Source organism: Haliotis rubra, unplaced genomic scaffold (genome assembly GCF_003918875.1).
Source record: "Haliotis rubra isolate DU_JTF1 unplaced genomic scaffold, ASM391887v1 Scf1493, whole genome shotgun sequence".
NCBI classification, from domain to species: domain Eukaryota; kingdom Metazoa; phylum Mollusca; class Gastropoda; order Lepetellida; family Haliotidae; genus Haliotis; species Haliotis rubra.
Genome location: NW_025765440.1, coordinates 44,679 through 169,579, shown reverse-complemented (window position 1 = coordinate 169,579; position 124,901 = coordinate 44,679). Strand labels below are relative to the sequence as shown.

General features: G+C 41.5%; 8 protein-coding genes and 1 long non-coding RNA gene across 9 annotated transcripts; 4 read left to right on the top strand and 5 right to left on the bottom strand.

The window, feature by feature from the left end:
• Positions 1–188: 188 nt before the first annotated feature.
• On the top strand, positions 189–1,277 carry LOC124270047 (putative ankyrin repeat protein RF_0381). Its single transcript, XM_046705070.1, has one exon. It carries the CDS (start codon positions 189–191, stop codon positions 1,275–1,277), a length of 1,089 nt encoding a protein of 362 aa, XP_046561026.1.
• Positions 1,278–10,978: 9,701 nt separating this feature from the next.
• On the bottom strand, positions 10,979–12,820 carry LOC124270046 (serine/threonine-protein phosphatase 6 regulatory ankyrin repeat subunit B-like). The gene has a single exon (XM_046705069.1). It carries the CDS (start codon positions 12,818–12,820, stop codon positions 10,979–10,981), a length of 1,842 nt encoding a protein of 613 aa, XP_046561025.1.
• A 348-nt stretch (positions 12,821–13,168) lies between these two features.
• LOC124270045 lies at positions 13,169–17,947 on the bottom strand. The gene is made up of 4 exons (XM_046705068.1): positions 17,799–17,947; positions 15,379–15,477; positions 14,649–14,681; positions 13,169–14,271 (listed from the first exon to the last, which is right to left on the bottom strand). Exons 1-4 carry the CDS (start codon positions 17,896–17,898, stop codon positions 13,169–13,171), a joined length of 1,335 nt encoding a protein of 444 aa, XP_046561024.1. The 5' UTR covers positions 17,899–17,947.
• A 6,957-nt stretch (positions 17,948–24,904) lies between these two features.
• On the top strand, positions 24,905–28,620 carry LOC124270043. The gene is made up of 3 exons (XR_006896663.1): positions 24,905–24,981; positions 25,189–25,221; positions 28,479–28,620. It is a non-coding gene; the product is annotated as an uncharacterized LOC124270043 (long non-coding RNA).
• A 1,667-nt stretch (positions 28,621–30,287) lies between these two features.
• On the top strand, positions 30,288–31,781 carry LOC124270044 (putative ankyrin repeat protein RF_0381). The gene has a single exon (XM_046705066.1). The coding sequence runs from the start codon at positions 30,288–30,290 to the stop codon at positions 31,779–31,781; it is 1,494 nt and encodes a 497-aa protein (XP_046561022.1).
• A 4,270-nt stretch (positions 31,782–36,051) lies between these two features.
• On the bottom strand, positions 36,052–48,627 carry LOC124270052 (L-proline trans-4-hydroxylase-like). The gene is made up of 9 exons (XM_046705076.1): positions 48,510–48,627; positions 47,862–47,940; positions 44,668–44,749; positions 44,010–44,120; positions 43,739–43,830; positions 43,000–43,090; positions 41,673–41,802; positions 40,849–41,000; positions 36,052–36,556 (listed from the first exon to the last, which is right to left on the bottom strand). Exons 1-9 carry the CDS (start codon positions 48,523–48,525, stop codon positions 36,431–36,433), a joined length of 879 nt encoding a protein of 292 aa, XP_046561032.1. The 5' UTR covers positions 48,526–48,627; the 3' UTR covers positions 36,052–36,430.
• Positions 48,628–62,822: 14,195 nt separating this feature from the next.
• Positions 62,823–79,506, top strand: LOC124270042. Its single transcript, XM_046705065.1, has 17 exons — positions 62,823–62,925; positions 63,625–63,947; positions 65,058–65,212; positions 65,869–66,115; positions 69,109–69,214; positions 69,423–69,519; positions 71,178–71,273; positions 71,690–71,740; positions 72,153–72,237; positions 74,077–74,136; positions 74,374–74,550; positions 74,997–75,138; positions 75,458–75,566; positions 75,944–76,016; positions 76,471–76,617; positions 77,800–77,939; positions 79,130–79,506. Exons 1-17 carry the CDS (start codon positions 62,871–62,873, stop codon positions 79,362–79,364), a joined length of 2,298 nt encoding a protein of 765 aa, XP_046561021.1. The 5' UTR covers positions 62,823–62,870; the 3' UTR covers positions 79,365–79,506.
• A 4,960-nt stretch (positions 79,507–84,466) lies between these two features.
• On the bottom strand, positions 84,467–101,530 carry LOC124270048. The gene is made up of 17 exons (XM_046705071.1): positions 101,428–101,530; positions 98,867–99,189; positions 97,805–97,959; positions 97,310–97,556; positions 96,027–96,132; positions 95,742–95,838; positions 93,991–94,086; positions 93,742–93,792; positions 93,264–93,348; positions 91,928–91,987; positions 91,517–91,693; positions 90,779–90,920; positions 90,249–90,357; positions 89,645–89,717; positions 89,020–89,166; positions 86,165–86,304; positions 84,467–84,854 (listed from the first exon to the last, which is right to left on the bottom strand). Exons 1-17 carry the CDS (start codon positions 101,480–101,482, stop codon positions 84,620–84,622), a joined length of 2,298 nt encoding a protein of 765 aa, XP_046561027.1. The 5' UTR covers positions 101,483–101,530; the 3' UTR covers positions 84,467–84,619.
• A 3,082-nt stretch (positions 101,531–104,612) lies between these two features.
• Positions 104,613–124,286, bottom strand: LOC124270050. Its single transcript, XM_046705073.1, has 17 exons — positions 124,164–124,286; positions 117,801–118,120; positions 117,081–117,235; positions 114,880–115,126; positions 114,417–114,522; positions 113,852–113,948; positions 113,466–113,561; positions 112,842–112,892; positions 111,536–111,620; positions 110,147–110,206; positions 109,429–109,605; positions 109,090–109,231; positions 108,630–108,738; positions 107,247–107,319; positions 106,392–106,538; positions 105,269–105,408; positions 104,613–104,913 (listed from the first exon to the last, which is right to left on the bottom strand). Exons 1-17 carry the CDS (start codon positions 124,210–124,212, stop codon positions 104,679–104,681), a joined length of 2,289 nt encoding a protein of 762 aa, XP_046561029.1. The 5' UTR covers positions 124,213–124,286; the 3' UTR covers positions 104,613–104,678.
• Between the last annotated feature and the right edge of the window lie 615 nt (positions 124,287–124,901).

Sequence of the window (124,901 nt, the reverse complement as noted above, 5' to 3'; positions counted from 1 at the left end):
GCATATGCCTATCTGCACAATCAGTCACAGACAGCTGCCTAAAAATTCAGTTGTTGATGCACTTTATTGATACGTTTTGTGCGAACATTGAAAATGTTCCATCACACAGCCGAACACTGAACAGGATATTTGACATATTTACACCATTGACCAAAGCGTCCGAACACGGTAACCTCGACACTGTGAAGATGCTGATACAGAAAGGAGCTGATGTCAATCTGGAAGATGGTAGAGGTTCCACACCTCTTCATACTGCTGTGGGTTGGGACAATTTAGCCTGTGTTACAGCTCTTCTTGAAGGTGGAGCCCTTGTGAACAAACGTGTACCAGGTTCGCAGCCTGTGTTATTTGCTGCAAACAGGCTTGACATGGTTCAGAAGCTGGTAGCTGCTAAATGTGACATTAATGCAACGGATGAAGATGGAAGATCAGCCTTACACACAGTGGCCGGATTTAACAACTTTGATGTTCTTAAATTTTTATGCAACAAAGGATGCAATGTTGATCAGAAGGATGAGTACGGCCTCACAGCGTATCACGTGGCAGCAGAGTATGGGGATCTGGATATACTGAAATATCTGCATAAAATGCATGCTAAGCCGACAGTTGATGTTGACGGATTGTCAGTGCTTCACTACGCTTGCTGTTCCGTCAATGAAACAATGGAAAAGGTGCAGTTCCTGGTGGACACTGTGAAGGTGCCACTTGATACAAGAGATGAGGATGGAAGAACAGCGCTGTATCCAGCAGTGCAGACAGCAGGGTTGGAAGTGGTGGAGTTCCTGGTAGAAAGGGGGCTGAGTATAAGGGACAGGGACAAGGATGGCAACACCTATCTACATGCGGTATTTCTAAGGTATGAAAAGTCCACCCATGATGAACTGGTGACGTTCCTGTTCAAGGCCAACTTGGATCCAGACTTGTACAACACACGTGATGGAAGAACACCACTGCATCTCGCATTAGATTCAGGACTGTGGTATTTCTTTGAAGACCATTTGGTGACTTTGATTGACAGAACTTCCAATATCAATCACAAAGATTCCGAAGGAAGGACGCCTCTTCATATGGCAGCATACCGTGACGCCAGTTGGGTTGTGAAGCGACTCCTTGACAAAGGAGCTGTCAAAGAGATAAAGGATTCAGAAGGATGTAAAGCTATTGATTTGGTGCCTGAAGATGGAAGTGGCGAGACGATGAAGGCTCTTTTGTCCACATCTGAGTTACCTGCTCGTGAAATTGTATATCTCAGGCAGGGTCTGTCAACGGAAGACTAGGGGCGGTGGTGTAGCCTTTTGTGTCCTGAAATACCGACTCCTGAAATTATACACAGCAAACAGGGTGCGTCTCCAGAAGTTACAGCAAGCTACGGTTATAACGAACAAGTGATCACGTATTCTAGTTCGATATAACCGTAGTTTCTTGTACGCAGTTCCCCGGTTGTTGTAGCCGTACTGCACTGTACTTTGAAAAGCATCAAAGAGATTCACACTAGTGCAACGCTACAAAATGGGGACAGAAAAATATATCATCAGACTTTTGTCAATTCAGCCAGTGAACATTTGACATTTGTAGCTTGACAACAGAAATGAAATGTTAACTTTCATTAAGGGACAAGCATACGCAAGCAATGTATTCATAACTTCTTTCTAATAGTGATGCTAGTTTCAGGTGCAAGATAAACATTCGAAAATGGACCTACTGATCCAAGTCGAAATCGACTAAACCGAACCGAGTGTAGATTAAACATTGCCCAGGCATTTTCTATGCACGTACACGTGTCCTCGCCTCCCGAGAGAACAGCCAGGAACATACTTGTTCAGTCGTATCCTGGTATCTCGAACAATGTGGGACCGGGTTGTAGCTTCGAGATATCCTGGCGTTCGAGATAACGAGACCTGAACAGCTTCCTTCCCCGGAGCTACTCCTCGGTTTTTTCTCGGACTATCACCTTTCTCGAGCAATCACCTTTCTCGAACATGTTGTAATATTATGTTACGTCCGAGGTTCATTAAGTCAAAGGCAGCTTGTCATACTCGCCTCGATCGAGTTAATTCACTTCTTGGATATAGTGAGTAGCGTCATTAGGTTTTGATATTGAACGTTCAAAGTCAAATCAAGTTACAAATATCAAGATATTTCGATCTGGAATTCGAGATAAACGGTCACATTTTCAGTCCATGTAGTTATATTGTGAGGCGGGAATGGTTACGCAATGTCGGTAAATTAGAGACCCCGAATTTCAAGAGTTGAAATTATATTTTTATCGCACAGAGTATGGAACTTCCTTGCGCAGGAAAAATCGTAGGGTTTATGTTATCTGAAGTGACACTTATCGATCTCTTGTCCTCGTAGCGTTTCAAATTGGCGTTGTAAACCATGCGAAGCTGACCTTTCTCGTGATCAACTGTCGTTATTCCGAGGCCAGCAGTTTACGGAAAGGGGCGAGTGGTGACGGTTTAACCCATTCAGTGACCTTCAAGAAGACTCCTTCCTTTGAATGTTATGTGCGAAAATACGACAAACCAATCAGAATACGATTGAGGTACTTTGATAACAATAATCCCAAGTACTTAAGTTAATTATTGCACTATGCGATTGTTTAGAAAATCGTGGAATTGAATCGTGAATTGTGTTGCTTAATTTTTAAGTTTTTGATAAGGGTAGGACCACGAACAGTGATAGATTGAAATACCCACATGTGCATTTGTTTACATAACAGGTCTCATGTGTCCAACTGAGTGTGATATTGGGGGCTTGCTTTGTAGATTTTACGTGTACTTTCCGACTCTTTTGTATAAGAGACAGACAGACAGACAGACAGACAGACAGACAGATACATTCAGTATAAGGCCTTTGGCCCAAAATACAGACAATATAGGGTTACAAAATATCCCTGCGCATAATACATATTTACATACATTCCATAGCATAAAATAGTACAAATGCATGATATGAATATATTACATATTAGTTTGCCTTATTTGTTGTGCTTTAAATAAAAAGATTGAAGAGTTATGCAAAATATCATAATTATGAGAAGCGATTATAGAAATAAAGTTATGTTGAGAGGTAGTATTGATGTATTTACCAATAAGTGTATTACGGAAAAAACTATAAGCTTCACAGATTAGAAGTACATGGTATTCATTTTCAATAAAATACTTTTTTTGGATAAACAGAGAGGACAGAGTCTTTCTACACATGGTGTAGCTTGATGTCTTCCAGTGTTGACAGCTATTCTAAAGTTACTGCATCTGAAGCGTGATAAGATCCTTTTTAAGCGAGATGGAAGTTATGAGTTCAGATAGTATTCAACAGTCAGTAGGGATATATATATCTTTTATATGAATAAGAGTCAGATAGGTTATTAACATTTACACTCCAGGTTTGTTGTAGATTGTCAAATATTCTCTGCTTAAACATTGATAAGAAAATATTTTTTGTCTCCCACATCTTGGGAGATCCATGCATATCCAAATCCAAATCTGAATAAAATATTTTTAATATTAGTACCATAAGTGGTGCGTCCCATATCATCAAGTGCAGTTAGCATCCTGTAGCACTGGAGGGGGAGTCTCTCAGGGCCCATTTGTATCAGCCTACACCAGTACTTGACAGCTCTTGTCATATATGTAAGCTGCAGTGGAGCTCTACCACACTCTCTTTTGTATAATGTCATTACAAACAGAAACGAGTTTCTAAACAATATATTCATATATAACTAATCAACTTTACTCTCAAATATTGTTCTTACAATTCACTTGTCTGGGGATATAATAGTCTGTCGCTTCATATTTTTTCCACAATATTCATTTCAAACTCCAGGGATATTACAGCTGAAATAAAATGACAGCTTAATTGTCTATTCATGCAAAAAGAATCACATTTGCAATTCTTAAACCGTCTTTATAAAGATTCATACGGGAATATAAGGTGAACAGTAGAATATGTGTTTAACATATCATCATCATCATCATCATCAGCATCAGCAGCAGCAGCAGCATCATCAGCAGCAGAATTGTTTGAAACAAATAATAATCCTTTAAAAAGAAACAATTGGACACTTTAACTGACAGGGACATAAGGGTTTTGAATTCTAAACTTCAACTTTGAATTGGGTAATTATATCTCAACATCCAGTTTTCACTCTTTGTACATATGTGGCAATAAAATATTGGTATATGTGCTTTACACATGATCACTATGTTGTTAGTTGTTTTCTTTTATAGTTTACGAAAACCCTAAATTTAATTCATTTGTTGGAATTCTAGATCTTTTCACAATAATTTAAGGAACCCTGTCCGAATAATGTATTCCGCCTATTTCACGGGGTTGAACTGTTTAAATAAACACAACCACCTCCGTGGTGTAGTGGTAAGAGCGTCCGCCCGGAGAGCGGAAGGTCGCAGGTTCGATCCCCGACCGCGTCATACCAAATTTGTTGGTCCCTGTCTGTAGCTCGGCATTAATTGGTACAAGGATTGGTCGGCTCGGAGTCAGTATAATGTGTCTGAGTGGGGTATTCATGCTTCACTGCGGCACGGTATCTCAGTGGGCTAGCACTATAAAACCAGCTTAAGTCTGGGCTAGTACAAGCAGCCGCACATACACATACACACGCATGCACGTCGTCATATGAGCGAAATATTCTCAAGCACGACGTTAATCCCAATTTCACCTCACCTCTCCTCAGTCCTGTCCCACAACGAAGCATAAGTGATACATATGGCCTCACCTTAGACAAATGGGCTTGTTCAAAACAGCCTCTGTTCACCCAGCAGAAAATGGGTACCCGGTGGGATAAGGCATGTGACTATTAACCTTAAAGGTAGCTTGGGTTATCCGGGATAATAATCATAAGATTATATTTGTTAGCGCTATGAGCATTCGCCTTGTGAATGAAGTTTAGCGAATTAGAAATGTACTTATTATTATTTTTTTTATTATTATCTGGTTTGGTATCACAGTGTCAGCTCGCAATGGCAAATGCATGGGTTCGATTCTGACTTCCTTGTCTTGAGTCCATTCTCGGTGTCGTTATTCTTCGAATAGCTGGATATATTGCCGAAGGCGGTGTAAGTTTGTTGCAAATCTGAAAATCAGCTGATACACGATTCTGTAGGTTAACGGCAGCTGAAATCTATGGGTTCTGTTGATCCGTGAACGAGTCGGTGGTTTTGGTTCGACTCTGCTTTGATAATGCTTCTGATTAAAGTTGAAGAAAAGCCTGAAGTGATGCAAAGGTTCACATACTTCCCATCTCCATGAGCATGGGTATGGAATGAGTGAGTGCGTTGGGTTTTACCCCACTTTTTCACTATTCCAGCAATATCACGGCGGCAGAAACGGGCTTCACACATTGTACCCATGTGGGGAATCGAATCCTGGTCTTCGGCGTGACGAGCAAACGCTTTAACCACTAGACTACCGTACCCCACCGCCCCGCACCGGTATGGACAAACCAAGAATCATGATATTGCAAGACAGTTTGAACATTTCGCTATTTCATTTAGTTATTGAAAACTAAATAGTCCTGATAATTTTGCTGATAATTCGAAAATGTTGGTCGGAATTAAGTCGAATTAAGTTAAGAGGAGAGAAGTGTTGAATGATTTGGTTAAAACGTTCTCTGCTTGATCACAAGGGCCGCAATTACGGGAACATTCGCTCTTAACAATTAGCGGGTTCGATTCCCAACATGGGTACAATATGTGAAGCCCATTTCGGGTGTCCCCGTCGTAATATTGCTAAAAGCGGTGAAAAACTCAAATCACTCACTCACTTTAACAATTAGTTTGTTCCATATTTACTATAAGATGTGTGTTGAGTCGGTGAAGCCTTGGTTTTTGAGTGTTTCATGTACCAGACATTAGTGTTAATTGATAGATTCTACTTTACAGATAATGGTCACTTTACAGATATCACTTGTCACTTTACAGATAACTGTAACTTTACAGATAACTGTCACTCTACAGATATCACTTGTTACTTTACAGATAGCTGTCAGTTTACAGATAGCTGTCACTTTACAGATAACTGTCACTTTACAGATATCACTTGTTACCTTACAGATATCACTTGTTACCTTACAGATATTACATTTCAAATACTTGCCACTTGTGCCATGGGCCGAAAGCCACAGGACCTCTCTAAAATAGCAAGGGGTCCAGGTTTTAGGTGAACAGAAAAACAAATGATCAAATTATTCCATCTGGTATACTTGAAAATATTTGTTTGCTATGGAGCAACATGGTGTTGAATTATAAAGATAAAATCCTAACGTTTTGCTCGGTGCATGTATATTGAGTGTGAATGCACTCTGTAAATACTTCATATTTTTAACAGTAAAGGATTTTGAGGAATTGACTGCATCTCATGCAATGCATTTTTGGTTACAAATCAGTCAGTTAAATCAATAGTGAGTAAGTGAGTTTAGTTTTACGCCGCACTCAGCAATATTCCAGATGTATGGCGGCCGTCTGTAAATAATCGAGTCTGGACAAGACATTCCAGTGATCAACAGCATGAGCATCGATCTGCGCTACTGGGAACCAATGACATGTGTCAACCAATCCAGCGATCACCCTATCCCGTTAGTCGCCTATCACGACAAGCATGGGTTACTGAAGATCAATATTCTTACCCGGACCTTCACGGGTAGTCAAATCAATAAAGTCAGCATTCTTTGCATAGAAAGTGTAATATACTCACTGTAAAAAGTAACTGTACATAACATAAAAATGCATAAAATAAAAGATATTTGAAAAAAGCCCAAAATAAACATATAGCAAAAGAACTTTGAAGAAATTTTATGTCATGTGGCACGTGCACTTTGTGTACAATGAACTTACTCATTTTTGTATGCCTTTTGACACATGAAGTTCACATACCTGATATTGAAAAAATGAGAACGGTTGATTATTATCCAGGCTGAATGTCGTGGAAAACACGCTAATTTCAACCTAAACTGCGTGCACGTCATGCCACGGCTTACATAAAATCAGCGTCTCCACGCGGTGGCTATGCTAGAGACTGGAACGGCCCAAAATGAAGTCGCCGGACATTTTTGTGTCCATCGAAACACGATTTTATCTCTGAGATTTACGTCAGAGACACGACAGATTTGGCTCGGACCGGCCATCCACTCGTCACTACATCAGCAACACAACCACATTCGGCTGACACATCTAAGGAATCTATTCCAGACTGCCAGTTTGACTGCTCGGACCATTCCTGGCTAACGTGCAATCAGTTCCAGGACTGTACGGTACTGACTGAGGGGCGGTGGGGTAGCCTAGTGGTTAAAGCGTTGGCTCGTCACGCCGAAGACCCGGGTTCGATTCCCCACATGGGTACATTGCGTGAAGCCCATTTCTGGTGTACCCCGCCTTGATATTGCTTGAATATTGGTAAAAGCGGCGTTAAACCATACTCACTCACTCACTACTGACCGAGGGAGCACAACATCCTGCCCTGACGGCCTGCAATACGTCAAATTTGCTCAAACGTCACCGACAGGCATCTACGGTACAGGAGACAAGATTGGGATGGTGCTTTGTTCACTGACGAGTGGAGATTTCATTCGGACATCTCAGATAGCAGGGCAAGGGTGTACAGACGGTGAGGTGAACGGAATGCTGACGCGCGCGTTGTTTAACGTCGACAGTTTGGTGGCATAGCGTTAAGATATGGGGAAACATCACATCACATGGTCGGAGACATCTTGTGAATGTCACTGGCAATCTGGCAGGTCTGCTGTACAGGGATGAGATCTGTGGAACTCATTCAAGGACGAGACCCCGGAAGTGGTCACACTTCGGAAGGTACGAGTAAAACCTAAAATGAGGACAACATGCGAATACACCGAAACGTCGCTCACATTGATAATAAAGAAGTTGTATATCCATATAGCTCTCCCCGTTTGTTAAGTACAGTGTTTACTGATGAAAACGAAGATAAATAAATTTTACACAAGTACTAAATTTTTAGTCTCAGTCTCACACATGATTCACTGATATAATATCCAATGTCAGCAAGAATATGTACGTATACAAACTGCATACATTCGAAAATTATATTTCACAAACAAACATGACACACGCTTGGCTGTAAGCAGTCGCCAAAGCGGCATATACTTATGATTAAGGCTTTAATTACAACAATACCCATTGAACAACTTTTTGGTTTTTTAGCAATATTCCAGCAACATCACGGCGGAGCACCATAAATGCACTTCACACATTGTACCCATGTGGGGAATCGAACCCGGGTCTTCGGGTGACGAGCGAACGCTTTTTCCACTTGGCCAGCCCACCGCGGACGTGACAGAGAAATTCCACAGTACACCCCATTCCAGATGATGGCTGAGGATGAGATTGGCGTGTTTTGCCAAGCAGTTTAAAGACTGGATGGATCGATGGTGGTTTAGAGAGTTTGGATCAGGTGGTCAGACTATGTGGATTGGATGAATAGGCTTGGTGGGTCAGGTGGTTTAGAGAGTTTGGATCGGACAGGCTTGGTTGATTGCGACTCAACGATCTGGACGGTTGCTCTTAATATTAATCACTATTTTGTCGGACTTGACTCACAGGTCCTTTATTTTGCTGGAATATATCTGTACGCGGAGTTAAAAAACAAACTAACAAAACGGAGGGTCGGTACCATGCTCCTACAGTATTGGAGAAAACAGCTCTGTGGCTACGATGCATATTTTATGTCCGCTTCTGTTACAAATTCAAATACGAGCATTTGACCACGAAGTCTCTGACGATCGGATGTTTAGTAACTGTCAAACATCCATTTTCCGCTCCACCTATTTACCTTCCTGAACTCATAATAAAAGAGGACGTGCAACTGCTGCAACTGCGGGATTTCAGACCCCTACATAAAACGTCACTGTGACGTTATTCCCTTGGCTGACTGACGTGTAGATGACGTTAACACGAAGACATGTTGCTTGTTGTTTAACGCCGCACTACACAATAGTCCAACCATACAAATAATCCAATCTGTAACAGTGCATCCAGTGATTGACATAATGAGCATTGATCTACGCACGTACGATGCGCGTGAAACGAACGATATGTGTTAGCCAAGTCGGCGAGGCTGACCTGATTCCGTTTGTCGCCTTTCAGTTGAGTGAGTGAGTTTAGTTTTATGCCACTTTTATCAATATTCCAGCAATATCACGGCGGGGGACACCAGAAATGGGCTTCACATGTTGTACCCATGTGGGAATTGAACTCGGGTCTTCGGCGTGATGAGCAAACGGGACCAAGTTTTAGCTTCGAGAGAACCGTACGTTCGACACTTCAAAGTTCGACACAACAGTGTTTGACTGCAGCCAACTGTCTAGTAATATCCCCGTCACTCTAGCCTAAGGTGTCCACGTCTGTTTGTTTGTTGTTTTACACCGCACTCAGCAATATTCCAGCTATATGGCGGCTGTCTGTAGATAATAAAGTCTGGACCAGACAATCCAGTGATTAACAGCATGAGCATCGATCTACGCAATTGGGATACGATGACATGTGCCAACCGAGTCAGCGAGCCTGACCACCCGATCCCGTTAGTCGCCTCTTACGACAAGCATGGGTTACTGCAGACCAATTCTGACATATCTAACCCATCATAATATCCATCAATAAGTACAATATAGGACCATCAAAGAGACCGTCAAGACCCACCACCACCTGGTCCTATGTATTCCACTTTAAATGCCCTTCAAAGATTTAATTCTAATCCGGATCTTCACGGGTACATCTGAGGTAAAATCAAGAATGCTCCTTCTTCGAAGATTTCCAAAGCGTCATATGACACTTGCTCAAAACTTGTTTGATCAGTTTTACAACATTCGTAGTTTTCAAAATATTTTATGGCTGACATTTTCGCCATTTAATGAAGTTCGATGCACGTCCCTTTGTACGTGGATTGACAGGGATCATTGTGTTTTCGAGATTGTCCCTGCCTTTGCATGTGTTTGTGATCGGGGCAGAATGCGCTCAAGCTTGTTTTCATCACTAATTGACATTGATTCATAAACACATGCGGAGTCGTACCATGGACGTACAATGGAAAGACTTACTTGTCGCAACATTCCAGCTATATCCCTTGGGTATGCATAAACTCAAATCGAGTGGTCGATATCATGAGCAAACCAAATCGAAACTCTTACTACTCGATACATTTAAACAGTGATTGATTATATTTCGGTATTATGGCCTTGGGCCCAAGTACAGTTATATAACGAAGGCACTAATTATACTGCAAAGTAGGTGAAAATATCAAAAGAACTGACGTGTTCACAAAACAACACAAAACAATATTTTAATCCAGAAGCTACTACCTTAACAAGATGTCACAAAAAATAATTGTTCACATTGTCTTAAAAGTGGGTTGATGTTTGTCACCTGCTGTCAATAAAAACCTTGACAGTACTTTGGGTGAGTGAGTATGGTGTTACGCCGCTTTCAGCAATATTCCAGCGATATCACGATGGGGGACACCAGAAATGGACTTCTCACTTTGAACCCGGGCAGGGAATCGAACCCGGGTCTTTGGCGTGACGAGCTAACGCTTTAACCGCAATGCTACCCCACCGCCCCTCAATGTTTTCAGGAGGTGACAGACAAACAAAATGTCAAACAAAATTGTTCTTCAGATGAATCAAAATCTGTTTGGTATACGAGGATAATAGATAATGCTTTAAATACCGTGAACAAGTGACTTACTTAGTCTTCCGGAGTGAGTGAGTGAGTGAGTGAGGCTTGAGAGGGGCGTTCGTCACAGCTCACTCACCAACCCTAATGTTGCAATGTGAGTGAATGCGTTTAGTTTTACGCTGCTTTTAGCAATATCCCAGGAAAATGTCGGTGGGGGGCACCATATATGGGCTTCACACATTGTACCCATTTGGGGAACCCGGATCTTCGGCGTGACAAGCAAACGCTTTAACCACTAGGCTATCCCACCGCCCCTAGTCTTCCGTTGACAGACCCTGCCTGAGATATACAATTTCACGAGCAGGTAACTCAGATGTGGACAAAAGAGCCTTCATCGCCTTGCCATTTCCGTCCTCTGGCACCAGATCGATAGCTTTACATCCATCTGAATCCTTTATGTCTCTGTCGGCTCCCTTGTCAAGGATTCGCTTGAGAAACGTTACATTGCCAGAATAAGCCGCCAAATGAAGAGGTGTCTTCCCTTCGTGATTTCTTTGATTCATTTTGGAAGTTCTATCAATCAAAGTCATCATATGGTCCTCGAAGAGGCTCCACAATCCTGAATCCAATGCCAGATGCAATGGAGTGTTGCCCTCACTGTTACACAAATCTGCATCAACGTTAGCTTTGAATAAGAACTTCACTACCTCATCGTGATCGGAGTACCGGATGAATACCGCATGTAGATATGTGTCGCCATCCTTGTCCCTGTCCCTTATACTTAGCCCCCTTTCTACCAGGAACTCCACCACTTCTGCATCACCTCTCTGCACTGCCGGATACAGCGCCGTTCTTCCATCCTCATCTCTTGTATTGATTGGCACCTTCACAGTGTCCACCAGAAACTGCACCTTTTCCATCGTTTCATTGACGGAACAGCAAGCGTAGTGAAGCACTGACCATCCGTCAATATCAACTGTCGGCTTAGCATGCATTTGATGCAGATATTTCAGTATGTCCAGCTCCCCAGATTCTGCTGCACGGTGATATGCTGTGACGCCGCGCTCATCTCGCTGATCAACATTGCATCCTTTGTTGCATAAAAATTTAAGAACATCAACGCTGCTGAAAAGGGCCACCGTGTGTAGAGCTGATCTCCCATCTTCATCTGTTGCATTAATGTCACATTTAGCAGCTACCAGCTTCTGAACCACGTCAAGCCTCTCAGCTTCCATTAACGGGGTTCTGGAATCCGGTGTACGTTTGTCTACAAGGGCGCCAGCTTCAAGAAGAGCTGTTACACATTCAACAGAAGCATTTCTCCCAGCAGCTCTGTGAAGAGGCGTTAAGCCCTTACCATCTTCCATGTTGACATCAGCTCCTTTCCGTATCAGTATCTTCACAGTGTCGACGTTGCCGTGTTCTGCCGCTTTAGTCAGAGGAGTATATCCGTATCCTGCTGATCTATTCAGTGTTTCACGGAGCGATGGAACACCCCCTATGCTATCACCAAAGTCATCAAGAAAATTCAGCAATAATTGAGTCTTCAGACAGCTGTCTCTAACCGATGCGGCTGCTGAATCGAAACAATCTGCAATGCCTTCATAGATTCCTTCTGTAATGGTAATATGTTCAAGGATGACTCGGACACACTCACTACCGCCATAAACACACGCTGTCTGCAGACAGTCCTTCCAGTGATACCTGTCCGTATCGTCCAGAGAGTGTTTATCAAGAGCTATCTTCAGAGCTACTGGATAGGCATGTCCTGCACACCTTGAGGTCAACTGAGCTACTTTCTTCTTGTCCTGGATAGGACTGAACAGTACTTGGAATACCTCCTCAAGGCTCCCTCGTCTCTCCTCCATCCATTCTGGATAGTTATACTCCTTGTTGAATCTCATTTCACCGAACAACCCCATAAGACATCGATAGCAAAGTTCCTGGACTCCGTCCGTCGACGTGTCTATGATTTTCCTGATCAGGCCCACGTTGCCATTTAGAGACGCCAAGAAAAGCATGTCCTTTCTATCTTGGAAATCCAACGATGAAATCAAATCAAGCAATCGGGCTGATGTAGCTGCATCAACGCTTTGGGAGGCTGAAAGAGCCTTCACACACGTCTCATCCAAAACAATCCCTCTGTCTAGCAGCATGTTAATAATATCATTTTGGCTTTGGTAGTTGGCGCAAATCATTACCTCTCTCAAAACAGCTTCTGGAATATTTGGGTTTTCAACAGAACATATTTAGCCAATGAGCCTTGCTTCATCACCATGTGTGAAAGGAGAAATGTATCGTGAACACAACATGAAGATCGAGCATATTACTTATGTCTGGATAGTAAGAGATGCTAGATGCAGTCGCTTCTCTTTTCCAATGTCTTCACAAACGTCTTGTTCCAATTTTGTTTCCAGGTATGGTCGAAAAGTCTTCGATCCAAGTAACGAGGGTGATTCAGGATCTCACTTCCATCGTTTGACAGAAGGATGTTTGTAATTCTGTCAGCAAGGATCTCGAAGTATTCTTTTGTCAAGCAAATCCACAACACCCTCTTCTTCAGTCTCCTTACTTTGTGTCCTCACCAGCTCAACGAGCATTTGTGCAGGACAAATTTTGATGCACATTTCTGGGTCCTCACCAGCCAGATCAAGGAAAACTGCATCGTGTATTGACTGATGCTGGAATTCAAAACCATTTTGAGTGCTTAGGAGATAAACACCAGAGAGAGTAGCAGCTTTACTTGCGATCTGGCCATACCCTGGAGGACCTGGAATATCACAGAATGTGGACAAATCCGCTACAACGTCACTGAAGTTTCTGTCTCTTCTTGATTTCAAGAGTTTGTGGTCAAGGAACCCTTTTTGAATCATCACAAGTAATAACACAAAGTAGCTCAGTGGCTCACTTTCCTTCAAACAGTCAAGGATTTCTTTGACACAAACTTGGGGGCTGCGGAAGAAGCTGACAGCTCTTGATGCTGGAAGTTTGTTTGATGCAAAAAATGCACAACACTGGGGAAAACCAAGAGATGTCTTCATGTCTGCAATTTGTTTCATGTCTTTCTCTGATAGCCTTACCTTCCTCCCGAAATATATCTCCATGATTTTCTGTTTCTCTGAAACCCTGAGTGAGAACTCGCCGTCATCCAGAGTGACGCATTTGATCCTTTTAAACAGTTCGTGTGTCTTCATCCTCTTCTCACACTGTGCACTGATCTCTGGCCTCGAGGTCAACACCAGGAAGATGTTGCCAAGCTCTACTACAGCGTTCATGATTTTCAGCACCTTACTCCAATCATCTACCTGGGATTGAAACAGGTTGGAGGATCCAAATATATCGTCAATGAGCACCACATATTGTCCTTTAGACTTCCCCACCGGAACGTCTTTCCACTGTTGGGGAAAGGACAGTAACAAAGGTATTCTTCCTGTGTCTTTTTCAATCTGCAACAAAAGACTGAGAGCAACCCTAGATTTCCCTGTACCACTTCTTCCTTTGATGAACACACATCCAGTGTTTTTCAGATGCTTCAAAGCTGTCCTTTCTGCATAGGTTGATACATGTTTGTCAGGATCCTCACGTTTCATCAGCATTTCTGTCGCATCTGGAAATAGAATAAAAATCTTCTAAGATCGTCCTAAACAGTTTTGTTGTGACCATCTCATCCAGCGAGTTATTTTTTGCTGATGGCAATTGGATGTATTTTGGTTCACTCTGACCTTTTATCTCTAAGCACATGTGCAGCAGTGAATGTGCAGCAGCTTGAGGTCCTACAGTCTATGGTGCTGCTTCTGATGAGTCGTTGGCCAGCTTGTATCAGCTAGGCGTTGATTGGGATCCCTGGTTCGGCCCCATGATGATACTGACTGTTTATGAAGTGTAGCTGAGCACTGGCATGCAGCAATTTAACAGCGGTGTAAAACCCAAGCCACTCAAATATCCAATGAATGATGTTGTGATTTATAATATACATATACTTACCTATGATGTTCTGCAGTGGGTAGTTTGGCGTAACTGAAACATAATTAAATCAAATAATCTACTGGAGCATTGCGTCACTGTATATGTTAAAATATGGTACTTGTTGGTCCCTGCCTGGTGCTCGGCATTAATGGGTACAACAAGGACTGGTCGGCTCGGCGTCAGTATAATGTGTCTGAGTGGGGTATTCATGCTTCACTTCGGCATGGTATCTCAGTGGGCTAGCACTATAAAACCAGTTTAAGTCTGGGCTAGTACAAGCAGCCGCACATACACATACACACGCATGCACGTCGTCATATGAGCGAAATATTCTCAAGCACGACGTAAAACCCAATTTCACCTCACCTCACCTCACCTCACATTGCAACATTAGAGTTAGTGAGTGTAACGCTGGGTTTAACGCCCTTCTCAAGGACATTTATGCAATATCAGGGAAGCCCCCCACAGGCATCAGCGAATGCTGTTCTGGCATACGGAGGATCATTATCAACATCCTGTCGGGACGCAACTCGTAATGGCGAAGTAGCAATCCATCAACCATTGAACATTAGGTTTAGGCTTTCACGTTATAATTTCTATCTGCAATGAACAGAATGATTTACGCTTGACCATAATCCCGAGTTTACACATAAAAACAAACGCGAATGCACTCAATGCAGTATTCAAAGGATCAGTACTTGAGATGAGTGCGAGAAGCGTGGTGAAAAGGAGAGAACTCTGACATTACCACTGATCGTCTGCTGCACTGTGACAGACGAGTCTTGGATGTTGTAAATGGATTTGCCATCAGAGAAGACCGCCGGCGAGTGGAGCTGTATGTTGTTAACTGGAACATCAAAGGTTGTAAGCAAACAAATGGTATTTATAATACTCAATCTTGTGAATAAAGTATTTAAATAAATGTAGTCTCTATACCCTCGGACTTATTGTGACGCCATATGGCTGAAATAATGCCGATGCAACGTAACATTTTAACTCACTCACCACTCACTCACTCTGACTCCCGTCTCCCCGACTATCTCACTCCCCTCGCCCCGTCTATCTAACTCCCGGCTCCCCGATTATCTGACTCCTAGTCCCGTCTATCGGACGCCCTCGCCCCGTCAATTTGACTCAACTCGCCCCGTCTATCTGACTCCCATCTCCCCGTCTATCTGACGCCCCTCGCCCCGTGTATCTGACTCATCTCGCCCCGTATATCTGACTCCCTTCGCCCTGTCTATATGACACCCTCGCCCTGTCTATCTGACTCCCCTCGTCCATCCTATCTCACCCCCTCATCCCGTCTATCTGACGCCCCTCGTCCCGTCCCGACTCCAATCGCCCCGACAAACTGAAGCTACTCGCCCCGACAAAATGACTCCCTTCGCTCCGACCACCTGACTCCCCTCGCCCCGACAAAATGACACCCCTCGCCCTGTCTATCTGACTCCCTCGTCCATCCTATCTCACTCCCTCGTCCCGTCTATATGACTCTCCTCGCCCCGACTGACTCCCTCGCTCCTACAAACTGAAGCTACTCGCCCCGTCCATCTGCAAACCGAAACATGAGTCTCATTAACCTGTTCAGACAATGACCTACTTTTCCGCCGATCCGAATTTTCTCGTGTGAAAGTGAAAATAGACATCACAAACAACTATGGTTACACTGATCTCCAATTCGTTGTTTCATAAGAAAGTGGTATTTACAAATGAATAACCTCGTATTTCTATATTTTATGGCGAGGTGTAGGCAGCATGACATTAACTAAGACGTCACAGACTGCCCCAGTTTGATGAGGTCGTAAAATAATCCACAATGCATCTGGCCCATTGGTTACACCTGTTATGTGTTTCGTGCACCTATTCAGTGTAGTTCTGTATCGCACAATGTGATTGATAGAATATCAAGTCCGTACAAGATCGCCAAACTTTTCAGCAGAGCCTCGTTTTGAGATTTCCACGATTTCCAGGCTTCTGTTTGTCAGTGCTCGTTATACGACAGTGCACGCTGCACTGCATGTTTGCAAGGATTATAAAGAGCGTAGCGTTACAATATACAAGTGCTAAGAAAGTATCAAATAATCCTGATTAATATTTATGTATCCAGTTAAATGAATGGGTCTCAAAATTCAGGACTGTTATTGTACTAAGTTGCGCAATAGGATGGAACCCAGTCAACAGGAAACGAGACTGTTGTGGAATCAATGTTTGACTTTCACCCTCGCTTCGTTCACACAACCCCACCTACCTGACCCACCAGTCCCATCCACCTGACTCCCCTCAGATAATGCTTCTGCTAGGGCAGGTACGACTTACCCGGATACCCGGGACGGGTGTGGTAATGAATTGAACCCGGTACCCGTCTCAACACACGGACCCGTTATATTCACGTGACTAATAGATTAAACAACGTAATATGTTATTCTTTCATGATTAAAAGGTTGTATTGTCTTTGAAGATTTAGACATAATTACAGTCACTTCTTTTGAATATAATACCTGGTTAAGAATAGAAAAACTCGAAATTTTAGCCTCGGAGCTGAAGAATATATAGCCATTTCTTGCAAATTTGATGTCAGGAATTAACATAATGGGTAACCGGGTAGGGCAGGGTAATAGGGATGGGAACCCAGATAGAAAATTTGGACTCGTCCTAGCCCCAGCTCCTACCACTAACACTGCCCTCTACATCCACGAGGGCAGTGGGGTAGCCTAGTGGTTAAAGCGTTGGCTCGTCACGACGAAGACCCAGGTTCGAATCCCCACGTGGGTACAATGTGTGTAGCCCATTTCTGGTGTTCCCCGCCTTGATGTTGGAATATTGCTAAAAGCGTCGTAAAACCAAACTCAGTCAGTCAGTCCACATCCACGAACACCTGTCTCTCCATACTATAATCATCGCTACCTTCCTCCCCTCTTCGCTGACAATGGTATTCCCCTCGCCCCTTCATTTCCGGGGAAATGTTCCCAAACAACCGTAACTTGATCCTAATAATTACAATGTGTCTAGAGCAAAAATACTGGTCCCAAACAACTTCAGACATTCTTCTTGTTATGTACACTCGGCCATAACCCAACCCCACAGCCGTGATCTCGGAACGGCTGTGACCCAGCCCCACCACCTCTCAGCGATCTCGACTGAAACTCAAATATATCCACAACTGACCTGAATCCGCACTGCGTGTGGTCACAGCGGACAGCTGACCTACAGGGACAGTACCAGCCTCAACCATCGCCATAACACCTGACTTTGTACCCGCCGACATATCTGACTGGCTGTGGGAACGTCGTCAGTTCACTGGAAATACCGATCTTTCTGTTTCACTGCCCGTCTGCCACAGACGGCCATATGGGCGCAATTTTACAAAAATTGGCGCCCGCGGCCGTCTGCCACAGACGCCATGGGCGCAATAACAAAACCCGCGTAGCAACGACTGATAAGGCCCTGTCGAAACAGTTTTGTTTTCGAAAGCTATTTTACAGTTTTGAGAGGGAAATATTTTGGTTACAAATTTAGAACTTTTGTTCTGCGGATCGAAAGTATACATGGAGACGTCTATCGATAATCACAACAGGTTGAACTCCGATTCTGACATTGGGGAATCTGCTGCGAAAACGAATATGTGAGTAGTGGAAGAAATAAAAACAAATAAGTGGGGGTAGCCTAGTGGGCAAAGTGTCCGCTCGTCACGCTGGAGACCCGGGCTCGTTCCCCCCGCGTCCCCGCCCTTGTTATTGCTGGAATATTGCTAAAAGCGGCGTCTGTCTCACTCACTCACTCCTGGAACGAACTAGAAACAAGCTGTTCATCTGAATATGCCTAGGTTGTGGCGACACAACTACAACTGAAACTGCACTTCGAGTAGATTCCGGGGCAAAGTCCCTGGCTTCACGTGATGCAGTACCAGCAAGCGGACATGTGGATGTGTCCTGCATGGCCTGTCCGCGAGTGTATCTTCGTACCTACATGGCATGCCGGTTGCTCATGAGATCTAAAACTAGTTTGTTTGACCCAAGTTCGAATCTTAACAGTTGTCGCGACATCGGTGGACTAATTATGATAACGATGATGATGATTACGATGATGTGGCTTTTGGTGTTGTTGTTGATGCTGCTGCTGCTGCTGCTGATGGTGATGACGACAAAAAAAAAAGAAAAGAAAAGAAATGGTTTTACGCCGTTTTTGCAGGATTTAGTCAATATTCCTACATGTTTTCTTACATAGAAAAGACCATTATGTTACTTCACATTGAACTGATAATTTAAGCTTTTTCAACGTGAATGCAGGATATGTACTTCACTGCTCCTAAAAAAGAATGACGTTCATTTCTTTTGTTTACTTTTTCTGACAAAGTAATATTACGATAATTTGAGCAGATGCTCAATTTGGAAAATGTTGGAGTACATTTCGAACGTGTGTCATGGTGATGAGCCTGTATCTGTCTACGTTCTAAAATCAATCTCCTCTGGTACTTTGCCTCTGATTTTTCAACAGATATAATATTATGGCTTTTGTTCAATTGCGCAGTTATGATAAGCACGCAACGAAAGTAGCCACGCTCGTTTTGTTAAAACTGCGCCAGTATCATGCCACTTTGTTGTCGCTGTGAACACATGCGTATGATATATTGGATATTGTGTTATCAATGACAGTATAAAAATACCACAGTTTAATTACACCTGTTTCGATTTTGGAGGTCACCCGTACTAAATATTTGGCACTTGAGTGTTTGAAGATCATTTAAGCCACAATCCGGAAAAAACCCAACCAGTGAATATACGATGGTGGCTGGTCATGAATGCAAAGTCACGATTATCAGATTCTGTTCCGTGTGCAGGAGATGTTTCTAGAAATAAACTAGTTTCAGAAACAGAAAGAAAAGAATATTTCCCTTCCAACATTGGACATAAACCTTTGCGTGTGTGAAGTCATTCACACAATGTATATATCGACAGAACGTAGCCAGTCATGTACCAATACTGCTTAGAAAGTACTGAAAACTAAATGGTACATATGGCCTATAATCACTGATTGAGGCACTAAACATTAGGGGTGGGTATTGCAGAGAATTTTCATATTGCGATATATTGCGATGCTGAAACATATATTGCGATATGTATTCCAATATATCGCAAGGATTATTTTTTTAACAAAAACTACTTATAATCGAGTTAATGCTTGATTATAAGCAAAAACCACAACAAAATCACTATGATTGATTAACCGTTTATGAAAACTTTTAATCATGACAAAAGAAAAATTTAATTAACATTTGGCACTAATGAAACAGGGAAAAGAACAATTCAAAAAACGGAAATATCCGAAGATTTCCGAGTGTTACGAAGTTTTCCGAATGCATGTCAAAATACCGGTTTTCGATCAGGGTATCGCAATACGTATCGTTTTCATGTCTGAACCGGTAAATACCGGTAAACCGGTTATATTGGGCAGCCCTACTAAACATGATTCATTCCAATATATTCACACTGTATATGCCTTTCTAAATGGTGTAATCTGAGAAAATGTAAAAAGGGTGAAGCATATTGAGATTTGAAGTCTTATTAACAACTGACACATCCATCCGAGCAGACCTATCGAGGATCTCAAGTAGAGAACGTATTGCTTATTGAGTCAGTGGGTTAGGACACATGGCGTTCCTCGCTAGTAACGCCGACGACAACCGGGTTCGAACCCGCTACTATAAAGCCCATTTCTGTTTTCCCTGCCGTGGTAATGCTGATATATTGTTAAAAGTGGTACCCCTCTCACAAACATATAAGATAATCCTTAATTCCAAATATTTCCTGTTCACCAATTTATGAAGGCTTCCTACATTCCGACTCTGCTCGCCACATTAATCAGGTGAGGATATTTAAGTTTTAGGACATGTAACTCATAACGTCCCCGATCCGATGCTGCTCGTGCTTGAAGACTTAATCTTCCTCAAAATCAGAGATCTCTTTACAATGTACCACATCAAAAAGAAGAGCGCCGAGGTGGTCGAGGGCTGGTTTTAACTTTGTGTTTATAATGATTTGTATGTTTGTCTGTTGCCTACAGCCGTACACAGAAATATTCCACCTATTCATTTTAACACTTCATATTTACCCGTTTTCACGAGAGGTTCAGTGGTCATTTAATAAACTTTCAGGACAAAAAAGGGGAGAGGGGTGCGCACCCTGCACATATATTCTGTCTGGACCAGACAATCAAGTGATTGACAGCATGAACATCGATCTACGCAACTGGAATACGGTGACATGTGTCAACCAAGTCAGCGAACCCGACAACCCGATCCCGTTGGTCGTCTCTTAGTGAGCCCCCCGTGAAGATCCGGGTTAGAGGTGAGGTGAGGTGAGGTGAGGTGAGGTGAGGTGAGGTGAGGTGAAATTGGGTTTAACGTCGTACTTGAGAATATTTCGCTCATATGACGACGTGCATGTGCGTGTATGTGTATGTGCGGCTGCTTGTACTAGCCCAGACTTAAGCTGGTTTTATAGTGCTAGCCCACTGAGATACCATGCCGAAGTGAAGCATGAATACCCCACTCAGACACATTATACTGACTCCGAGCCGACTAGTCCTTGTTGTACCCATTAATGCCGAGCGCCAGGCAGGGACCAACAAGTACCATATTTTAACGTCTTTTGGTATGACGCGGTCGGGGATCGAACCCGCGACCTTCCGCTCTCCGGGCGGACGCTCTAACCACTACACCACGGAGGCGGTCCCGGGTTAGAATTGATCTTCAGTAACCGGCCATGCTTTTCGTAAGAGGCGACTAACGGGATCGGGTGGTCAGGCTCGCTGACTTGGTTGGCACATATCATAGGTTCCCAGTTGCGCAGATCGATGCTCATGCTGTTGATCACTGGATTGATTGACTTGATTATTTACAGACCGCTGCCATATAGCTGGAATATTGCTGAGTGCGGCGTAAAACTAAACTCACTCACTCACTCTTAGTGAGTCTGCTGAAGAACAATTCTGTATATGTGATGTGAATTGCTTTTTTTGACTCGAATATTTACAGACAAACGTTATATATATGGAATATTGCTGTGTGCTGCGTCAAACAAAAACCACCCAACAAACAAACAAACAAACAAAAGCATTAATTTTGCTCACACTGACCTTTTGACGGAAGTAACGAGTGGTTTGACAAAGCAGATCAGATTGAATCGGGGGCCCTTCTAGACACCAGGTGGAACTTGACGAAATCCCTCGATTTCCCCGCCCATGACCACCTGGTGTCCTTCATAAAGAACGAGACCCGTGAAGATCAGGGTTAGAATTGGTCTTCAGTGAATGAGTATGGTTTTACGCCGCGTTCAGCAATATTTCAGCAATATCACGACGGGGGACACCAGAAATGGGCTTAACACATTGTACCCATGTGGGGAATTGAACCCGGGTCTTCGGTGTGACGAGCGAACGTTTTAACCACTAGGCTACCCCACCGCCCCTAGGACGATTGTGGCAAACGACATATGATGTTTCATTATACAAAGCTGTGTGTTTACAACTGATAGTAAATAAAACCTTTCCTTGTATAGAAGCCTATCTAAGTTTGTTTACTTTATGTCTTTCCGCTGTAACGTAATAGATCCTTGTGTTGTTAGTACGGTTCGATTTCCTTGTTTCTTTCTTATCTGTTTGACTAACTGACACTTTGAATTCAACAGCTTGTACTGAATACTGTTTGAAAAAAAACCCACTGCAATATTACACGGCTAGAGTGGGCGCGATTCTAACAAAACGAGCGTTACCACGGTCTTATTTTTTAGCCCCATTTTGTTCCAGTCAGTTCCGTAAAATCTGAATTCAGTTCCGTTTTGGTAGCAGGGAAATTCGAAAGTAGTTGTTAAAAGAAATCCGCCCCATAGTGGTATGGTATGCTGCTGGTATGGTATAGTATGCTGCTGGTATGGTATGGTATGGTATAGTATGGTATGCTGTAACTGGTAATGGAGGTAAGCAAAGAATCATGTCATTTATCCACTTATAGGTACTGCATCTGCGAAACACACATTTGTCCTATATGAGATTGATTGATTGAATGAATGATAGATTCATTGATGGATGGATTGATTGATTGTGTGTGTGAGGTTTTACACCCGTCTTAGCAGCAATATTCCAGCAATATAACGACGGACGGGGGACGCAAAAATGACTTCACACATTGTACCCAGATAGGGAATTGAACCAGGTTAAACCGCCACCATGATGCAGGTTTATCGCAGTTTTGGACAATTTCCAGCTATGAGGGGTGCCAACTTGATGGGGCAGGGAACCCCGGAGTGATGCAGTTCTCACAGGTTTATCACAAGAGCAAGGGAAATGTGAGAAATCTACAAGCAAAATCGGCGCCACGACTGTAGATTTCCGGTGCGTAGACTATGTAGTAATGAAAATTATATATCCACCATTGAAAATCAGCTCATGATCATGCAGATGACGTCAAATGTTGTTCTTAATCACTCAGGTATATGCCAGTCAGGTGTTGGAAATATATGTTTTTGAGGCAAACATGTGATTGATAGTATGAACATCGACCTACGTACACTCAGGTTATGATGACACATTACTAAGTCACTTATTGTGATCCCCCAATCCTCAGTTTCGCCTGTTGTCGAATTCACTTGATATTCACTAAGAATAGCAAAAATAGATGCTCCGTATGTTTTGTCAAAACTGCGCGCTGTACCTCGTACCGAGCAGGTGTCACACAAAGCCTAGCGCATCTGAACTGTGTACCTAGCAGACAAGAGCTATGGAGCTGGTTGCCACTTCGTCGGGTTGTTCAACTGTCAAGAAAATGCGGGCAGATTCAGGTCATATGTGTTGATATTTCTTGAAATATGCCGTTAGCCATTTTAGCTTGTATTTTGAGTATTTGTGCGTTCGAGTCCGGCCAATATGTGTTCAGGCATGCTCAGACGTGAACTGGCTGACTTCCGGTCATCGTGACATCTAGTGAGATAAACATATGCAGACGCATTGACATGCTGGCTGACTGACTGACTGAGTTTTGTTTTTACGCCGCTTTTAGCAATATTCCAGCAACATCACGGCGGGGAACACCAGAAATGGGCTTCACACATTGTGCCCATGAGGGATTCGAACCCGGGTCTTCGGCGTGACGAGCCAACGCTTTAACCATAAGGCTACCCCACCGCCCCTTGACATGCTGGCATCCAGACAACCTGTAATATAGACATATTGGCATCTAGACATACTGATGTCCAGATATTTTTACCTCGGGGCGGTGGGGTAGCCTAGTGATTAAAGGGGTCACTCGTCACGCCGAAGGCGCGGGTTCGATTCCCCATATGAGTACAATGTGTGAAGCCGATTTCTGGTGTTCTCCGCTGCGATATTGCTGGAATATGTTAACAGCGGTGTAAAACTAAACTCGCTCCCTATTCCGACCACCGGCCACGCTGACATCTTGCCACACCTATATACCTCTAGCTATGCTGGAATCAAGCCAAACTGATCTCTACCCATGTTGGCATATACCCATAGCGAAGAAGCATATTCTGACCCTGAATATCCAGACAACCAAATATACCACCAGACACACTGAAAATATATTAGCTGAAATTCAGTCTGTCCTGAGCGCTGCATGTCAATGGTTGGATCCTTTGGTCGCGTCTTTCCGAAAGATGATCAAAGATGGTGTTTATTGTCACTGTGGCGGGCATCGTAGAATATTCTTCATATATAGAACATGTTCAGAAATGACAACATGCTACTGAAATGACAACACGCTTTTGACATGCTGACGACATGTTACTGAAATGACAACAAGCTGTTGACATGCTGACAACATGCTACTGAAATGACAGCATACTACTGACATGGCAACATGCTATTGACATGACAACATGCTATTGATATGACAACATGCTACATGAAATGGCAACATGCTACTGAGAAGGCAACATACAATTGACATGCTGACAACATGCTATTGACATGCCAACATGCTATTGACATGCTGACAACATGCTACTGAGTGGGTGACAGTATGTTGACAACATGTTAAACACAGGTTAGGAATAACGATAACAACATGCACCTGACCTGTTAACTCTTGACTCTTAACGACATTAAATGACATGCTAACGACATGCTTATGACAATACCGTGTCTCGGAGAAGGTAACGACATGTTTACAACCTGCGACACACTAACCGTTTAGACATGCTGAAGCAGCATAATCATGATATCCTTACTTTCCAGCCAACAACCTTCAAGTGGAGGCCCCCCGTTGTTTTGTCTGACGGTCAAAACGTTTACAACATCCAGGATTCCACCGTCACCTTCCAGGAAACAAAATGTGGTAATTCCCAAACTGTCTATGGATACATTTCTCATAATATTCTCATATTCCTTGCCATAAATAGTTAAGCCATCGATAGTGACAAAAATCCAATTAATATTCCATCAAACTGTAGAAAACATGAAGAACCTGAAAGTACTTCAGAAAGGGTTTATTTAATGTAAATTATATACACATTGTACAATGGATTATATGTATTCATTCCAGAAACACCAAACTACCCTTTACAGAACATCATAGGTAAGTGTAACTAATGAGTGAATGAGGGGTTAGTGAGTGAGTGAGTTTAGTTTTACGCCGCACTCCGCAATAGTCCCGCTATATGGCGGCGGTCTGTAAATAATCGAGACAATCCAGTGATCAACAGCATGAGCATCAATGTGCGCAACTGGGAACCGATGACATGTGTCAACCAAGTAACCCGATCCCGTTAGTCTCCTCTTACGAAAAGCATGGGTTATTGAAGATCAATATTCTAACCCGGACCTTCACGGGTGGAGTGTATGAGTGGGCTTTTACATGGTCTAATTAATACTCCATAATTATCACGGAAAGGGGGGGGGGGGGGTGTCACCAGATATTGACTTCATACATTGATCCCATTTGCGACATTGACCGTAATGACAGAGGTAGAGACAGCATCGTCATAGCATCGAGCGATATTACCTACTCAACACTGCCTACTTAGGCTGTTATTTGCGTGAACAATACGGTGAAAAGAAATAGAATTTCATTGGTTTATGGTACAACATATTTCAAGTGACCGTCAAGGTTGAAACTGATGTATCTGAAGCTGAAAATGGACGTTAAATACAATACGACAATAAGGCACTGCAACTTCATTGCCAAAACAAAGTGGTAATTGCACGAAGTAAAATTGTCGTTCACAGTATTTTCCTTATTGCAGTACTGATTTGGCGTCCATTTTCATGGTCATACCACGGTTTTAATTCGTGTCAGCCATGTAGGATCTGGCGTCCACATTACATACCTTGTTATAAGTTGTATGCTTCTCTCGAGGGTAATACGGTCTGATGTACGCCTTTTGTAGCAGTGTCATCCCTCGCCGTTCGATGTACGCCTCTTTGTAGCAGTGTCACCAGAGCCGGTAGGCGAGGGATGACGCTGCTACAAAAAGGCGTACATCAGACCGTATTACCCGAGGGAGAAGCATACAACGTATTTATCTTACCGCCATGTTAAATGTACAAAACATCATTTTATTTGATGTTAAAGATCGCGACCGACTGTATGACATGCAAACAAAATGGCGTCTGCCTCTCGACTGAATTTTTAGAATCAGTGAAACATATTCTGACAAGCATAACACCGCTATAAAAATTGTTAATTATGTTTAAGCTGAGTGTGCAAACCACTCAATGTATAAAATAGCTTAAATAAAGCAGTGAAAGTCGGTAAAATAAATGTGTACAAAGTGAACACAAAAACAGCTGATCGAACGGTTTTCGAACTCCGGGCATGGCATGCATCATATTATGACGTCATACGATTGTTAGCGCTTCCGCTTCTCGGCGGAGAGTTTGCCGGTTACCGTGGCAGCGGGTAATATTTTTTCCAGTTGTCACCTTCCTGGGAGGGGTGACACGGAAACCGGTTAAAGCGTCTTTGACCAATGAAATTAAAGTATTTTACATGAAGGTAAGATAAGAGACAGTGTTATATGTTGTGCAACAGTGTTACAGCTGTTATGCATTGTATCTGTGGATTAAGTATGGGGCTGTTGTGTGCTTGTATAGACTTGTGATATATTTAGACAATTCTAGAAGCTTCCGTCATATTCTGACCCACAGAATGTTATAGAATGATCTGGAAAGGGATGTATAGGCCTGAGTCCAGAATCATCTGCCTGAAAGAGGTATATAAGGGGAGCTAGCTATCTTAAGCCATAGAAGACCACCATTTTGTGTGATCACTCTATACTCTGGGCCACTCTCTGTGTAGCCCTTTCTTTCAAGCTGAATAACTGTTGCTGAGAGGGAATATTAACCTCATTGTCTTTATGGCTATAATCACTGTTATTTTATTTTATTAAGTTTATTACCTTTGTAATTGTACTTTACATATTGATACCTGTATCTTAATTTGTATTGATTTGTTGATTTAGTTATTTTATTTGTTGTTTGTTGGTTTAAAACCCAGTTCTTCTCCTTTTTTTTTTTTTTTTTTTAAAAATTCAGATTTTAATCACATCAAACATAAAAAAGACTTTTTAAAAAAATATTTTTATTCATTTCAGATAGGTATACAAAGACAGCGAGTACACGACTCAGTTTTTCTACTTAATATTAACTTTCAGTTTGGCAATCAAAACGTAACAACAGTCTTTAGCCAGGTATTCATATATGTATCCCTACTGTTACATAACTAGCATGACAAGTTTGGTGAAAATCTTTTTCAGGATTGCATCAATAATAATGTCTGTGCAAAGGAATATCCTGTCTCGACTATCCTTAGAAATAGAAGGAAATATCTAAACTAGATCATACACCAAACTCCACACATCCAGTCATTTTAGACAACTCAAAATTGTGTATTTTGAGCATTTCTGGCGTCCATCCTGGATTTGACCGCCATATTAGAAACATATTGGAGATAAATTATCTTAAAACAGAAGTATTATAATAATACTCAACATTTTTTCGATAATAGCTGCAGCAGACTCCAGTCCTACAAAGGCGGTCATTTGACCCTAAAACCCAAACTAATCACTAAATATAAATATTGTATTGTTCCAACTTTCATGCTTTTAGCTCAAAGTGCTCAGTTGTGCTCTATATTGAAACTTAGCCGCTGCCCTTATAATATTTGGAGATATTAAGGTGGTGGTTGTGAGATTGCGATATATCATAGATTACTGAAGGAGAGCCTTAACGGCTTTGACATTCTACAACAACCAGGTGATGATATATTATCAGTAGTTTAGGAGTGCATTCTTAATTTCCGGCTGAGGACGTTAGTCAGTGGACTTTCAGTCTCAGTTTCATGGTGCAATGTGGGCGAGGTTTCAGTAACCCGAAGTAAGGCCAATATCCCGGAATATAACGTCTATCTGTCAGTATCAACGTGAAAGTACAATGTGACAGTGCATAAGGTATGTGTTTTCCCACACAGGAAGAAATGTCATTGCACATGGCAAACACACACAAAACACACACAACCCCCCACCCACCCCCTCTCAATGAACATTGATGACTTCAACACTAACTAATGGAATCGGGTAGTCAGCCTCGTTCACTTGGTTGACACATGTCGTATCACAGTTGAGTAGAGTGATGCTCATGCTGTCGATCACTGGATTGTCTCTTCGAGACTTGATTATTTACAAAATGATTTTAAATGTCTGAAGAACAAATGTCTGTTTACCACGACAGATCACAAAAGAAAAATCTTCAACTATAATCTTCTCGATTTGATCATGAAAGCTTCCTTAGATGCATGCCATTGCATTTTAACATCTTCTTTGCTTCTATTTCCAGATGCGACAGAAATGCTGATGAAACGTGAGGATCCTGACAAACATGTATCAACCTATGCAGAAAGGACAGCCTGGAAGCATCTGAAAAACACTGGATGTGTGTTCATCAAAGGAAGAAGTGGTACAGGGAAATCTAGGGTTGCTCTCAGTCTTTTGTCGCAGATCGAAAAAGACACAGGAAGAATACCTTTGTTATTGTCCTTTCCCCAACAGTGGAAAGACGTTCCAGTGGGTAAGTGTAAAGGACAATATGTCGTGCTCATTGACGATATATTTGGATCCTCCAACCTGTTTCAATCCCAGGTAGATGATTGGAGTAAGGTGCTGAAAATCATGAACGCTGTAGTAGAGCTTGGCAACATCTTCCTGGTGTTGACCTCGAGGCCAGAGATCAGTGCACAGTGTGAGAAGAGGATGAAGACACACGAACTGTTTAAAAGGATCAAATGCGTCACTCTGGATGACGGCGAGTTTTCACTCAGGGTTTCAGAGAAACAGAAAATCATGGAGAAATATTTCGGGAGGAAGGTAAGGCTATCAGAGGAAGACATGAAACAAATTGCAGAGATGAAGACATCTCTTGGTTTTCCCCAGTGTTGTACATTTTTTTGCATCAAGCAAACTTCCAGCATCAAGAGCTGTCAGCTTCTTCCGCAGCCCCCAAGTTTGTGTCAAAGAAATTCTTGACTGTTTGAAGGAAAGTGAGCCACTGAGCTACTTTGTGTTATTACTGGTGATGATTCAAAAAGGGTTCCTTGACCACAAACTCTTGAAATCAAGAACAGATAGAAACTTCAGTGACGTTGTAGCAGATTTGTCCACATTCTGTGATATTCCAGGTCCTCCAGGGTATGGCCAGATTGCAAGTAAAGCTGCTACTCTCTCTGGTGTATATCTCCTGAGCACACAAAATGGTTTTGAATTCCAGCATCAGTCAATATACGATGCAGTTTTCCTTGATCTGGCTGGGGAGGACCCAGAAATGTGCATCAAAATTTGTCCTGCACAGATGCTCGTTGAGCTGGTGAGGACACAAAGTAAGGAGACTGAAGAAGAGGGTGTTGTGATTCGCTTGACAAAAGAATACTTTAAGAATCTTGCTGACAGAATTACAAACATCCTTCTGTCAGAAGACGGGAGTGAGATCCTGAATCACCCCCTCGTTACTTGACGAAGACTTTCGACCATACCTGGAAACAAAATTGGAGCAAAGCGTATGCGAAGACATTGGTAAAAGAGAAGTGAGTTCTTCAAGCATCACATACTACCCTGACATTAGTAATGTGCTCGATCCTCATGTTGTGTTCACTTATACATTTCTCCTTTCACACGTTGGGATGAAGCAAGGCGCGCTGGCCAAATACATTCTATTGCAAAGTTCAAACATTCCAAATGCTGCTTTGAAAGAATTTATGATTTGTGCTATCTACCAAAGTCACAATGACGTCATTAACTTGCTGCTGGACAGAGGGGTTATTCCGGGATGAAACTTGTGTGAAGGCATTTTCAGCCTCCCAAAGCATTGATGAAGCAACATCGTCTCGATTGCTTGATTTGATATCAACCGCTTTGGAACGATTCCAAGAAAGAGAAGATGTCCTGTTCTTGGCGTCTCTGAATGGAAACGTCGAATTGGTTCGGAGAATCATAGACGCATCTGGAGATGGAAGTCACGACCTTTGCTCCCGTGGTCTTTCTGCTTTGTTCAAGGAGATGGCAAATAATCCAGAATATAACAATGTTGAGTGGATGCAGAGGAGACGCCAGAGCCTCGAGGAAATACTCCAGTTGCTGTTAACACATCCCAGAGATGGAGGAAGTAGCTCACCTGGTTTATAAATGTGCGGGACACGTATGTCCAGTAGCTATGAAGATGCTGCTAGAGAAATGCACATCTCACAATGTTGATGTCCACAACTTAAAGGACTGTCTGCAGATAGCATGCGAGGCCGGAGGTGGCGAGTGTGTACGCATCATCTTGGAACATCTGACCGTTACAGAGGGCACGTATGACAACATTGCAGACTGCATATGTCTATCTGCACAATCAGTCACAGACAGCTGCCTAAAAATTCAGTTGTTGATGAATTATATTGATACGTTTTGTGCAAACATTGGAAATGTTCCATCACACAGCCAAACACTGAATAGGATATTTGGCGTATTTACACCACTGACTAGAGCGTGCGAACACGGTAACCTCGACACTGTGAAGATTCTGATACAGAAAGGAGCTGATGTCAATCTGGAAGATGGTAGAGGTTCTACACCGCTTCATACTGCTGTGGGTTTGGACAATTTAGCCTGTGTTACAGCTCTTCTTGAAGGTGGAGCCCTTGTAAACAAACGTGTACCAGGTTTGCAGCCTGTCCTATTTGCTGCAAACAGGCTTGACGTGGTTCAGAAGCTGGTAGCTGCTAAATGTGACATTAAGGCAACAGATGAAGATGGAAGATCAGCTCTACACACAGTGGCCGGATTTAACAACTTTGATTTTCTTAAATTTTTATGCAACAAAGGATGCAATGTTGATCAGAAAGATGAGTATGGCCTCACAGCGTATCACGTGGCAGCAGAGTATGGGGATCTGGATATACTGAAATATCTGCATAAAATGCATGCTAAGCCGACAGTTGATGTTGACGGATTGTCAGTGCTTCACTACGCTTGCTGTTCCGTCAATGAAACAATGGAAAAGGTGCAGTTCCTGGTGGACACTGTGAAGGTCCCACTTGATACAAGAGATGAGGATGGAAGAACGGCGCTGTATCCGGCAGTGCAGACAGCAGGGTTGGAAGTGGTGGAGTTCCTGGTAGAAAGGGGGCTGAGTATAAGGGACAGGGACAAGGATGGCAACACCTATCTACATGCAGTATTTCTAAGGTATGAGAAGTCCACCCATGATGAACTGGTGACGTTCCTTTTCAAGGCCAACTTGGATCCAGACTTGTACAACACACGTGATGGAAGAACACCACTGCATCTGGCATTAGATTCAGGACTGTGGTATTTCTTTGAAGACCATTTGGTGACTTTGATTGACAGAACTTCCAATATCAATCACAAAGATTCCGAAGGAAGGACGCCTCTTCATATGGCAGCATACCGTGACGCCAGTTGGGTTGTGAAGCGACTCCTTGACAAAGGAGCTGACAGAGAGATAAAGGATTCAGAAGGATGTAAAGCTATTGATTTGGTGCCTGAAGATGGAAGTGGCGAGACGATGAAGGCTCTTTTGTCCACATCTGAGTTACCTGCTCGTGAAATTGTATATCTCAGGCAGGGTCTGTCAACGGAAGACTAGGGGCGGTGGCGTAGCCTTTTGTGTCCTGAAATACCGACTCCTGAAATTATACACAGCAAACAGGGTGCGTCTCCAGAAGTTACAGCAAGCTACGGTTATAACGAACCTAAGTGATCACGTATTCTAGTTCGATATAACCGTAGTTTCTTGTACGCAGTTTCCCGGTTGTTGTAGCCGTACTGCACTGTACTTTGAAAAGCATCAAAGAGATTCACACTTGTGCAACGCTACAAAATGGGGACAGAAAAATATATCATCAGACTTTTGTCAATTCAGCCAGTGAACATTTGACATTTGTAGCTTGACAACAGAAATGAAATGTTAACTTTCATTAAGGGACAAGCATACGCAAGCAATGTATTCATAACTTCTTTCTAATAGTGATGCTAGTTTCAAGTGCACGATACAAATTCGAAAATGGACTTACTGGTCCAAGTCGAAATCGACTAAACCGAACCGAGTGTAGATTAAACATTGTTTGCAGACTGCCAAGGCATTTTCTACGCACATACACGTGTCCTCGCCACCAGAGAGAACAGCCAGGAACATACTTGTTCAGTCGTATCCTGGTTTATTACCCACGTGGTCAACGTATGGGTAGTTGCATACTTATCTCGTACGTCACACGATTGCCGTATCGCGTTGACCTGTGTCGTAACGACTTGACCTGAGATTCTAACGATTTGATAGGATAACCGATGACCTCTCAATTAGGTCACAATCTGACGTAACTACTTTTTCATTCATAACAAACACGTGAATTCATTCTATCTACAACTTAAATGCATTGTGGGAATGTAAACATTGCGAGCATTTGCCGTGTCGCTGTTTAATTGTGAGTCGAAATGAGACATTATATCCGTCGAAAAACATAAACGCAATGTTTCCACCAGTGATGTTAGCCAAGTGAAGCAGTTGCAAACCAAGAAACGGGGTGCTACGGAGTAGTTTACTGTAGGAGGCTGTACGAGGCGATGACAACTGACATTCATAGTGACGTCGGTTACCAAGGCAGTGACGTCATTACAGTGTGACATCATGCAAATACTGTACTACAGTACAAAACTCTTCCGCAACCTCTTTATGAAACCGGTTTCGGTTTGAAAACATAAAAATAACAGAAAATACGCTATGTTTTCAATTTAATGCATGTACGACGTGGGTAATAAAAAAAATACCACACTCGGTCTCATTACATACGAATTATACGAAACTCGTGATCTTCCTATGGTATCGACCTCGCTTTCGCTCGGTCAGATACCATAGGAAAGGACACTCGTTTCGTATAATTCGTATGTAATGAGACCTCGTGTAGTATCCTTTATATCTCGAACAGTTTTGGGCCGAGTTGTAGCTTAGAGATATCCTGGAGATATCCTGGCATCCAAAATACCTGAACAGCTGCCTTCCCTGAAGCTACTCCTCGGTTTTTCACTGAATATCTTCTCGGACTATCACCTTTCTCGAACAATCACCTTTCTCGAACATTTTGTAATATTATGTTACGTCCGAGGTTCATTAAGTCAAAAACAGCTTGTCACACTCGCCTCAATCGTGTTAATTCACTTCTTGGATATAGTGAGTAGCGTCATTAGGTTTTGATATTGAACGTTCAAAGTCAAATCAAGTTACAGATATCAAGATATTTCGATCTGGAATTCGAGATAAACGGTCACATTTTCAGTCCATGTAGTTATATTGTGAAGCGGGAATGGTTACGAGACCCCGAATTTCAAGAGTTGAAATTACATTTTTATCGTGCGGTCCCAGAGTATGGAACTTCCTTGCGCAGGAAAAATCTTAGGGTTTATGTCATCTGAAGTGACATCTGCATTTGTAGGTTATCGATCTGTTGTTCTCGTTGCGTTTCAAATTGGCGTTGTAAACCATGTGAAGCTGACCTTTCTCGTGATCAACTCTCGTTATTCCGAGACCAGCAGTTTACGGAAAGGGGCGAGTGGTGACGGTTTTACCCGTTAAGTGACCTTCAAGAAGACTCGTTCCTTGCGATTGTTTAGAAAATCGTGGAATTGAATCGTGAATTGTGTTGCTTAATTTTAAAGTTTGTGATAAGGGTAGGACCACCAACAGTGATAGATTGAAATACCCACATGTGCATTTGTTTACATAACAGCTCTCATTTTTCCAACTGAGTGTTATCTCTGACGATATTGGGGGCTTGCTTTGTAGATTTTACGTGTACTTTCCGACTCTTTTGTATAATGTCATTACAAACAGATACGAGTTTCTAAACAATATATTCATATAACTAATCAACTTTAATCTCAAATATTGTTCTTACAATTCACTTGTCTGGGGATATAATAGTCTGACGCTTAATATTTTTTTCAGAGTATTCATTTCAAATTCCACTAGGTGTTAAGCAACAGGGATATTACAGCTGAAATAAAATGATAGCTTAATTGTCTATTCATGAAAAAAGAATCCCATTTGCAATTCTTAAACCGTATTTATAAAGATTCATACGGGAATATAAGGTGAACAGTTGGTATTAATTACGGTAGAATATTTGTTTAACATATCATCATCACCATCACCATCACTATCACCACCATCATCATCATCATCATCATCATCAGCAGCAGCAGCAGAATTGTTTGAACAAATAATAAATCCTTTAAAAAGAAACAATTAGACACTTAACTGACTTTGGGCTTTGAATTCTAAACTTCAACTTTGAATTGTGTAATTATATCTCAACATCCAGTTTTCACTCTTTGTACATAGGTGACAATAAAATATTGGTATATGTGCTTTACAAATGATCACTATGTTGTTAGTTGTTTTCTTTTATAGTTTACGAAAACCCTTAATTCAATACATCTGTTGGTATTCTAAGTCTTTTCACAATAGGGGCGGTGGGGTAGCCTAGTGGTTAAAGCGTTGGCTCGTCACGCCGAAGACCCGGGTTCGATTCCCCACATGGGCACAATGTGTTAAGCCCATTTCTGGTGTCCCCGCCGTGATATTGCTGGAATATTGCTAAAAGCGGCGTAAAATTAAACTCCAGTCAGTCAGTCCGTCTTTTCACAATAATTGAAGGAACCCTGTCCGAATAATGTATTCCGCCTATTTCACGGGGTTGAAACTGTTTTAATGAACACAACCGCCTCCGTGGTGTAGTGGTTAGAGCGTCCGCCCGAAGAGCGGAAGGTCGCGGGTTCGATCCCCGACCGCGTCATACCAAATTTGTTGGTCCCTGTCTGTAGCTCGACATTAATTGGTACAACAATTCAAGGACTGGTCGGCTCGGAGTCATTATAATGTGTCTGAGTGGGGTATTCATGCTTTACTGCGGCATGGTATCTCAGTGGGCTAGCACTATAAAACCAGTTTAAGTCTGGGCTAGAACAAGCAGCCGCACATACACATACACTGCATGCACGTCGTCATATGAGCGAAATATTCTCAAGCACGACGTTAAACCTAATTTCACCTCACCTAACCTTTAATGAACTCAGCAGGGGAGGTAACCACAGGAGGCAAATATAATAGTGAAACAAGAGCAACATTCCAGCTTTCTGACGTCAGCCTGTTACAAATTGAGTCTGGACCAGACAATCCAGTGACTGAAATCGTGAGAATCGATCTATGCAATTGGGATTCGAAGACATGCATCAACCAAGTCAGCGAGCCTGACCTTCCAATCCAGGTAGTAGCCTGTTACGACAAGCATGGTTTGCTGGAGACCAATTCTTTCCCGGATCTGCATGGGTTCTCACCTTCGATTACGTATATTCCGTATACCAGGGATATTTTCAGTCACGTATAACTGAATTCAAATCAATTAGGTCACCATAGTAACGCGCACATACCAAGTCAACGGGGCAGTGGGGTAGCCTAGTGGTTAAAGCGTTCGCTCGTCACGCCGAAGACCCGGGTTCGATTCCCCCATGGGTACAATGTGTGAAGCCCTTTTCTGGTGTCCCTCGCCGTGATATTGCAGGAATATTGCTAAAAGAGGCGTAAAACCATACTCACTCACTCACTATCAAGTCAACACTCACACAATGGCTCACTGCACCAGATCACAATCACGTCACGATCACGAGTGAGTGAGTGAGTTTTACCCCGGCCTGGAACATCATATGTGTGCAAAACCCCGAAATGTGGCATGTCTTAGACCTTTACCACGAGCAGATGCTCAGAAAACTGGAAACATATTTGGATGGAACCGGATACGAACAATGAATAACGGTTTTTCAGGTTGATATCAAGGTATTTTCAGCATGTCAACTCAACAAAAATATCCATTGTACAATTATGTTTATTCAATGATAATCAATCAACTTTTTGGATTAACTACAAAGCAGGAAATAATATGATCATTCAAATATTCATGCTGTAACATCATCAAAATAAATTTAAAAAATTACGTCAACGACCTCCAGGTTTTTCTAAACATTAGTCATATCTATATCAATTAAACAATTGACTTAAATGACTACATCAAGTGTATCTTATTGAGAATTATTCGTTCGGTTAAATTGATAAAAGTGTATTTTACTGCGTTTCCATTTATTTACTCAAGAGTTAAAGTTCTTAAACGTATAAAGAATATACAAAGGAATATAATCCAGGGATATCAGCTACGTAGATGCATAAAGCCAGGTGATGGGGCCATGTCTTCATCCTTGCTTCTGTTCCTTGTCGATTGACCCAACCTTCACAGTTTTGTCCTTCTTGACATCGATAAACTCCTTCCCGCTGACGTCAGTGTAGTTCCGACATTCCTTTATAGTTCTGTTGGGTACCTGGAAAATAGTATTCGTGCAAAATACATACATTGAAAAAAATCGTCTTTTTCTCAATCGGTAAACCTGTATAATTATGTAAGGTATTCGTCAAATTAAGGAATGTTTTTTAAAATCCAACAATTCGATTTTGCTTCAGTGTATTTGAATTAACAAGCGGGTAATTATTTCTGCTTCAAAATGGCCTTGTGGAGTTACGTCCCTTGATTTAGCCAGTACTCGCTGATCGTGTACGAAACTCGACTCCGCTTGGTTTTGGCCTAGTAATGTCAAACTTACGCTCGCCAGTTTGAACAAAGAGGTGGCATAAATGTCTACGGTCTGATTGGGCCCACCTTCAACAATAACCTGTGATGCCGTGAGATGACTGAAAAGTTCCCTGAAGTGCTGTTGGGGCAAGTACTCTCTTCAATGAAGAGTACTGCATGTAAGCATGTACCTCACCGTGTTAGTCTAGAGTACTGCATGTAAGCTATACCTCACCGTGTTAGTCTAGAGTACTGCAATTTAAGCATGTACCTCACCTTGTTCAGTCTAGAGTACTACAGGTAAGCACTACACCTCACCTTGTTCAGTCTAGAGTACTACAGGTAAGCACTACACCTCACCTTGTTCAGTCTAGAGTACTACAGGTAAGCACTACACCTCACCTTGTTCAGTCTAGAGTACTACAGGTAAGCACTACACCTCACCGTGTCAGTCTAGAGTACTACAGGTAAGCACTACACCTCACCTTGTTCAGTCTAGAGTACTACAGGTTAGCACAACACCTCACCTTGTTCAGTCTAGAGTACTACAGGTAAGCAGTACACCTCATCGTGTCAGTCTAGAGTACTACAGGTTAGCACAACACCTCACCGTGTCAGTCTAAGCACTACATCTCACCTGTGTCAGTCTAGAGTACTACAGGTAAGCACTACACCTCACCTTGTTCAGTCTAGAGTACTACAGGTAAGCACTACACCTCACCGTGTCAGTCTAGAGTACTACAGGTTAGCACTACACCTCACCGTGTCAGTCTAGAGTACTACAGGTTAGCACTACACCTCACCGTGTCAGTCTAGAGTACTACAGGTTAGCACTACACCTCACCGTGTCAGTCTAGAGTACTACAGGTTAGCACTACATCTCACCTTGTTCAGTCTAGAGTACTACAGGTAAGCACTACACCTCACCGTGTCAGTCTAGAGTACTACAGGTTAGCACTACACCTCACCGTGTCAGTCTAGAGTACTACAGGTTAGCACTACACCTCACCTTGTTCAGTCTAGAGTACTACAGGTAAGCACTACGTCTCACCGTGTCAGTCTAGAGTACTACAGGTAAGCACTACATCTCACCTTGTTCAGTCTAGAGTACTACAGGTAAGCACTACATCTCACCTTGTTCAGTCTAGAGTACTACAGGTAAGCACTACACCTCACCGTGTTCAGTCTAGAGTACTACAGGTAAGCACTACACCTCACCGTGTCAGTCTAGAGTACTACAGGTTAGCACTACACCTCACCGTGTCAGTCTAGAGTACTACAGGTAAGCACTACGTCTCACCGTGTCAGTCTAGAGTACTACAGGTAAGCACTACACCTCACCTTGTTCAGTCTAGAGTACTACAGGTTAGCACTACACCTCACCTTGTTCAGTCTAGAGTACTACAGGTAAGCACTACACCTCACCGTGTCAGTCTAGAGTACTACAGGTAAGCACTACATCTCACCTTGTTCAGTCTAGAGTACTACAGGTAAGCACTACACCTCACCTTGTTCAGTCTAGAGTACTACAGGTTAGCACTACACCTCACCTTGTTCAGTCTAGAGTACTACAGGTAAGCACTACACCTCACCTTGTTCAGTCTAGAGTACTACAGGTAAGCACTACACCTCATCTTGTTCAGTTTAGAGTACTACAGGTAAGCACTACACCTCACCTTGTTCAGTCTAGAGTACTACAGGTAAGCACTACACCTCACCGTGTCAGTCTAGAGTACTACAGGTTAGCACTACACCTCACCGTGTCAGTCTAGAGTACTACAGGTAAGCACTACATCTCACCGTGTCAGTCTAGAGTACTACAGGTAAGCACTATGTCTCACCTTGTTCAGTCTAGAGTACTACAGGTTAGCACTACATCTCACCTTGTCAGTCTAGAGTACTACAGGTAAGCACTACACCTCACCTTGTTCAGTCTAGAGTACTACAGGTAAGCACTACACCTCACCTTGTTCAGTCTAGAGTACTACAGGTAAGCACTACACCTCACCTTGTTCAGTCTAGAGTACTACAGGTAAGCACTACACCTCACCTTGTCAGTCTAGAGTACTACAGGTTAGCACAACACCTCACCGTGTCAGTCTAGAGTACTACAGGTAAGCACTACACCTCACCTTGTTCAGTCTAGAGTACTACAGGTTAGCACTACACCTCACCTTGTTCAGTCTAGAGTACTACAGGTAAGCACTACACCTCACCGTGTCAGTCTAGAGTACTACAGGTTACACCTCACCGTGTCAGTCTAGAGTACTACAGGTAAGCACTACACCTCACCTTGTCAGTCTAGAGTACTACAGGTTAGCACTACACCTCACCGTGTCAGTCTAGAGTACTACAGCTAAGCACTACATCTCACCGTGTCAGTCTAGAGTATTACAGGTAAGCACTACATCTCACCTTGTTCAGTCTAGAGTACTACAGGTAAGCACTACACCTCACTTTGTTCAGTCTAGAGTACTACAGGTAAGCACTACACCTCACCGTGTCAGTCTAGAGTACTACAGGTTAGCACTACACCTCACCGTGTCAGTCTAGAGTACTACAGGTAAGCACTACATCTCACCGTGTCAGTCTAGAGTACTACAGGTAAGCACTACATCTCACCTTGTTCAGTCTAGAGTACTACAGGTAAGCACTACACCTCACCTTGTTCAGCACTACAGTTTAGCACTTCACCTTGTCAGTCTAGAGTACTACAGGTAAGCACTACATCTCACCTTGTTCAGTCTAGAGTACTACAGGTAAGCACTACACCTCACCTTGTTCAGTCTAGAGTACTACAGGTTAGCACTACATCTCACCTTGTTCAGTCTAGAGTACTACAGGTAAGCACTACACCTCACCTTGTTCAGTCTAGAGTACTACAGGTAAGCACTACACCTCACCTTGTTCAGTCTAGAGTACTACAGGTAAGCACTACACCTCACCTTGTTCAGTCTAGAGTACTACAGGTAAGCACTACATCTCACCGTGTCAGTCTAGAGTACTACAGGTTAGCACTACACCTCACCGTGTCAGTCTAGAGTACTACAGGTAAGCACTACACCTCACCTTGTTCAGTCTAGAGTACTGCAGGTAAGCACTACATCTCTACCTTGTTCAGTCTAGAGTACTACAGGTTAGCACTACATCTCACCTTGTTCAGTCTAGAGTACTACAGGTAAGCACTACACCTCACCTTGTTCAGTCTAGAGAATACTACAGGTAAGCACTACACCTCACCCTGTTCAGTTTAGAGTACTACAGGTAAGCACTACACCTCACCTTGTTCAGTCTAGAGTACTACAGGTAAGCACTACACCTCACCGTGTCAGTCTAGAGTACTACAGGTAAGCAGTACAGGTAGAGCACTGCACTAGCTCGACGTGTCAGTCTAGAGTACTACAGGTAAGCACTACATCTCACCGTGTCAGTCTAGAGTACTACAGGTAAGCACTACACCTCACCTTGTTCAGTCTAGAGTACTACAGGTAAGCACTACACCTCACCTTGTTCAGTCTAGAGTACTACAGGTAAGCACTACACCTCACCGTGTCAGTCTAGAGTACTACAGGTAAGCACTACACCTCACCGTGTCAGTCTAGAGTACTACAGGTAAGCACTACACCTCACCTTGTTCAGTCTAGAGTACTACAGGTAAGCACTACACCTCACCTTGTCAGTCTAGAGTACTACAGGTAAGCACTACACCTCACCTTGTTCAGTCTAGAGTACTACAGGTAAGCACTACACCTCACCGTGTCAGTCTAGAGTACTACAGGTAAGCACTACACATCACCTTGTTCAGTCTAGAGTACTACAGGTAAGCACTACACCTCACCGTGTCAGTCTAGAGTTCTACAGGTAAGCACTACACCTCACCGTGTCAGTCTAGAGTACTACAGGTAAGCACTACACCTCACCGTGTCAGTCTAGAGTATCTACAGGTAAGCACTACACCTCACCGTGTCAGTCTAGAGTACTACAGGTAAGCACTACATCTCACCGTGTCAGTCTAGAGTACTACAGGTAAGCACTACGTCTCACCTTGTACAGTTTCGTGTACTGTGGGTGATGATGCTCATACACGGGGTCGTTGCTGGCTTTGTTGTAGCAGGGGATGAAGACCCAGCGTCTCAGGGGGCTGTTGTTGGACCCGCTGGTGTGCAGGAGGAGACAACTGAAGAACAGGGCGTCCCCTTTTCAGAAAGAAAATACTTGTGAACAGCCCGCATGCTTCTACGGGGAACACTTACGCAGTGTGATAAAAATTACGGTTATCCTTGCACTCAGCTTGATCTTCCCCATCTGTGTTTATCAAAATATTGTTTCCGAAGCAAAGCGTCTCCGTCTTCGTCATAAACAGATTTAAACACTTGTACCAAAATCCTAAATTTTACAATTCCTTAAAATACAATACACAATTGACTAGTCATTGCGTGTGTTTGTGACGGGTGTGACCGGTGGGGCAAGGCAAGGTCACTGTTTGTCTAAGACTTGGTATCATCAATCTTTGATAGCGATTCATAAACAGGCTCCTGATATAGCAAGAATTGTAGAAGGGTCTTTGCTTCAACAGAGATTTATAATGATTTCACGAAATGGTTATTTTGCTATCATGTTCGTGATTGTAATGAGTAGCAATAGCATCAATACTCGAACTGGGCTTCTTGAAGCAGCTTTGTTTCCAGAAAAACATATCTTTTCTAGCAAACGGTTCATTTGTAATAGTGATGTTATAAGATTTGAAATCATTTAGTTTAATTCCTTGTTGAATTCAAGCGTAAAATGGGGAAAGAGTCCGGTGTATCTATCCTATTTTACGGAGACCGACACCTTGTTTATCAGTGATCCACGTATCTATAGCTCACCTGGTTCCAGCTCCACATATTTATGTGGACAAAGCTTCCTTATTTCATTAACCCTGTCCATATCCGCTCCGTGCTGGCCTTCTCGGAATTTGTGTTCAATTCGCCCGCATCTGTTGGAGCCGTCGAGAATCTGACAGGGGAGACATATAATTAGGCTATCATCTAGTCTCTGACATCAACATGTTTTCTGCGAAAGTCAGTCCTTAAATCATCTCATCAAAACATAGTAAATAACATATTATAAAAGAGAAATGCTTTCTTCATTTTCAAACTGCAGTAATCTACATTTGCCAAATATTATAGACTTGCAAGGGCTGTACTGGACTTAGTTTGTTCAGGGTTCGTATGAGGTGAGGTGAGGTGAGGTGAGGTGAGGTGAGGTGAAATTGGGTTTTACGTCGTGTTTGATAATATTTCGCTGATATGACGACGTGCATGCATGCGTGCGTGTGTATGTGTATGTGCAGCTGCTTGTACTAGCCCAGACTTAAGCTGGTTTTATAGTGCTAGCCCACGTCTTTTGGTATTACGCGGTCGGGGATCGAACCTACGACCTTCCGCTCTCCGGGCGGACTCTCTAACCACTACACCCCGGCCCGAGATTTTATTACCTCCCTTGGTTGGCTTTTTATCTAATCAGATGTCTACGCTGGGAAGTTGAGTGTACCAATCACAACTCACTTTCGCTTTTTAAATTATCTAACCGACTAAACTCGTCAACACAATAATATATTGTTGCAGAGGAACTCTGAAAGAAGCAGTTCTTGCATATATTTTTAAAGTTTCAAACCTGTCAATTTGTCTGTATGTTTTCCCAAAAAATCTAAGTCGCACTGCGAACAAACAGCGGCTGTGGCCACTATTTTTGTTGCCACTGGCAAGCACGGTTTTAACGGCGGCTTATCTGATTTGCTACTGTGAGAAAAACGGAGCCAGCAAAGGGAGGTAATAAAATCATCGGGCCGAGCCGTAGATGCAACCAGGGTTTTGTGGAGAGTTATCATAACGTATACCCTGGAGATTATCGAGGATGTAATAATATATGCCACAATCAGTATTTGCTTAGAATATTCCATAATTTCTAACTATGAAAAAAACAGTTTGTACATTATTTTACGACTCGTTACAATTTGATGACAATGATGCCAATACTTTAAATAAATGTTCGTGTAAAATAATGCTTACTTATAATGATAAGATGAGGTGTTATATTCACCAACGGGTCGTATATATGCATTTTGGCCATAGAAAGATTCCCTACCTTGAGGCCACGAATAGCTGCAAAACTGCTGATGCGGTGATAAACAATTCTCACTCACTCACTCACCTCGAGGCAGCCATTTTCCTTCACGCAGCGATCAACCGGAATAAAGACACTGAGCATGTCCGGAAATAGGCAGCCATTTTGGTACCAGTAGCTAATGAAGATATGTCCTTGGTTAACGATTTACTTCAGAAGTATACTCTGCCGACTTAGAAACGAACATTTGAAATTCATGTGTACAAATACAAATGTAAATGTGGACATCTGTTTATGACACACTTGTTTGAAGAAGGTGGAACGATATCATGTTTGATGTTTGTTTTTTAACACCGCACTCAGCAAACGTACTCAAATCCCAACGTAATGGCGGCGGTTTGTAAATAATCGAGTCTCGGGCAGACAATCCAGTGATCAACATCATGAGCATCGTTCAACGCAATGGGATACGATGACATGTGTCATCCCAGCGAGTCTGACCACGACAAGCATGGTTTGCTGAAGACCAGTATCAAGGAACAACATCAACAGCTGAAGAGGTTCAGAGGTTCATCCGGTTTGCTGTTTAATACCGTTCTGGGATATTCCAGCTATATAATGATAGCCAGAACAGTCGAGTCTAGGACTGAGAACCAGTGATTGATGTCATGAGCAACGATATAGCCAACATGCCAACGCCAATCAACTGACCGATTCTATAAGCTATACGCCGGTCGCTGATTACGCACGGAGGCTGATATGTTAGACAGAAGAGGAAGAATATGGGTGTTATATTAGATGGAGGAGAAGGAGGAGAAGATCTTACCCGTAATCCTGGTGCCAGATGAACTTGCCTCCACTGTTAGGGTTCTTCATCGTTAACTTGCTGTGGTAGTGATATACCTCTCCGCCAAGAAGCTGAAATAGCAGTTTATGTCAAAGACTGATTATAAATACATGGGTGGACATAGGTGTCCAAATTATATGTTTTTCAGTTATACTTATTTTTATGAACTGACTTTAATTTTCGTGTTAACTGAGATATAAACGCCAGAATCGCTGTGCATACTGTATAAATGCGCATCCTATGGCTTTACCTTTTCTGAAAATCCAGCCACCTTTTCACTTCGGGCTATGATGCCCGTGACGTCATTTCCGGGATGGCTCCAAATAACCATTTTCCCCTCTCCGCCATCTCCATCCGGAAGCTGGATAGAATAGTAAAGAATTACTTGAATGAGTTAAAAAATAAAACTTATTACTATGAGTGAGTGAGTGAGTTTAGTTTTACGCCGCTATATTCCAGCAATACGGCGGCGGTCTGCCAACAATCGAGTCTGGGCCAGACAATCCAGTGAACAACAGCATGAGCATCGATCTGCACAATTGGGATACGATGACATGTGTCAACCAAGTCGGCGAGTCTGACCACCCGATCCCGTTAGTCGCCTCTTACGACAAGCACGGGTTACTGAAGATTAGTCCTCAACCCAATCTTCACGGGCGTAAATCAATCAATCAAACAATAGTCAATCAATTGAAAGAAAGAAATATTTAGATATCCTTTTTGCTACTTCAAATTGTTACGATGCAAGTTTTCACTCCTGTTCATCTGTACTCTTGTTATTCAGAATAATAAGAATAACACTAAATGTATAACTACTTTGAACTTATGATACAAAATCAAAATCAAAATAATAACAATGTATATTTATTTATTGCCTGTAATGTTTCCCGTGGCAGAAATACACATACCCCGTAAGCATTCTCGGAAATGGCGTTATGGTCGTCAACGTTCTTCTTGAGTTGGGCCATTTCCTCTTTATCAAGCAAGCCTCTACAAAACAACACGAACTTTTACAAACAGAATGACAACGTGTGATACATCTGGTGTAGAGTGTCAGTCAGTGTAGTGTATTCAAAAGCAAGCGACATATGCCTTTGATTGGTAACTGAAATTAAGACATCTTCACATCTTCGAATTTTGTGTACAGTCTACATAGCTTGTCACTGCCTTTCACTTTTGTCGTGTTCTTCATCTCATTTGGGAGATACAGCACATTCAAAGATGCTGCCGGCAGAAACAACAAGATTGTTTGTTGTTTTACGCCACACTAAGCAATATTCCAGCTATATGGCGGCAGTCTTTGAATAATCGAGTCAGGACCAGACAATCCAGTGATCAACATCATGAGCAGCGATCTACGCAGCTGGGATACGATGACATGTGTCAACCCAGTCAGCGAGCCTGACCACCCGATCCCGTTAGTCGCATCTTCCGACAAGCATGGGTTGCTGAAAGCAAGCTCTAATCCATTGGTCACAAACATCAATTTTCTGTCTCACTGTGCATGTATAGTACCTATTGTCATGGAAACCCGAAAATGGGTCCCACGTCACAGCAACCTAGCATCCTTGTCGTAAGAGGCAAGCTGACGTCAACGTCAAGCACACTAATCGTAGTAACACAAGTCACAGGGACGATGAATAATCTGATTAGAATGTAATCATATCTTATGCAGTCTGTAATTTGATATTGCAAGTCAACATAGCAGACAAGTTATCTGATCGGTAAGGCGTTAAAAGGAAGCGTTTCTAGGGCAAAATATTTATGACAATAAATATTATATTTTATTTAAACTTAAGAATACATTCCCCATGCCTTATTAATTATAATCTGAGAGTGAGTGAGTGAGTTTAATTTAACGCCGCACTCAGTAAAGATTCCAGCTATATGGCGGCGGTCTGTAAATAATCGAGTCTGGACCAGACAATCCAGTGAACATCAAGAGCATCGATCTACGCAGTTGAGATACGATGACATGTGTCAACCAAGTCAGCGAGCCTGACCACCCGATCCCGTTAGTCGCCTCTTACGACATATGAGTAAAAAACACGCCCGAGAAACATTTTGTTTACTTCAACCCTTCTGAATACAATGGCTGTGCATACATAGCTGACTTTGTCAGTAATATAATGTCTAGTGGGGATTTGTATTTCTTATAAAATAACAATCCTGATAAAATTCGCGTTAGAATTTATTAATGTTTTGCTCTTCAGAAATCCATGCTTGTAAATTAGGGGCCTCTGGTGGCTTGAGGGGGTGCAACTTTGTCGTCACACTTCACTGTATCCCAATGTCGTAGGTCGATGTTCATGATATCAGTCACTGGTTTGTCTAGTCCAGACGTGAACATTGAATGACCACCAGTGCATTAATAATCCTCTGACCGCTGTGATTGGGTGATTTTGTGTAGGATTTTTGTGTTTTTAAAATGTACACCCATCAAGCAATTGAAACTGGCCCATGTCTTTCAATATGTAGCGCTGTCATTTTTAACACAATGACTTATGCTGAATGTGTGCGATATTTTCAAGTACATGACATTTGGTGCGGAAATGGGGCTGGTGTGTTCAACCCTTGTACTCGGAGAAGGAATAGATTAACCAAAACATTTGTGTATTTATTGTGGCTTTAAGGCCACATTGTGCATATATACACATTTAAGGGCTGTTAACGACTTGAATCCAGGGCTCAGATTTTCGAAGCTCTTAGCGCTACGATAGTCGTAAGTTAATGTTAATGTATGGCACTTACGACTATCTTAGCGCTAAGAGAGCTTCGAAAATCTAGGCCCAGCTGGGCCCTTATTCTCGAAACGATCGTAGCCCTAATCTGTGATCGTAGCCAATGTGTTAGGAATGGGCGTAAGAAGTTCGTAGGGCTACGAACGTTTCGAGAATAGCTCGCCCGGGTCTAGATTTCCGAAGCTCTCTTAGTGCTAAGATAGTCGTAAGTGCCATACATTAACATTAGCTTACAACTATCTTAGCGCTAAGAGAGCTTCGAAAATCTAGGCCCTGATCCACAAAGCATTCGTAACTTTACGACCTTGTATTTCTTATAAAATAACAATCCTGATAAAATTCGCGTTAGAATTTATTAATGTTTTGCTCTTCAGAAATCCATGCTTGTAAATTAGGGGCCTCTGGTGGCTTGAGGGGGTGCAACTTTGTCGTCACACTTCACTGTATCCCAATGTCGTAGGTCGATGTTCATGATATCAGTCACTGGTTTGTCTAGTCCAGACGTGAACATTGAATGACCACCAGTGCATTAATAATCCTCTGACCGCTGTGATTGGGTGATTTTGTGTAGGATTTTTGTGTTTTTAAAATGTACACCCATCAAGCAATTGAAACTGGCCCATGTCTTTCAATATGTAGCGCTGTCATTTTTAACACAATGACTTATGCTGAATGTGTGCGATATTTTCAAGTACATGACATTTGGTGCGGAAATGGGGCTGGTGTGTTCAACCCTTGTACTCGGAGAAGGAATAGATTAACCAAAACATTTGTGTATTTATTGTGGCTTTAAGGCCACATTGTGCATATATACACATTTAAGGGCTGTTAACGACTTGAATCCAGGGCTCAGATTTTCGAAGCTCTCTTAGCGCTACGATAGTCGTAAGTTAATGTTAATGTATGGCACTTACGACTATCTTAGCGCTAAGAGAGCTTCGAAAATCTAGGCCCAGCTGGGCCCTTATTCTCGAAACGATCGTAGCCCTAATCTGTGATCGTAGCCAATGTGTTAGGAATGGGCGTAAGAAGTTCGTAGGGCTACGAACGTTTCGAGAATAGCTCGCCCGGGTCTAGATTTCCGAAGCTCTCTTAGTGCTAAGATAGTCGTAAGTGCCATACATTAACATTAGCTTACAACTATCTTAGCGCTAAGAGAGCTTCGAAAATCTAGGCCCTGATCCACAAAGCATTCGTAACTTTACGACCTGTCGTAACTCGACAGTTTACTATGGGCTTACAAACGTCATAGCGCTACGAACGCTTTAATGTTGACTGTGACGTCAAATAACACGCAAAGGAATACACCTTTTAATGGAGTACTATTTTCACAAGAGATTATTTCATGAGAAAAGAGCTACCTGACGATGATGTACCCATGGTCATCGTAGGCTTTTTTGACATTGTCATCAACGTCGAAGTTGTTGTCAAATGTGAATTCTGCATGACAAAACAAACAACTGATTAAAATAAAAACAACATGACACATGTAAAATTAACGAACCTCGTCAATCCGGACACTTATTTCAGACGCTTATGTTTAGAGACGTCTACATATTCAAAAAAATGATATAACGTAATAAAGATTATTAATTTGGAAGATCCTAAGAAGGCCTCTGTCCAGATTGACGAGGTTTCTGTACATGAACCTACAATGATAACATGTGTGATGTGTTTATTAAATTAACTGTTTATTAAATTAACTTCGAGATTCATAATGACCTGATTTACACAAAGCTTTTCTCCACATCGCCGTGAAATGACTGAAACACCGTTCACAGCAGCGTCGACATCATCCTCACTCACTCACTAACTCAACAAAACGGACACCTACATTTTCAGTCACACATTAATACATCAGTACATTCCTTTAGTACATCGGAAAACAAACTAAACCTGGCGCAACAAGTTTCTCCCGCAGTTAAGTGTGCAGGTTTGTTGAAATAGTATCGGTTCACTAAACGTGGTAACGTAGATCAGCAGAAACTGTAGCTTTACATGAAACCTACCTGACGCCGTCGACATCGTTACGTGATTGTGTCGCAACTGTCCCAGTTCCAGACAACCTTGACCACAACAACAGCGTAACCCGATCACTGTTATCTCTGCCAACAGGACAGCTCTGTACTACATAGATAGCCGAAATCGTTCCACGTCCGACATCTCATTTGTTGAACCGTACATGGACATGCTCTATCATAATCCAATGATAGATGCTTAGTTCAAACATATACTACCCATCAAAAGTTTAGACTCATTAGTGTAAATGTAGCCACTTACTTCAGTCAACTGTTCTGAACTAGCTTTTGCCAAATATTCCATACTGTTTAAAGGTACTGTTTACACATGAACTGATGTATTGTAAAACAAATTTGTAACGTTGAAAAGATTATTATCATGAGTTCAATAAATGATGAAACTCAGTGAAAATTGACGAATTCTTAACAAAACTTTACAACAAAACGCAGCTGTTCACATGTACGATATTTGCACATGCTTTTCAGCAATTTGATGCATGATCCTCGTGCAATTCATCTGCATAAGGTTTACAGTTGGTTCCCCTAAATTAGTGGAGAATTTCATCTTCGATGTAACCACCTATATATACATAACATATAGTGAGTTCTTAACGTGAGTCTAAACTTTTGATGGATAGTATATATAGTTTCCATGAACATAATTTGGCAGAGCTGTTTACAATTTATGTAAGTGCAAACAAAATCATTGGAGACACATACCTAATTTACTCGGTGGGGGGTGGGGGTGGGGGTAGCCTAGTGGGTAAACTCGTCACTACGATGTGTGAAGCCCATTCTGGTGTCCCCCGCCGTGATATTGCTGGAATATTGCTAAAAGCGGCGTAAAACTAAAATCATTCACTCACTCACGTAATGTACACATCCACACATTGTCAAACCAGCTGCATTCCAAGAATTCACAAAATGATCAGGAATGAAAGACTGTGTGAGCATATGCAGGGTTGCTTATTTGTTGTTTAACACTCACTCGGTAATATTCCAGCCACATGGCGGTCTCTAAATACTAGTATGCGAGTTTGGACTAGACAATCCAGTGTTTGAAATCATGAGCATCAATCTGGGCAGTTAGGATACGATGACATATGTCAACCCAGTCAGCGAGCCTGACCACCTAATCCCGTTAGTCCCTTCTTTCTACAAGCATGGGTTCCTGAAGACCAATTCTAACACGGTTCGTCACGGGTCCAAGCATGCCTACTTTCACACCTGATGCCATTCCTGATTTTCACAGATTCATTCAGATAATGTTCACCGCTGTTTGTTTTTATCCCCAAATAGAATCTGTCTCGTCGGAAAGTCGTGACTGAATTTGCGTAATATATTTGATTATTAAAGGAAGAGACAGAAATGAAACAAATGTTTCCAGAGCAACACTGACCCCGCTTTTAAAATGTTATCCTCATATGTGTTTGTACATTCCTTGTTTGCTAAAAACCCAGGCTTTGCTTAATAATACCAGGTCAAGGCATCCTTCAGAAGTTGCTACTTGGGCAGTTTTGATGCTCAGCCCTGAACCTTGCTCACGTGTTAGTTTTTCTTGAAGCATAGATAAGCTCTGATACTCTGGGTATATACTGAAATCGAACCGTGAACTTATTTCTCGGTACTATTTCTGTCAAACTAACTGTAATTCCTTCCTTCCCGTATAATAAAGAGGAAAAAGAACAAGCAGTTGTCGCTAAGGTGACATAATCCCCCGCCGCAAAATATCAAATTAAAACTTAGTAAGAGTAATGAAAGTGAAGGTCGTAGTTTAGGATGAAGTTAAATGTCAACGAAAACACGACCAGTCAACCTCTCTTGATATCTTGCTCTGCTCTGTAGCTGTTCAAACACACAAATATTTTCAAGACTCACTTTCACCTTGACATTTTTTTTATGTCATGCGGTATGAAATATGCAAAGAATAGTAATAGAGAAACTGCTTATAAAAACATTCAAGAGAAGTCTTGAAAGTCTATGAAGAAAATCCAGTGAACTGTTCGTGAGATATCTTGCTGACAATCTTAACATACTGAAATCTTCAAAGTGTCGCTCTGACCTTGAAAACCCGGTGAATGGTTCTTGGGATATCCCGCTGACAAGCTTAACATGCAGGTTAACATGCTAAATTCTTTAAAGTGTTGCTGTGACCTTGAAAAATGGTGACGGTCACCAAAATCAACTGGGCCCTGCGCCTTCCCTATATCAAGCTTGGTGTCAAACAGGAAGTAAATCCAGTAAGCTTGAGTATCAAGGGTAAAACGTTAATCCCCTGAAGTCAAGGTCACCAGTTAACGGTTCTGAGAGTGAGTATCTTACGCCGCACTGAATATTCCAGCTATATGGCGGCGGTCTGTAAAAATCGAGTTACCAGAGTCCCAACAGCATGGTGACGCCAATTGGTCCGATGACATGTGTCAACCTCACTGACCACCCGATCCCCTTACCTTTCTTATACTGCAAGCACATGATAAACCTAGGTACCAAGTATGAAAAGAATCCAGTCAATGGTTCTTAAGATATTCCAATTCGTACGGAACGTAGTATTTCTGTGCTGTTAACTTATGGCTAAATTCGACTGCAATCGCCAGCGGCTGAAGGGATGGTGTAAATCCAGCTAGGGTCCATGCAGGTAGCAAACGTAATGTAAGTCCCCATGGTTCCTAGTATGGTGATCTACCTTCAGTTGTTGGCGATCTATAGCCCGTGTTTTATACTGTATTGTCTTCTTTAATTGGAATGTTTTAGCTTTGCTCGCTGGTTTTATATTATATCTGTGATTTTCTAGTATTTTTACTGTCCATCGTCGACAGGTTTTAATCTTCAAAATGTTTTCACTTTTTATTGTATAAATTGTTTTCGTCACGATATGGCTGAGATATTGCCGATGTGACGTTAAATATTAACTCACTCACTCCAATTCGTACGGTCGGACGGACGGAGCCTAATACTATATCCCCCACTGCGCGCTAAAAGCGAGGCAGGGGATAAAAACATTACTTTAAGAAGGCTGACAGACAGATCTGTTAAGAGAGAAACAATTAATCGATTTATTATGCAAACACCAAATGTCACATGTTGGTGAATTACACTTTACCAGATGTAAGGTATGTCTAAAAAAAACCGGCTAGAAACAAACTGTGTGATGCAAGGTGATTGTCAAAATTAATGGTCTTCAGTGATTTATCAACCTTCTTGAAAACCGTCAAAATCAAGAATGACACCCCATGCACGTGTATGGGGCTACTGCGTTGTGCACGTGCCTTCCTTGCGGTGTGTTTAGGGGTGGTGATAAAGAGAAATGGTGGGGCGTTTATGAGATGTCTATCATTAAATGGTTTTTTAACGCTTATTCTTCATATTCAAATTGAAAGTTTAGATTACCCTACTTTTTTTAAGAGTATATATTCTCGCTATTTCAAGAGCCCCGAACATGCCATGGTTGGTCGTCAATTGCGGATGATGGTCGTTGGCAACTGAACAAATTGGATGGTCATGATCAGGTTCGATGAATCCGTTGATGGTGTGTCCGAGGTTCCAAGTAGATGTGGTTCCTTGCTCATAATATCAATCGACCCGTGAAGATCCGTGGTAGAATAGGTCTTCAGCAACCCATGCTTGCCACAAAAGGCGACTATGCTTATCGTAAGAGGCGACTAACGGGATCGGGTGGTCAGGCTTGCTGACTTGGTTGACACATGTCATCGGTTCCCAATTGCGCAGATCGATGCTCATGCTGTTGATCACTGGATTGTCTGGTCCAGACTTGATTATTGACAACCCGCCGCCATATTGCTGGATTATTGCTAAGTGCGGCGTAAATCTAAACTCACTCACTCATAATATCAATCACTGGAACGTTAAACCATTTACTATCTCGAATATTGCTCAGTGTGGTGTTAAACAACCCACACACTCCTACGAATGATACGACTGTGGCCTGTATATGTTTGAGTCTGGGCTAGATAATCCAGTGACTGATATCATGAGCAACGGCTCGGACCGACCGATCCAAATGTCGCCTCTTACGACCGACATGGGTTGTAAAAGCCATATTTTAAACAAGAATCGGGATGAGGCTTGCAAGGTTATTCACAGCACGGAGTGAGTGAGTGAGTTTGGTTTTACGCCGCTTTTAGCAATATTCCAGCAATATCACGGCGGGGAACACCAGAAATGGGCTTAACACATTGTACCCATGTGGGGAATCGAACTCGGGTCTTCGGCGTGACCAGCGAACGCCTTAACCACTAGGCTACCCCACCACCCCATTCACAGCACGGACATTCAAATAGGCGTTTTCTCATTGTTCTTGATGTACTTATCTACAAAACTGCCTTGACCCTCATTCCCCTCGCATAGGCAACACGTGACGTAACCCGCGTGGACAGTGTTTATCACGATCACTCACGTGACACGTGTGTGCAGCTCGTTTAACCGGGTCAGTCTGTTATTGTTGAAGATTGGGTCTTTTGTTTACTAGCAAGATAAAAGTCAGGTCATGTGAAAGATTATACTTCCGGCGTGGGCATTGGCGGAAGGGCTCGCTAAAATCATCGATAATCGGAACTATCGTCAATAGGAAAACATATTTATGATTATCTATATGAAAAATTTTGATAATACATTAACTTTTGTGATAGATTTTTTTTATTTCCTCACACAATTGACAAATTTAGGACTTTATTCATGGACTGCTTCCAAACTGTGTTCAGGACGCTGTTTTGTTAATAATCCATGCAAAAATATCACCACTTACTAGTGATGTGAAATATATTCATTCCTTTCAGACAGTTTTGTTCAAAGTCTCCGATAGTTATTGATAATCGATCGATATTAAGTTAACGATTATCGATCTCTATGATCTATATCGATAGCCAGCCCTGATTGGATCAGAAACTTCTCCCGCGGAAAAAGGCGACAAGATTATTGTTTACCAAAAATGCTCCAGAAATATCGACGTACTGTCCAACTATATGCGTTAGTCGTAGAATATTCTAATCGATCCATGACACACAATTTCCAACTCAATCAAATTTTGGTATCAATACTATCTATTTCATCAACGAATATCTATAATTTAGAATCATGACTTTAAAGGAGCACTGATCCAGAACGATTCTTGTTTCGCGTCAACAATCTAACGACCGTGACAGACACCGGAACTGGGCAGCTGACCACCATGGCAGATTTGTCATTCGAGCCGTCTCGACGGGAAATCCCCTTTCGGTTATCTGAATGCTGATTGGGTCATTACATCCTTATCTACCCAGACCACAAACATGGACGACATTAATTTCTGGGAATCAACCCAAACAAACCTCTTAATCAAACAACTCTTAAATACCATTATAAGCCCAAACCTCAAAACGCTTGCTCGTAAAAACTCATTCTATCCCCCATAACGCAACATATATCAAACATCATAACTGAACACAACCTAAATAAGCTAAAACAAAACTCCACCTCATCCAGTATCGTCACTCCTCACCGACAAATTCCTTCCAAAATCCCCCACATGTTCGTGTGTTTAGCAACGAGCATGCCGACCAAGCAGCCAAAGCGAACTTTAAACTCCCAGAAGTTAACTTAAACATACCCTCATCTATAAACGAAATAAATAGCCTATCAAAGCTAAAGATATCCCATAAGTGTCAAGGTAAGTACCAAAATTCAAATTCTTAACTAAAACATCTACTCCAAAAACTAAAAAAGTATCATAAATCCAAAAATATAACCAAAATACAAACAGGTCACGCAAAATTTAATTCCCATCTATCATAAAACAACAACAACACCAAACAGTGATTGAGTGAGTTAAGATTTTAAGTCACATTGGCAATATTTCAGCCATATATGGATTTCTGATACAGATATGGATTTCTGTAGGGGTTTTAGTTTGCTTTGTGACAGATTTTGGTCAGGAAAGAAAAAGTTCTTATTCTTGGTGATATGAATGTGCATTTTGATAACCCATCTAAGTCCTTTGTTAAGAGAATACTTTACGTTTTGGAAGCACATGTATTACAGCAGCACATACAAGAGGCTACACACAAGTCTGGCCATATATTAGTTGGATAGTCACTAAGCATGGTGACAACCTGGTCAAGCATGTTCACATTGAGGATAGACAAATGTCTGACCACTTCTTGATAACTTTCACCATGGACATACACAAGGAGCTGCAGAGTGAAAGCACTGTGCGTTGTCGCAATATCAAGAACATTCATATGGAGGAATTCAAAAATGAAATAGTTCAGTCCTTTGGTAATACATGTGAAACCACTGATTGTCTGGTTGATAGTCTGCACAGAACTCTTGCAACTTTGCTTGACATATATGCTCCATCCAAGGTGAAAAGAGTTAGGAAATAGAACTAAACCCCATGGTATTCAGATGCGATTTTATATGCTAAAAAACGCAAGCGTAGCTCTGAGCGTAAATGGAGGAAGAGTAAGCTTGAAATCAACAGATAAATCTACAACAGTGTGAGAAATTTTGTCAATACCCATGTAGGGAAACTGATTACTACAATAAGGCTATTATAAGCAAGGCTCGAGATCCAAAAGCCTTGTTCTCCACTTTATTCACATTGATGGGGAAGAACTCGGAAGTTATTCTACCAGTTGGGTATGATGATTCTTCTCTGGAGTACTTCTCTGACAAGATCCATAATCACATCCAACTTTACCAGTGTGCAAGAGGTCACCAAAACTCATGAGTACAATGGATAGCCTGTGGATAGTTTCAGACCCTTGACTGAAACTGAGGTTCTGAAACTAACCGTGAGCTCAAAGCCAACTTTTTGCACTCTGGATCCGATTCCGACGAAGTTGTTCTTGAACTGTATTGATGTGCTTTTACCTATCATTACCCAGATCATCAACCTAAATTTACAAGCAGGTAAAGTGCCAGATTCTTTCAAGTCAGCCGTGGTCAAGCCACTGTTGAAAAAGTCTAACTTGGACCCAAGTTTGCTGAAGAATTACCGGCCAGTGTCCAATGTATCATTCATTTTTTAAACTTCTTGAGAAAGCAGTTAAACTCAGACTTCGGGAGCATTTAGTTGTCAATGATCTTCTTTACAAATACCAATCGGCCTACAGGATGGGACATTGAACAGAACAGCCCTGAATTGTGTGCTTAACGATGTAAACATGATTGTTGACAGTGGTGATGTTTCTTTACTGGTATTGCTCGATCTTTCCTCGGCTTTTGATACGGTGGATCACCAGAGATTGTCAGAACGCTTTCCGTGTGAGTTTGGAGTACAAAGAACTGTTCTCACCTGGTTCAAGTCCTATCTGACGGACAGAAGACAATGTGTGATGATAAGGGACATCCAACTGACATATGGAGTTCCCCAGGGTTCCGTGCCTGGTCCCGTACTGTGTACCCTATATACATGTCAACTTGGAAACATCACACAAGAACACAGTGTTCCACACCACTTCTAAGCTGATGATTCCCAGCTGTGGAAAGGTCTTCCTCTGGACCCTCAGTTACAACAATCAGCTGTACAGGACATGGAATCATGCATTCAAGATATCAAGACTTGGATGGCAACTAACAAGCTACTGCTGAACGACGAGAAAACAGAAGCTATAGTCATCGGACCATCGTTTAGACTCAAAAAAGCTTTGCGCCGATCATCTATCTGTGTGGACAGCTGACATCAAATTCTTACCGGTTGTGGAAACCTGGGTGTTCAACTTGATACCAACCTCACTATGACAGATCACATCAACTATCTTTGTCGTATCTGTTATTTCCATTTAAGGAATATTGGCTCAATTCGCCACCTTTTGACAGTTGACGCCACATCTTGTGAGATCGGTCATATTTTCGAGATTCAAATTCAAAACACTGCCACAAGAATCGTCACAAAAAACCAGCTTGAAATCTCACATATCACCAGTATTGAGATATCACTACACTGGCTTCAAATAACGAAAAGAGTGCATTTCAAACTGTTTACTCTCATATACAAAACTATCCTTCATCAAGCTCCCAGCTATCTCAACGATCTCATTGCTGTGTATGAACCTGCAAGAGATCTCAGATCTGCTCATCAACTACAGCTTCAATTGCTGCCATACCGTATGAAAACTTTTGGATCACGATAATGCTAATTGCTGCTGCACGCAAATGGAATTGTCTGCCATTAAACGTCAGGACCGTCCCAACACTTGATGCATTATCATTGAACTCTTGGCCCCGTTCCTCAAAGCGATCGTAGCGCTACGACAGTCGTTAAAGTATGGGAGCTACGATCATATTAGCGCTACGGTCGCTTTGAGGAAGGGGTCCCTGGTCAATCACTTCTGTAACCTTGACTTTGGAAATAAAGAAGATGAGATCATGCTTCAGTGCTACTTTGTCCCTTGCCACACTGAATGTTGACTAACGGAAGTCTACAGCTTCAAGTTGCAAGGTGGCATCTGTGTCTATGTCTGAAAACAAATACGTGGAGAACTAGGCAGAATGACCAGGAGAATCATTCCTCCCGTCCCCGCAACCCGGACATCCAGTTGTCGGATCTTCTCTGACAGGAGCTGCCTCTACATCGAGGTCCAGAACATGTTGACTGCTTGATGCAGCATAGAATGTTCTGACCTAAAATATGAGCATAGTACAATTCTAAGTAATATGTGCAGGAGATGCTGTTTGATAACCTACTAAATAAAAACAAATGCATGTTTAGAAAGTTGGGTCGATAATAAATCCAAGTATTAGAAATTTTGTTGTAAGATTAATCTTCTTGTGTCAGTTGCCGCTGAAGAATATACTGGTTGCCAGGTGGAGATTTCGACAAAACGTGTGTTTCATTCTTGGCTGGGAGATCCAGGATCCACATGAATGACCAGTAGTCCAATCCCATCTTATAACCAAAGCAGTACCATGCATCGTGTCTGTGAACATAAGTGGTGCATCACAGCGTGGATTGTACGTGCCACCGGCTTTCCCTTTCACTAACTCCATGATAGGAACCAGGTAACCAATACGCTTCAGTGAGGAGACGAGATCATGTAGTGGCTCCGAAGTTTCTGAAGTGTGGTCATCATCATCCTCATCTTCTGGCAGTGGCATGTTGAGAAGATCTTCCTCAGATGCTGACATGTCGATATCTCCTCCAAAGGTAGCCCTGATAGAGATATGAGATTTTCACTTGCAGAGGAACATGTCGTTGGAACTCTGTTGAGGGAGAGAATCCTCTGCTTCGATCAGTGGTTTTTATTTTTGTATATCACACCACGCTAGCCTACACATAATACTGCATACAAACCGGTATGCGATACAACTGACATACTGTATCATGGAAAATATCTTGACAATCCGCCTTTCTCATGGACAACATGTTGTGTATAGTTTTTACTGGACAGCGATACCGTGAGATCAGCATAAGACATCATAAGTGTATCTGTTTTTCTTTGTAACAAAGATGAAATCTGCACATACCTTGTGCCACTGACATTAGGGTACTAATCTTCATCAACTTCCTTCTCATCCAACACTTCTTCTTGTCCTTTGTTGAAGCTGAAATAATTTAATGCAATCAATTGGTGTAACTCATTACTGTAATAACAAAATAGAAACATGTATTTTTAAATGCCATGAAATAAAGAGTCCTGCCAATATTTAGCTTTATATAAATAAAATATAATTTCACATAAATAAATGTAACTCTATTCATATTGTTTTATTGGCATACATCCATGAGTGTAACAGTAGCAGAGATTTCCTCCTTCCTTCCCCAGTAAGGTAATATGTGTCACAAACATTGAGGCTACAGAGACTAGTGGGCGGAAAAGGTGACACTCTGGGGAAGTTACAGAAGAGTCAAATACTTCAGTTGGTGTTTACAAGAGAGCTCAAAGATTTCTGACGATTAAACAAGCAACTTAGAAAATGTTATGCACATCGAAGCAGAAGTGCATGTGAATAATCCCACTATCGTTAGCGGTGAACACACAGTCTTCAGACAGTCAGATGTCGTAAAGGAGGCAAAGTGACATTATCATACTCGAAGCAGTGACAGGCCTCGAGAGTGAATCAAGGGGTGCAGTGTCGCCCCTCACAAAACGCATGTCAGAATTAGAAACCAACTTAGAAAACAATCCCAAGTCTTTAATCACAACTACAATGGCGACAGAAGAACAAATATCTGCTGAAATAGTACAGAAAGATGTAGTCTCTCAGAATGTAGACTCATGCTCCATTGTGACCAAAGGACTAAACGAAATTTCGCAAAATGAAACACCTCAAGAGATAAAGAACACTACTGACGACCTGCGAATCAACTCATTACAATTAGAGGGTAAAGAAGTAGTGAGATGTAAACGCTATGTCATAAAATATGCAGTAAGCAGAAATATAGGTCACATAGTCTGCCAGCTTGGAAGCCCAGAACAAAACAAACCCCAAACATTTGGTTTTGAAAAACAAAAATAAATTAAAGAATAAGAATACGGAAAAGGTATACATTACAATTACATTGACGAGCTTCAAACAGAAAATAACATGCGCATGCTTCTCGAAACATTAGACAAGGGCAACATGTTGAGACTCCACAAAAATGGAAAGCTGTCTTCGACCAACAACACACCTAAGGAGACCCACTAGGGCTTACGGCTTGGGGAACTTAATGTCAGAGGTTTTAAGAAAACCGTGAGAAATAGGATGCTTTTGACTTAAAATGTGATGCTATTAACTTTCCTCATTGTGATATGATTGGACAATGTGAAACATTTTGAAAAGGTACAGATAAAATTAAACTCGATAGATATGAGTGGATAGGACAGAACCGTCAACAGTTACATGTCCCTGTCAAAAGAGAATCCGATGGGGTAGGACTTTTTGTGAAGAAGGACTTATTTCCACATGTAGAGAGACTGAATTGCTCGAATGAATACTGTGGATACAAATACGTAGGAATAATATACCAGACATGTACGTGTGCATTGTTTACCTGCCTTCAAATGGAACAAGTCGAATGATAGATAACGAACTTTTACTGAATGATCTCTTAGAACAGTTTTGTTTTTATCAAACAAAAGGAATCATATACATTTGTGGAGATTTTAATTCTAGATGTGGAGATGTACAAGATAGCATCGAAGGAGTAGACAGGCTGAAATTAAGAGAGGTTATGACAGTGTAATGAATACTAAGAGCGAATCACTCATATATTTTATGACAACTTCCAGTTTATGCATGTGAAATGGGCATATTGGAACCCAAGACTATACATACTTGAGTGCACAAGGAAAATCTGTGTTGTAACCCAATATGAGCAGTGCCAACATGTGAAAAGCTTTAGAGTACATAGAATCAGTGAATTAATCAACAAAGCTGGTCTAAACCCAACACCAACGTTACCAGGTCATTCAAACCTGACTTGGGAAATAGCAGATTCTCAACACAGGTAAGTAATAATACAGAAAACACAAGAAAACCAGCAAATTCTATTGTGAAGTATAATGTTGAAGATATTCCTATTGATTTCCTTCTCAAGAACGAACATGTGAATTTATTACAGAATCGGGCATCACAAATTGAGCAGAAATGTTTGACAGGCTTGAATAAACTGTATTGAACTAGTGTCAACCATTAAAGAAGAAATGGACACCAAACTTGAACTCTCAGTGATTCATATTAACGGGACAAGAAGACAGTGAAGAAATCAAGAGCCAAATCATATTGGTGTGAAGAGCTCCAAGTGAAGTGAAACACTGTGTGTGATAAAGAGAAGAGATGGACTAAATATAAAGGGAAAAGAGAACTAATGAATATCTACAGTGAAGCAAGAAGTGAATCTGACAAGCTTCATCGCCATTATAAAAATTCATTAAAAAGAAAAAAAACGGGTTAAAATCACATATTCCTTATCCAAACCTAGCATTTTTGGAAAAACATTGGGAAACATGAGATCCAAAATAAGAGGAGGAAATAGTCACAGACGAAAATACTTGTGATGGACAGATAGGAAAATGATTCCTCTTCTTTATGAAAACATGCCATAAATATAGAAAACATGCAAACACATCACTTTCAGGACTTACATAACATACAACAGAAGATGACTTTAACTGAAACTGAAGACGTAAACGGACCAATAAGTATAGGAGAAGCGTCAGAGGCTATACAATCATTGAAAAGGAAAAAGACCCCAGGAATTGACAATATTCAAGCGGAGGTTATGAAGTATAATACATGTGTTGAAATTCTACATGGGATGTTTAATCTCATGTTTGTGTCTGATTTAGTACCAACCTTATGGAGAAGAGGAATTATAAGCTCAATCCCCAAAGTAGAGATGGTGAATTATGGAGGAATAACACTTCTCTGTATCCCATATCAAGTCTACTCCAGTTGGCTACAAACATATTTTTTTTCCCACTTTTTGGTTAACATTCCATCCATTTCAAAACAACAATACATACATGTGCATATAGATGTATGGAAACATATAATGTCCTATCATCTGCGCAAAATGGATTCAGAAAAGGACGCTCATGTCAGGACCATATTCTGACAAAAATCTTCTGCAATTGAAAAATGTCAAACTTGGCAACGTATATAATTTTTGTGGATATGCAAAAAGCTTTCGACTCGTGAACAGAAATTTACTGTGGTATAAGCTTACAAATGTGTTTGAAATTCATGGAGCTCTGTTAAATGCTAGTCAATCACTCTACCATGATGTTAAGGGCTGTGTCCAAGTCAATACTGTAAGAACAGAGTGGTTTGATGTCCCATTGGGAGTGAAACAAGGCTGCTGTATGTCACCAACATTATTCGCCAGAACACACAGACTGGCTCTGCATGATATTAATGCACTTGGGTTGGGTTCGAATCCCAACATCGCCCACATGGCCACACACTGTTTCATCAGAAACGCGCTCGCTGGTATAACAAACGACATATTCAAAGGGTCGCGTCAACGCAGTTTATGGTATTTGAACACAACCACCACATTTAAAACAATTCCTACATTCATTTCAGATTTGTAACTTGATAGATTGTTAAAAGCAGAAGGGGAGTTGAAGTTTAGTTTAGTTCCATGTGCGATTTACAGGTCAATTGTGGCTTTGTTGTGTTTGGTTCGTACCCAAACTGAAACATTTAACATCTCCACATGCTTGTGTTTGTTCGGACGTTGCCCATGTTTACTCTGACCAAAATAGACAATCAACGAATACATATTTAAACAGGCTTTTGCCATCAGTAAACATTCGTTTTTGTCGACAGTATTCCAGCAGTTCCTGCTTTGTGGTGAAGCTAGACAAAGCAAGTGACAAGATTAAATGACACCAGATTGTGGAAACATAGAGCTTTCACTTTTCACAACAATTGTCACGATTTCAGGTTTAGACAAACCTGTAAACAAGATAATTTACCCCGGAAATGTACATGACTTCTAAAGCGCCACTCGTATTTATACCTCACATTGCGTCACGGGGACGCGCCCGTCTGATTGGTTGAACTTTCGTTCGCGGGAGGGAATTGTGCACTGTTGTCAAAAAGGTCGATTTAAGTTAATTAAAGGTCGAAATGAGTAGTTTTAAAGACGGGGTTTCATTCATAACGATGCCAATAAATGATTTATGTATTTGTACCCCCCAAGAGTATATGTGATCTTTAACAAGTTTTCATTATAACGATTGACTAATTGATTGATTGATTCGATGGGAAAATATAGGTAAACGTAATTGATTGATTGATTGATTGATTGATTCGGTAGGGAAATATACGGTAAACATCGCAAATTGATTTATATGTAGACAATTCAAGTTATTAAACGAATGTTTCAAAGACGATTAATCAACTTATTCTTACTAGGTTTGGGATTGTTTCGAAAATCTAGTGTAGGAATACATAATAACAACGAAATCTTGCAGAAAGTGCTAGCATACAATTAGTTACGTACAAAAGAGTTAAACATGTTAGTTAAACGTTCGTTATTTCTGACAAAGCCCACTGTGCAAACGTAAGCATGACAATAACCTCTATTTATAGATGAACACGTATCAGTGTAAAAACGTATCAGCATATATAACCGCTGAAGTTCTGATATGGATGTAGGACAATAGCAATCAGTAAAACCACCGATGTCTGTTACAAAATGAAACTTTGTTGATACTTAACATGGAGTTATATCTCCAACATTGCATATTTTATTCTAAAATAACATGAACGTTTCTTTTCAAATTTCCCATGAAGTTTCAATACAATACAGATGTGATTATTTTTTAAGGGCTTCTTGGGTCAAGGTCGAGGTCAAGGTGAAGATAATGTTCAGGAGCGTGAAGATCATCTGATCTAAAACCAATGTTGTAGGTGTCGGTGATGAAGATGGATGTCGGTTTTCTCCTCGTAGCTGTCATTCTTCTGTGCTCTGGAGGTTGGTGTTCTGTATTTGACTGTATCATATTTCAGTTAACGTGCACGTTTATTTTTTCATTGTATTTCCACTAACCACTACATATCTGCTTGTCGTAAGAGGCGACTACAGTCCGTTTGAGACAAAATGATACCGATGAATTGCAATCTAACACAAAAACAAATCGACATTAAAGAATGAAACCAACGCTTTTCGCGCTGAAAATTTTCGTTAAAAAAGTTGCCACTGCGCCCACTGTAAGGGAGGAGCAGAAACTTGGAAAACGCACAAATAAATGATGACAGTTTCTTAAACAACCTTTTATTTTGGTGGCAAAAATTATGCATTCTTTTTTCTAGAGTTGGTCTGTTGTGTTTATTGCAGTCCGTGTTGGTTTGATTATTTTATGTCGATATTTTTTGTGTTAGTTTGCAATTCATCGGTATCATTTTGTCTCAAACGGGCTGTAATGGGATCACGTGGTCATACTCGCTGATTTGTTTGACACATGTTATCGTGTCCCAACTGATTAGATCGATGCTCATGATGTTCCATTGATCACTGTATTGTCTGGTCCAGATTCGATTATGTAGATGGAATTATTGCTGGGTGCGGCGTAAAACAACAAACAAATTATCCTGTCCAAACACCTAGCCTAAATATTGTACATATTTCTAACCTGAACAAAAGGGTCCATATTTGTAACTGATTTTATTTCAGCTAGCACAAAGGGTGACAGCTTTACCATCAACGTCAACACCAACGGTAGCTACAGCATCGCCGTCCAGGGAAACGTCTGGTTGCAAAGCGCACCGACGTTCGTTAGAGTCAACAAGCAGGTGTTCAGCACCGTCGATGGCTCCTTGAAGCTTCTGGAGACCACAGGAACATCTGGATCCGACTTCATCGGCAAATGGCAGGCCACCAACTTCCTCTACCAAGCCGACACATACCGCTTTCTAGCCAGCATCTACGTCTACACGCCTGACCCAAGTATCTTCTCCTACAACAACCCACCTGAACAATTTCTGCTCTTCAAGCAGGTTTGCCTTTCTCATACCTCCATTTGCGATCTTTAGTGAAATGAACTTCGAAATGAACGGTTAAAATGAATAGCCTATCAACAAGTGTAGCAGCTAGATATCTTTTCATGTTACAATCCACCTGAACAATTTGTCATCTTCAAACAAGATTGAATTTTCCTTTGGTAAAGCTCCAATTGCGATCTTTTGTTTTGAATGAGACATTTTCTGAAATGGATTCGAAATGAACGGTTTAAATGAAAAGTGTGTCAACAAGGGTGGCAGCCAGGTATCTTCTCATATAATACTGACTGACTGACTGACTGAGTTTGGTTTTACGCCGCTTTCAGCAATATTCCAGCAATATCACGGCGGGGGACACCAGAAATGGGCTTAACACATAGTGCCCACTCGTATAATAACCCACCTGAACAATTTTTGCTCCTCAAACAGGTTTGACTTTCCCTTGTGTGACCTTCTCCTCCAAGCACTCCGAAATGAACAGTTAAAATGAAAAGCATATCAAAAAGTGTAGTAGCTGCAATTTGTGTTTTTCCTAAGCTTTCCTCTCATAGTTTTAAGGTGCTGTCGTTAAATGTTTACATAAGACCCTGTTTCAAAGGCTTTAAGAAGTTTTTTAAAACTTTAGTTCCAAAATGAACTTCTCCAAAGACAGGGGTTAAGCACTGCATACATATATATTACGTATTACTATCGCATATATATACATGTATGATGATTGTAAACGCAAAATGAAACGATTTAGCAAAATACAGCTGCATGAATAATTCGTAATAGTAATAATTTTTCACTACACCACCGATATTAACTGCGGAAAATAGAGGGGTTTTGTTTGCCGTTATAGACACTATCCGACCGATATTACTTCGGAAATAGGGCCTATAGGGGGAATCAAACCCGGACCTTCGGTGGGACGAGCAAACACGATAACTACATCGCTACTTCATCACCCTGTTAACTAAAGAAGTCACATAGTTTTAGGAGCATGTTAAAACCTCACATGTTCTCGAATAACGAAAAAAGAAAACTTTGTACCGGAAAATATATTCAGACAATCAGTCACAATCATCATGGACATGTGCTAACTTAAATTTGTTGGTTTTTTCACAGACTTACCTAACCCAGACCAATGCCACTCAGGCGCCATCAGTTGATGAAACCATAGCTGGCTTCCCTGGGTTTGTTGTGGAGGAGGCAACTGTCCCCCTTGGCTACATGTCCTACGGCGGCGACATGTACGGCAACAGCGGCAAAGCTTTCGGACAGTACGTGTCGTTTTCTCATAGATGTGGATGAATGATGGTGTTGACTTTAAAACCGTTTCGACAGTTATATTTAGCATGTTAATATGACGCACCGCACCCATTTACAGCATCGGATCTTGACACATCTAAGAGAGATTACTCTACACAGTGAATTCCGTTGTTTTAAACCCATAGACCAAGCACGCCTACTGCCTTTGTTCGACAGTTTTTAAGTAATACAAACTGTATCAGAGGTTGAAAAAGCTGAAGTTAAAAATTTGAGAAATATATATTTTCAAAATGTAAAGACGAAAATTTGATTATGAAGTGAGGTGGGGAAGCCTAGTGGTTAAAGCGTTGGCTCGTCACGCTGAAGATCCGGGTTCGATCCCCCTCGTGGGTACCATGTGTGAAGACCATTTCTGGTGTCCCCTGCCGTGATTTTGCAGGAATATTGCCAAAACAAAACCTAAACTCACTCACTCACTTAATTAACTGATCCGTGATTTGTGACGAGTACATACTACATACATACTTCTTGTTTATAAGAGAGAACATATTTTGTGTTACTTTGTCTTCATGGGTTTTTTACGAGATCACTATAAGATATATTCAGTACAGAAGAGAAAGCATTTTGTTTGACGGTGTTTTATTTTAGATTTTGTTCATTATTTCAGATTTGGCCCCAAAATGAAGATTACCTCCGGCATCACAAGTGGCCCCCTCTCTATATTTGACCGGGTCAAGACCGCCAACACCCTCATCATGTCCCCCGCCAGTACCTTCATGGCCGCCAATCTTTGGTACCAAACCTCCAGCACCGGAAACAACCTTTACTGGGGCATCATGGGTGGAGTCTCTGATATTGTGCCTGATTTTGAAACCAGTACCATTCTCTTCTACAGCAACCAAGGTATCAACAAGGTGAGTTATGGACAACTGGTCTCATCCTATTATGATCATTAATGTATTGACTGTCCACATGATTAATAATTAAGACAATGTCAATGGGCAAGGCGTCACGCTAAAGACACGGGTTCGATTCCCCACAATGGTACAATGTGTGAAGCCCATTTCTGGTGTCCCCCGCCGTGATGTTGCTGGAATATTGCTAAAAGCGGTTTAAAACCATACTCACTCACCCACTCACTCACACAAAGGGTAAGGTGACAGGGAGTACTGACAAAAATATAGGAATAGGAATCTGGATCGACTTAGGGATCGGATGGTCGACATAGGGGATCGGGTGGTCAGGTTCCGTGACTGAGTTTGCGAGTCATTGTACATGTGGGCTGAGTGATATAGTAGACTCTTCAAAAGAAAGAACGCATAGGTGATTTTGAGAATATTGCACTCATGTAGCTGCGGCAATAACAATACAAATATACTTTTTAAAAAGTGAAACGCATAACTCCAAAATCTGTTGCGAAAATGTTGTATTTTCAAATGTGTATAACTCGTCCACAAATAGACTTTAGTAGATGAATTTTTTCATCAGTTTAGAAGACGGAAATGTCCATACAACCAAGTGGATAATTTTAGATAACGGAGACGTTGGGGACGATGGTGATGACGTAGCACGGTCCCAAAGTTTCTCAACCTGTTCCGTACAGTTTGACCGGATTTCCTCTGAAGTCCAGGCACCCTGGTTGCTGTGCTCTGTCTCACCCGTGGCAGTACGATCACGCAAATGTAGTACCCGGATGTACCGATCTTGGGCTGCCGTTGTGACACGAGCTCTGCCTGTACGGGGACGGTCATGTGTTATACCTGTTTGGTTGTAAAGAGCTTCAAGCCGTGATATCGTGCTCAGACTAACATTCAGACGCCTGGCAACAGAAGATTGGTAATATCCAGCTTGCATTCTTTCAATCGCAGCGTCAAGACGTGGCGTAGTGATTTGACCTTGAAACTCCTTTAAAACGAATGACGATTTCCGAAAGTAATCTGGATTTTTATAACCAGACAGTGTATGCTCTTTGCTACACAATTTCAACTGGAAGGTGATTTCTGTTTCGTTTTGGCAATGCCTTTTTAATCCTTGCAAGAAATCTCATCAAAATCAACATTTTCAGGTAAAGGTGATTTTTCACTTGTGCAATTGTGTAAAATCATGTTATCAATACTTTTGTTAGTAATACATATTTTGACGATTGTTTGAACACAATAGGTAATTAATAGATTCGTAAAAATTCAAAACGCCTTTGCGTTTCTTTTTGGAGATAGTATATATTTCTTTCGAAAAAAGACATCAAAAGACAGTTTTAACTTTACCCCTTGTTTTAGAAGCATTTTAAAAAATATTCGCCCAAACGTCACGAAGAAAGCATGCAAAGCAAAATGCACGTGCAAGTAAGCGGCAATTATGCGGTATCGGTCACCAAAAAAAGGTAAACGTTGTGTTTTGTCATTCGTTTTTGCCTGGAAAAGAGGAAATCGTTATGTCATACCGGCCAACGAGACATCGCAATGGGCCGCCTTTGAAGCAGGGGAGTCGCTGTCTGCAGATGCCCGACATTTCAACGTTCATCAGAGCACGGGATATCGCGCCTTTGCGATCGATTTATGCAGACCAATTCCGCCCAAGATCGCCGTCCAAGAGTTACCACCCAAGCCAAGGACCGCTACATCCGGGTTGTTCACTTGCGTCGTCGTCTTGCCACATCCGTAGAGACTGCTCAACGCATCCTTGGTTTCAGACGAACCTCCGACCAAACTGTCAGGAATCTATTGCATGAAGTGGGGATTCGACCTAGAAGGCAAGCTGTCGCCCCTGTTTTGAGAGATTTCCATTGGCTCAATCGCTTGCTGTGGTGTCGTAGAAACTGGAGGCGAGTTTGGTTCAGTGAGGAATCACGATTTCTTCTTCACCGGCGACATGGACGACAGCGTGTTTACCGTCGGAGAAATGAACGTTTTGCTCCTAATTACATTCAACAGGTCGACAGATTCGGTGAAGGCGGTGTCATTGTGTGGGGTGCGATATTCAGCACACAAAGATCTGATGGTTCAGGGGAAGTTGACAGCAAATCGGTACATCAATGAAGTCCTTGCACGTCACATGCCTTCGAATATGGACCGACAGAGGGAGTTGTTCCAGCATGACAACGCTACTTCACACACAGCACAACCTGAATATTCGAGAACTGTATATCCTTTTACGTCTTTCGATCTTCTTATCCCGTGGTACCTTTTATCCAATTGACCTAATACAAGAAGTCCTTTTAATTTCATAGAGTGCAACATGTAATTTTACTGTAACAACGGATAATTGCTGTTGGTTTATTATGATACGCTGACCTTTTCGCGAACGGAGACCACGTAGACATGGAAATTGTTTTAGTCATTTAACAAATGATTAGATGATTAGATATCTCGTTATGACCGTTGGATGGATTGATGTTGACCACATGGCTGATAATACCACTAGAAATGGAGACTAACAACCATTATCACATGCTGGGTTGCTGTCTTTTCATTACTTATGATGTTTACCCGTGAAGGTCCGGGTTAGAATATTGGCCTTCAGTAGCCCATGCTTGTCGTAAGAGGCTACTAACGGGATCGGGTGGACAGACTCGTTGACTTGGTTGACACATGTCATTAGTTCCCAATTGCGCTAATAGATGCTCATGCTGTTGATCACTGGGTTGTCTGGTCCAGACTCGATTACTTACAGACCGTTGCTATACATTTGGAATATTTCTGTTTGTGGCGTAAAACTAAACTCACTCACTCACTAATTACTTGATGTTAAACTGATTCATGATGATATCATAACATCATATTCTCTATCCATCTCTATCCTTTTTTGTTTCATCAAAAGACATATATTAAATTTTGATATTAAAATATGTGTGCACATAATGGTTTTGCGCGACTAGTTAATTTTTACAATGTCCATGTGTCCATCCCAGGGATTCGTCAGCTGGGGTCAGATTCTACAGAAGATGTACGAAAGAGACAACAGTTTTGTCAAGTCAGATTTCACCATCAACTATCTGGGGTACTGGACAGATAACGGTAGGAAAGCTCTCCGAACTGGTACTCCTTCTCTAGTCGATCCATTCAATATATTAATAGGTTGACACTCAAACTTCTCAACAATAAATTCACCACAACCTGTTCCATGACAGTACACTATTGTTTGATCAAGCTCACAAAGTGCCCTGTCAGCATCGAACACCCAAGTCATAGAGATTACATTACGTTAAAGATCCTGTGTTTTCAGGAGGGTATTACCACTACAACACAGAACCGAATAAGAACTACCAGGATACTATCCTGGACCTTGCCAGTTACATCAAGGAAACAGGAATACCCTTCAGGTATGTGGTTACCTTCAGTTCCATCAAGGGAACAGGAATACCCTTCAGGTATGTGGTTACCTTCAGTTCCATCGAGGAAACAGGAATACCCTTCAGGTATGTGGTTACCTTCAGTTCCATCAAGGAAACAGGAATACCCTTCAGGTATGTGGTTACCTTCAGTTCCATCAAGGAATAAGATATGCCCTTCAGGTAGGTCTTGTCAAGTCAAGTCAAGTGTGTTTATTCACGTCTTTAAGCCTTTGGCCCATATACATGTACATTGCATACATAATTCATATATAATATTTAGAATAGTTACAAATTTAGTGATGTTTGCTTTCTTTTAAGGCTATGAAACATATATTTACATACTTTGATCATTAGTGTATCATTGTCTGTCACCATGAGGAGCTTAAACTTGAAGATGTTCGGATTATTACAAAAATACAACGGAAAAAATAATTTTCTTAAGTCATTATAATGTTCTCACGCAAGAAGAACATGATATTCATTTTCCACGTCTAAATCACAAAGCGGACATATTCTTAGACAATTTATAACAACATCTTTAAAGCGTGGAAGAAATATCAAGTTATTGCCAACTGATTGGCCAATCCATACAAAACCAAATCCATGGTTAAACAACAACATACGTATTGATGAAGCATAGTTTGAGTATGAATAATTATCTAGATTAACCAACATGGCATATGCCTTCTTAGGTATTCTATTGTTGGGCATTTCAATTAACTTCAGCCAATATTTAACAGCCTGACATAAGGCATTGATATCGGCCACATTCGCTATAGCATTTGGCGTTTGTCGACCAACATTTAGAAATCGTTTACATGCAATAATATGTACATTTTCAATTTTCTCAAATCTATTAAGTCCCCACACTTCAGACCCGTATAATAAGATAGGTTGAACCTGTGAATAAAACATTTTTTTTTAAAAGTAGGGTCAATAGTATTTAATTTATTCAAGTTATGGAGAATTTCCACCAGTGCACGTTTACCTCGGAGAGCTAGATGAGATACGCATAGAGTCATTTTAGAGGTAGAAGAAAAAATAATACTAAGATATCTGTATGTATTAACAGTTGTAATCATTTCATTTTTATAGAACCATTTTTCACATTTTGCCAAACGCCCGCCCCTTCTAAATACAACAACCTTAGTTTTATCTAGGTTGACACGTGGCTTACCTTCAGTTCCAAGGACAAGAATGCTTTTAAATTTCATGGAGTGCAACATGCAATTTTACTGTAACCACTGTGAATATATATATAAATAAGGAGCCCGAATGCTTTCTAGACTTGTTGACTGCTAAAGACTTACATGGACTGTATTGAAAATATTCCATTCATGGTCTGTACTACTACCAATACCTGATATGTATCGGTGCCAATTGTGTGAGTGGTGAGTGCTTATGGTCGGGAAGGACATGCTTTCCCGTCTCGCGAACAGTTTTTCATTTATTCATTCATACACATTTCGCTACAATTTTGCCTTTTAAGCCCAGAAGGGTCTGTTGCTGGAGAACAACTTGCAGTGGTTGACGTTCTATACATTGTATGATAGCTGCTGCAAGAACCTGTCAGTTTCAAGTTCCATACGCAACAGGCTGTGGAATTACTGACCAGGGCGAAACTCCACTCTCTCACTCTGCTTCAGATACCTGCAGTTCGACTCCTGGTGGTACTACAAAGGTGTTGGTGATGGAGTCAAGACATGGGAGAGCACTCCTGAAGTGTTTCCTAACGGCATGCAGTAAGTGGCAGCATCTGTATCTCTGATCCAAAACAAAGGTGGTTCTCAACGATATGTTCACATGCAATTTACATTCTAAACTCGTACGGTGCACTTACAGAATACCGGATACCTACCAGCCATATTGTTTAGTGTCACGTCACCCTAACCCTAAACCTTACCCTAAACCTTACCCTAACCCTAAACCTTACCCTAACCCTAACCCTAACCAAAAGTAAACTCGCGTGCTTTCAAAGATGGCGGAAGGTATCCGGTATTCTGTAATCTTACCACTCGTACTTAAGGTCACAACCTAACTCATGAAACGTTTTCGTAAAAGAACGGTTCCCAGTAAAGGCGCTGGTAGTCCCGAAAACGATTTTCCGCACTGACTGTGGTCAGCGTGTTTCAGTACACACTTATGTTTCGTGTTCCAGGTGGCTTTACAATAAAACAGGACTCCCAATTTTAGGCCATAATAGATACTGGTAAGTGCAAAAGACGAGTTATGTGCGAAAAATTCAAGACTTAGACACCACGCTAGAACTGGTCTTCAGTAACCCATGCTTGTCGTAAGAGGCGACTTACGGGATCGGGTGGTCAGGCTCGCTTGGTTTATGTATGTCATAGTATTTAAATTGCGTTGATATTCGTGATGTCAATCATATGGATTGTCTGATCCATCATAAAGCAAGAGTAATGCTGTGTCTGGCACTAAACAAACAAACAAGCAAAGCAAACAAACAAACAAACAAACAAAACACACAAAATTCAGCAACTCATGATTGTCTTATGGAGCCATCGTTAAGCTGGATTATTGCTGTGAGCGACATTAAACAAACAAGACAGAAATAAAATTCGCTGTTGTTTGTTTTAAACATTAACTCTTTGTCACTGCAGGTCAAGAGACACAACATATGCAAGGCAGAATGGTGGAAAATATTATTTCATTATTGAAAACAAGAAAGCCCTTCCTACTGACCAGGTAATTATGTTAATTGACAAACTGTTTAGATTCTACCATCTCGGTTCCTTGTGTTAGTGCTTTGCTGCCTATGTTGTTCATGGGGGATTCAAGGTAAAAGTATGAGGATCTGTACAGTATAACAGGTTTGTGGTTGGCTGCTACCGTTGCTTTACTTACCATCTCCTAAGTACAAATCTATACATAAGGAGAGTGTGACTAGTTTTACACGGCTTTTAGCAATATTCCAACAATATTCCTGAAATAGACTTCATACATTGTACCCATTTGGGGAATTCAACCCGGGTCTTATTTCGCTGCAATAGACAAGTCTGGCGGATTCATTAATAAAGACCATTTACAGTTCCTTTAAATCGTGAGACATTCCGATTACCAAAATGTGGCATCAATGAAAGCCCGATTTCACCAATCTTAAGTAACCCCAAACAAGTACTGACAGATGGTTCTTGCGACCTGTTTTTTATAAACAATTTACGAACCTGTCAAACGTCCAGATGACGAAGAAGGATTTGGCTGAGGGAAGTTGACATAAAACATCACCATGTTAAAGAATTTTAAGGCTTCCTGTTGCGCGCCAATCAGTGATGTTTCAATGCTGAAATTCTCACAAAGTTAACATTGGGACTGGCCAACATGTTGCTGATATCGCCAACCAATGAGGATCTCTCGTAAATCGCATTCTCATTGGTCCGATAGACTGAGCAGCGTAGCAAGTCAAACAGGGCAATGAAAAATCAAGAGATGGTACTTTGTTGCGACTGACTGAGTTTGGTTTTTACGCCGCTTTTAGCAATATTCCAGCAACATCACGGCGGGGGAGACCAGAAATGGGTTTCACACATAGTACCCATGTGGGGATTCGAACCCGGGTGATCGGCGTGACGAGCCAACGCTTTAACCATTAGGCTACCCCACCGCCCCACTTTGTTGCGAGAACCAGTGGGATGAACCCAATGGTGAGAGACGGTTTACTTGAATGAGTGCCCTGGTGACAGAGGATGGTGACTGCACTAAGTGAGTTCCAGGGTCCCGATCGACAAAGCGTTCGTGACGTTACGACCTGTCGTAACTATAGTTTATCATAGGCTTAGGAATGTCTCAACGCTACGAACGCTTTATGGATCGGTACCGGGGTTTCACGAAGTTCAGGGTCCCGTGCCTCAAAACGATCGTAGCGCTACGATGATCGCAACTCCCATACTTTAACATAGACTTACGACTGTCGTAGCTCCCATACTTTAACATAGACTTACGACTGTCGTAGCTCCCATACTTTAACATAGACTTACGACTGTCGTAGCTCCCATTCTTTAACATAGACTTACAACTGTCGTAGCTCCCATACTTTAACATAGACTTACAACTGTCGTAGCTCCCATACTTTGAAATAGACTTACGACTGTCGTAGCTCCCATACTTTAACATAGACTTACGACTGTCGTAGCTCTACGATCGCTTTGAGGAACGGGGCCCAGCAAGCTGTGTCACTGCCGAACACAAAAAATTGTATATTTGTGGAACAAATCAGGTTCTCTGAAGAATTCCTTCCCAATTCCAAGTATTTATTGGTCTCATAGTCGGACTGCTGTTTGCTCAAAGTAACGAGATACAGCCATCAATAACAAGCATGGTGGTGATGATGATGATGATTTGGAGATTTTACGTGCGTTTTCCGACGTGATGCGTATTTCACACACGTACACGGAGACGCAGTGTATGACTTAGGCTGTATGATACCAGCGGTTCAATCAAAATGCAGGATTCTAAAATTGCATTTTCATGGTAGCATTGCTTTTCATTTTCGTTGCTATTTTGTACATGACATGCTTCTGTTTTCAGACATTCTGGAACGACCTCATCTCCAATGGTCGGAAATGGGGCCTTCTGACGTATGAGCAGGTTGGCACTTGTTTTGTTATTTCAGGTCAACAACTGACTTGCCTTTCCGTGTGTTTGTGACCGGTGCCACTGGTGGAGGCAGTGGTTGCTGTCAAAAACACATATTCATGGTAGAAACACGTTAAAACATGTTTTCATGTGTGGTGAACACTGTCTATTAAATTCATAATGCTTAATAGAAAGCATTTAATTTGATTTGATACCTCTACATCGGAAGCATGTCCTTCATCACTTCAGGACTGGCTCAACGTGGAGTTTGCCGGCGTTCCTTCCCTCACGGAAGATGCTTACCTGGGAGAATCGTGGCTCAACCAGATGGGGCGTGGGGCTGCCAAGAACGGTGTGACGATACAGTACTGTATGGCCAACAGTCGACACATACTCCAAGGCATCTCTATCCCTGTTGTAACACAGGTAGACAATTGTAATACGGAACATTTTCAAACAATAGTTTTTGTATGTACGTGCTTGATTTTTTTTCAGTTTAGGGAAGATAACTTAGATAAAAACATTCATTTTAAGACAGTTACATTAAACAGATCTTCACCTTCTCTACCTATATGCATATTGTTGTAGTAGTTAGACAGCTTTCTTTCAGGTTCAGTATATACATGCATGCAAGCACCTTTGTAAAGATAAATATAAACAATGGCGTCGTCCAAAAGCTCCTGGAAATGCCCTGAAGGAAATGTATTAAATTAAATTTATGTCCCATTTCCGTTTTCAGTTGCCTCATACGAGGGTTTGATCATTTCGTAGGATTTCGAATCCCGTATTTGCTCTGCTAATGATTTGTGGCTGCATGAAATTCCAAGATCACTCACTCACTCACTCACTAAACTCACTCACTCACTCGACAGGCAAGGGCCAGTGGTGACTATCATCCAGGAAAGCAACAATGGCGTATTGGCGTCACCTCTGTGTTTGCCCGGGCTATTGGCATCGCTCCTTTCAAAGACAACTTCTGGACCACGACTGTTCAGCCCGGTAGTCCTTACAAAGGTATCTGTTGGGAAAATACTACATACGCATTAAAGCTTGTTTAGCGCCTGAACCCCAAATTATGCTTTAAAAGATTTTAACTATCAGTGTGTGTGTGTAACTGAGTGTGCGTGCGTGCGTGTGTGTATGTGTGTGTGCGCGTGCGTGTGTGCGCGTGCGTGCGCGCGCGTGCGTTCAAGGGTGGATGGGTGTGTCCGAGTGTGTCTATGTGCTTGTGTGTGCCAGTCTGTGTGTATGTGTCTATCTCTCTGTGTCTGTGTGTAAGTAAGTAAGATGTGTGTGTATGTATTTATGTAAGTGTCCATGAAATTCAACACAGGCCTAACAGAACCATACACGGAGTTGAACGCAGTGGTGGCCACGCTCAGCACAGGGCCTGTCGGACCAAGTGACATGATCGGCAAATTCAACAAGACCATCATAATGAGGTATGTATTGCATCTTGTAAATCTGATGAAGAAGCAGGCTAACAGTGCTTCTTGTTTCCGAATTTGTATCGATATAACAGTCATTTAAAGACACTTTTTTGGCTATTTTAGGTTTAGGCTATGATAAAGAAACAAAATTATGTTGCAGTATCTACGTCATGGGCGTCCGGCACATCATCACGAAATGTATGTGATGTTGAGGTAAACGTTTTTCTTGCATGAACAATGTCCCCCGGAGATTGTAGTTGTGCGTTTAAGATTATCTGTTTTATAACTACTACAAGTTATATTTCTGAGATGTTATATTTCCGATGATTTCTTTTCTTTAGATTCATGATTATTAATAAGAACATATCATAAACCAACACTGTTTTCAGGAGCGTGAATGCGGACGGGCTGATCCTGAAACCATCTAGACCAGCCACAGCTATAGACAACATGATCAGACGGGTATAAACACAAACGGCAGATTTTGAGAGCATTAAGCATTTCCTGTAAATGCTTACGTTTTGTATAAAACTGCAGATGGAAGCAATATGTTCTTGCATTTTATGAATCAAAATGTATCTTTTTTAAAAGTTTAAAAAAGAAATGATATAAATCAAATGGACATTTACTCTTTCCCTCTGATGTTATACTTTGGTGTAGCTCTCAAAAACACAAAGTAAAGCAAAACAACTTTCGAGAGTATGCACAACGGTGTTGGCGTTTTATTGTCTAAAGCAGTAAAGCAGATATTTCTGACATGTTCAGGATGGTTGGTTCTCGCGTATCATCCCGATGTGTCAATAGCATTCGTTTACGTTGCAACGAAGGGTGAATCACCTTGTTTCCCACATTTCCTTGCATCCCATTTAAAATGTACATGATGGTCCTTAACGATTATCCTGACGTTCGTCTTCAGCTGGCATGGGACGATTTTGAAGGTCCAGATGGCGAGGTGTGGTCAACATATTCTGACTTCGGTGGCAACAACAAATACGGCATCGTCCTTGTTGCTGACCTTCAAGGAAGCTACAACATGACCCCGTGTATGGCGGGATTCCAAGGGGTAAGAGATGGAGGGGTACTGGCATACATGATTTTAAATGCAACCATATCTAACTAAGTGAATGAGTGAGTATATTGTTACGCCGCTTTTAGCAATATTCCAGCAATATCACGGCGGTGGACACCAGAAATGGTCTTCACACATTGTACTCATGTGGGGAATCGAACACGGGTCTTCGGCGTGACGAGCGGACGCTTTACCCACTAGGCTACCCCACCGTCCCCATATCCAAGACCTTGATTAGTTCACAGCATATTTAATTTAAAATTTAAGTTTGTCTCTTTTGGCATAGAGGATCGTTATAATGGAACTCAATAACTCCAACTTGTTACCGTATTTTCTTGCTACTTTCTTGCTTCTAATAAATAATCTTTGTTAAGGACATGATCGTTTGTGATGAGTTGGAATTACTGTCATCGGAAGGGGAAGCATCGCAAATTACCTGAAATATGAATGAATAACTCATCTACCTGGGTAAAACCGGTGATTGACGGTATGAGCACTCATCGAAGTCATCGGGGCATGATGACATGCAATTTGTCAAGGCACAGATTTGGACAATCTGAACATTCCTGTAAATCACTTGCGACAAGTTTTTTACTCTTGAAACTTCTTCTTGCCCGCTTTACAAACAAGGGTACTCATCAAGAATTTCCATACATTAATTAACTTCCAACAGCAGAGTTCCCTGCTAAAAACGATGGAATCCGTTATAAACACACGCAAAGGCACGTTAATTACATTCACATTTACACCATGAAAGGATTTGAAAATATGCTTGATTGCTATAACCCTAGCCACACAACATTGTATGATCAACTTTTCAAGTCTTTGAAGAAAGAGTGAGTGAATTTAGTTTTACGCCGCACTGAGCAATATTCCACCTATATGAATCCCATCAGGGATGAACCAACAGTCTCAGAGCGAGACATCTAAACGCCAGCAGACAAAGTCAGCGATCTAACCCACTCAGCCATCACGTGTGTCACAAGGTCCAATAATTGTTAGTCCAGATCACGTGTTTTGTATACCCCTGTGAAATATTGCTTGGTTATAACAGGAAAGTTATTCATGATTTTAAAAAAAAAATCCCTTTGTAATGAAGGCCCAGCGTATATCCATCACTCACTACATCATATAATTTTCCCACACAGACTACCTGACTTACCTGTATACTTCCAGTTCCCCAAGTCTATGGTGTTCTCTGCCAAAGACCCCAACAAGGTGCAGCTGCTGACAGACCCCCAGCCTCTCCTGCTGAGTGGTTGTACCATGGTGGACTTCTGTCTGTACTATGTCTCACCCGTTATATCATTTGGAGGGTGAGGATGATGTTGGAAAAATTATAAATTTGATCTGCTTTAGTTTTCCGTGAAGCCGTTTGAGTATTTAGTTCATAAAAGAACGTTTTTGATCAGTACCTATGCATAAAGAAAAGTCCCCTTTTCCCGGGTTCAAATTAGCCCCAAACAGCACCTGCTGGTCGTTAAAGGCGACTTAATAGATCGGGAGGTTGACAAATGTCAATCACTGGATTTTCAAATCTGGACTGACAGCTCCCGTGGTGTAGTGGTTAGAGCGTCCGCCCGGAGAGCGGAAGGTCGCGGGTTGGGTCCCCGACCGCGTCATACCAAAAGACGTTAAAATATGGTACTTGTTGGTCCCTGTCTGGCGCTCGGCATTAATGGGTACAACAAGGACTGGTCGGCTCGGAGTCAGTATAATGTGTCTGAGTGGGGTATTCATGCTTCACTTCGGCATGGTATCTCAGTGGTCTAGCACTATAAAACCAGCTTCAGTCTGGGCTAGTACAAGCAGCCGCACATACACATACACACACATGCACGCATGCACGTCGTCATAAGAACGAAATATTCTCAAGCACGACGTTAAACCCAATTTCACCTCACCTCACCTCCAATCTGGACTCGGTTAAACAACATACACAACTACTATATATGACGGCGGCCTGAAAACAGACAACGGGCCTTTACTAGACAATCGAGTCTGAAATAATTAAGCTCCAGATTTACAAGGAAATCGAGTCTGAAATCGACAAACCAGTGATTGACAACGGGCCTTTACTAGACAATCGAGTCTGAAATCGACAAGCCAGTGATAGACAACGGGCCTTTACTAAACAATGGAGTCTGAAATAGTCAAGTCCGTGATTGACAACGAACCTTTATTAGGCAATCGCGTCTGAAATAGACAAGCCAGTGATTGCTAACGGGCCTTTACTAGACAATCGAGTCTGAAATAGACAAGCCAGTGATTGCTAACGGGCCTTTACTAGACGATCGAGTCTGAAATAGACAAGCCAGTGATTGACAACGAGCCTTTACTAGATAATCGAGTCTGAAATAGACAAGCCAGAGATTGCTAACGGAAACAAGTCGAGATGCAATGCCGGTTATCTCATAAACTTCCGTTTCGAACACAGGGTCTGGCGTCCCCAGGGGACGCAACTCTGCATATAATATGACTGCAAACTGTTTCGTCTTTTTAACAGGCATCAGGTTCTGATTCAAGGAGAACTTGACAAGTGGGTGCCAATGTCTCCACAGAGAGTTGTTGACATCACCGTTGACAGCAGCGACATCATCGTCCGTATCACAGGAGCCGCAAATGAACAAGTCGTTTTCTGGTTCAACACTGACGGCGTGTCACAACGCGTTGGATGCTTTGTCGATGAAACCGGATTCGCTTCTATCAGTTACAAACAGAGGGGATGCCCAGGATTCTAAACACGCAACATGCACCGAGACATTGTTCTATTTGAATTAATTCAGCATGAATAAATGTACCAAAACTTTGTCAGTGCCTTACATTCACCTTCGTTTTGTATGCAGTGGGGATAAAAGTCAAATCAATAAAGCATTTACCTTCTGTTTTGTTCACGAGTGTTCAGTGTTTGCTTAGTAGCTAAATGCACATACATAAAGTACCATGCCTTTCTTCCTTTGTAACAAAGGGGCAAGATGCAAGACGCTTACAATCTGGATTTTGTTTGTTTGTTGTTTAACGCTGAAATACTTATAAGACGTCGGTCTGTAAATAATCGAACCTGAACAAACCATCCAGTGATTGACATCATAAGCGTCGATCTATGCAACTGGGATACGAAGACATGTGACAGCCACGTCAGGAGTCTGACCACCCGAACCCATTAGTCGCCTCTTACGACAAGTATGGGTTGCTGAAGACCAATATTCTAACCCGGACCTCCACGGGTGGAGACAAGTATGGGTTACTGAAGGCCAATATTCTAACCCGGACCTTCACGGGTGGAGACAAGTATGGGTTACTGAAGGCCAATATTCTAACCCGGACCTCCACGGGTGGAGACAAGTATGGGTTACTGAAGGCCAATATTCTAACCCGGACCTTCACGGGTGGAGACAAGTATGGGTTGGTGAAGGCCAATATTTTAACCCGGACCTTCACGGGTGGAGACAAGTATGGGTTACTGAAGGCCAATATTCTAACCCTCCACGGGTGGAGACAAGTATGGGTTACTGAAGGCTCCACGGGTGGAGACAAGTATGGGTTACTGAAGGCCAATATTCTAACCCGGACCTTCACGGGTGGAGACAAGTATGGGTTACTGAAGGCCAATATTCTAACCCGGACCTTCACGGGTGGAGACAAGTATGGGTTACTGAAGGCCAATATTCTAACCCGGACCTTCACGGGTGGAGACAAGTATGGGTTGCTGAAGGCCAATATTCTAACCCGGACCTTCACGGGTGGAGACAAGTATGGGTTGCTGAAGGCCAATATTCTAACCCGGACCTTCACGGGTGGAGACAAGTATGGGTTGGTGAAGGCCAATATTCTAACCCGGACCTTCAGGGGTGGAGACAAGTATGGGTTACTGAAGGCCAAGTCTAACCGTATCCTCACTCTCGATTATTTATCCACTGAAATGATATACCAGGAATGTTCGATCACGTATATTTCAGTTTTTATTCAAACCACGCTAACGCAACACATAAATGTAAATGAGCTGCTTTTATGTTAGGTAACTCTGCCTAGTGAAACGCCAATCATATGACGGACATTGTGAATATACTTACAGGCAAATGAAAGTATACGCTTGTTGGTGGTAAACTTTGAAACAAACAGGCACTCTGTATACGTTCTGAAATAAAAGAATTCCAGTTTAGTATTTTCTGAGACGATCTTGTTGGCTTGCTTTTCAGATTATACGTGCGCTTTCTGACATTTTTTGTAATGTATTTTGTAGTTTCAACATGTATATAACAACTGATCAACTTTAATCTCAAACACTGTGCTTACATTTCACTTCACTGGATGTAGAGTACAACCAGAAATTATTGAGAATTTAAAGATTGTCATTTTTTAAAAAATTTTCACTCATTACTCACGTATTAAATGTGAATATTAGCAGAACATAACTCCAGTTTCAAAGACAGGTGAACAGTTAGTATTTTGTCAAGTCACCATGGGCAGCAATGCAGGCTTCAATGCGGCGGGGCATACTACTGATCAAAGAAGTTAGAAAGTCGTGGTCCATGCTGTCCCAATATCGGACCAACTCTTCTTTCATTTCAGCAATATTTGTCAGATTTTTCTTATTGACACTTTCCATCATAAGTCACCAAACATTTTCTATTGGATTTAAATCAGGGCTATAGCTTGGCCAATCTAATGATGGCATATTTTGGGTCCGAAACCAGGCCTGTGAATGCTTTGAAAGATGTTTTGGGTCGTTGTGCTGCTGGAAAATCCAAACATTTCCATAGATAACGTGAGCAGATGGAAGTAAATGGCCCTCGAGAATATCTGTGTACCGCTCACTGCTCATATTCCCTTCAAATACACAGAGGGGCGTTGTCCCTAACACAGATATGCCACCCCACACGTTCAATGTCGGACTGTACTTTGGACGCTGATACAAAGGTTTTTCAGTTTGTTTGGTCCAGAATTTCAGTGTATTAGAAAACAGACACATAGAACTTTCATCTGAGAAAATCACATTGTCCCTGTTACAATTTCTATGCTGTAAGCACCAGTTCAACCTTCGCTCCTTTTGTTCAGGTTTCATGATCGGTGATGGAATCATCGACTTTTCCGCCAACCCATTGTATGCAGCTCAGTTCTAATTGTCTCCTTACAGACAGCCACAGTTCCTCTATCAGCCTTAAGTTTTCTAAACTCCTTCGTTTGTTTTTAGAAACAAGAATACCAAGCCGCCTCTTGGTCTACCTGCGCCTCCCTGTTGTTCAATGCCATATCCATTTGCGATAGTTTTCAAAACACGATAAACAGTGGACAAAGGGATGCCTGTTCTACTTGACATCACTTCAGCTGATATGATGTCTTGTTATAATACTCTAAAATCAACTTCCTCTTCTCTAAATCATCCATACTGAGGATCACTGGAAATGTCGTCTGCTAGCAAGTAAAGAAGGAGTATAACTCTTCACAAACTAATAAAAAACGATTAACGGAGTTGTCTCTCTTGAATGAAACCAAGCACTTCATAGCTGGTCATGGTTCTTTATACTAGAAAGCCAATTAAACATATTCCTAGAATTCCCAATAATTTTTGGTCATACTATATACTAGTCTGGCATCTCTGGAATCCTTTATATCTTTTTCATTTTAAATTCCACCAGGGGTATAGCAGCAAGGTTGCACAAGCAAATTCAGACTTTCAGCTTTTAGACACCACCTACACTTAATCACGGTAGGATTCTCCAATTGCTCAGTTTCAGATATATGTCATTTTGTCTATCTTTTTCTGAAATAACAAGATTGTTATTATTCTGTTCATTCTTGAGACAACTCTCATTTGCAATTTTCAAACCGTATTTAGAAATAGAGAAAATAGGTTGGACAGCTGGTAATAAGTACGTTAGAATATCTTTTTAACTCATCATATCCTATCATCATCGTCTTCTTCATCATCATCATCATCATCATCATCATCATCATCATCATCATCATCATCGTCTTCTTCATCTTCATCATCATCATCATCATCGTCTTCTTCTTCATCTTCATCATCATCATCATCATCATCGTCTTCTTCATCATCATCATCATCATCATCATCATCATCATCATCATCATCATCATCATCGTCGTCGTCGTCGTCGTCTTCCTCATCTTCTTCATCATCATCATCATCATAATCGTCTTCTTCATCTTCATCTTCATCATCATCATCTTCTTCATCTTTATCTTCATCATCATCATCGTCTTCATCATCCTCATCTTCATCATCTTCATCATCATCATCGTCTTCTTATTCATCTTCATCATCATCGTCGTCGTCGTCATCTTCATCATCATCATCATCTTCTTCTTCATCATCCTCATCCTCATCATCTTCATCTTCATCATCTTCATCATCATCATCTTCTTCATCTTCATCATCATCATCTTCTTCTTCTTCATCATCTTCATTCGGCGTAAAATTAAACTCACTAACTCACTAATCCGAAACCTCCTTTTACTGGAATGTCACTATTATCAGATTAAATACATCGACGAGTGACATACATCATAAAACCGTCTTTATCCGGACCAATTCGGAGTCCCTGTTAGTTCCATTTTATCAAATATGGGAGTATACGTTCCTTTGCCCGTCAGCATATTTGCTATGTCCGTCACATCATTGGCGTTTCGCTAGGCAGATATTTCTCATATACGTTACCTAACAGAAACATCTTACTCCCTCACTCACAGTAGGATGTGAGTTGACCATGATCTGGTGCAGTGAGCTATTGTGTGAGTGTTGACTTAACGTGGTTTGAATAAATTTACTGAATTATACGTGATCGAATGTTCCTGGTATATCATTGCAGTGTGTAAGTAATCGAGGACCCGTGAAGCCACTGGTGAGCATTTGTCTTCAGCAAACCATGCTTGTCGTAAGAGGCTACTAATGGGTTCGGGTGGTCAGGCTCGGTGCTATCTTCACATCAGAAACATCAGCTCTATCCGGAAACACATCACTACTCAGTCTGCCGCAACATTAGCAGTGTCCCTAATACTTTCCCGACTCGATTACTGCAACAACCTCATTGCCGGAGCATCAAAAACTGTCACGTCTAAACTTCAGAGAATCCAATCCACAACAGCTCGAGTTGTCTCACTCACACGCAGATACGATCACATGACGCCCGTCTTGAAGAACCTACATTGGTTACCAGTGGAATACAGACTGAAGTTCAAAGTCCTCTGTCTGACTTATCAATGCGACTCTGGCACAGCTCCGGGGTACCTCTGTGACATGATTCAGGTTTACCATCCCTCTCGGATCCTCAAACCACAACCTCCTCACAGTTCCTAAGGCCAAGACTGCTCGCTATGGACAGAGAAGCTTTCCCTACACCGCAGCTGTAGAGTAGAACAACCTCCCAGAACATGTGAAAGGCTCACCATCTCTCCAATCATTCCGTAGAACACTAAAAACCTTTCTGTTTCAACAAGCTGTCTGTTCCTGAACTCTGAACTGTGTGACATCCAGACTTTGTTTTTAGTTTTATTCCGTGCGCTTAGAGCATGCTGATGCATGGAAGACAGCGCTATATAAATACACTTATTATTATTATTATTATTATGTCATCGTAACCCAATTGCGTCGATCGATGTTCATGATGTCAATCACTGGATTGTTTCATTAGCTTAGATTAATCGCAGACGGTCGTGTTAGAATTTGAGTATTTGATCGTTAAACATCAAGCAATCAAAATCCAGATTGTAAGTTTCTTAGACGTCTTGCTTGTTTGTAACAGTGGGAGAAAGGCATGGGAATTGACAGATGTGCATTTAGCTATTAAGCATTACCTGAAAACATTAACAAAACAAAACAGAAGGTAAATGTTTGGGGTTTATTTTGACTTTTATCCCCACCGCATACACAACCCGACATGATAGTGAATGTGAGGCACCGACAAAGTTTTGTTACATTTATTCATATTGAATTAATTCAAATAGAGCAATGTCTCAGTGGCATATTGCGTGTTTAGGCCTCCGGACATCCCATCTGCTCGTAACTGATAGAAGTGAATCCGGTTTCATCGACAAAGCATCCAACGCGTTGTGACACGCCGTCAGTGTTGAACCAGAAAAAGACTTGTTCATTTGAGGCTCCTGCAATACGGACGATGATGTCGCTGCTGTCAACGGTGATGTCGACAACTCTCTGTGGAGACATTGGCACCCACTTGTCAAGTTCACCTTGAATCAGGACCTGATGCCTGTTTCAATGGACAAAACATTTTGCAGTTATATTCTGTGCAGAGTTGCGTCCCCTGGGGCCGCCAGGACCCTGTGAGATGTATGTGTTTGAGATAACCGGCGTTGCATCTCGACCCAAGGAAATCTAAACTGTCAATCAACCCGTAAACCCCAAAACGACCAATACACATAATACTAAGGGGCGCTGGGATAGTCTAGCTCGTCACGCGTATGATCCGGGTTTGATTCCCCACTATGGTACAGTGTGTGAAGCTCTTTTCTGGTGTCCTCCGCGGTGATATTGCTGGAATATTGCTAAAAGTGGCGTAACCTAAACATACTCATTCACTCATATAATGTCATAATTTTAATATTTAGACCAATGTTTAGAAACTAAATTGGTTTCCGGGTTAAAACATGGCCTCCGTATCCTCGGCCGAGCTGAGTCAGATTATCGGTGGTGAAGCTCGGCAACTTGTTTGATTGCAGATAGGTGCTCTCGATATCAATCACCGGATTGCCTGGTACAGGCTCGTTGTCACTGGCTTGTCTATTTCAGACTCGATTATTTACAGTGATTGATGTAATCAGCAATGTCCCATACTATCAACCATCCGATTGATCAAGTCGCCTTTAACGACAAGCAGGTGTTGCGGCAATTGATGCCAATATTAACTCGGGAGCATTAGGCGAGTGTGTGAGTTTAGTTTTGCGCCGCAATATTCAAGCAATATCACGGCGTGGGACACAAGAACTGGCTTCAAGCATTGTAACAATGTGGAAATCGAACCCGGGTCGTCGGCGTGACGAGCGAACGCTGTAAGCACTTAGCTACCCCACTGCCCTTTCTGGAACGACCGCCTCCGTGGTGTAGTGGTTAGAGCGTTCGCCCGGAGAGCGGAAGGTCGCGGGTTCGATCCCCGGCCGCGTCATACCAAAAGACGTTAAAATATGGTACTTGTTGGTCTCTGTCTGGTGCTCTGCATTAATGGGTACAACAAGGACTGGTCGGCTCGGAGTCAGTATAATGTGTCTGAGTGGGGTATTCATGCTTCACTTCGGCATGGTATCTCAGTGGTCTAGCACTATAAAACCAGCTTCAGTCTGGGCTAGTACAAGCAGCCGCACATACACATACACACGCATGCAAGTCGTCATATGAGTGAAATATTCTCAAGCATGACGTTAAACCCAATTTCACCTCACCTTTCTGGAACATGGGGTTCGTAAGATCACTTCATGCCTGCCTGTAAATAACGTTCTTTTCACAACAGTCAAACGGAAAACTAAAGCAGATCAAAATATAAAATATTGCCAACATCATCCTCACCCTCCAAATGGTATAACGGGTGAGACATAGTACAGACAGAAGTCCACCATGGTACAACCACTCAGCAGGAGAGGCTGGGGGTCTGTTAGCAGCTGCACCTTGTTGGGGTCTTTGGCAGAGAACACCATAGAGTTGGGGAACTGGAAGTATATAGGTAAGTCAAATATTCCTGGTTCTTCTTGGGTTCTCTGCATATTGGACAATTATATAATGTAGGAGGTGATGGATGTACGCTGAATCTTCATTACAAAGAGATTACTTTAAAAAAAATCATCTATAACTTTCCCTTTATTCCAAGCGGTACTTCAGAGGAGTAGTCAACAGTTGTCAAAGTGTGGAATTTGCGGTGGTTGAGCATTCTTAAGACCTTTTAAATCCTTTCCTAGTAAAATGTGACTGTAATTAACATGTCCTTGCGTATGTGACATGAGAAAGGGCATGTCATCGTGTCCTGATGACATGTTCATACTTTCAATCACCGGTTGTACACATGGAAACACGCCATTCACTCACACTTTAGGTATCAGGTAAGAGAGACTCATTCTGGGAGACACACCATTCACGCATACTTTAGGTATCAGGTAACAGAGATGATTCATTCTGGGAGACACGCCATTCACGCATACTTTAGGTATCAGGTAACAGAGATTCATACTGGGAGACACACACATTCACTCACACTTAGGTATCAAGGTAACAGAGATTCATTCTGGGAGACACGTCATTCACGCATACTTTAGGTATCAGGTAACAGAGATACATTCTGGGAGACACGCCACTCACTCATACTTTAGGTATCAGGTAACAGAGATACATTCTGGGAGACACGCCATTCACGCATACTTTAGGTATCAGGTAACAGAGATATATTCTGGGAGACACGCCATTCACGCATACTTTAGATATCAGGTAAGAGAGACTCATTCTGGGAGACACACCATTCACGCATACTTTAGGTATCAGGTAACAGAGATGATTCATTCTGGGAGACACGCCATTCACGCATACTTTAGGTATCAGGTAACAGAGATTCATACTGGGAGACACGCCATTCACTCACACTTAGGTATCAGGTAACAGAGATTCAATCTGGGAGACACGTCATTCACGCATACTTTAGGTATCAGGTAACAGAGATACATTCTGGGAGACACGCCACTCACTCACACTTTAGGTATCAGGTAACAGAGATACATTCTGGGAGACACGCCATTCACGCATACTTTAGGTATCAGGTAACAGAGACTTATTCTGGGAGACACGCCATTCACACATACTTTAGGTATCAGGTAACAGAGACTCATTCTGGGAGACACGCCATTCACGCATACTTTAGGTATCAGGTAACAGAGATACATTCTGGGAGACACGCCATTCACGCATACTTTAGGTATCAGGTAACAGAGATACATTCTGGGAGACACGCCATTCACGCATACTTTAGGTATCAGGTAACAGAGGTACATTCTGGGAGACACGCCATTCACGCATGCTTTAGGTATCAGGTAACAGAGATACATTCTGGGAGACACGCCATTCACGCATACTTTAGGTCTCAGGTAACAGAGACTCTTTCTGGGAGACACGCCATTCACGCATACTTTAGGTATCAGGTAACAGAGGTACATTCTGGGAGACACGCCATTCACGCATACTTTAGGTATCAGGTAACAGAGATACATTCTGGGAGACACGCCATTCACGCATACTTTAGGTATCAGGTAACAGAGACTCATTCTGGGAGACACGCCATTCACGCATACTTTAGGTATCAGGTAACAGAGACTCATTCTGGGAGACACGCCATTCACGCATACTTTAGGTATCAGGTAACAGAGATACATTCTGGGAGACACGCCATTCACGCATACTTTAGGTATCAGGTAACAGAGATACATTCTGGGAGACACGCCATTCACGCATACTTTAGGTATCAGGTAACAGAGCTACATTCTGGGAGACACGCCATTCACGCATACTTTTAGGTATCAGGTAACAGAGACTCATTCTGGGAGACACGCCATTCACGCATACTTTAGGTATCAGGTAACAGAGATACATTCTGGGAGACACGCCATTCACGCATACTTTAGGTATCAGGTAACAGAGCTACATTCTGGGAGACACGCCATTCACGCATACTTTAGGTATCAGGTAACAGAGACTCATTCTGGGAGACACGCCATTCACGCATACTTTAGGTATCAGGTAACAGAGATACATTCTGGGAGACACGCCATTCACGCATACTTTAGGTATCAGGTAACAGAGATTCATTCTGGGAGACACGCCATTCACGCATACTTTAGGTATCAGGTAACAGAGATACATTCTGGGAGACACGCCATTCACGCATACTTTAGGTATCAGGTAACAGAGATACATTCTGGGAGACACGCCATTCACGCATACTTTAGGTATCAGGTAACAGAGATTCATTCTGGGAGACACGCCATTCACGCATGGTATCAGGGAGACACGCATTCTGGGAGACACGCCATTCACGCATACTTTAGGTATCAGGTAACAGAGACTTATTCTGGGAGACACGCCATTCACGCATACTTTATGTCTCAGGTAACAGTCGTCATATGAGCGAAATATTCTCAAGCACGACGTTAAACCCAATTTCACCTCACCTCAGGTAACAGAGATTCATTAGAAGGAACAAGAAAATATGCTATGAAACGAGATCCAGTTTAACAACCACACGTTCTGTCCCAGTAGAGTCAAACTAAAATTTTAAATTTTAAATTAAACTATACAGTGAACAATCAAGGTTTTATATATGATTTATAACATCATGTATGCGAGTGTAAAGTATTTTTCTTGACAGGTACCCCTCCATGTCTTACCCCTTGGAACCCCGCCATACACGGGGTCATGTTGTAGCTTCCTTGAAGGTCAGCAGCAAGGACGATGCCGTATTTGTTGTTGCCACCGAAGTCAGAATATGTTGACCACACCTCGCCATCTGGACCTTCAAAATCGTCCCATGCCAGCTGAAGATGAACGTCAGGATAATCGTTAAGGACCATCATGTACATTTTAAATGGGATGCAAAAAATGTGGGAAACAAGTTGATTCACCCTCCGTTGCAACATAAAAAAAAATGTTATGCCCATGCCAGCAAAAGACAAATAAGCGAGAACCATCTACTTGAAATTTGTTTCTCAATTTGATCCTAAACATGTTAGAAACATCTGATTTGCTCTCCGACTTTAAAAATATAAAACGGTAACTTCTTTGTGTAAACCCTGGAAACTTTTGTTTTGTTCCTGCTTTCAGAGAGAGACCAAAATATAAACAGTCCATATGTTTTTCGTTGTCTTTTCTATTTCTACATTAAAAATAATTTTATCTATAAAATGCAAGGGAAACTGACTTTATCTCCGGTTTAATAGAAAAAGTAATTGTTCACTGGAAATGCTAAAATGTAATGTTCTGAAAATTGCTTTTTGTCTCAGATGGAGTGCCTACCCTTCTGATCATGTTGTCTATAGCTGTGGCGGGTCTGGATGGCTTAAGGATCAGTCCGTCCGAATTAACGCTCCTGAAAACAGTGTTGGTTTATATTTTCTTAATAATAACCATGAGTCCAAATAAAGAAAATATCGAAAATGTGAATTGTCAGTTTCTGTGTTGTGAGTCCCAAGTTATGAAACAGAGCAATATTAATTATGGAAATATCGTTTACTACACCACCACATCCAACATCACATACATTTCGTGATGGTGTGACAGGAAGCACATGAAGCTGAAACTACAATATAAAAGTTACAAATGATTATCTTTTAATCATAGCCTAAACCTAAAATAACCTTAAAGGTGCCTTTTCATGTCTTTTAAATTTCTCGATTCACATTCGGAAACATTTAGTACTGTTAGCATGTCCTGTCTCTTCTTCGTAAGTTTTATAAGATTAAAATATGTACAAGATTTACAAATTGTACCTCATTATGTTTTGACAGTAGGTTGTTCAACTCGTACCATTAAACCATATTCTAAATTGGTTCATGGAATTCATAAAATATACCTCTGAATGATCAAACTGTATAAACATATATTTTCCGACTCTACATACTTCATTATGATGGTCTTGTTGAATTTGCCGATCATGTCACTTGGTCCGACAGGCCCCGTGCTGAGAGTGGCCACCACTGCGTTCAACTCCGTGTATGGTTCTTGTGCGCCTGTGTTGAAGAAACGTATCCATCAACCCCCTAACTCAGATAAGCGCCTAAACAAACAACTCTTTCTTAAAAATGCCTCACATGTCTGTTATTAGGGAATAGCGAACCGGTACGAAACAGATAACCCGGCATATCTAATTTCATGGATACTACATAAATGGATACACAAACATCTTACTTACACACAGACACAGACAGATAGACACATACATACACCATAGTCACACATACTGACACATACAAGCTCAGAGACACACACTCGCACAGTCACCTATAAACACACACACACACACACACACACACACACACTCACTCAGTTACACACACACACAAACTCATAGTTCAAATCTGTTTATGCATAAATTTGATTTCCGACTCAAAACAAGCTTTACAATGTATGCAGTATTTTCCAAACAGATACCTTTGTAAGGACTACCAGGCTGAACCGTCGTGGTCCAGAAGTTGTCTTTGAATGGAGCGATGCCAATAGCCCGGGCAAACACAGAGGTGACGCCGATACGCCATTGCTGGGTGCCAGGATGGTAGTCACCGCTGGCCCTTGCCTGTCGAGTGAGTGAGTGATTATTTTGTTTGTTTGTTTGTTTGTTGTTTAACGCTGCATTTGTGATACGATGACATGTGTCAACCACAATAGCGAGCCTGACCACCCAACCCCGTTAGTCTTTTAGGACAAGCATTGGTTGCTGATGTCCAGTTCTAATCCAGGCCCCGATTTCTCGAAACAAATGTAAGTTTTTACTCAAATTTCAAACTGAGTTTGACAATTTGAAACAGCTGATTTTTTCACTCAACTGCATTTTTAAAATAAAAAAAGCCCAAACAACTTAAGTGATCTTTCCACCAAACTCAAACTGTCTACTATGTTTGAGTTTAATATCAATTTCAGTTTATTCTAGAAAATGCATTTTCTCAAATTTGAGTCAAAACTCAGACTTAAGCTTGTTTCGAGAAATCGGGGCGAGATGTTCCCGGGCAACAATATGTATACAGGTAGGAAAGGCAGAAATGAACTTTCCAAAAGATCTGTTTTAATTTAACTGCTCTTTAGTCATTAGGTTATCTTCCCTGAACCGAAAAATTATCAAGTACATACATTCACAAACTGTTGTGTAAAATGTTCCGTACAACAATTGTCTACCTGTGTTACAGTAGGGATGGAGATGCCTTGGAGTAAGTGTCGACTGTTGGCCATACAGTACTGTATCGTCACACCGTTCTTGGCAGCCCCACGCCCCATCTGGTTGAGCCACATTTCTCCCAGGTAAGCATCGTAGGTGAGGGAAGGAACGTCGGCGAACTCCACGTTTAGCCAGTCCTGAAGTGACGAAGGACATGCTTTGGATGTAGAGGTATCAAATCAAATTGAATGTATTCTATTTAGCATTATAAAATTGATGGACAGTGTTCAACACAAATGAATAAATGTTGAACGAGTTTCTACCATAAATATATGTTTTTGGTGGGAACCACTGCCTTCACAATTGGCATCGGTCACAAACACGCAAAGGCAGGTCAATTGTTAACCAGAAAATACAAAACAAATGCCCACCTGCTCATACGTCAGAAGACCCCATTTCCGACCATTGGAGATAAGATCGTCCCAAAATGTCTGAAAACAGAAGTAAAGCATGTACATAATAGTAAGGAAAATGAAAAGAAATTCTACCGGGAGAATGCAATTTTTTAATCCTGCATTTTGACTGGACCGCTGGTATCATACAGACTACGTCATACACTGCGTCTCCGTGTACGTGTGTGAAATACGCATCACGTCGGAAAACGCACGTTAAATCTCAAAATCATCATCATCACCAGCATGCGTGTTATTGATACTGTATCTCTAAACGAATGCCAATATTCCCGGTGGCCTCGTTACTGAAGCAAACATCAGTCCAACTATTAGACCAATACAAACTTAGAATGATGAAGGAATTCTACAGAGAGCCTGATTTGCTCTATGAATATTCAATTGTTTCGTAACCTTGCTCTTCCCGTTAATGTTGAACTTCGTGAAATCCTGAAACTAATTTAGCAGAATTATCATCCTCTGTGGCCAGGGTTCTCATTCAGGAAAACCTCCTCATATCCCTGGATCCATCTCCCTCATTCTCGCAACAAGTACCAACCTTTAATTTTCATTCCTCAGATTTGCTACGCTGCTCTGTCTAACGGACCAATGAGAATGCCATTTACGAGCGACCCTCATTGGTTGGCGATATCAGCAACATGTTGGCCAGTCCCAATGTTAACTTTGTGAGAATTTCAGCATTGGAACATCACTGATTGGTGCGCAACAGGAAGCCTTAAAATTCTTTAACATGGTGATGTTTTACGTCAGCTACCCTCAGCCAAATCCTTGTTCATCTGGACGTTTGATAGGTTCGTAAAATGTTCAAAAAACAGATCGCAAGAACCATCTGTCTGTACTTGTTTAAGTTACTAAAGCATGGTGAAATCGGGAAAGGATGAATTGAAAAGATGAACTGTAAAATGTTTTACTTTCATTGATGCCATATTTTGGTAATCGGAATGTCTCACGATTTAAAGGAACCTTTCTTAATGAATCCGCCAGACTTGTCTATTGTAGCGAAATAAGACCCGGGTTGAACTCCCCAAATGGGTACAATGTATGAAGTCTATTTCTGGAATATTGTTGGAATATTGCTAAAAGCCGTGTAAAACTATGCACGCTCTCCTTCTGTGTAGATTTGTACTTAGGCGATGGTAAGTAAAGCAACGGTAGCAGCCAACCACAAACCTCTGTTATACTGTATCGATCCTCATTTTTTTAACTTGAATCCCCCATGACAACATAGGCCGCAAGAAACTAACAAAAGGAACCGAGATGGAAGAATCTAAACAGTTTGTCCAATTAACATAATTACCTGGTCAATAGGAAGGGCTTTGTTGTTTTCAACAAGGAAAGCATATTTTCCACCATTCTGCTTTGCATATGTTGTGTCACTTGCCCTGCAGTGACAAAGAGTCGATGTTAAAAAACAACAACATCTAATTTGGTCTCTGTCTTGTTTGCCTGTCTGTCTGTCTGTCTGTTTGTTTGTTTGTTTGTTTGTCTGTTTGTTTGTTTGTTTGTCTGTTTGTTTGTTTGTTTAATGTTACACTCAGCAATATTCCAGCTTAATGATGGCTGTTTTTAAAAAAAACCTGGACCAGACAATCCAGTGATTGACATCATGAACATCGATCTGCGCAAATGAATTACGATGACATACATCAACCATCTCCGCTTGACTGACCGATGCCGTTATTCGCCTCTTAAGACAAGTATGGGTTGCTGAAATTCAAATCAAACTTAGTGTTATAAATCTTGCATGTCGTATCTCAGACATCTTTTGTACTTACCAGTATCTATTATGGGCTGAAATTGGGAGTCCCGTTTTATTGTAAAGCCACCTGGAATACAAAACATTCACTGAACCCTCATTAATGTGGACACGTCGCTTAAGCGTTACTGGAAACTGTTATTTTACCGAAACATATCAAGAATTTTGTTGTGAATTGAAGGGTGTGTTTAGTATCCAGACGTAGTGTATGTGAGGATGTCTCCGAGAACGGCTTTTGTTTTCGTTTTAGAGATTCTGTACAACGTACTGCATGCCGTTAGGGAACACTTCAGGAGTGCTCTCCCATGTCTTGACTCCATCCCCAACACCTTTGTAGTACCACCAGGAGTCGAACTGCAGGTATCTGAAGCAGAGTGAGTGAGTGAGTAAGTTGTTGAGTGATTGAGTGAGTGATTGAGTGAGTTGTTGAGTGAGTGGTTGAGTGAGTCAGTGAGTTTCATTCCACTCGCTATCAGACAGTTGTTCAGTAATTCCACAGCCTGTTGCGTATGGAACTTGAAATTGAAAAGTTCTTGCAGGGGCTATCGTACAATGTATAGAACGTCAACTCCAACAAGTTGTTATCGATAACATGCCGAAACGCATCCTTCTGAGCTTAAAAGGCAAAATAGTAATGAGATGTGTTTTAATGGATCAATAGATCAATAAAAAAAACCTGTTCGTTGGCATGACCTTCCCGACCATAAGCACTCACCACTCACACAGTTGGCACTGCTACGCAGGCATTTGTAGGTATACAGATCGTGACTGGAATATATTCAATACAGTCCATGTAAGAATTCAGCAGTCAACAAGTCTAGATTACTGCTTTTTCGGAGCATAAAGAAAATATTCAGGCTCGTTTTCATTACATATCTTTATCTATATATACATATCTTTAATATAATTCAACAACTGTTTCTCCAATATTTTCATTTTGGAGACATTATCTCCAACATTATCTATTATAAATCCAAATGGAAATGGAGGTTGTACTTACTTAAAGCCTACAATTATTTATTGGAATGATCTATATCTCATTCAGATACTAGATGTCTAACGAATTATGGTAAGTATCACAGTTACATCATATGGACAAATAAAAATGGAGATTACATAAAATACAATCTACCTATTTGATTATATGATTTATTGATAAGCTCTACCGTGCCGGTATGTGGCCTTGTGCATAGAGCGCAGGTCACAAATCAGGTGATGTTAAGCAACTTTGATCACGAGAGTTCTTGGATGGGTGACTGTCTTTGGCAGCTTGACTTACTGAGAGTTTCTAGGACTTCTGTCCTGCCCCAAAACGAAGAAGAACACCTGAAATCTCACCGTGGGCAAGCGAGTTTGTTCAAATTTGCTTCTATTCATCCAGGAGAAAATGGGCACCGGTGGTCAATTATCTCAAGGGTTTCCTTGATGGAAATGAAGGTAACCACCCACCTGAAGGGTATCCATGCTTCCTTGATGAAGGTAACCACCTACGTGAATGGTATCCATGCTTCCTTGATGGAACTGAAGGTAACCACCTACCTGAAGAGTATCGCTGCTTCCTTGATGGAACTGAAGGTAACCACCTACCTGAATGGTATCCATGCTTCCTTGATGGAACTGAAGGTAACCACCTACCTGAAGGGTATCCATGCTTCCTTGATGGAACTGAAGGTAGCCACCTACCTAAAGGGTATCCATGTTTCCTTGATGGAACTGAAGGTAACCACCCACCTGAAGGGTATCCATGCTTCCTTGATGGAACTGAAGGTAACTATCTACCTGAAGGGTATCCATGCTTCCTTGATGGAACTGAAGGTAACCACCTACCTGAAGGGTACCCATGCTTCCTTGATGGAACTGAAGGTAACCACCCACCTGAAGGGTATCGCTGCTTCCTTGATGGAACTGAAGGTAACCACCTACCTGAAGGGTACCCATGCTTCCTTGATGGAACTGAAGGTAACCACCTACCTGAAGGGTATCCATGCTTCCTTGATGGAACTGAAGGTAACCACCTACCTGAAGGGTATCCCTGTTTCCTTGATTGCGATGGCAAGGTCCAGGATAGTATCCTGGTAGTTCTTCTGAGGTTCAGTGTTATAATAGTAATACGCCCCTGAAAACACAGGATCTTTGCCATAGTACAACCAGTATTACTTTGTGAGCTTGATCAAACAATAGTGGAATGTCATGGAACAGGTTGTGATCAGTCTATTGTAGAGAAGTTTGAGTGTCAACCAATATATATATATATATTGAATGGATCGACTAGAGAAGGAGCACCAGTTCGGAGAGCTTTCCTACCGTTATCTGTCCAGTATCCCAGATAGTTGTTGGTGAAATCTGACTTGACAAAACTGTTGTCTCTTTCGTACATCTTCTGTAAAATCTGACCCCAGCTGACGAATCCCTGAGACAGAGATATGAACATTATAACTAGTACACACAAAAAAGTTTGGGTACATACATATATCAAATTAATTTGAATTTAGATTATGTTTTTAAATGAAATAAATGGTAAGTTCCATTATGGTGTTTTGATATCATTTCAATTGATATTAATAGGGTCTATTATCGTTATTAATTAAAAAAAACCCCCGCAAACCAGCATCTAAAACTTTACAATCACCATAAAGCTTCATTGCCTTTTTTTTCTATTGACATTATCTAGCAAGTGATCAGCATCATTATATTCAATCCATATAACTGTGTTGATATCTAATCAACTAATCATTAGTAACATAAAAACAATGACACAATTTCCACCAGCCGTCTACGTTGCGCGATTCAATTAGTGATGATTCAGCGAAATGGTCAGCCTATCCTTCTCCGGACACAATAAACTTGCACATGTTTTACGTGTAATAAGCGTTTTTGACCTTGGATACAGCGTTCCCGGGGACTGGAAGGTCGATACTGGCCAAAAGACGTTACAATATTTAACGTGACAAGCATCAATTCATTCAACCTTCTTTGTCTATTATAATTTGCACTAAACTTGACCTGCAATGCTAGATCAAAGACACAAGTGTCTCCATCAGGTATATCTAGGTTCACCGTGATCGTCCTGTCCTTCATGTCCCGATAACATATCTATCACTGAAACCTCTACCCAACCTTTGCTCCACAGATTGACTATGTTCTTATATTCTTCAGTATATTTGTCGTTAACCCATACTCGGTAATATTGAAACTATACTACTCCAGTTTTTATAGGGATATTATTTTGTACCATGACACAAAAATGATTCGTTAATTTCTTAAGTGTATATCATATTATATCACTACTACCCAGTCAAAAGTGGAGTCTGACAACGGCCTATAGAAATCGACTCTTCAATTTACAATGACTCGCAAACTCAGTCTTGGAGTCTGACCATCCGATCCCCCAAGTCGAGCATCCGATCCCCTTTGTACCCCTTTATGCGGCCGTACTTTGTATGGCTATTGGGGACCGCTTTAAATCCAGATTCCTATTCCTATGTATCTGTCACATTATCCTTTGACATACATTACGTTCATTTATAATCATGTTTATTTTCAACAAATTAATTATTTTAAAAAGTTGACACCAGTTCATAACTCACCTTGTTGATACCTTGGTTGCTGTAGAAGAGAATGGTACTGGTTTCAAAACCAGGCGTAATATCAGAGACTCCACCCATGATGCCCCAGTAAAGGTTGTTTCCGGTGCTGGAGGTTTGGTACCAAAGATTGGCGGCCATGAAGGTACTGGCTGGGGACAGGATGAGGGTGTTGGCGGTCTTGACCCGGTCAAATATAGCGAGGGGGCCACTTCTGATGCCGGAGGTAATCTTCATTTTGGGGCCAAATCTGAAATAATGAAACAAATCTAAAATAATAACAATATTAACACCGTCAAACAAAATGTATAAGACGTGCTTGGTCTAGGGGTCTAAGACAACAGATTTCACTGTGCAGAGGTATCTCTCTTAAATGTGACGGGATTCGATTATGTAAATGGGTGTCCTGCGCCATATATTGGCCACATACTGGATGTAACTGACGAAATGGTTTAAGCCAACACCATCATTAATTCCCTTTGAGAAAACAACACGTACTGTCCGAAAGCTTTGCTGCTGTCGCCGTACATGTCGCCGCCGTAGGACATGTACCCAAGGGGGGCAGTCGCCTCCTCCACAACAAACCCAGGGAAGCCAGCTATGGTTTCATCAACTGATGGCGCCTGAGTGGCATTGGTCTGGGTTAGGTAAGTCTGTGGAAAAAACCCCCACAAAGTTAAGTTAGCGCATGTCCATAATGAGTATGACAGATTCTGTGAATGCATTTTAATGTGAAAACGGTTTATTGTGTCATTAGAGGTTATAAATGTGCCTGGAAGGGCTTTTTTCTTGACTTTCTTAACTTTACATTTGTTCGTAAAACGCAAAAACGACGTGAATTCTTAAGAAAACAGCTGCGATAGGTAGCCTTTGTGGTTATAGTGTTTGCTCGTCACACCGAAGGCTCGGGTTTGCTTCTCCAAGAGAAAACAATATGTGGGTCGAATTTCTGCCATAATATCGGTCGGATAGAGTCCAAAGCGGCAACTACGGCCCCCAATATCCGCCGTAATCTAGGTGGAATAGTGCCAAAAGCGGCAAATGAAATCTCCCATTTACGCCGTAATCTAGCGCCATTATTCAGGTGTGTGAACCATCTGTATGTTACTGAGTCATTTCAAATTGCATTAATAATCATCATACATGTATATATGCGATAAGTATACGTAATACAAACGTATGCATTTCTTAACCCCTTTGAAGAAATTCATTTTGGAACAATATTTTCGAAAAGTCTTAATGGAGGGAAGTTTAAGTCAAAAACAAACACAGCTGATACACTGGTTAATACGCTTTTCATTTCAACTGTTCTGTCCGGAGTGCCTGAACGAAAAGGTCTGCTTTGAACTAAATGAACGCAAAATGAGCTAAACCACACAAGTGGAAAGTCAAACATGTTTGATGAACAGAAATTGTTCAGGTGGATTGTAAGATGAGAAGATATCTAGCTGCTACATTTGTTGATAGGCTTTTCATATTAACCTTTTATTTCACAGTCCATTTCACAAATAGTCTTGTTCAAACCAAAAGATCGCAAATGGAGCTATTGGAAAGGCAAACCTGTTTGAAGAGCAGAAATTGTTCAGGTGGGTTGTTGTAGGAGAAGATACTTGGGTCGGGGGTGTAGACGTAGATGCTGGCTAGAAAGCGGCACGTGCTGGCTTGGTAGAGGAAGTTGGTGGCCTGCCATTTGCCGATGAAGTCGGATCCAGATGTTCCTGTGGTCTCCAGAAGCTTCAAGGAGCCATCGGCGGTGCTGAACACCTGCTTGTTGACTCTAACGAACGTCGGTGCGCTTTGCAACCAGACGTTTCCCTGGACGGCGATGCTGTAGCTACCGTTGGTGTTGACGTTGATGGTAAAGCTGTCACCCTTTGTGCTAGCTGAAGCAGTTGCGAATATTGACCCTTTTGACATACATTATAAAAATATTTTGCATAATATTTTGGCTCGGTGTCTTGACAGGATAAATATTCCAGCTGCATGACGGCGGTCTGTAAATAATCGAGCCTGAACAAGACAATCCAGTGATCAAGAGCATGAGCATCGATCTACGTCAATGGGATACGATGTGTCAACCAGGTCAGCAAGCCTGACCACCCGATCCCGTTAGTCGATTCTTATGACAAGCATGAAGCAAATGAACTTTACAAAATTATGCAAAGTGATCGCCCGAGTATCGGTATCGGTGTCTCCATGATCTGCCCAGATTCCATATCGTGTAAATTTGCAAAATGAAGGAATTTATATAAATTGAACACCACATATCAGTTTTGACACCTGGTGCTAGGGAAAAGAGCAAGTAAGGGTCAATGCCTTCCAGTCGCATATGCCATTTGATTGATTATTTCCCAGTCGCTGTTTTGTGAAATTAGAAAACAAATCACATTTATGACCTGTTGGGATCATTGTTAGGATATCACTTCATGATCACGTTGCGTTGATGGGCCAATAAGAAAATTCTGAAGCCGTATGGCGGCTAAAAGCTATGAATGACTGTCACACAGATATACTCATGGAAACGAATAAGGTAACACATGAATATACAAGTGTTCTTTCATTTATTTCCAGATTTTCACCCACAGTGCAATACATACCTTGTGAGGAAACCTGGAAAGTACACTTGTACTTTCATGTGTTCCCTTATTTGTTTCCATGAGTATATATGAAACCGTACATATGTCTAGGCACTTGTGAACTAGCAACTGACACGTTTTAACTTGAAGCACGTGACGACACAGGTTCACCGTTCATGTACACCCCTCCACCCTGGGGTGGCTGAGTACAGGACCTATCAACACGTTAAGTCCCGGGCGACCCGCTATAAGGTAACTTATACCGCTGTGTATCAATCATTCGAAATGTTCATTATGCTGTTTTGTGTTCATGGCAGGAGAGCTTAGTTCGATTACGTTTGATAACATAAAATACTTCATGTAAAATACTTTAAATTTTGTCAGTAGCGTTTTAACAAGTGTCCAAGTCAAACTCTCCCAGAAGGATGACAACTGGAAAATAAAATATTACCCTCTGCCCCGGTAACCTTAAAACTCTCCGCCGAGAAGCTGTATCGCTAACAATCGTATGACGTCATAATATGTTTATTTCTTTAATAGGCCAACGGCCAACATGACAAATACATCATACATACTTTCAAAAGCGCATTGCCAACATTTGCCTCCCCTTCCCCCCCCACCCAACCCAACCCACTTGCAAAGACCTTTCGTGACAGAAGATAGCACTAGGAAGGAAAAAAAACAAAACATTCATGGGTAATATGACGCATGCAGTGCAAGGAGTACGAAAACCGTTCGATAAGCTGTTTTTGAGTTCACTATACACACATTTATTTTACCGACTTTCACTGCTTTATTTAAACTATTTTAAACATTGAATCGTTTGCACACTCAATTTAAACAAAATTAACCATTTTCATTGCAGTTTTAAACTTGTCAGAATGTGTTTCACTGATTTTAAAAATCCAGTCGAGAGGCAGACGCCATTTTGTTTACATGTCATATAGTCAGTAACGATCTTCAAAATTAAATAAAATAATATTATGTACATTTAACATGGCAGTAAGATAAATACGTTGTATGCTTCTCGCTCGGGTAATACGGTCTGATGTACGCCTTTTTGTAGCAGTGTTATCCCTCGCCTACTGGCTCTGGTGACACTGCTACAAAGAGGCGTACATCAGAACGCATTACTCTCGAGAGAAGCATACAACTTATAGTATTTAGCCAAGGAGCAATATCCAAATGTCGGGAGCAACTAAAGTAACACGTGACCTAATTACGTCACTGTGGAATTCCCTTCTGCACACGACACCGCTGTTATAACTACCTTATATGATCAGGTGACGCTTAAATACATAGAACGATTATGTGATCTGAAACGTCAACACAGATGACAATCAGTCTCGATGATCTGCCGGAACTGACTTCAATAGGTGTAAAGAGCAAAATGTTGTCACAAAATTAAAGGACATCTGAAACGATTCCACAACGCTTGCAATGAGCTCTCATGGTTAACTTAAACAGATGTGCAGTGTGGAAATACAATGAAAACCAAGACGTATGTCAACGGAAATATGATACAATCAAATACAGAACACCAACCTCCAGAGCACAGAAGAATGACAGCTACGAGGAGAAAACCGACATCCATCTTCATCACCGACACCCACAGCAGTGTTCTAAGATCAGATGATCTTCACGCTCCTGAACATTATCTTCACCTTGACCTCGACCTTGACCCCAAGAGCCCTTTAAGGAATGATCCTATCTATATTCTATTGTAACTTCATGGGCAATTTGCAAAGAAACGTTCATGTTATATTAGAATAAAATATGCAGTGTTGGAAATATAATTCCATGCTTAGTATCAATAAAGTTTAATTTTGTAACTGATATCGGTGTTATTACTGACCGCTATTGACCTACATCTATATCAGGACTTCAGATGGAGTTTATCTCGATGGCGAATTCTATACTGATACGTGGTCATCTATAAATATAGGTTATCGTTATGCTTATGTTTGCACAATCTATATTGGATGTGAAATCTGTCAGAATAACGAACGTTTAGGTAACAAGTGTAGCTTATTTGTATACACCTACATGTATGCTAACCCTTTCTCCAAGATTTCGTTGTTATCATGTATTCCCACACTAGATTTTCTAAACATTCCTTCACCTAGCAGGAATACGTTGATTAAACGTCTTTGAAACATTCGTATAATAACTTGAATTGTCTACATATATATCCATTTGCGATGTTTACCGTATATTTGACAAAGGTCACCAAAAAATATTTAAAAAATAATAAAATAAATAAATAAATAAACTGCTGGGATATTGTCGATAAAAACGAAAGTTTACTCATGATGAAAGTCTGTATAGAAATGTATTGATTGGGCATTTCATGAGGGGAAAAACAGGGGCTACGTTCGAACAGAGACATGCATGTGGAAATGCTCATTGTTTCAGTTTAGGAACCAAACATAACAAAGCCAAACTTGTAACTTGTGCATCGCAAACACATGCACGAGGAACTATACCCAAAAGAGCCACTATTTAACTTTCGGGGGCGCGGTGGGCGAGCTGGCTGAGGTGCCATGCTAGTGATCCAGCGAGGTTGAGGTGTCGGGATCGAGCCCACCTGTGACCGGGTGTAAAAACCTTGGAGTCAATTTTTGTGTGCAGACTCTTTCAGTGTTGTCACAACCCCTGTAGTGTACAGTACACAACCCTGTGCACTTAAAAGAACCCACGAATCCGTTGGTATATGACCAGATGGTGACCACATGAATACGTGCAAACACCTAGTTGCGGGTACAGCAACGTGCAGTGAATTTGGACAAAGTACTGTGACTATGTGTCCCAGTCCACCCAGCTATGAATGGGTACCTCGTTAAGATGAGAAAGCCTATTGTATACGTCCCAGGGAGTTGAGATTGATAATGCGATGTGCCGTTGAGATTGACATCCAATGATCGAGGGTAAAATACCAACCCCTTGAGCATGCACTAGTTGCCTGGATATGTGCGCTATATAAATATAATAAAAGAAAAAATATTGATTGAAGTATATTTCCTTTGTTGAATCCTATCATTTACAATCACTGTAGTCATAAAATCACACGATGCATCCTCCTTTACCTTGGGCTTGTTATGAAGACGATGGATCTCAAACACTGTCAGGAGTCAGAGAAGTTAGAAAACTATGGACAAAGTAACTGTTAAGGAGATAAAGATTCTGACACTACTTCCAAATTGAATCTTATACGTATGGAATCCTTGAAGGGACATCGTCGCTATGTCGTATTGTTGCTCTTACAAAAACAGGCAGTACGTTGCAAAATGCCACAACGCGACATTATCGCCATTGGTCGCATTGTCGCTATGTCGTATTATGGCGCTTTGAATAATATTTATTTTTATTCAACATGTCTCTCGGTCACTGTGTGGTAATACCGTTAAGTATTTGTGTTCAGCTGTTACCTTTGACGCCTATATCTCCATTATTAATTCCAATATTTTGCCATTCGTGTTTTCCCTACTTCAACAGTCCTTCATTGGGTTTCAATGAGATGGAGTGTGGTTGTCTTTTCCGAGGTCTGCGCTTCTCCATGCAATACGGTAAAGGACATACTCGCGATCTCGTCCTTTTGATCAACATGATTGGATCACGATTTTCCACTTTGAAGTCTCCTGATTTATCGTGTCCGGGTATGAACTAGCATAACCTATGACACTACAATCCTTACAGGTGTGTTTACCAATACCCAAAATATATGTCTCAGATACATATTTCAAGAAGAGATTACCAGTTTCAATTTCTCGTCTCCAGCCAAACCTTGTTTATATTGTTAGTTGTTTAATGCTGCAAATAATCGAGTCCGGATCCAGTGATCAACAGCATGATCGTCGATCTACGCAATTGGGATACGATGACATGTGTGTTTTGTTTGTTTGTTTGTTGTCGTTCAACGCCACAACGCCATTATTTAAGCTATATGGCGGGGATATGAAAATAATCGAGTCGTGACCAGACAATGCAGTGATCAACAGCATGATCATCGATTGGGATACAATGACATGTGTCTGCCAAATCAGGAAGCCTGACACCCGATCGCGGATGTGCTTTTGCTAATTATAATGTCACATTAATTAACTTTTAGTTGTTATGGGTCACAAAAGTTTAAAGCGCTGGGTGTGGATTTGAACTCACACCTTGACCTTGGGCTGTGTGTTTTCGCTTGTTGAGTGTAGGCTTGGGAGTTGCCTCCCCTTTGTTTTGCTTCCGTTGTTTTCGGTGGAAGACAGTGCGATTCCAGTGATTTCTAAATGGTAATGGTGTGAAGTAGCTTGTGCTAAAATTCTCTGGAACTGTATAACAGGTATATAGGGGGACTGTTCCGAGATGTATGAGGGGACGACTTTGGATTTACGCTCATTTGTCTGTTAACATCGACGTTTCAAGACATACCACTCAAGAGGCCTCGTCTACTTTGAACTTTCAACAGCTGTCAACAATCTTCAATCAGTACATCTGTTTACTGGAAATATCAAGACTTTGGTGAGTTAATGTGTTAGATTTGCGAGCCAATAGTATTGTGTTAGTATCTGTACTGTCATTCAGTGTCACCTTGTTTATTCAATATATAAATGAATATTCTGTGTTGTATTATGCTGGTTTAAAGGGGACTCACAAGCCTTTTATCTCAGTAAACTGAAACACTGTTATGACAAGCATGGGTTCAAGATCGGGTCTAACCAACATATATCGTACAGGACATCATCTATTTCCATGACGATATTTATTGTTACAAATTATGTCATAATATAAACTGTGATGCATGTTGTATTCTATCCATATGTGCACCCCCAGGCTTTGTAACTAATAGTAGCAAATCCTGAGTCGCCTAGGTCACATTGAAGACTTTTTGACACTCCGTCAGTGTTGAACCAAAAGTTGACAATTTCATTAGCTCCCCCTGCAATACGGACGAAGATGTCGCTGCTGTCAAAGTTTATGTCAACAACTCTCTGTGGAGACATTGGCACCCACTTGTCAAGTTCTCCTTGAATCAGGACCTGGTGACTGAAAGAAGAAAACCACAGGAGTGAGGGACAGTTTTTCAATGATATCACACTGTGTCAGTCGTAAAACAAATATGTCCGTAATCAAATTGGTAGAAATGCTAGGGAAATGCGCAGACATCAAGCATAAAAATTTTGAATCTGAGGTGAGAGTGATCAGAGTGCGGATCCTTGCTAAAGGAGACGACTCTTGGTGCCTTATGACACCTGGATCCCTGTTAAAATCGTTTTAAAAGCATGTACAACAGTATACCTGACACAGATAATACAGCTCACTATGACCTTCCTTCCAAACATACAATCTACCCTGTCTGAAAGCTTTACACTCAGAGAACGATTTGTGGCTTGATCCTCACCCTCCATATGTTGTAACGGGGGAGACATAGTACAGACAGAAGTCCACCATGGTACAACCACTCAGCAGGAGAGGCTGGGGGTCTGTCAGCAGCTGCACCTTGCTGGGGTCTTTGGCAGAGAACACCATAGACTTGGGGAACTGGAAGTATACAGTTTGTTCAATGTATTTCCAATAACTGACTGCCACAATTTGACATGGGCGAACACAAGCTGCACTGAAAATTACTGAAGCTTTTAAGTGAAGAAAATATACTTTAGATGTTGGCTTGTTATCGGTTTTCGTTTATGTGTGTCTTGCTTGTCATGTTTGTAAGAGCCAACAGTAAATAAGGAAAGACAGACTCTAATATTTGTTTGTTTTAGCTCATGCTTACGCTTTCAATTCCTTTTTAATCGTCTGTGAACCGTTATTCTATTTACCAAGTCACATTCAACGTCACAATACCAACACTTCATGATCATCAAACCCGTGAAGATCCGGGTTAGAATTGGCCAGCAAGAGACGACTAAGGGCATTGGGTGGTCAGTAGTGGTGTTCCGATTAATTGAAATAATCGAAGATTGGTCGCAGTGACCAAACGTCAAAGTAATCGATCACAATTTCTCATAATCGAACATAAACGATTTTGGAACTACTGTTTTATACTTTGAAAAACTTGACAATGGAACATATCTTAGAAGTTGTCAGGGCCTGGAAACGTGTTTAATTCTTAGAAAACTCACTTCACTCACTGAAAAGCCATGACTGAACGTTTATCTAAGATTCAAGGAAGTTTATGTTCATGGTATATTAGTCATCACTTTAAAGTAGCAAGTTGCAATCATGTTATACATATCTGCAATAACAACCTGGATAGGAAAATCTGAAAAATGACGCTAACCAATTTTTTTCGATGATTGTTCGTTGGTAATGAAGCAATCATGAATTGTGAAATTTCAACCAATTCCCAACACTAGTGGTCAGCCTCGATTAATTGCTTGACACATTCCATCGTATCCCAAATCGCGTAGATATATGCTCATGCTGTTGATCACTGGATTGTCTAGTCCCGCCTGGATTATTTACAGACTACCGCTTTATAACAAAACAAAAACCAAAAAGGAACGAAGGAACAAACTTACCTCTTGGAACCCCGCCATATACGGGGTCACGTTGTAGCTTCCTTGCAGGTCAGCAGCAAGCACGATGCCGTATTTGTTGTCGCCACCGAAGTCAGAATATGTTGACCACACTTCACCATCTGGACCATCAAAATCATCCCATGCCATCTGAATACGCCAGAATCATCGTAAAGGACCATGGTGTACGTATTTATAGGGATGCAAAAATGTGGGAAACAACATAATAGAATGCTATTGCTCGCTACATAAAAATGGTATTGTTCATGCGCCAGGTGCTTACCATAGTGCAAAAATGCTCACAGCTCTGTTATAAGACAAAAATATCTCCATCTCCAAAACAAATTCATGCGCTCAAGAACATGATGTTACTTAGTTTCTGGCAAAGTATAATATTTGAAGATCAGTTTCCAAACTGTAATGCGTAATCTTTGGCAAATGAGATTCCTGTTGCAATATTGATTAAATTGTTAAATAGATTTAAATTTCGTCCTCCAAATAATTTGAAACTATGTAAAAAATAATCATATGAACTTTGTTCAGCACTTATTGTGATGGGGACGGGGTGAGGGGTGTCAAGTTGCTGTCATTGGAAACATACCCGTGAACATACACTATTATGACAAGGAATGGTGTCGTGCCTGAACGGATGAGATAGTGTCTCCACATGACTTTGCTATCAAAATTTATGTCGAAAACAAATGTAATGAAAAACTGGACCATCTATGGGAGAACTTCGGTTTACAAATTTGTAAAAATCGCTCTGTGATCAGGGACATTTTAGGTCACATTAGGTATCCATTGAACATATAACTTATGGTCCTTATATTGCACATGGGTCAACGAACGAGTGCCCACCCTTCTGATCGCGTCATCAATAGCTGTGGCGGGTCTAGATGGCTTCAGGATCAGTCCGTCCGAATTCACACTCCTGAAAATCAGTGTCTTCGGTGAGATCATTTACCGACTATAGGTGAAATAGGTTGGACACGTCAACAACATATTAATTTTGCGGCTGGACATCATGTTAATTACAGTGAAGCGTACAAATATTTGCAATTGTTTATTGGTCATTCATATATAATCTATACTAAAAAAAGCGGTGTAGTGACGTCGAAATAATTCAAAATTAATGCCTTTCTGATAAGCTCACAGAACATCTGTTGCTGGTCTTGCATGTTCCTTGAAAGCAATGACGAACATTTCGGAGACATGTCTGTGACCCGTCAAGATCCGGGTTAGAACTGATCTTCAGTAACCCATGACTGTCGTAAGGGGCGACTAACGGGATCTGGTGGTCAGGCTCGCTATGCGGTTGATGCATGTTGTCGTATCCGATTGCGTAGATCAATGCTCATGACGTCGGTGAGTAGATTATCTGGTCCATCCTCGTTTATTTACGTAATATTTAGCTAGAATATTGCTAAGTGCGGCGTTGAACAACTATTCTGTATGGAAGGCCAGATATCCAGTTCCAAGGCCACGCTCAGCAATCTTCTGAAGTGCAGATTTCAGAACAGCATCACTTTGAACCATTTTGAAGAGATTTCACTTCGCAATGCCTAAGTGAAACAAAAACACCATATGGCACTTAAGGCGACGTGATCAGCAGATCCACCACATCAGAGAACGTCCTCGCATTGGTCGTCCAACCATGACACCCTCTCGCCTCGACAAATGGGTTCGAACCACACATCTTCCACACGTCCCATGCAGTGACTCTCATGGTCGGTATATCATCCCTTGAAACAGTGGCAAGACCGTCATTGGCACAGACAGCTCTTGCAATAGGATCAATTACTCGGGACAACAATTACTGACGAATCACGTTTCCTTACTCGTCGATACCAGATCATGTGATTTGTCGCCAATCGAACATGCTTGCTATCCTTCCTCAGATATGGAATGCCATTTTCACAGATTTTCCTTCAACGTTGGTGACCTGAATGAGGTATAGGTGTCAGGTCTTCATTGTCATTTTTGTATGTAGCAACAACTTTTGCCTTTGAGTATATCTTAATACCTTCAAAATACACTTCTTAAAGTTGACGATAATTGTCATATATGATCATTGTTGATAATATAGTTCCAAATATTCTAATGTTAAAGATAGGGAGGTTTTGATAGCAGGTTGTTCAACTCGTACCATTAAACCATCTTCTAAATTGGTTGATGGGAATTGCTAAAATATACCTCTGAATGATCAAACTGTATAAACATATATTTTCCAACCCTACATACCTCATTATGATGGTCTTGTTGAATTTGCCGATCATGTCACTTGGTCCGACAGGCCCCGTGCTGAGAGTGGCCACCACTGCGTTCAACTCCGGATACGGTTCTGTTATGTCTGTGTTGAAGAACATATTCTGATAGATACCAGGCTGATTCATTCAGGAGAACAAAGATGACATAACGCACACGCACGCACACGCACGCACACGCACGCACGAACGATCGTACATAAGAAACCAAGTTTATCGATAATGAAACAATTGATAATCTAAGTATAAGAATTGAAATAGTAACTAACACTGATCATTTGTGCTCTGCACCTGAAGCGGAACCAGCGATCCTTAACCCTCTAAATCGTCTCTGACGACAGGCGCAGACAGCAGACGACTAATTGTAAACAAGAATACCTTCGGCATTAAAAGAATTAAAAGTATTTGTGGTGTGTTCACATGTGTGAATCATTTACTTGAATGTTTTCCTCGCGGTTGAATAGTCGTGGTCCAGAAATTGTCTTTGAAGGGAGCGATGCCGATAGCATAGGCCAGCATGGACGTGACGCCAATACGCCATTGGTCGCGACCAGGGTGATAGTCTGTACTAGCTCTTATCTACGAAAGAAGTCATTCCTTGTAGTAAATTCCAGCCATCATTGTTCCTGTTCAGGTTGAAAATCTGTGCTAGCTCTTATCTACCAAATGCATCACAGCACGTATTAAATTCGAGATCCGGTTAAGCTATGAAAATATTCAAGTATTAAATTGACTTGCAAGAGAAACTGATGTGTTAGCGTGTTTAGTTCTCCTACCTGTGTTACGACAGGAATGGAGATCGCATGCAGTGCGTGTCGACAGACAGACATGCAATACTGTATTGTCAGTCCGTTCTTGGCAGCTCCACGTCCCATCTGATTGAGCCACGTCTCTGCCAGGTGAACATCTTCAGTGAGAGCAGGAACTCCGCCAAACTCCCCTTGTAGCCAGTCCTCAAATATAAAGTAAATGCGTTGAGTTTCGAATGAGATGAGGTGAGGTGAGGTGATGGTAGGTGAGGTGAGGTGAGGTGATGGTAGGTGAGGTGAGGTGATGGTAGGTGAGGCGAGGTGTGGGAGATAGGTAAGGTCATGCTGATTCGAAGCCGACCAACGCATGTCTTGTCGCGAGTTAGAGCCATGGTAACTAAACGTATCATCCATTAATATTATGTTGTTACGCAGCGGACGGGAATCAAACCACTGACCTTCTAGATGCAGTGGACCCTACGAGTGAGTGAGTATGGTTTTACGCCGCTTTTAGCAATATTCCAGCAACGATATCACGACGGACACCAGAAATAGGCTCGCACATTGTACCCATAGGGAAATCGAACACAGATCTTCAGCGTGACGAGCGGAAATAAAACAATCCATCTACCCCACCGCCAGCGGATGTAATTGTGACAAATCAATGTATTCGATATATTTATGTTGTAGCAATTGCTGCATCATACTCTTCCTAAACGAGACAATCAGATACTGTTGGGTCTACCTGTTCATATGTCATTAAGCCCCATTTTCGAGCGTTGCCGAGGAGGTCGTCCCAGAATGTCTGAAAACACCATTGCAAAACGTAAGAAATCTATAAATTAAAACGAAACAAAACTCACACCCTGTAATAAATCTCTACTGCAAGCAAACACGATCAGTGTATTTTGCAGCACTCTTGTTTTAAGCGGTTCAAGAATTTCCATCCATCTATCCCTCCATCCATCCATCACATACATACACACACGCACACACACACACAGAGACATATACATACACATACATATATACATACAAACACATATACATACATACATACACACACACACATATACATACACATATACATACACACACATATACATACATACATACACACACATATACATACACACACATATACATACATACATACAAACATACACACACACTTATATACACACACATACATACACACACACACACACACACACACACACACACACACACACACACACACACACACACACACACACACACACACACACACACACACATACATACATAAATAAGCGGCTGAAGGGATGGTGTAAATCCAGCTAGGCTCCATGCAGGTAGCAAAAGTAATGTAAGTCCCCATTGTTCCTAGTATGGTGATCTACCTTCAGATTCTGGCGATCTATAGCCCGTGTTTTATACTGTATTGTCTTCTTTAATTAAAATGTTTTAGTTTTTCATGCCAGTTTTATGTTCATATCCGTGATACTCTAGTATTTTTACTGTCCATTGTCGACAGGTTTAACTCTTCACAATGGTTTCATTTTTTATTGTATAAATTGTTTTCGTCACGATATGGCTGAGATATTGCCGATGTGACGTTAAATATTAACTCACTCACTCACTCACATAAATACACACACACGCACACACACACACACATTCATACATACATTCATACATACATACATTTCCGACCGCCTCCGTGGTGTAGTGGTTAGAGCGTCCCCCCGGAGAGCGGAAGGTCGCGGGTTCGATCCACGACCGCGTTATACCAAAAGACGTTAAAATATGGCACTTGTTGGTCCCTGCCTGGCGCTCGGCATTAATGGGTACAACAAGGACTGGTCGTCTCGGAGTCAGTATAATGTGTCTGAGTGGGGTATTCATGCTTCACTGCGGCATGGTATCTAAGTGGGCTAGCACTATAAAACCAGCTTCAGTCTGGGCTAGTACAAGCAGGCGCACATACACATACACACGCATGCACGTCGTCATATGAGCGAAATATTCTCAAGCACGACGTTAACCCCAAATTCACCTCACATACATACATTTCCAATTGGGAAACACCTCACACAAGGTTAAGACACAGTGAAACAGAAACAATAACAACATGTATATATATTCCAATTACCTGTTCAATTGGAAGGGCTTTTGTCTTTCCGACAATGAAAGAATATTGACCACCATTCTGTTTAGCGTATGTCGTGTCGCTTGCCCTGCAATTACACATAGCTGATATAAAAATAGTTAGTGAGTGAGTTGGGTTTTACGCTGCTTTTAGCAATATTCCAGGAATATCACGGCGGGGGATCCCACATTGTACCCATGTGGGGAATTGAACCCGGGGCTTCGGCGTGACGAGCGGACGCTTTAACCACTAGGCTACCCCACCGCCCCGATATTGATATAGAACATGCGCTATATTTTAGCACTGTGAAGTGTGTAGAAGTAATTTCTTATTCATCCTTTATTTATTTGCTCATATATGGGCCATCAACTTATGGTGGACATGCATCTTTCATAATTACAAAAAAAACCCCAAAAACAAATACAATCTCAGGGATATTGCGGTATTTGACATTTCTTCAAACACATTCATTTTTTAGGGACTTGAGCGGATTGAAATTTTTGGACGGTCGGATAAACATAATATTTTGAAGGTATAACCTGTTTACTCAGTATATAATACAAATTTTATTCATTCTTTATGTAACACTGCTTAAGAAGTGGCATAATCTTTGCTAGTCCTGTGTTTTAAAATATCTCCCCGTTTACAGATGAAGAGTATGTGAGCTCGACCAAACTGATCCGGTGCACATCGAAGTGTATTAATTGATATAGGGAGATGTAAGGCTCTCACGAATTCAGGTTTAGACAGTCAGCACGAAAACGATTTAGATGTATTTGTTAATGAACAAAGCCACTCCTGCACATTAGAAAATTGTTAATGTGAAACAAACAGACTGCCGCCATATAGCTGGGATATTGCTGAGTGCGGCGTAAAACAACAAACAACTATACATACAGATTTTGCACAATGTCCTGACAATGCTATGACGTCATGAACTTGATGACGTCACAATGCTATGGCATCGCTGCACTGCAAGTCCAATGGCAGTACTGTGTTCAGAGATGTACATTTTTTCATTGAAAACTAATGAAGAGTGATCTTTGATGATAAATAGAATCTCACCCTCGTGTCTTCTGATATGAAATATATCAACACTCGTTGATAAAAGTAAAAATATCCTCGGCAAGCCTCGGATAGTTGTTACTTTATCAACTCATGGTGATATATTTGATATCAAAAGACACTCGGTGAGATATAATATATATATCCCAAATCCATGCTTGAAACTGCATATCATAATCATGATACATTCATGAATATTAATGTATGATTAATTCATCGATAGGAAAGTTTGTGAAATACTTACCAGTATCTGTTGTGTGCTGTAAGTGGCAATCCTGTTTTGTTGTACAGCCACCTGGTATTATATATAATAAATACAGTCAGATACAGTCAACCACTGTTGTGTCGAAGTTGAAGTGACCTGCGTAAATACAAAATTCTATACATCCGAAAATAGATGTATAAAGAAAAGACACGAAGGGACGAAGCTTTTATTTCCAGACAACTATAAGTTCAACACCGTTGTGTCGAAGTTGAAGTGACCTGCGTAAATACTTCGAATTATACAAGACTCTACACATCCGAGAATAAATGTATAAAGAAAGGGCACGAAGGTACGTAGCTTTTATTTCCACACAACCATGAGTTCGACACATAAAAGTTCGACCCAAGGATGTTTCGACACATAAAAGTTCGACACAAGGGTGTTTGGCAGTATATCTTTGACGCATATAGACACATACATACATTTATAACCATTAACAATGACAGATGTTTGTTAAATTACTTTTAACTGTTGAGCAGAAACTGGAAATGTATTTTTCTTGTGAAAGTGTGTGAGGTATATCGTTTATATTTCAGATTAGTTCATATACGATTAAAGCTTTAGTGTTTGAATGTGATTAGAAACACAAATCTTATTACTTACTGCATGCCGTTTGGAAAAACTTGTGGGGTGGCCTCCCATGTCTTGACCCCATCTCCCACACCTTTGTAGTACCACCAGGAGTCGAACTGCAGGTATCTGAAGCAGAGTGAGTGAGTGATTTGGGTTTCAGCCTGCTCTCAGACCCTGGTTTCATAACTCCACAGGGTGTTGCTTTGAAAAGTATTTCAGTTATGTCAAGGCGAGTCATATCCGCGAGCAAAGAGTGTTGGGACCACTGATATATTGCTCACAGACCACAGATAATAAACAGATCGGTTCTAGAAAAAGCTCTCAGGGTCAGCGGATCCTGCTACTGTATGTCGCACATCGGACTGTGGCACCTGACACACGTATGCCTCTGGAGAGACGTGTAAGTGGCGACCTACCTGAAGGGTATTCCTGTGTCATTGATAGCAGTAGCAATGTCGATTATGGTGTCTTGGTAATTTTTCTGAGGTTCTGTGTGATAATAGTAATATGCACCTGCAAATAGAGTGGGTGCAATAGTGAAGCGAATAATGTGTAGCTTTGGATGTAGTCGAGTTCAAAGAACACACAGACGCACGCAAACATGCACGCAGGCACGCAAACACACGTGTCACACAAGGGATTAGGGGCGGTGGGGTAGCCGAGTGGTTAAAGCATTCGCTCGTCACACTGAAGACCCGGGTTCGATTCCAAACATGGATACAATGTGTGAAGCCCATTTCTTTTGCCACCTGCCGTGATATTGCTGGAATATTGCTAAATGCATACAATGAATTGATTGATTTGCTTGGGGGTTAAACCTGCACTCGTCGAGACCGAACGTCTAAAAACCTATTATGAATTCGCCCCTTACAACCAGCATATATTGCTGAGCATCAGTTTTGACCTGGCACCAACATGTAACAGCATCAAACAAGGTGTGGGGGAGTGGAGAAGGGGTGCAAGTGCTTGCGGTCTTCGTACCGTTGTCTGTGTAGTACCCCAAATAGTTGTTGGTGAAGTCTGACTTGACAAAACTGTCGTCTCTTCTGTACATCTTTTGCAGAATCTGCCCCCAACTGACGAATCCCTGAAATTGAAATAATTAAAATTAAAGTCAATTAATTTCAATTTCAAAATTTTAAAAAATACATAAAAGTATAAATAAATTTATACAACCATTGCCAACCAACAGTAAAAGGTTCATACCATAAAATCGATTGAGTGTAAGTAACTGTCGAAATACTCCATATCTGCAGAAATGACACTGCTGTTTTGGAATAAGAAACATATCACAAATAGACTATTTGATATTTTTAACGAATTACTTGACAAATTCATGAAAGCTCTACTTGTTTGGTCATTCCTTGCATATCCTCAGGTCCTACTGTTCACAAACGGGTAAAAGGAAACGGTATTCATCAGATCGTGATATTGAATGACGCACCTTGTTGATGCCTTGGTTGCTGAAGAAGAGGATTGTGCTTGTTTCAAAGTTGGCAGGGACGTTGGTAACGCCACCCATGGTTCCCCAGTAGATGTTTGCTCCTGTGCCGTTTTTCTGGTACATGAGATTGGCGGACATGAAGGAACTGGCAGGAGACAAGATGAAAGTGTTGGCTGTCTTGTTCCGGTCGAATATACAGAGGGGACCGCTTTGGATGCCGTCGGAAATGTTGAGTGGCGGCAAAAATCTGAAAAAGAATGATTCTACCATTAAAGCTTATTACGAAATAAAAGACTAGATGGACGGACCAACAATAAGTAACTCACATATTTTACATACACACATATAACATATACAAAAATATACAAAAAGTTCAAACAGCACTAACAAACATCAGTTGTGCCAACTCCCAAAATTGAAAATGACAACATGAAGCATTCGGTCATTCAATATCTTGTGTGCCCTCCTCACGCGTCCATGACACAGGTGCACCTTGTTCTCGTGCTCCTTATCAAGTTCATAAAGAAAGGCTGTGGAATCGAATTCCATTCCTCTACTAGAGTTCTGTGGAATCCTAGGAGATCCACTGGTGCTGGGTGACGTCGACGGAGTTCATCCAGGGCATGCCCAATTGGGTTGAGGTCTGGCGAGCATGCTGGCCGCTCCATCCGACTTCCCCTTGCTGCCTAAGGAATTCCGTGACAATCCTGGCCCTATGAGGCCTAGCGTTGTCGTCTTGCAGTAAAGAGGGTCGCCCATAAACGCCATGCATAGCTTGCAGGAATGGAACTGCGATAGGAGCTAGAATCTCGTCCTGATAATGCTGTCCGATAGGTTTGCGTGCTTGCGTGGTTGATACCATCCCGGATGCTCTAATGAGTTGCGTTTCTGCGTGGTGCCACCATCTGATAAGGATCCATAGATTTGTCGACAGGGCACCTGTGTTTGCAGGCTACACCGACGTGGTAAACGCCCATGAACGCCGTCACTGCGGGCTTTATAATAATAATCAGAGCATTCACCCCGTCAATGGAGTTTAGCGCTTTATGAATGCACTTACTATTATGTTTTACAGATTAAACATAGTATGCAGCAGAGAGTGTTCGGGTGATCAGGGCACAGTCTGGCTGGTGAGGCTCACCATCAGCTCAGGGCCCTTGACCCCTCTACACGCAGCCCAGACAGCGAATGGGACTTCTTCCAGAAAACGCTGCCTAGTTGAACTCACCAAGAGCTTTCCGGAGAATATGAAGGCCCCCCAACACTGCAGCGTTCTGCATTACCCAGAGTGTCAGAAGGGCTGTGCTCCCGGTGGAGAATCCGGGCACTCTCCTGATCTGTGCCAAGAGATCAGGAGGTACCAAACCAAGGGCACCGAGAACAATGGGGAGCTTGACGACAGTGTACTTGGGATGCAAGCGAGACATTTTAAAGGCGATGTCCGCATATTTATCATGCTTTTCCTGAATCTTGCCAATCACATTGCTGTCAAAAGAGACAGAACATTCAATGATATAAATAAATTAATTGGCTTTATCAAAAAGCATAATCACGTTTGTTGGAAGTAAGTCTTCTGAGGCTGTATATTCCAATGAAGTTTAAAAACATCATTTTCCATGATACGCTCTGGACATGTTCATGGTCGCACCATGGATGGACCTCAGAGTCAAAGCCACAGGCATGGCGGAGACGGTAGTAAAAGCAACGAGCCATGCCATCATGTCGTTTGAGATATGCTGTTTGTGCCAGGGAAGGGCATCCACTAACAAGGTGTTGGACAGTCATTGTAAAGTAGGCATTTCATGTTAATATTTTCTTTAAGAATCACATTTTGGCGATTGCGAGTGGGAAGTGACTGGCTCTGAGCAGCAAAAAGAAGCCCTCAGTTTCACTTTTAAGACCAGCCGACTTCATCCAGGCGAAGGGGGTCGGTGGGATTACTATTCTGTTCCACACACTGCATGTACACACGATGCAATGGCTTGTCAGAAACCTTCTCCACAAAAAAACCGACTCTGGACAGAATTGGTAAATAAATTCACCTGGTTTACTCCCATCGCTGTACCGCTCAGCAGTACATCGCCATCAACAAAATCAACCTCAAATTTCAGATGCTGTCCAACAACCTTTTCATTTTTATCATATATATAACGGTAAACAATGATCCTTAACTTGACGTCACTCATTCACACTGTACATACTCTCCAAATGCTTTCTGGCCATATCCAAATTGACCACCACCGTACGACAGGAAGCCACGGGGTACAGACGTATTCTCCACAACGAAACCAGGAAATCCGGCTATGACGTCATCATTTTTTTTGGCCATCGTTCCATTTGTTGCGTTTAGGTACGTCTGTTGAAAACAAAAAAAATCACGTATACATGATGTTTATCAGCATTATGAATGACCAATGCAATGCAGTTTAGGGATAATAGTATTTCTTTCGATAACACATTGAATATAGAACAATTTTTATGGATAACAACTTCTGTATTTCGTGAGTGCGACGTTTCGATACAGATTCTTGTACCGTTGTCAAGCAAGAGTGGCACTCTTGCTTAACAACGGTACAAGAATCGGTACAAGAATCTGTACCGAATCAAGACCGGTCATCACTGTTGTGAATGAAACATGAAGTCAGTGGGTTTTGTTTAAATGATCATAAAATCAACATGGATTCCAATCATTTTGTGTCGTTTTTTAAGAGTCAAAGGATGTTTTCCCATCGTGGTCACCCCGAGAAGTTTTATGTACGTGTTGAAAACCTATCACTGCAAAAATACAGGGGATGCTTAAGTAAGTTCTTTGTGCATATACAGATAGAGAGACTTTGTATAGAGAAACAAAGAAGTATCGCCAATACGCATGTTAGACGTACAAAGTATCTGTATTTAAAACTATGAGAAGAAAGTCAAACCTGTTTGAAGATGACAAATTCTTCAGGTGGGTTGTTGTAGAAGATACTTGGGTCGGGCGTGTAGAAGTAGATGCTGGCTATAAAGCGGTATGTGTCGGCTTGGTAGAGGAAGTTGGTGGCCTGCCATTTGCCGATGAAGTCAGATCCAGATGTTCCTGTGGTCTCCAGAAGCTTCAAGGAGCCATCATCGGTGCTGTAAACCTTATTGTTGGCTCGGAAGAAAGTCGGGGCGCTATTGAGCCAGACATTTCCCCCGACACTGATGGAATAGCGACCGCTGGTGTAGACGGTGATGGTATAACTATCACCCCTTGTGCTACCTGAACACATGAAGCAACAATTATGAATAGAACGTCCAGATTTTACTGACCATCCGGGATACGAACCCACGTTTTCAGAGTCAGACACCCAATTGATACTATTAGACACAAACAATAGGTAACATTGGAAAAAAATAGTAGAAAGCTGAATTTTTCAGGAAAGCTTCAGAACATCATTGCCATGTACAAGATACAAAGTTCTGCAAATTCTACTTTGTGGCATTTTCAAAATGGCCGCCAATTTCAAGATGGCCGCTAAAATCATTAAAATGATTATGCAAACAGATATTTTGTATATATTTATGCCATGTGATATATCAAATGAAAGCTCATCTCACAAGAATTCCAAATATATTGACATCATGCCTTGTGGCTCTTTCAAAATGGCAGCCATTGTCCTTAAAATAATCAAAATAATCTCACGAAAATATTTCTTTTTAATTAACCATACCTTGTGATATATTAAAGGAAAGCCCTTCTGACAAGGAATCTAAACATATTACTTTTAACACCGCACATGAATAAGACAATTAATTATGGCATGATAACCACACATTTTATGCTTGTGCTTTTTGTACCAGACGTCGAATATATATCCACTTACATTAACCGTATGAAAGCAGAGAATTGGTTGATATCCTGAGAAGCTTTTCCTTTGCTGATGAATATAGAGAGGTCCAACGCTTGTATAATGCACTTCTTTCAGGAGACAAATCTTTGGATATTGAGGGTGAGCTTGTCAATTTCATATTTGACAATGCTGATATCAATGTTAGCACTACCATTGTCTTTGGTACGTGGCATGTTTTAGGTGGAGTTGCTTGTGTGACGCCAGTCAGGAAAGAGCCCATTCAGATATCTATACCTCGCTCTACTCAAATCATGACATCAGCTGATGTAGCAGCTGAGGGCACAAAGATCCCTGTCAAGGTGTACCACAAACCATCTACATCGGGCCTACAGTCAAGATTGGACCAATTGAACTACCCAAACCAACTGTGCCAATTCTTCGCTTGACAAAGCCTTTGGACAAACTATGGCTAGCAAGTTTTTCACTTGATATTCCACTCTCACAACGTCCATCATGGAGCAGATTTATGCAGTCATCTGTAACTGAAGACAACAACGAAAGAAGCAAAATTCAGATTTTGCCATTTGTCAACCAGGACCCATGAAGGCCCGACACCATCTACTCTGCTCCAGCATTTGTACAGTTGTTGGCTGAAAACCAACATCTTGGGATTTGTCCAGTAACATTTGACCAGCCCCTCTACATTAAAGCAGTAGAAATTGTGGAATCGGCACATCCACAGCTCAACAGGGTTGTCCTTAAATTAGGACGGTTTCATTTACTCATGTCACACATGGGTTCAATTATATATGTGATGAGTGGAAGCAGCTTGGAAGATCTTTGGGCGACTGTTTATGCACCTAATTCTGTAATCCACATGCTGACAGGCCATGCTTATGCCCGTGCACCTCGACCTCATCTGCTGTCATCTGCGGCTATCATGTCCATCCTACTGCAATCAACCGATGTTCTTGATTCTTTGAATGTGGAAAAGCTGCGTACCATACATGGCAGTTTGTTAGGTGGCGAATGCGATATTGGCTCCCCTTGACACTTGACAATATCCTACGGCTAGCTGAAGCTGTTGATGATTTGAAGACTGACATCAAAGTCTCACCAATAAGCAAGACAGGTAGACTTTGGATAGACTATTAGGAACAAGTGCCATTGATTCAGCAGTTCATTCGTGCGGAGCGCACAGGAGACTGGAACCTACATCTGCTGTCTGTCAGCCAGATGATTCCCTTATTCCATGTTGCTGGTCATCTTGCCAAATCTGCACGTCTGTATCTGGAAGAAATGAAAAACCCAAAAGGACAAAATGTCACCAGATCAGTTCAAGGCCTACACAGAACAAGGGGACTTCACCATCCGTAGAACTGCCAAATTCTGGAGTGGCAACGTCACTGACGTGGTCGTGGTATAACTGACAGCACTCTCGCCAAATGGGTCCATGCAATGCCTCAGTGCATACCAATATGTGATGCTTTAGAAAGGTTCACAGGAGTGCATGGCCAAACAGACCTTCATTTATGTAACATCATGAGAGACAACAAGGACTATGGAACATTATTCCATTGGCTGAAAGATCATTCTCCTTTCTCCTATGAAGAGCATGAGTCGCTCATCTGCATAGGAAAGCAGTTTCTATAGGAATGATGGCAGCTTCAGCAGTGACGGGTCAGATGTTTGCTGAAATAAAGTTGAAGCGCAAAGATAAGGTGATAAGCATCAGTGAGGAAAAGAATCAAATCAAAATCAGAGGAGAGCCAGTCCAAGTAAACTCTGAGCTGCTATTCATGTGAGTCACCTGTGTGATAGAGGATAAGTCAGAGATGAAGTTGTACCTACTTCATGAATTTGACAGGCAACAACCTGCCTTGTTAGACAAAGGCAAAATGCGAAAGAATATGAAGTGTGCTCTGGCTAATCAACTGTAATCACAAGTTCAAGTCCACAATGACCAGACCATCCAAAAGAAGAGCATTATGTCATTGACGGTGGCCACCTGCTACAAAGTTTGCCTTGGCCCACGGATGCTACATACAGCCAGATATGTGACAGCTATGTGTCCTTTGTGCTTCACCATTACGGTTCAGCATCTTCAGTGGTGTGTGATGTATATGGCAGTGCGTGTTCCACAAAATCTGCTGAGCCGAACATATCATCCCAAATCATTTTTGAGCCAGACCTGAAAGTAACAACTTCATCTAAACCTTTTCTGAGCAACAAGAAGAACAAAGGTCGATTCACAACATTATTGAAGGGATGACTTGCCAGAGAAGATTTAGCTGTGCAACAGAGCCCTGCTGATGCTGACTGCTTGATTGCTTCAACTGCAATTAACTAGGCCAGAGACAACCAATCACCTGTTGTTGTCGTGGGGAACGACACGGACCTGTTGGTAATGTTGATTGCACAAGCCACAAATGACATGGATCTTTACAGAAAACCATGCCCAATATATGACAGCATCTGATGTTTGTTCATGCAATAACAGGCTGTGATACAGCATCAGCCATCTACAATCAGGGGAAAAGGAAAGCTCTTGCTCTATTCCAGGAGAGGTCCAATTGGGATTGCTTGGATGTTTTCCTTTAATTTGGCAGTTCAAATGATGGCATTGCACACGTTGGAGAGATGTTCATGCTTAAACTCTATGGAGCTGTGGACTCAACATCACTAGATGAACACCGCAACAACATGTACTTAAAGTCCATTCATCGAGCCTCTGTGTCCTCTTCAGGTTTCAAACTGGAATCACGTCCCCCAACTTCAGCAGCCACTAAATTCCGCAGCTACCGTGTGTACCATACGGTTCAGCAATGGCAAGGGAATGAACTTTCACCAACAGAGTGGAGATGGCAAATCAAGGTTGGGGTCCTTGTTCATATTGAGACAGATAGAGCAATTGCTCCCGAGAAAGTCTTGAAGATGATATCTTGTGGATGCAAGTTTGAGTGCAGGAGACGGTGCAGTTTGTCAAAGAGCAGGAATTGAGTGCACATTGCTTTGCACTGGATGTCGAGGATTGCCAACCTGCCAAAATGTACTCAGTATTGAAGAATGAGATGTTGTGATTGACAAAAATACCTTATGATACATCAGTCAAAGAGTGAGTTTCAAAATTTACTAACTAAAAATGATGATATTGATATTGATTTACCATCAATTTGTGACCACAGTAGCCATTTTGACGTCTGGTACCAAAAGCACAAGCATAAAATGTGTGGTTACCATGCCATAATTAATTGTCTAATGCATGTGCGGTGTTAAAAGTAATATGTTTAGATTCCTTGTCAGAAGGGCTTTCATTTAACATATCACAAGGTATGGTTAATTAAAAAGAAATATTTTCGTGAGATTATTCTGATTTTAAGGACATTGGCGGCCATTTTGAAAGAGCCACAAGGCATGATGTCAATATATTTGGAATTCTTGTGAGATGAGCTTTCATTTGATATATCACATGGCATAAATATATACAAAATATCTGTTTGCATAATCATTTTAATGATTTTAGCGGCCATCTTGAAATTGGCGGCCAATTTGAAAATGCCACAAAGTAGAATTTGCAGAACTTTGTATCTTGTACATGGCAATGATGTTCTGAAGCTTTCCTGAAAAATCAGCTTTCTACTATTTTTTTCCAATGTCATGTCTAATGCTCCTGGCCTATATACAATGTACATGATCCAGACTTCCAGTTGCAGACTTTCATTTTGTTTGGAAGCATGAGCATCAATCTACGCAATTGGGATACGATGACATGTGTGAACCAAGTCAGCGAGGCTGACCACCTAATCCCGTTAGTCGCTTCTTACTACAAGCATGGGTTACTGAAGACCAATTCTAACCCGGATCTTCACGGGTCCTTATTTTGACTTGAATGTTTCCGGATTTATTGCAGGTTTACAATCAAATAGCATTTGCGTATGCACATTGTTTAATATGTTGTCAGTTTAATTTACAGGCTGACGAACAAAGCTCTTGACAGAAATTTGGGTTACCTGCACTTTTAGATAACAACGCTTTCTATTTTCACATTCTCTGCCTGGACTTCGAAGATTTGCCATGACTCGTGTTGCATGTGCAAAAAATACTAAATACAAAATACAATAAACTACGTTATAACAAAACCGTTTATAACGAACTGTTGGATATAACGAATATTTTGTTGGTGTTTGGTCAGCCACTAAGTCTTGCTGTATATCATAGTCGATAGTTATGAAGAACAACGGTTTAACCGAACCAAACATTGGTACTCCCTTTGAGTTCGATATAAACGGGGGCGGTTGGGTAGTCTAGTGGTTAAAGCGTTGGCTCGTCACGCCGAAGACCCGGGTTCGAATCCCCACATGGGTACAATGAGTGAAGCCCATTTCTGGTGTCCTCGCCGTGATATTGCTGGAATATTGCTAAAAGCGGCGTAAAACCAAGCTCAGTCAGTCAGTGGTTATAAACGTAGAATACTCTACCTGTACTTCTTTCTTTCTTTCTGAGTGAGTGAGTGAGGGAGTGTTTTACGCCGCCTTTACGAATATTCTAGCAATATCATTTCTGGGACACCAGAAATGGGCTTTACACATTGTACCTATGAGAGGTGTCGAACCCGGGTCGTGACGAGCGAACGCTTTAACCACAAGGCTACCCCACGGCGATATTTCTTTCTGAAGTGTATCATACTGCTTTGTATATTTAGCATTTCATTCCAAGTGGTGATTATGAGATCTAACCATAAACCACACTTCAGTTCACGCGTAATTTGTAATTTACTTTTGAAAACGTTGTTACTCATTACTCTAATTACTCTAGACGGCTATTATATAAATTGATATTGTTTCGTTAACCAATTATACATCAATAGTCAGTTATATGAGTTTTTATAAGAAAAATAATTTCTTTGAATGCCTGAGTAGTATTGTTATTTTCAACAATGTTTAGAAGAGTTTACGAAACAAACACTTAAAGATACGAGATAAGACCTAGTGGTCTATTGAGTTGTATCATTCTATATCATTTCTCTTCATATGTAGGTAGACCGCCTCCGTGGTGTAGTGGTTAGAGCGTCCGCCTGGAGAGCGGAACGTCGCGGGTTCGATCCCCCACCGCGTCATACCAAAAAGACGTTAAAATATGGTACTTGTTGATCCCTGCCTGGCGCTCGGCTTTAATGGGTACAACAAGGACTGGTCGGCTCGGAGTCAGTATAATGAGTCTGAGTGGGGTATTCATGTTTCACTGCGGCATGGTATCTCAGTGGGCTAGCACTATAAAACCAGCTTCAGTCTGGGCTAGTACACGCAGCCGCACATACCCATACACACGCATGCACGTCGTCATATGAGCGAAATATTCTCAAGCACGACCTTAAACCCAATTTCACTTCACCTCACCTCATATGTAGGTACATACAATGTATAGTGATTATCAATCAATGTAAATGAAATAAATTAACTTTAACACACCGACCTGCAGCAGACACAAGTACCAGGATAGCGAGAAGGAAACTGGCAGCCATCTCCGTCTCTGTTGGCTACACTAGTGGAACAAGATCAGGTCTTCTCTACACAACTTAGCAGTTTCTTATCGCCCTCGACCCAACAAATACGTTTGGTATGCCTATCTACATTCTACTGATAATCCACACGAAAATGTTCGAGAAAGTTTCATTTTTTTAATGCTTACTATGCAGAAAATATTTAACTTGTCACGCATTTGGAAATCCCGCTTATATTAAGTATGCTTTGTTTAGTGATTACATAAGGATTGTAACCGATACGTGAGTGAATTGTATTTATTGATCACGTCTAATATCTATATAGCCATACTCTGAACGGACTGAGGATAAATTGACGGTCGAGGACCATATTTTTTAGTACCCCGATATGCTTATGTATAATGACTTGAAATCATCTTTGAGATGAATCCTATCATAATTTGTGATTTGTCATGTTTGTAATGAATTGTGTCTCACATTATCTGATGGGCATGAGAGATGTTGATATGCACTATCCCATATAGCTAATGCTCTGGTAGGTGCACGATGTATACGTTCCCACAGTGACGATTGTGAGATGTACATCGAGACCGACAATCACGGGTCTTGTCAGCGCTTGAAAAAAGCCAAAAGCCAGTCTTTTGACAGTGAATGTTCTTGAAACCACATAGCTCAACACAACCAAGAATCTTCAAGGAAAGATATCTATT

Bases quoted from the DNA above. Each gene is read 5' to 3' on its own strand.
- LOC124270047 (XM_046705070.1), top strand. From the start codon at position 189: ATGCTGATACAGAAAGGAGCTGATGTCAATCTGGAAGATGGTAGAGGT.
- LOC124270045 (XM_046705068.1), bottom strand. From the start codon at position 17,898: ATGTCGGCGGGTACAAAGTCAGGTGTTATGGCGATGGTTGAGGCTGGT. The intron at 15,478-17,798 runs GTCAGTTGTGGA...TTGATGTTCCAG, and splicing joins CACACGCAGTGCGGATTCAG to TTAACAACATACAGCTCCAC. The intron at 14,272-14,648 runs GTAAGTATATGT...TTCTATTTCCAG, and splicing joins CCCACTGCAGAACATCATAG to ATGCGACAGAAATGCTGATG.
- LOC124270052 (XM_046705076.1), bottom strand. The intron at 41,803-42,999 runs GTGAGTGAGTGA...CTCCCCTGTCAG, and splicing joins AGGAAAATGGCTGCCTCGAG to ATTCTCGACGGCTCCAACAG. The intron at 36,557-40,848 runs GTGAGACGTAGT...ACTATTTTCCAG, and splicing joins AGTACACGAAACTGTACAAG to GTACCCAACAGAACTATAAA.
- LOC124270044 (XM_046705066.1), top strand. From the start codon at position 30,288: ATGGAGGAAGTAGCTCACCTGGTTTATAAATGTGCGGGACACGTATGT.
- LOC124270050 (XM_046705073.1), bottom strand. From the start codon at position 124,212: ATGGCTGCCAGTTTCCTTCTCGCTATCCTGGTACTTGTGTCTGCTGCA. The intron at 109,232-109,428 runs GTAGGAGAACTA...CTTCTTTCGTAG, and splicing joins CCATTCCTGTCGTAACACAG to ATAAGAGCTAGTACAGACTA. The intron at 106,539-107,246 runs GTGGGCACTCGT...TGGCGTATTCAG, and splicing joins TTGATGACGCGATCAGAAGG to ATGGCATGGGATGATTTTGA.
- LOC124270046 (XM_046705069.1), bottom strand. From the start codon at position 12,820: ATGCTGCTAGACAGAGGGATTGTTTTGGATGAGACGTGTGTGAAGGCT.
- LOC124270042 (XM_046705065.1), top strand. From the start codon at position 62,871: ATGAAGATGGATGTCGGTTTTCTCCTCGTAGCTGTCATTCTTCTGTGC. The intron at 65,213-65,868 runs GTACGTGTCGTT...TCATTATTTCAG, and splicing joins AGCGGCAAAGCTTTCGGACA to ATTTGGCCCCAAAATGAAGA. The intron at 69,215-69,422 runs GTAGGAAAGCTC...CTGTGTTTTCAG, and splicing joins GGGGTACTGGACAGATAACG to GAGGGTATTACCACTACAAC.
- LOC124270048 (XM_046705071.1), bottom strand. From the start codon at position 101,482: ATGAAGATGGATGTCGGTTTTCTCCTCGTAGCTGTCATTCTTCTGTGC. The intron at 89,718-90,248 runs GTATGTAGAGTC...CACTGTTTTCAG, and splicing joins AACAAGACCATCATAATGAA to GAGCGTTAATTCGGACGGAC. The intron at 84,855-86,164 runs GTGAGGATGATG...CCATTGAAACAG, and splicing joins CCCGTTATACCATTTGGAGG to GCATCAGGTCCTGATTCAAG.